Below are 142,937 nucleotides of genomic sequence, written 5' to 3' on the forward strand. Positions count from 1 at the left end.
TAAACCTCTCTAAGGTCTCCCCTCAGCCACTGACACTCCAGGGAAATAGCACCAGCCCGTTCAGCCATTCTCTTAAATCCTCCAACCCTGGTAACAAAACTAATAACTCATATGATAGTGTTTTTATAGCTGATAGAAAGAGGAACAACATGCTGCTACTCTACTTATAATCAGAAATTATAATCCTAAAGCCCTCTAACATACAATCTATAGCTTCAGCCAAAATTACTCTGCACATCTTGAAGACAAGACTTTCCACTCAATGTTTTTAATTGGCTCCCATCTCTCTTCTAACCCAATACACACTGGATAAAGGTCTGAATAAAGTTAAAAATTCTGAATAGCGAACTGCAGTCAATGTTGATCTGTACCTGAATTCCAACCACATCCGGTAGATCACACAAAGGTCACTAGGCTTGGCCTTTGAAGCCCTTCCTATGCAGCAGGGGCTTGAAACCCACAGTCACACACCACAATCTTAGTTTGGATTCATTAAAGTGTTTTTTTGAAGGTAAATACGAAAACAGTTAAAGGTGTCAAGAAGTCAGAACACAACATGATCAGTGCCACAGAAGTACCTCTAACCACAACTGACAACTCCACCAGCACATTTTGGGGTAAATAGATAACTTTTGGTCTTGTGTAAGCTATCTATCTGTTTAGCACTCAAAATATCTAAACTCTTATTTAAAGTTACCTTTTAAATGAATGCTTAACAACTATGCTTGAAACATGAGTCTGTATTTAAGCCTAACACTTTACTCAAAGCATGTCAGAATTTGAATTCTGAAGAGGAGTTATGTCTGACACGAAATGTTAACTCTGTTTCTCTGTCCAGAGGTGCTGCCAGATCTGCTGAGCATCTCCAGTATCTACAGTCTTTTGCTTTTACTCAAATGTATCTGATTCCTTGTAAATTGAATCAGGGTGCTGTCCATCTCAATCCATCTTTCAAGTGAAGAAGATGGTATCACTTTTTTAAAGTGCAAAATGCTGTAGAACATTCCAGACACATCAGCAGCGATACAATGGGTTTTGTATAACCCCACTTCACTAACATGGACTGATCCACTGGCATTCATCACTCTGCAAATGGAATGATATCATACACTCTGGTAAATTGGATGAAATTCCTACTGTGCTCATTAAATCCCCAAATATCAATGCTATTGTCTGTCTTTTCAATCCTATATCAATAAATTCTATGGATAAAGCTTATGTTTCTTTGGCTATGTCCAAGTAGAGTTGAGTTTTTTGGGCAATGAGTCAATGCCTTGACTAATGAGTTTTCTGAATAAGGGCCTAGGCCCGAAACGTCAGCTCTCCTGCTCCTATGATGCTGCTTGGCTTGCTGTGTCCATCCAGCTCTACACCTTGTTATTTCAGATTCTCCAGCATCTGCAGTTCCGACTAGCTCTTATTAATTACCTACCGCACCCCTAAGGTATCTCTCAAATCTGACTTCTGCCCCATCTTACCACCAATCATTTCCTCAAAATATCACCTTTCAGCAGATATCCATGGAAAGACCAACATCCCCGATACCAACGTCTTCAAAATCCCATGGTACACTTGAGTACTGTCAGTCCGCAAGTGTCCTGCATGCCATCTGATATTTGACCCACGCATGGCAACTTTATCCTCTGTTTCCTACCTTTTAGCCAAGTTCTAATACATGCTGCCAAGGATCCTTCAATCCCAAATATTTCAAAAATGCCACTTGACATGCAGCACTGTATCAAACACTTCCTGAAAGTCCAAATATACAACATCCAAAGCACTACCCTCATTCATTGCCTATGTTTCCGCATCAAAGGACGGAATTCAATTTGTCAGGCATGACCTACCCTTGACAAAGCCTTGTTGACTGTCCAGTATTAACCTTTTTTTTCTATTAACCTCCTCCCATATGCTGGCCCTCCAACAGTTTTCCCACTATTGATATCAATCTAACCGTTCTGCAGTGTTCCGGGTTTTCCTTTGCCCTTTTTAAACAATAGCATCACATTTGCAATCCTCCTGTCCCCCTAATCCTGTGTTCAGAGAGGTCTGGAAAATTTCCACAATTGTGTCCTTTAACTGTGTCAGCAATATTACCATCCCATCTGGTCCTGGTGACTTCTCTAACCTGGAATGTTGCCACTTTATTTTGCCCCTTTATCCATCATGTCATTTGTGCTTCCTTCCCAAATGAGCAAGTCAGCTATGATGCTTTGCAACTCCTTCCGGCCCGTGAGCGATGCACATCTAGAACATGTCTGGAGCTGCCGACACTGTGACAATTAGTCTCTTGGATCTGTAACTTCCAAATGATGTATTGCAGGTTAAAGAGCTTGGTGCTTTCATCATCTTGTTGAATTTGCTAACCTTCCTCTGTTTGCATCTAACATTGAGAAACCTTACCCCTGTTGCCCTGATCGTTTAAGCCTTTATTGAGCTAGGTGCTGGTGCTACAATGGCACTGTCACTGGACGAGTAATCCATAATCCCAGGATACTGTTTTGGGTACTTGGGCTCAAATCCCACCATAGCAGATGATGAAATTTGAATTCATATTAAAACTCTTAAAAGATAGCTTAACAGTGACTGGTTAACAGTTGACAATTTCATTAAAGAAAAATCTAGTCCACTAATTTCCTTTAAGGTAGGAAATCTACCATTCTTATTTAGTCTGGTCTACATATGATTCCAGACCCACAGCAATGTGGTTGACTCTTAACTGTCCTCTGGGCAATTATGGATGGGAAATCAATGCTGGACTAGCCAGCAAGGCCCACATGAAAAAAAAGTATCAACATCAACAAAACACAGTATATAGTCATTATTATGTTGTTCGTTGCGGGAGCTTTCTGTGTGCAAAGCGACTGTTGTGTTTCCTATATTACAAATGGTCCTGCACTCCTGTGAGGTAAATCATGAGTTGTAAAATGCTGCAGCACATCTGGCGGTCATGAAAGGCACTATATCAATGCAAATCTTCCGGTTGATATTGGTGTGTGCTCCCGGTGGGTGCTGGTTCCAGCTGTGCGTTGTAATGGTCAGTATATTGGGTCTAATTCAGTGTGTTCGTTGATGGAGTCTGTGGCTGAATGCCAAGCCTGCAAGAATTCCCTGGCTGTCCTCTGTTTGTCTTGTCCTATGATCATAGTGTTGTAAACTACATTCGTCCTGTTTATGGCATCTATTGGATCTTTAACCTTGGTCAGTTGCTGCCTTAGTGTTGCTGCGGGTTTGTGCGTTGTCATGATTCCTAGTGGTCAGAGTAATGTGGCTGTCAGTTCTGAGGAGTTTTTTTTATGTCTGGTATGAACACTAAAGAGCAACATAAGACTGAAGACTCTTCTTCACATTATTAGTGATAACTGATCGAAGTATCTTATCTCTTAGTTTCCCACAATCTGATTGAACATTTTCTGCCTTTGCTGGGCAAATGTTCAAAAAGTAAATATGTTCAGATCAACAGCCCCTCCCTGAAAAAATTTACTTTCGTTTTTCACTAAGTTCACTCTTTGGATTTTGCTCCCTCTTTAGGCCATACACGCAGATGAGAAAAACCATACTTTCAACTGGGACAACACTACTGTCATAGGACAAGCCAAACAGAGGACAGCCAGGGAATTCTTGGACGTTCCACAGATTCCATCAACAAACACATGGAATTAGACCCAATACACCAACCATTACAACGCACAGCTGGAACCAGCACCTACTGGAACCAGCAAAAACTAGACCATATAAGCTCAAACTGGCACAGGACAACAGCACTTCACAGGAGGCTCCACAGCACTGAGGATGTCACCTAGTAAGGGGGGGCAAAACATCTGCCTATCAAACATCCCAGTTCGGTGAACACGCCAACATCTACAGCCAGCACCCGAGCTACAAATCTTCACCCAAACCCTGAAATGCAAATATTCCCCTCAGCACTCAGAATTAGGGAGGTGAAATCTTAATGAGATAACAAGGGAAATATTGTTGAGTTATTAACTGCAATATAAACTTAAATAAAAATGAATAATAGAATGTGTGTGGTCTATACTGATGATTGTAAAATTATGACATATGCTGTAGCATATAAATCAGATTTAATGCAGAAAACTTTGAGGTAATGCAATTTGGCAGAAGTTGTATGGAGAGAATAAATATTACACATAAGTGTTGAGAAAGTTCATATTATGTTCACTTCTGTACACAGATTAGGTCACATCTGCTGCATTTCAACAGCACTTATAAACTACATACAGAACTCCAATATCCACATTTTTTAAATTGTACCCCATATGTATTTAATAACAATCAATCTTGTGTACAAATTGACCCCTTGACCTTCAGCCAAAGAATCATATAGTTTTTCATACACCTCCTTTATAGGGTGACCCATGACCTATAACCAGAAAGATCCAAACATGTTGCATTTACTACTTGTTTGTCCTTGAGGTCAAACCTGTCCAAATGGAAGTCTATGTGATAGAACCATGAAACAGGGTACATTAGGGTTAGTGCACTTCAATGAGTGACATCTAGCTGCTACAATTAGTGGTAGGGTCTTGAGAAGTGTTGTAGAACAGCAGGACTTAGGGGTTCAGGTACATAATTCTTTAAAGTTTGCATCACATACAGATAGGTTGAAAAGGTGTTTGCATACTTGCCTTCATTGCTCAGTCCTTTCATAATAGGAGTTAGGAAGTTATGTGAGAGTGTGCAGGACATTGGTGAGGCCTCAACTGGAGTACTGTGTCCAGTTCTGGTCACTCAGTTACAGAAAGGATATATTTAAGCTGGAGACGGTTCAGAAGAAATTTACCAGGATGTTGCCGCATATGAGAGATTTGAGTTATAAAGAAAGGCTAGCTAGACTGGAACCTCTTTTTCACTGGAGAATAGGAAGTTGACAGGTGAACTTACAAAAGTTTATAAAATAATAGATAACGTTCATGGAAATTGTCTTTTCCCTGGGGGAATTTCAGGACAAGGGGGCATATTTTTAAGGTGAGAGGAGAAATGTAAAAAATTTACAAGGGACAATTGTTTTACACAGAGGATGGTTCTCATGTGGAATGATTTTTCTGAAAAAGTGGAGGATGCGGGCATAGTTACAATGTTTAAAAGACATCTGGAAAAATACATGAAGAGGAAAGGTTTGGAGAGATATGGGCCAGGAGAAGGCAGGTGGGACTAGTTTAGTTTGAGATTATGTTCAGCATGGACAGGTTGGACTGAAGGGTCTGTCAGGAACTTGGCTTGAATGATTATTGAAGTGGGATTTGAAGCTAAGGTTTCAGAGATGGAGGTCTATCCATTGAGCCACAAAATCTAATTCATTCCAATGAAAAGAAGACAAAATGTTTCTATTTAAATGATTCCATATCATTTAGATGATTTATAAGGATTCCTTCTATTTCTGGAAGAAGTAAGTATGTTTGCGAATCTTCAGTTTGACGTAACTCTAATATAATATATAAATTGTGGTAATTCGGCCACAGGTGACACAGACCAAGGCTTCACAAGCTGCAAAGAGCAGCAAAGAAACCCTCACTGGGAAATAAATTGGAGAAACCATGCCAAGTTCATGACAGGATTGTTAATTTATCAGTTTATTACAGGAGTGCCTCCAAACAAACTTTAAGCAATGGTTTGATTACATTTTTACTTGCACTGAGGTTATCACTTCTTTGCTGTAAAATGGTTAATAACTTGAACCCTTGCACTGGCATGTTAATGATTTTATTTGATGCCTCAAAGGCCCTTTTCCACCATTATGTCCCCAGCTCAGTGGAGCCAACAGTGCAAATAAACTATAAGAATGTGTCTTACAAATGAAAGTGCAGCAAGCAAAGCACTTTCAGACATCCGATGGTTACGAACTGCTGTATGTAAATAAGTCTCTCTTAACTTTAGCAAGATAACCTTCTGTATCTTCCTCCCCCATGTGTTTATTTGCTCCTCCTTAACAACATCTGCACTATTGCCACATTGGAACCAAATTAATTACTGCTGTTTCAAAGGTTAGTACAGGTACAATCAACCAAAGAGCCTTCCTTGTGCTATCTGATTCTACAATTCTACAAAAACAGGTGAACTAGCCTATGTTTAAAATAAGCCACAATATTCAGGCATCAAAAAGCTGTGTTACTTCCAGACAAGCCAGTTTGTGAAATGTTACAGAGACACTGTATCCACTGTACCCGGTGTGGCTTCCTCTACATTGGGGAAACCAAGTGGAGGCTTGGGGACCACTTTGCAGAACACCTCCGCTCGGTTCGCAATAAACAACTGCACCTCCCAGTCGCAAACCATTTCCACTCCCCCTCCCATTCCTTAGACGACATGTCCATCATGGGCCTCCTGCAGTGCCACAATGATGCCACCCGAAGGTTGCAGGAACAGCAACTCATATTTTGCTTGGAAACCCTGCAGCCCAATGGTATCAATGTGGACTTCACAAGCTTCAAAATCTCCCCTTCCCCCACTGCATCCCTAAATCAGCCCAGCTCGTCCCCTCCCCCCACTGCACCACACAACCAGCCCAGCTCTTCCCCTCCACCCACTACATCACCAAACCAGCCCAGCTTGTGCCCGCCTCCCTGACCTGTTCTTCCTCTCACCTATTCCCTCCTCCCACCTCAAGCTGCACCTCCATTTCCCACCTACCAACCTCATCCCGCCTCCTTGACTTGTCCGTCCTCCCCTCCCCACCTATACTCTCCTCTCTACCTATCTTCTCCTCTATCCATCTTCGGTCCGCCTTCCCCCCCCACCCCCCCATTCATTTCAGAACCCTCTCCCCATCCCCCTCTCTGATGAAGGGTCTAGGCCCGAAACGTCAGCTTTTGTGCTCCTGAGATGCTGCTTGGCCTGCTGTGTTCATCCAGCACCACACGTTGTTATCTTGTGAAACGTTACAATTCACCATTTGTTGCAAAGTCAATACTTCAAGCTCGCCATAGCTCCGTTAAGCCATAAAGAAAACAAATGTGCACTTATATAGCACCTATCACGATCGGAGGATGTTCTAATGTGTGTTATAGTGAATTAAGTACTGACGTAGTCACTGCTGCAAAATATGATCATTTGCACTCAAAGGATCTCTAAACTGAAATGAGATAAATGGCCAGATAATCTGTTTTGGAATTGAGGAAACAAAGTAACCCACCTTCCACTTCTTCAAATAGTGTCAGAGATTACTTAAACCACCTGAAAGAGCTGATAGAAACCTGGTTTAAGAGCTTATCTGTAAGACAGAGTCTCCTCAGAGCTACCTGTTGTTATGACAGAGTATTTAGCTCTTCTGGAGTAAAACTTGAACCTGGCTTGATCTTTTGATTTGAAAGTAACTCACTGAGATTTCTTCAGTAGTGCCTTCCAAATCCACAACCTCTACCAACTAGAAGGACAACGGCTGTAGATACATGGGAACTCCTCCACTGATAAGTTGCCCTCCAAGCCACACGCCATCCCAACTTAGAACTGTATCACCACTGCCACAATGTCACTGGGTCAAAAATCTGGAACTCCCTCCATAACAGCATTTTGAGTGCACCTAAACCACATGGGCTGCAGTGGTTCAAGAAGATGGCTCATCAGCACGTTCTGATGGACAATTAGGGATGGGCTATACATTGCTTCCCCAGCCAATGATATCTACATCCTGTGAACAAATCATAAGATAAAACTGGAGAAGTGCAAAACCACAAGATACAAACAACGAACATATCTTTAGGGAGATCACCACAGCTAATTGAGGTCACTTGTCTGACTGCAATATGTCTGTACATCTTAAAGGAGTAACTTGCACTGTTGTTTCTTAGACAGACTCAAAATGACTACTAAGAACCTTTGAATGGCCAGTAAATGCTTCAAGATGCTTCTTAGCCCACGAGTTACTTTTTAAGCAAAGTAACTGTTGTCACGTAAACAATTAATACTTGAAGACAATATTCTATTAGAATTTAATTCTTTCCTACTGTAAAAGAGAAAACACAGAGTGCAGTATCAGACTTTAATGTAACTAACTGCATAATGAGTGATAATAAAATGTGAAGCTGGATGAACACAGCAGGCCCAGCAGCATCTCAGGAGCACAAAAGCTGACGTTTTGGGCCTAGACCCTTCATCAGAGAGGGGGATGGGGTGAGGGCATAATGAGTGATTTTGTTTCATCCTTGGAACTGCATCACATGTAATAAGTGATCAGGATTTGTTAGATAATGTAATTCCTATGTCCTTCTGGTGTCAATGTATAGACAGTGAAACACAACATGTTGAAGTAAGAGGGATGTCGATAGCTCTCACCTGGTGTGCCAAAAGGCGCTTTCACGTATTTAGAGTTGCCAGAAATGTTCACTTACCCTGTGCTGAGATTTCTGAGCTTTGCCATTGAATGGGAGTAGACTGGATGCTTAAGCCTCTGAGGGAACACTCATTACCATCTCGAGGTTTGTGGTCTGCCTGAAGTACTGTATATTGGATTTAAAAAACCTCATTTAAATTTAGGCGATAGCCACAAAGCCTAGTTGCGAAGTACCCACACTTCTGCTTGCCTTTAATTCTGCTATGTCAGGGTGGACACTAATTTGTTAAGGGTGTTAATGGAGCCTACGAAGTGTGCCTAGGAAGTATGAGGATAATCAGATAGCAACCTTAGCCTGTGTGTGACACTGGTTCAATGGGAACGCTGCCAGTAGCTGGACCATTCCATATCACCTGCCCTTCGTGGAGAAATTTGCAAAGAGAAACACCTTAGATCACAAGTCCATCAGGAATTGGTTGGCAAGTAGCATCCTTGAGCCCCTGTGGGAAAAGCAGAGTTTGGGTCCTGTTGAGTCATTCCCTGAGCAGACTGTTAAAACCATTTGGTAGGACACTTCCTCACCAGAACTTTCCAACAAGCCCAGGCGTCACTTGTTTAGTGGTGAGAAGGGCACTACCTGTGAGTTCCTTCATGTATGCTCAATGTGTCTGTGCCAACACATGTTGCCCTCAAAGCAGCTGTGGGGTGTGAGATTGAGACTGTCACAAATCCCCTGCTGGAATGTGCCTTTGCAAAGGAAGTCTGGAGAGAGATGCAGGGGTTTTTGTCGAGGTTTGCCCCGAGGAGCTGGGACGTATACTGATACAAACATTGACTTCGCCTGGTGGACTATCACTTTGGTGAAAGATGCTGTTGGAGCTGACCACGAGCAAGTGTTACAGACTGGCACATTCCAAAGTCCTGGACTACATGCTGAGGGATGCACTAAAGTTTGGGGCAGCTGCCACCAAAGGCGCAGTGGGGAAAGACCACTGTCTGAGATCTTACAGTTGAAGGTAAATGGAAGTTTGTTCAGTTGTCAGGCCCTCCCATAGCATCAAATTATGTCAGTATAATCCTGCACAAGTAAGAAATTCCTTAGGTTTGTTCTATTGCGTAGAGTCAAACTTCAATATCTCTTCGTTCCTTTAAACGGTATTATATAGAAGTGAATGGTGTTTGTGACTTTGTATAAATATTGTTTCAAATAAAATATATCTTTGTAAAAAAAAGGTTACAGCGCCATTTGTGTGTGTGTGTGTGTGTGTGTGTGTGTGTGTGTGTGTGCGCGCAATAACATCAGAAAGTATAGGAGCCAAATTATGTGTGTACATGTCATATTGTAGCCAAGTAAATAGTTAGTTTTGCTTCAAAGAGAACCTGACTATCTCTGGTGAATGTTATGCAAACTAACGTTAATCAAAAAAAACATGCAACAGCATCACGCTGCCATATGTTGGTGTTAGAATTTGGTGACAGCTGGATAGACCAAAAGCTCATCATGACAGCTAGTTAGTCGCAAAAAGCCAATGCTGAAGATTGAAAAAAAGTGACAGCTGAGAGGTCATTGTGAAACTCTTTAAAAAAAACACTATCAAGCCTTTTGAACCATTCAACGTGATCATGGCTGATCTGTTTATGTTTCAAATTCCACATTCCCATCTACCTCTGATAAGCCTTGATGCCTCCTGAACAAGAACGTACCTACCTTCATGTTATAAATATTCAATGAATCCACCATCTCTACTGCCTTCTGAGGCAGTATTTCAAAGTCACACAATCCTCCGAGAGCAGAAAGTTATTCTAATCTCTGACCCAAAGATACAATACTTACTTTTACTCTAGTTCTGGACTGACCCGTAGAAGAAATGTCCTTTCTACACCCACCTTGTCAAAATCATTTAGGATCTTCTACACCTCAATGAAGTCGCTCCCCACTGTGCTAAGCTGCAGTGGAGACAAGACTATTCTGTCCAACCTTTCAACATCAGCCAAGCCACTCATTCCAGGCACCAATCTAGTAAGCCTCCTCTGAATCACCTCCAAAGCATTTATATCCATCATAAAAAAATGGAGAACCAACATCACACAGTAATCAAGATGCGGTCTCATCAATGCCTTGAGTTAATGAAGCATAACAACCTTACATTCGTGTTCAATTTTTCTTGTAATGAAGAATTCTATTCTACAAACCTTCCTGATAACATGCTGTATGTGATTACAGCACTAACATTTTGTGATTCATGTTCGAGACCATTCAAGTCCTACTGTGTCTTGGAATTCTGCAGTCTCCCACTGTTCGGTAATGCTGTACTGTTCAGTTCCTCCTGCCAACATGAACAATTTCAAATTTTCCCACATTATACCCCATCTGCCAGATTTGCCTATTCACTCAAGCTATCTATATCCACCTGCAACATCCTAATGTATTTCTCGTAACATACTTTCTCACCTATTTTGTTGTCATCTGTGAATTTAGCTGCCTTGCTTTTGCTCCGTTCATCTAAGCCTTTGATGTAAATTGTAAAATTAACTCAGGCTCCAAGGCACACATGTTTGGGGCTCCACTCAACATTCTGCCGATCAAACAAGAATTCATTTGTATATTCTCTCTGTGTTCTATCAGGCATTCAATCTTCTATCCATGCTAATATGCTACCTGCTATGCCACAAGATTTTACATTTTGCAATAACCTTTGATATAGCACCTGATTAAATGCCTTCAGATAATCTACAGGCTCCACTTTACCCGCAGTGCTTGGAAATCCAAGGAACTCCAATAAATGATTATACATGATTTTCCTTTGACAAAACATACTGACTCTACTCAATTTACTAAATGCCCAGCTATAACCTCTTCAATGAGCAGTTCTAAAAACTTCTGTGTGACTGTTGCCAAACTGATTGGTCTATAGTTTCCTGTTTTCTGCCTCCATCCTTTCTTGCCAAGAAACGTTTTATTTGCTACTTTACAGTCTGGTGGGATCCTTCTGTGAATTGAAGCAATTTTGGAAAATTAACACCAACACATAGATTTGTTTATTAACCACCTCTTTTAAGACTAGAGGATAGTCCATTTGAACTGGGAAACTTGTCAGCCTGCAGCTTCAACACTTTGCTCAGTATCACTTCCATTGTGATCGTAATTTCACTAAGTTCCTCTTTCTCTTCCGCCTCCTGATTGCCAGACATTCCTGGAATATTGTTTGTACCTCCTAGAATGAAAACAGAAACAAAACATTCTTTTCTTCATTTTGTCAACCATTTCCCTATTATCTACTGTTAACTCTCAGCTCACACTCTAGAAGATCAACACTCACATTAGTCATTATTTTTCTTTCTAAGCCCCTGGAGAAACCCTTGTGGTCTGTTTTACATTATTAGCTAGCTTCTTGTCAGATTGTCATTTCTTCCTGATTAAACTTTCAATCATTCTTTGTATATTCTGACCAATTATCTGAGCTGCAAATTATCTTTGTGCAGATACAGACATTTTTGATGATTTGCCTAACTGTGCATCGTGGATTTTCCCTTTGGAGGTAATGGTTATTGTAAAGTTCTGAATTTTCTGAATTATCCTCTTAAAAGTCTGCCATTGTGTCTCTATTTAACCTTCCCCTAGTATACTTCAGCTAGCTTGGTCTCCATGCCAGCACTGTTTCCATTATTTAGGTTTATCAGAGTAGCTTTACACCCAATCTTTGCCCTATCAAACTGGATGTAAAATTCAATCATGTTGTGATCACTGCTGCCTACAGGTGCCTCAACTTTAATTAATCCAGCTACACCATAACAGCATCACAGTGGCTCAGCGGTTAGCATTAATGCCTCACAGCAGCAGGAATCCAGGCTTGATCCCATCCTTGGGCTACGTCTGTGTGGAGCTTGCACATTCTCCCTGTGCCCGTGTGGGTTTCCTCCCACAGGCCAAACATTTTAGAACATCACAATCTGGAACTGACCAGAGAGCAGATTATATTAGATGTGGCATTGTGTGATAGAATCATAGAATCCCTCCAGTGTGGAAACAGGCTATTTAGCCCAATGAGTCCACACCATCACCCCTACCCGTCCCTGTAACCCGACATTTCCCATTGCTAATCCACCTAGCCTGCACATCCCTGGACACTATGGGCAGTTTAGCCTGGCCTATCCACCTATCCTGCATATCTTCCTCAGCGAATAGTGGTTGGATCTTTTAAATTATTCAAGGTTAAAGGAGGCAGATGTTAGATTGTTAGGGAGAGTCAAAGGCTAGGTTGGGTGCGAGTGGTCAGGAAACTGGAATTGAGCCCACATTCGGATCTGCCATGAACTTATTGAATGGTAATGCAGGTTCAAGCAGCCAAACTGCCTACTCCTGCTCCAAAAGCTCATGATCTTATGCTTTGCCAACAGTCTAAGCAAATTTTGATAAGATCTCGCAACTATCAACTCTTCCTCTGCCAATTTGGCAGAAGGTGTGCGATTAGGCAGGAGGTGGCACAGGAAAAGCCCTGTTCTACTGCTACTTATTTTACTGCCTTTCTATAGTCCTATTGAAAATAATGGGAGATGCTTTCAATGCATTCGTTGAGATTGAGTTGGATTCAAATGACAGAAATTGGAACTTTGAAAGTCTGGGTTGCCTGTCGGATTCCAGCGCAGCTATCACAGCTGATGTAGGAGATTGAGGTTTTCTGGTAATTAGGGAATGCATATTATTAATTGATCACTGATTAGATATGGATGAAAATTCCAGCGCATTTCAACAAATCTTCTTACACGCACTCAGAGGTCACCAGCAATGCCACATCTCGGTCACTCTTGCCGCAGCAGCTCCTGTTCTCAACCCTGGCACATCCCCCAGAAGGCTGGGATAGTAACAACAATTCAGCGAACATGATGGCTAACATGAAAACAGTAGCTTTGTGCCAAGTGGCCATCAGAGAGGGAGCTCCTCAATTCTACAAAATCAGAATAGCTACGCTCTGGTCTTGATTTTATCATCAGCGCGAATCTGGAATGACTTGAACTGTGTCTTTAATCATTGTCAATAAAATTTCATGCAGAAATAAAGACAGAAATATGTACTTTTTTCTTCTGAAGGGATTGAGCTGGACTTGTGGTCGATGTGGGGAATGGTGTGCAGTCAGGGACAGCTCATTGCGGTATATAGGCCGCTGCTCATGATGAAGGCTGCTGTCAGCATTGTATTAAGGAGGTTGTTTAGCCACGATGGCTGGTTTGAGAACACGAACACACCAATGTGGATTCAGTTCCTATTCTGGCTGAGTTACAGTGAATGCTCCACCTTCTCAACCATGCCCCTCAGCTGTGGCTTGGTGACCACTACCAGTTGTCTCTCTTACATGAGAGAGTAGCCCTTTGGGGCTATGGTAGCTTTGCCTCTAGGCTACATTGATATGCCAGTTATTGTTACTATGTGTTTGGGGTGGATCAGGTGTCAACTCTCACTTCTTGTGAGCTATTCGGCCTACTTGACTACCATAGTGGATGGTTCTTATGGGTCTGCTCACTATAAACCCATTCAGATCCATATTCATATTCATGTACAGTGTAGAGCACAACAGTACACAGTAAGAACTATACCGTTCCACTCTCCTGTTTTTTAGTGAAAAGCAGTACTTTATACTCACATTTTTAGTGTTTCTTAACAAAAAGAAAATAACGCCTGAATACCATTCCATATACTATGACATGAAAGGTTAAAATAATGCTGAAAGAACAATCCAACTGGGAAATGTTACTGGAATTGATCTGATGTCACAGAGGTTATGTAATTTGTGTAGGTTTTATTTGAAGGTCTACTGTATGAGAAGTAATTAGTCAGTCAGTCAAAAAATTGGCAGGCTGCAGGAGTGGGAGAGGACGTATACAAAGTCTTTCAAGAATGTTTTATTATATACACACGATTATTTCCAGTAGCTCATTCCTGAGTATTCATCATGCATTGTCACACAGGCAGCAACAAGCCCATCAGTTTTCATTAATATCCTGGGATGATATGAGATACCTTGCTATAAGAAGAACATTATTAAATTGAAAAGGGTGCAAGAATGATTTACAAAGGGTTACTGAGTCTGGAGGGCTCAAAGTACAAGGAGAGACTGGATAAGCTAGGACTTCTTTCCTCAGAGCAGTGTGACCTTATAGACGTTTATAAAATCACAAGGGGCAGAGATAAGATAAATAGCCGAGGTCTTTTCCCCAGGGTAGGGGAGTCCAAAACTAGAGGGTGTAGGTTTAAAATGAGAAGGGAAAAATTTCAAAGGGACCTGAGAGGCAATTTTTTCACACAGAGGGTGGGACGTGTATGGGACAAGCTGCCACAGGAAGTGGTGGAGGCAGGTACAATAACAACATTTAAAAGACATTTGGACAGGTACATGAATAGGAAGGCTTTAGAGGGATATAGGCCAAATGCAGGTAAATGGGTTGAGTTCGGTTCAGGAAACCTGGTCAGCATGATAGGGTTGGGCTGACAGGTCTGTTTCCTTGCTGTATGACTCTGTGACTGCGTGACTCCATATGGAATCAACTATCTGGAGTTAATGTGAGAATTACCTGCAAAAAAGCCATAGTAGTAATTGCAGGTAATATGGATTTGGGAGTGGAGAATTCAGCATCTGGGTGAAAATGTCAAGTGAAACAGATGAAATAAACCCCTGCAACATAAAATATCTCAATATGAACAGTACTTGACAAAACTTTGCCTGACGAGTTGAAGATGTTTAAACATAAAAGATGAGGATAAAAGCTCAAACAGGGTACTTCAGATGAATAAGTCAACTCTGTGGAGACGTACCTGTACTCTGACCTTTCCTTATTGCTCAATGTATATTATGTGAAATGTTGCTCATTATTTCAAATATAATTGGTTTATTACATTGCATAAATTAACCTTATAGTTCCATACATGAAAAAGGACAATTTGCAATTTTGCGTCCGTCAAAGTCCATTTTTTTACACAGAACTTCCCTTGATTCTGGTACAAGACAGAAGTTACATTCTGAAATAAAAGGGAACTGTAGAAACAGATGGCCATGACAAGATGCCCTAACCCAAAGCAGGACACTATACTGACTATCATTGTTGGCTTTTTGACTGATGCCTTGGGAAGAGGTGAACTAAGGTCATCGACATTGATGGCATTCTCATACATAATCTCTCTCCTGGCATCCCACTTTCCTCACACAGTTTCACAGAGTTGTACAGTACCGAAACATACCCTTTGGTCCAAGGCATCCAAGCCAACTAAAAATCTTAAATTAATTTAATCCCATTTGCCAGCATTTGACCCATATCTCTAAACCCTTCCTGTTCATGTGCCCATCAAGATGCCTTTTAAATGTTATAATTGTATGAGCCTCCACCACTCCCTTTGGCAGCTCATTCCATACACACATCACACCCTGCGCAAAAAAGTTGCCCCTTAGGTCTCTCTTATTTCTTTCCCCTCTCACCTAAAACCTATGCCCTCTGGTTTTGAACTCCTCCATCCCAGGGAAAGTACCTTGGCTATTCAACCCATCCATGAACCTCAAGATTTTATAAACTTCTACACAGTCACCCCTCAGCCTTTGATGCTCCAGGGAAAATAGCCCGAGCCTATTCAGCCTCCCTCTGTAGCTCAAGCCCACTAACCCTGGAAACATACTTGTAGATCTTACCTGAACCCTTTCAAGTTTAACAACATCTTGCCTATAGTAGCGAGAACAGAATTGAACATAGAATATCAAAAGAAACCTAACCAATGTTCTGTACGTGAGGTTCCAACTCAGATTTGCGAATTTACAGTCAAAGACAAAGTTAGCATACTTTCACCAAACATGTCACAGTCAGCGGGCTCATGCTCCATATGGACACAAGGGCAGGGGCTCAGATGAGGACTTTGAAGAAAGACCTATAAGAAGAGCTAAATGGAAATACACATAGAAATGTTTTGTACATTAGCAGCCCTGTCAGAAAGCTTGCATTTAATGTCAAGAATCATTAAGGAGCCCAGCTTTAACCTTACCCACTGTTCTGCAGAGGGGTTTTGTTTTGCTTCCAGAGAAGAAGATTTAATTAATTACTGTGACATGTACCTAGTGAAAGATTTTGTTTTGTGTGCGGCACAGGTACAGCATACCATACAATGTGCGTTAAGGTAATAGAACAGAGAGAGGAATACTAAATAAAACCGAAAGAACCGTGGAAGCTGCAAATCAGAAACAAAAGCAGAAATTGCTGGCAAAGCTCAGCAGATCTGGTAGCGTCTGTGGGAAAGAAATCAGAGTTAATCTTTTGGATCGAGTGACCCTTCCTCAGAACCCTCCAAGTGAGGGGTACTATGTAGAGAAGGTGCACAAAGGACGAGGCCAATAGCAGATTTGAAATTAGAGGTGTCCCTTCAGAAGTCTAATAACAGTGGGGAAAAAGCTGTTCTTGAATCTGGTGGTCTGCGTATTTAAGCTTTTGTCTATTCTGTCCAATGCAAGATGGTGGAAGAAGGTCTCACCGGGGTGGGAGGTGTCTTTAATGATGTTGGCTGCCTATCCGAAGCAACTGGAAGTATAGGTGGAATCAGGAGATAGAAGGTTGGCTTACATGATGGGCAGGGCTGTGTTCACAACTCTATGTAGTTTCTTACAGTCCTGGGAAGAACAGTTGCCACACTAAGCCGTGGTAATGGTGGCTCACTCAATGAGAACATTTGCAGAATTAACCATGGTGTAGGGTCTGAGTGTTAATGTCTCAAATTTTCACTTCAACAGAAAGCAAAAGTCATGTTGAGTATGAGTGCTGCCCTCCTGTGTGCAGGTACCAGTACTCAATGGGTTTGCAGGGTTTCACAGTAGTCCAACAATCTGTCTTCCCACACATGGCTTGCATTATTCAGGCACAGCATCATGGGTATAGCAGTAATACCATGCTGCCAGTGCCCTTCCTGTTGCCCCTGAGTCAGCCAGCCCAGAATGCTGCTCTCCTTACCGTTTCTGAGAACCCAGTCTCCTAGACTCAGATGGATTCGTATCATCTTCCAACATCAACAGCAAGCTCAACAAAGTCAGCAGCCTTTCTCTGGTCATGCTGCATCCATTGGGTAGCACCCCAAGTAACTCTGCAAGGCCTCTTCAATAGCACCTTCCAAACCCTGTCCCACTGAGAAAGGACAAGGGCAGCAGATACATGGGAAGACCATCAGCTGCAAGTTCCTCTCCAAGCCACTCTCCATTCTGACTTCGAAATATATCACCATTCCTTCACCTTCACTGGGTCAAAATCCCAGAACTCCTTCCCTAACAACACTATAGATATATCTATACCTCCAGGACTGGCATGGTTTGAGAAAGCTGTTCACCAGCAACTTCTCAGGGGCAAATAAGGATGGGCAATAAATACTGGCCCAGGCAGTGAGGTCCATATGCCATGATCAAATGCAAATAAAATTCCTTATGGGTACCAGGGCAGGCAACGGCACATGGTGGGAGGTGGGGGGGAGACATTCAGGGAATGCAATAGGGTTGACTTTGGCTGTTACTGCAGTCAGATATGTCAATCACAGACAGTGTTTCTAGAACAGTCATGGTTTCCTAGTCTCCTTTCCCTTCCTCCAGGGACAGAGACAGAAATCTCAGAGGCCAGTACTGTTCCTGGATTGAGTGAATGGGTAGTGCTGACCAGTCACACACACACAGAGAGAGAGAGAGAGAGAGAGAGAGAGAGGTGGTGGGTGGGGGCGGGGGCTCTGCTAACCAATCACAGTGAAAAAAAGAGCTCGGCTAACAATCGCAGAGAGGGGGAACGGTGCTGAACAATCCCTAAGAAAGTAGGAAATGCTAACCGATCACAGAGCGAAAAGGGGCGCAGCGGCAGTGCAAATCAATCACAGAGAGAAAGGGCAGAGCTGACCAATCCCAGAGCAAGATGGAAATGCTGACCAATCACAGAGAGAAATGGCAATGCTGACACATCCTGGACAGAGAGGGCAGTTCTGACCAATACCAGAGAGTAGGCACACTGCTAACCAATCCCAGAGAGAGGGGTCAGCGCTGACCAATCTCAGAGGGAGGGGCCAGGGCTAGCCAAACCCAAACAGTGTGATTGAGGTAATCTGCTCAATAATCTGATGGTGGGGCATTTAGCAATCTTTCTGAAGTTCAAGAGGAACAATAAAGGATATGCATCGAAGAATGGACCATTGGAGCATGGCTGAAATGAAATGATTGCCATGGGTGAAAGAACTTTGAGTTAGAGGTGGACCAGTCAAACATATAATCCCTGTGATCATTCAGGAAAAGTGAAGAAAGTGCTAGAAGCAACTTTTCCTCTCAATAAGCCACTGTAGTGATTGGAACCAGGTAGATTCTGTTGACAATGAGATCCTTGATTGGGGTTGTTAACCTGGGCCAATCAGGAAAGCCCTGGCTGACCAATATAAACAGAAGATTTAGAATCCCTTCAGTTCAGGGTACTGACTCTGAGCTAACCATGGCCACATGTGTACATGGAGTGACTTGGTGATGGGATACCAGCCTCTATGTGCAGTTATTTAAGTCACTCAATCAATTTGTATGTGCACATTGTTCAAAATGAACAATTGATGAAGGGATATGTTTGCTGTGAAAGTGAAAAATTAAGCTTAAAGTCATTGTAGCACAGAGAGAGCCCATTTGATCCAACAAGGAAACAGAAAAAAAAATCTCATTACTTGTGCCAGGAATACATCTTCAGTATTAATGCCAAATTAGCATTCACTGTGTAATTCTGATACTACTGATTCCGTTTTTTTCCTGCAGGAATATATTTGGCATTGCATACAATTCCAGGAAACAGTAGCTGCTGAAAGCATCTCATTAGAAAGCTGGGTTTTGCAATGATGTGGGGAAATGGGAAACTGAAAGTGTTATGTCATCCTGAGCTCTTAGAGGAACACAGTAAAACCACGAGATCGAAGAAAAAAAATCTGGATGAGGTTTTTCAAAACCTTGCCAAAAAGTGTGAGTGTATATATTGAATAGTTCACCTTTAATACTGTGATAGTGTGGAAGAATAAATGACTTTGAAATATGCTCGCTTCAATAAGCTGGACATGCACTGTATCAAGTGATGCATCCATCTATTATGTCCTTCTCTGAGGCAGGTCCAATCATTAACCTCACAAGTCTTAAGCTCGTATGAGAGAATGACTGACGTTTCTCCTTGTGCTGTTTTTTATAAAAAATACCATGACCACACTTTTTCCTTTGTGGGTTAAACTCAAAGCTAAAGAGATGTCCTTTTGATTCCAGTTTGTGGATGTGTATGTGTTTACTAACTTGCCGAAGTGGTCCTGGAATGTGGCTGAAGCACAGTCGTACTGATTCAGGGCTACAATTACTGCCCATTTGTTGTCACTCCGTCAGAAGTGAATACTCTGCAGGGTTTAAACCCAGTTCTGAAAGGCCATAGGCCTAAAGTGTTGGTGTAAATACATGTATTTCAGGGGGAAAATATTCCAGAGCATTGCTTCGATCATTTCAACGTGTAATTAATGGACATAGTAAATAAAAAAAATGCCAAACAACTGGTTGACTAATTTAAATCTCTTTTCAACTCAGACACAGAGCAAGGGGAACAGAGTGGACACCAGACAGTGATCTTCAAGTAAGGGGATGAGGGCCAGAAACTGAGACAAGGAATCAGATTTAATGCTGTTTCCATCCTGTGTTTGATCATAAAATCCCTACAGTGTGAAAACAGGGTCTTCAGCCCAACAAGTCCACACTGACCCTCAGAGCATACCACCCAGGGCCCACCCTCTTGAACTCACGTAATCTCCACATCCCTGGGCACTGTGGGCAATTTAGCATGGCCAATCCACCTAGCCTGCACATTTTTGGACTGTGGGAGGAAACTGGAGCACCCAGAGGAAACTCACGCAGACGCATGGAGAATGTGCAAACTCCACACAGACAGACACCCAAGGGTGCAATCAAACCTGGGTCACTGGCGCTGTGAGCCAGCAGTGTTAACTGCTAACCCACCATGCCACTGATAGACTCCATTAATGAACTGTGTGTGCGTGCGCATGGGCGGTGTGCATTGGGGGTTTATGTGCGCATGCGCACTGGGGGTTTGTGTGTGTGTGCATGCGTGGCATGTGTGTTGGGGGTTTGTGTGTGTGTGTGTGTGCATGCGCGCACGTGCGTGTACTGGGGGTTTGTGTTCATGTACGTATGCGTATTTGTGTGCATCTAGAGAATTTGTCACTGATTGGATAACCTGCAATTGTATTTCCTGTTGGGGCTGCCTGGTGGCTCAGTTGTTAGTATTGCTGCCTCACAACACCAAGGACCTGAATTTGTTTCCACCCTAAGGTGGAACTTGCATATTCTCCCTGTGACTGTGTGGGTTTCCTCTCACAGTCCAAAGATGTGCAGGGTAGGTAGATTGGCCATGTTAAATTGTCCCTCAGTGTCCAGCAACGTGCAGATTAGGCAGATTCGCCATGGGAAATTAGTGTTAGGGTGGATGGGATGCTGTTCGGAGGCCTGGTGTGGACTCAACAGGCTGAATGGCCTGCTTCCACACTGGCAGGATTCTATGATTCAATCCTCAGTGAGCTGCATTGTACCTTGTTGGACAAGGCTGTTACAGACAGCACACACTGTCTATCTGTTACTGATGGGGTGCTGAGTAAACAGGTTACCTTGTTCCTTTCCAGGCAAGTGGGGAGTATTCCATCACGCTCTTGATTTGTGCCTTGGAGATGGTGGACAGGTTTTGGAGAGTCAGGAGGTGAGGTACTTGCTGCAAGATTCTTAGCCTCTGACCTGCTCTTGTAGCCACCTTTTATATACAGCTGGTCTAGTTCAATTTGTGAACAATGGAAACTTGTAAAATGTTGAAATTAGTGATTCAGTGTTGGTAATGTCATTAAATGGGGTGGCACAGTGTCTCAGTGGTTAGTACTGCTTTCTTTCAGCACCAGGGACTGAGGTTTGATTCCACCCTCGGGTTACTGTCTGTGTGGAGTTTGCACATCTCCCATGTTTCCTCCGGGTGTCCCTGTTTCTTCCCACAGTCCAAAAATGTGTGCAGGTTAAGTAGAATAGCCATGTTAAGTAGGTTTGTACAGTCCAGGAATATGCTGATTGGTCGAATTAGCCAAGGTAAATGCGAGATTACAGGGATAGGAGTGCGTGTGTGTTAGGATGCTCTTCAGGGGGCCGTTGCAGATTCAATGGGCTGAATGGCATCTTTCTGTGTGGAAGGGATTCTATGAACGTCAGAGCTATTGTTAAATTGTCGTTGATTTTGTTCAAAATGATATCAATCTCAGTATGTGTACAGAAGCTTTCAGAATAACAGTCATAAAATCAGAGAACTATATTGTTAGCCCACTTGCTTTCCCTTTCCTATCCCCCACAATCCAGCCACACTGAGACAGACCTGCCATTGTTCAGTTTTCTCAGAATGTTTCATAATATCTTTTCAACAAGATTAAGCATGCTGCTGCTGGGAAGTTCTCGTTTACACCTGGATGGAAAGCATGGGGCACTCCCTGATCTCAAATGATTGATTGACCCAATTCCTAATGTGCAAAATTTGAGAACTTAGTAACTGGTCACATTTTCCAAGTGTTCTACCCAGATGCCCTGTCCTTCAACGTGTGTGTCCAATAGTTGAGCATGCTTTCTGTGTTTGTCTTCCAGTTTGCTTATCACTTTTAGACCTCACAACAGAAAGACAGCCCAATGCATAAGCCTCTCTCCCTGTCAGTACAGCACACAGCCTCCCCATCAGGCAGTCCTCCTCACAATGACAGATAGAGACTGGATCTCTCCCTTTCCCGAGCTTCAGAGGAAGTTTGGCTCACAGAGCTTGGGCCCCACTGGCATACGTGCACAGCCCAGCACTCGCAAACCAAACTCTGAACATGGGGTGATTAACTCCTCTGCTTTGTGGTTATCTCTGAGGATTGAAGTCTATGGAAATGTCAAAACGTCCATAGCGAAATCCAACAGGTTACCTGTCGAGCGACCCCTGCTACCAGGCCAGTGACAAATGTCGTGACTTGTTTTATTTGCACCCATCAGGGGAGACCAGGAGGAGGACCTTAATGTTTGGCCAGCCCGGGGTCACCATATGTATTTCCCAGGATTGTATCCTGGACAGGACACTCTCTAGCTTTTCTGTAGAGCTACTTAAGAGACAGCACTTATCAGTGATGAGGCTAATTCTGAGAGTGTGATGATGCTGTGACTTTAAGTGGTTGAATGGAGGTGATGTGCTGTCTGTAAGAAAGCTTGAGGGTTTTTTAAAGTTGGAACAATAGAGGCAGCCTGGCTGGGTGTGACCAGTTCTCATAGGCCAGGCTTTCGAATTTTTAGAGATAGTAGGAGCTGCAGATGTTGGAGTCTGAGATAACAAGGTGAACAGCTGGATAAACACAGCAGTGTTTATATATTTATATAAAAATATATATTATTTTTGTTTATTATGTGTCTATATTATTTAGCTTGGACAATATAGAACAGTACAGCACAGTATGGGCCCTTTGGCCCACAATGTTGTGCCAAACGTTTACCTAATCTTAAGGTCTATCTAAACTCCACCCCTTCCTTATACTATCATCCATACGCCTATCTAATAGCTGCTTAAATGCCCCTAATGAGGCTGACTCCACCACCATCTCTGGCAATGCATTCCACGTCCCAACCACTCTCTGAGTAAGAAACTACCTCTAATGTCTCCCCTATATCTTCCTCCATTCACTTTAAAACTATGCCCCCTCATTATAGCTACCGCCAAGGTTTAGCAGTTGCTGTTGAAGGAATCTTTTTCCATCTCTTGGTTACAGCTAGAAGCTGAGTTTCTGTCTTCTGCTGGGTTACCTGTGTGGCAAATCTGTTTTGTTTCTGAATTGGCATTTTGTGACAATGAAGAGTTCATGGGATGTTACTATATTGGAACAGTTAATTAGCGTTAGTTAATGTATCTATTATTTTGTTTTCCAGTAGAATTAAGTTATTCTAAGATTTTTTTTCTTTCATTTGTATTTTAAGTAGTGGTAAAAAAAATTGTGTTTTTGCTTAACGTTGAGTACTTCGACCAGTTGCATCACCTCTGGAACAAGGCACTTTACATATGCCGTAAAAATAGGAAAAATATTCGGGTCTAGCCTACCTTCTTAATATATTTTGTGCGGGTCTCACCTGGTCCATAACAGAATGAAAGCTGATAAATCCCCAGGCCTTTTAACCTGACTCCCAGGGTATTAAAGGAATTAGCCATGGAAATAGTGTACATGTTGGTTGTCATCATCCCAAATTCTGTAGATTCTGCAGCAATCCTGGCAGACTGGAGGATGGTAAATGTAACTGCATTTTTAGAAAAGGAGGGAGGGAGAAAGCGAGGAACTACAGACCAGGTAGCCTAAGATGAGACTACCAGAAAGGATGTAATGACAAGGTATTTAGGAAGTACTGATGGAATGGCATAAAGTCAGCATGGAATTATAAAGGAGAAATCACATTAGACAAAGCTAGTGAATGTTTTGAAGATGTAACTAGTAGTATTGAAGAGGAGATCCAGTTGATAGGAATCCAGTATTTGGATTTTCAGAAGACTTTCGATAAACTCCTACATGAGGTCAGCAAAATCCATGAACATGGTGTTAGTGGTGAATAACAGACATGGATTGAGAGTTGGTTAGCAGACAGGAAACAGAGTATAGATAAATAGGTTATTTCCAGAGTGGATGGCAGCGGTAAATGTGACGGTCAGTGCTTGGGTCCCAGCTATTCACAATCTATATTGATTGTTTAGGTGTGGAATGAGTTCTAATGTTTCCAAGTTTGCCAATGACACAGAATTGGACTGTAAACACTTGAAAAATGTAAAGAGGTAACAGGGTGACTTACTTAAGTTGAGTGAGTGGGTAAATACACGGCAGGTGTGGCATGACATAGAACATAGAACAGTACAGCACAGTACTGGCGCTTCGGCCCATGATGTTGTGCCGAACTTTTACCATAATCCTAAGTTCTATCTAACCTCCACTGCTACTTTACACTATCATTCATATACCTATCTAATAGCTGCTTAAATGCCCTTAATGAGGCTGACTCCACTATCCTCTCCGGCAATGCATTCCATGCCCCTACCACTCTCTAAGTAAAGAACCTACCTCTGACGTCTCCTCTATATCTACCTCAACTCACTTTAAAACTGTGCCCCCTTGTAATAGCTACCTCCACCCTAGGAAAATGTCACTCTATCTATACCTCTGATCATTTTGTACACCTATCAAGTCACCTCTTATCCTTCGTCGTTCTAAAGAGAAAAGCCCTAGCCCTCTCAGCCTTTCCTCATAAGACTTTCCATCCAATCCAGGCAACATCCTGGTAATTGTCCTCTGCACCTTTTCCAATGCTTCCATATCTTTCCTGCAATGAGGCAACCAAAACTGGACACAATACTCCAGATGTGGCCGAGCCAGATTTTTGTACAGCTGGAGCATAATTTCACGACTCTTGAACTCAATCCCTCTATTAATGGAAGCTAACACACCATACGCCTTCTTAATAAATCTATCCACCTGGGTGGCAGATTTCAGGGAACTGTGAACATGAACGCCAAGAGCTCTCTGCTCTTCCACCCTGCCAAGAATCTTTCTGTTAACCCAGTATTCTGTTTTCAAGTTTGTCCTTCCAAAATGAATCACCTCACACTTTCCAGGGTTAAACTCCATCTGCCACTTCGCAGCCCAGCTCTGCATCCTATCAATGTCCCTTTGTAACCTAGAACAGCCCTCCGTACTATCCGTAACTCGACCCACCTTCGTATCGTCCGCGAACTTGCTAATCCACCCTTCCACTCTTTCATCCAAATCATTTACAAAAATCACAAGTAGAAGAGGATCCAGAACAGATCCTTTTGGTACACCACCCGTAACTGAGCACCATGCTGAATATTTTCTGTCCCCTACCACCCTTTGTCTTCTAAGGGTCAGCCAATTCTGAACCCAATCTGCCACAGTTCCCCCTATCCCAAGTCTCCTTGCCTGCTGCATGAGCCTACCATGGGGAACATTATCAAACACCTTACTTAAATCCATGTATACCACATTGACTGCTCTACCTTCATCCACATGTTTGGTCACCTCTTTGAAGAATTCAATAAGGCTTGTGAGGCATGATTTAACCCCCACAAATTCATGCTAGCTATGATAAAACAAACTGTGCCTTTTCAAGTATCATAAATCCTATCCCTCAGAGCCCTTTCCAATAATTTGCTCACTACTGACGTAAGACTAACTGGCCTGTAGTTTCCGTGGTTAACCCTATTCCCTTTTTGAACAAGGGAATGACTTTTGCCTTCTCCAATCTTCCAGCACTATACCCGTGGACAGTGAGGACAAAAAGGTCATCACCAAAGGCTCTGCAATCTAACAAAGAAACCTACAGCACAGGAACAGACCCTTCAGCCCTCCAAGCCTGCACCGATCAAGATCCTCTGTCTAACCTCTCATCTATTTTCTAACGGTCTGTGTCCATTTGCTCCCTGCCCATCCATGTACCTGTTCAAATATATCTTAAAAGACGCTAACGTGTCTGCGTCTACCACCTCCGCTGGCAACGCGCTCCAGGCACCCACCACCCTCTGTGTAAAGAACTTTCCACGCATATAGAACATAGAACATGGAACATTACAGCACAGTACAGGCCTTTCGGCCCTCGATGTTGTGCCGATCTGTCATACCGATCTGAAGCCCATCTAACCTACACTATTCCATGTACGTCCACATGCTTATCCAATGATGACTTAAATGTACCTAAAGTTGGCAAATCTACTACCATTGCAGGCAAAGCGTTCCATTCCCTTACTACTCTCTGAGTAAAGAAACTACCTCTGACATCTGTCCTTTATCTTTCACCCCTCAATTTAAAACTATGCTCCCTTGTGCTCACCGTCACCATCCTAGGAATAGGCTCTCCCTATCCACCCTATCTAACCCTCTGATTATTTTATGTTTCAATTAAGTCACCTCTCAACCTTCTTCTCTCGAATGAAAACAGCCTCAAGTCCCTCAGCCTTTCCTCGTAAGACCTTCCCACCATATCAGGCAACATCCTAGTAAATCTCCTCTGCACCCTTTCCAAAGCTTCCACATCCTTCTTATAATGCGGTGACCAGAACGGTACACAATACTCCAAGTGCGGCCGCACCAGAGTTTTGTACAGCTTCACCATAACCTCTTGGTTCCGGAACTCAATCCCTCTATTAATAAAAGCTAAAACACTGTATGCCGCCTTAACAGCCCTGTCAACCTGGGTGGCAACTTTCAATAATCTGTGTACATGGACACCGAGATCTCTCTGCTCATCTATACTGCTAAGAATCCTACCATTAGCCCTGTACTTTGCTTTCTGGTTACTCTTACCAAAGTGCATCACCTCACACTTGTCTGCATTAAACTCCATTTGCCACCTCTCAGCCCAGCTCTGCAGCTTATCTATGTCTCTCTGCAACCTACAGCATCCTTTGCCACTATCCACAACTCTACCGACCTTAGTGTTGTCTGCAAATTTACTAACCCATCCTTCTACGCCCTCATCCAAAAATCACAAACAACAGTGGACCCAACACCGACCCTTGCGGTACACCACTAAAATATCTCCCTTTAGAAAAGTCTCCCTTAAACTTTCCTCCTCTCACTTTGAACTCATGACCCCTAGTAGTTGAGACCCCACTCTGGGGGGGTGGGGGGGGGGGTGGAAAGCTTGTTGCAATCCACCCTGGCTATACCCCTCATGATTTTGTAGACCTCAATCTGGTCCCCCCTCAATCTCCGTCTTTCTAATGAAAATAATCCTAATCTACTCAACCTCTCTTCATAGCTAGCACCCTCCATACCAGGCAACATTCTGGTGAACCTCCTCTGCACTCTCTCCAAAGCATCCACATCCTTTTGGTAATCTGGTGACCAGAACTGCGCACAGTACTCGAAATGTGGCCAACCCAAAGTCCTATACAACTGCAACATGACCTGCCAACTCTTGTACTCAATACCCCGCCCAATGAAGGAAAGCATGCCATATGCCTTCTTGACCACCCTATTGACCTGCGCTGTCACCTTCAGGGAACAATGGACCTGAACACCCAGATCTCTCTGTTCATCAATTTTCCCTAGGACTTTTATATTTACTGTATAGTTCGCCCTTGAATTTGATCTTCCAAAATGCATCACCTCACATTTGCATCCCCCGCTTCCCATAGAATCCTTGGATAAATCCCTTCAGGCCGTGGAGGCCTTATCTATCTTCAACTTCCTCAAAATTCCTAGTACATCTTCCTTACTAACATCTACCTCCTCTAGCCAACCAGCCTGTTTCACACTGTCCTTCTGTACAACTAGTTCCCTCTCAGTTGTGAATACTGAAGAAAAGCTTCCATTGTGGACCTCTCCTATCTCTTTAGGCTCCATGCACAAATTCCCTTTATAATCCTTGATCAATCCTACCTTTTCTCTGATCATTCTCTTATTCCTCACATATGTGTAAAAAGCCTTGGAGTTTTCCTGATCTTACCAGCCAAGGTTTTTCATGCCACCTTATAGCTCTTCTAACCTCTCTTTCTTCAGCTCCTTCCTGGATAACTTGTTTCCCTCTGGAGCCTTTTCCGTTCCTTGTTTCCTAAACCTTATATAAACATGCTTCTTCCTCTTAACCAGTTGTTCGGCCTCTCTTGAGAATCAAGGTCCCTCATTCAACCACATTTTCCCTGCCTGCTTGGGACAAACATATCAAGCACATGCAGTATGCATTCCTTAAACAATCTCCGCATTTCAATAGTGCTCTTCCCTGGCAGCGTGTGTTCCCATTTTGTTACCCAGTTCCTGTCTAACAGAGTTATAATTACCCTTCCCCCAATTATAAACCTTACCCTGCTGTATGTACCTATCTTTTCCCATGACTATTGTAAAAGTAACAGAGTTATGATCGCTACTGCCAAAATGCTCTCCGACCAACAGGTCTAACATTTGGCCCGGTTCATTGCCAAGCAGCAAATCCAAAGTGGCCTCTCCTCGTGTTAGTCTAACTACGTACTGAATCTTTCCTGAATACACTGGGCAAAATCAATACCATCTAAACTGCTACAACTAAAAAGTTTTCAATCAATATCTGGAAAGTTGAAGTCACCCTGAGACTTCTGCAAATTTCCAGTATCTGCCTCCCAATCCTTTCCTCCATTTCTCTGCAACTATTAGGGGGTCTGTAAAAATACCCAACAAAGTGACTGCTCCTTTCTTGTTCTGGGCTTCCCCAAACTTACGCTGTAGACAAGATAATAAAATGTGAAGCTGGATGAACACAGCAGGCCAAGCAGCATATCAGGAGCACAAAAGCTGACGTTTCGGGCCTAGACCCTTCATCAGAGAGGGGGATTGGGAGAGGGAACTGGAATAAATAGGGAGAGAGGGGGAGGCGGACCGAAGATGGAGAGTAAAGAAGATAGGTGGAGAGGAGAGTAGAGGTGGGGAGGTAGGGAGGGGATAGGTCAGTCCAGGGAAGATGGGCAGGTCAAGGAGGTGGGATGAGGTTAGTAGGTAGATGGGGGTGCGGCTTGGGGTGGGAGGAAGGGAGGGGTGAGAGGAAGAGCCAGTTAGGGAGGCAGAGACAGGTTGGACTGGTTTTGGGATGCAGTGGGTGGGGGGGGGGGGGGGGGAAGAGCTGGGCTGGTTGTGTGGTGCAGTGGGGGGAGGGGACAAACTGGGCTGGGTTAGGGATGCAGTAGGGGAAGGGGAGATTTTGAAACTGGTGAAGTCCACATTGATACCATTAGGCTGCAGGGTTCCCAGGCGGAATATGAGTTGCTGTTCCTGCAACCTTCGGGTGGCATCATTGTGGCACTGCAGAAGGCCCATGATGGACATGTCATCTAGAGAATGGGAGGGGGAGTGGAAATGGTTTGTGACTGGGAGGTGCAGTTGTTTGTTGCGAACTGAGCGGAGGTGTTCTGCAAAGCGGTCTCCAAGCCTCCGCTTGGTTTCCCCAATGTAGAGGAAGCCACACCGGGTACAGTGGATGCAGTATACCACATTGGCAGATGTGCAGGTGAACCTCTGCTTAATGTGGAATGTCATCTTGGGGCCTGGGATAGGGGTGAGGGAGGAGGTGTGGGGGCAAGTGTAGCATTTCCTGCGGTTGCAGGGGAAGGTGCCGGGTGTGGTGGGGTTGGAGGGCAGTGTGGAGTGAACAAGGGAGTCACGGAGAGAGTGGTCTCTCTGGAAAGCAGACAGGGGTGGGGATGGAAAAATGTCTTGGGTGGTGGGGTCGGATTGTAAATGGCGGAAGTGTCGGAGGATGATGCGTTGTATCCGGAGGTTGGTGGAGTGGTGTGTGAGAACGAGGGGGATCCGTAGGGTGGTGTTGGTTACGTGGAACAGTCCCTCTTCCGCACCTACACAGGCCCCAAACCCCACCTCTTCCTCCGGTACATTGATGACTGTATCGGCGCTGCCTCTTAATCCCCAGAGGAGCTCGAACAGTTCATCCACTTCACCAACACCTTCCACCCCAACCTCAAGTTCACCTGGGCCATCTCTAGCACATCCCTCACCTTCCTGGACCCCTCAGTCTCCATCTCAGGTAACCAGCTTGTAACTGATGTCCATTTCAAGCCCACCGACTTCCACAGCTACCTAGAATACACCTCCTCCCACCCACCCTCCTGCAAAAATTCCATCCCCTATTCCCAATTCCTCCGCCTCCGCCGCATCTGCTCCCACGATAAGACATTCCACTCCCGCACATCCCAGATGTCCAAGTTCTTCAAGGACCGCAACTTTCCCCCCACAGTGATCGAGAACGCCCTTGACCGCATCTCCCGTATTTCCCGCAAGACATCCCTCACACCCCGCCCCCGCCACAACCGCCCAAAGAAAATACCCTCCTTACTCTGTAGACATATCATTCTCGAACTGCCTTTCAGTAGCTGCTATACTCGCCCTGACTAGCAATGCCACTCCCATGCCTCTTTTTTCCACCCTCTCGATTTCCTTTAAAGCATCTTACTCCCGGAGCTTCCAATGATTGTTTCTGTCCCTGAGTTACCCAAATTTCTGTAATGGCCACAACATCGTAGTCCCAGGTACTGACCCATGCTCTAAGTTCATCCACTTTATTTCTGATACTTCTAGAATGAAGGTATACACACCTCAAGTCATCTGTGTCCACAATTACGCTCCATCGACTGCATTTCTTTATAAACAACCTCACTCCCTGTTGTATCAGTGATAATGGGAACTGCAGATGCTGGAGAATCCAAGATAACAAAGTGTGGAGCTGGATGAACACAGCAGGCCAAGCAGCATCTCGGGAGCACGAAAGCTGACATTTTGGGCCTAGACCCTTCATCAGAGAGGGGTATGGGGAGAGGGAACTGGAATAAATAGGGAGAGAGGGGGAGGCGGACTGAAGATGGAGAGAAAAGAAGATAGGTGGGGAGGAGATAGGTCAGTCCAGGGAAGACGGACAGGTCAAGGAGGTGGGATGAGGTAGTAGGTAGGAAATGGAGGTGCGAGGAAGGGATGGGTGAGAGGAAGAACAGGTTAGGGAGGCAGGAACGAGCTGAGCTGGTTTTGTGATGCACTGGGGGGAGGGGAAGAACTGGGCTGGTTTTGGGATGCAGTAGGGGGAGGGGAGATTTTGAAGCTGGTGAAGTCCACATTGATACCATTGGGCTGCAGGGTTCCCAAGCGAAATATGAGTTGCTACAATGAACTGCTACAGTGCCACCCGAAGGTTGCAGGAACAGCAACTCATATTCCGCTTGGGAACCCTGCAGCCCAATGGTATCAATGTGGACTTCACAAGCTTCAAAATCTCCCCTCCCACCACTGCATCACAAAACCAGCCCAGTTCTCCCCCTCCCCCCACTACATCACAAAACCAGCCCAGCCTGTCTCCGCTTCCCTAACCTGTTCTTCCTCTCACCCATCCCTTCCTCCCACCTCAAGCCGCACCTCCATTTGCTACCTACTACCTCATCCTGCCTCCTTGACCTGTCCGTCTTCCCTGGACTGACTTATCCCCTCCCTACCTCCCCACCTATACTCTCCTCTCCACCTATCTTCTTTTCTCTCCATTTGCGGTCTGCCTCCCCCCCCACCACCCCCCCCCCCCCCGCCTATTTATTCCAGAACCCTCTCCCCATCCCCCTTTCTGAAGGGTCTAGGCCCAAAACGTCAGCTTTTGTGCCCCTGAGATGCTGCTTGGCCTGCTGTGTTCATCCAGCTTCACACTTTGTTATCTCACTCCCTGTTGTGTCTGTCGGAAGACTGAATACCTCATCCTGTGAGTTGTAAATCCAGTACCCCACCCCCTGCCAAGCTAGTTTAAAACATCCTGTATAGCTCGAGCAAACCTCCCTCCCAGGATATTTGTGCCCTTCTGGTTCAGTTGCAACCTGTCCTTACTGTACAGGTCTCACCTTCCCCAGAATGTGCTCCAATTATCTACATAATGGAAGCCTTCCCTCCTACACCAGCCCTGTAGCCACATGTTTAGCTGCGGTCTTTCCCTATTTCTTACCTCGTTATCACGTGGCACTGGTAGTAATTGAAAGGTAACTACTCTGATATCCTGGACTTCAGTTTCCAACCTAACTTCCTTCCTTCCTAAAATCCACAAACCCGCCTGGCCTGGTCGACCCATTGTCTCAGCCTGTTCCTGCCCCACCGAACTCATCTCCACCTATCTGGGCTCCATTTTCTCCCCTTTGGTCCAGGAACTCCCTACCTACGTCCGTGACACCACCCACGCCCTCCATCTCCTCCAGAACTTCCAATTCCCTGGCCCCCAACACCTCATTTTCACTATGGACGTCCAGTCCCTATACACCTGTATTCCGCATGCAGATGGCCTCAAGGCCCTCCGCTTCTTCCTGTCCCGCAGGCCTGACCAGTCCCCCTCCACCAACACCCTCATCCGCCTAGCCGAACTCGTCCTCACCCTCAACAACTTCTCTTTCGATTCCTGCCACTTCCTACAGACAAAGGGGGTGGCCATGGGCACCCACATGGGCCCCAGCTATGCCTGCCTCTTTGTAGGTTACGTGGAACAGTCCCTCTTCCGCACCTACACAGGCCCCAAACCCCACCTCTTCCTCCGTTACATTGATGACTGTATTGGTGCCACCTCTTGCTCCCCAGAGGAGCTCGAACAGTTCATCCACTTCACCAACACCTTCCACCCCAACCTTCAGTTCACCTGGGCCATCTCCAGCACATCCCTCACCTTCCTGGACCTCTCAGTCTCCATCTCAGGCAACCAGCTTGTAACTGATGTCCATTTCAAGCCCACCGACTCCCACAGCTACCTAGAATACACCTCCTCCCACCCACCCTCCTGCAAAAATTCCATCCCCTATTCCCAATTCCTCCGCCTCTGCCACATCTGCTCCCAGGATGAGGCATTCCACTCCCGCACATCCCAGATGTCCAAGTTCTTCAAGGACCGCAACTTTCCCCCACAGTGGTCGAGAACGCCCTTGACCGCGTCTCCCGCATTTCCAGCAACACATCCCTCACACCCCACCCCCGCCACAACCACCCAAAGAGGATCCCCCTCTGGATACAATGCATCATCCTCCGACACTTCCGCCATCTACAATCTGACCCCACCACCCAAGACATTTTTTCCATCCCCACCCCTGTCTGCTTTCCGGAGAGACCACTCTCTCCATGACTCTCTTGTTCGCTCCACATTGCCCTCCAACCCCACCACACCCAGCACCTTCCCCTGCAACCGCAGGAAGTGCTACACTTGCCCCCACACCACCTCCCTCACCCCTATCCCAGGCCCCAAGATGACTTTCCACATTAAGCAGATGTTCACCTGCACATCTGCCAATGTGGTATACTGTATCCATTGTACCCAGTGTGGCTTCCTCTACATTGGGGAAACCAAGCGGAGGCTTGGGGACCGCTTTGCAGAACACCTCTGCTCAGTTCGCAATAAACAACTGCACCTCCCAGTCGCAAACCATTTCCACTCCCCCTCCCATTCTCTAGATGACATGTCCATCATGGGCCTCCTGCAGTGCCACAATGATGCCACTCGAAGGTTGCAGGAACAGCAACTCATATTCCGCTTGGGAACCCTGCAGCCCAATGGTATCAATGTGGACTTCACCAGTTTCAAAATCTCCCCCTTCCCCCACTGCATCCCAAAACCAGCACAGTTCGTCCCCTCCCCCCACTGCACAACACAACCAGCCCAGCTCCTCCCCTCCACCCACTGCATCCCAAAACCAGCCCAGCCTGTCTCTGCCTCCCTGACCTGTTCTTCCTCTCACCCATCCCTTCCTCCCACCCCAAGCCGCACCCCCATCTACCTACTAACCTCATCCCACCTCCTTGACCTGTCCGTCTTCCCTGGACTGACCTATCCCCTCCCTACCTCCCCACCTATACTCTCCTGTCCACCTATCTTTTTTTCTCTCCATCTTCGGTCCGCCTCCCCCTCTCTCCCTATTTATTCCAGAACCCTCACTCCATCCCTGTCTCTGAAGGGTCTAGGCCCGAAACGTCAGCTTTTGTGCTCCTGAGATTCTGCTTGGCCTGCTGTGTTCATCCAGCTTCACACTTTATTATCTTGGATTCTCCAGCATCTGCAGTTCCCACTATCTCTAACTTCCTGTACTCGTTTTTCACATTCTCCATCCTTTTCCAACCTCTATCATTGGTATTGATGTGTACCATGCCTGCTGGTTGCTCACCCTCCCCCTTAAGGATCTTGAAGACACAATCAGTGACATCACGGACCCTGCCACCCGGGAGGCAACATACCATCTGTTCATCTCGTTCATGCCCACAGAACCACCTGTCTATGCCTCTTATTATTGAATCCCCCACAAAAATTGCTCTCCTATTCTCCCCGCTTCCCTTCTGTGCCACAGGGCCAAGCTCAGTGCCAGACCCCTGTCCACTATGGCTTTCCCCTGGTAGGTTGCCCCTTCAACAGTACCCAAAACGGTATACTTCTTATCGAGGGGAATGGCCTCAGGGGATCCCTGTATTGTCTGCCTATTCCCGTTCACTTTCCTGACAGTCACTCAGCTACACTTTTCCTGTGCCCTGGGTGTGCCCACCTTCCTGTAACTCCTCTCTAACACCCCCTCAGCCTCCCAAATGATCCAGAGTTCATCCGACTCCAGCTCCAGTTCCCTAACACAGTCTGAGAGGAGCTAGAATTAGGTGCACTTCTTGCAGGTGAAGCCAGAGGGAGACAACAGCAGTGACCCTTACCTCCCACATCCTACAAGAGGAGCATGCAACTGCTTCTAGCTTCCAAGATAATAAAATGTGAGGCTGGATGAACACAGCAGGCCAAGCAGCATCTCAGGAGCACAAAAGCTGACGTTTCGGGCCTAGACCCTTCATCAGATGGCCTCAGGGGATCCCTGTATTGTCTGCCTATTCCCGTTCACTTTCCTGACAGTCACTCAGCTACACTTTTCCTGTGCCCTGGGTGTGCCCACCTTCCTGTAACTCCTCTCTAACACCCCCTCAGCCTCCCAAATGATCCAGAGTTCATCCGACTCCAGCTCCAGTTCCCTAACACAGTCTGAGAGGAGCCTCTCTGATGAAGGGTCTAGGCCCGAAACGTCAGCTTTTGTGCTCCTGAGATGCTGCTTGGCCTGCTGTGTTCATCCAGCCTCACATTTTATTATCTTGGAATCTCCAGCATCTGCAGTTCCCATTATCTCTGCTTCTAGCTTCCATTCCCTCTACTCTAGATTTCCAAAAGAAGAATTTTAAAAAAAGCCTTACCTTACCAAACCTCCACACAGTCTTTTTTTTGGTTTAGAGGAGGAGGATTGGTGGGAGACACTACACGTTTAGTGTCTCTGGTTTAGTCAATGCCCAAATATATTAGTTCCTTCCTGTCTCACGTTCTCTCCACACACCCGCTGCTCCAAACAAGAGGGCCGCTCCTGCACGAGGTAAGTTTTTATACAGAAAAGATAAAAAAAGGAAAGAAAACGGGAAGGTTGAGTTTTATTTGGACATTGATAGACTTGGAAATGTTGATGTACGTTAGGACATGTACATCACGTATAGGCTGGCATAGTGACTGAATGGTTCACGCTACTCCCTGACAGCACCAAGGACCCAGGTTTGATTCCAGCCTCACGTGACTGTGCAAACTGCACATTCTCCCAGTAACGCACTGCCTCTGGTTTCCTCCCATAGGCTGACAATTGGCAGGTTAGGTGAGTTGGTCATACTAACGTGCCCCATTGTGTGCAGGAATATGCAGGCTAGGTGGATTAGCCATGGGAAACATGTGGTTATAGGGTGGGTGGGGGGTTTGGTTCTGGTGGGATACTCTGCAAAGGGTCGGTGCAGACTCAATTGGGTGAGTGGCCCCTTTCCACACTGTAGGGATTCTTATGACTTCAAATGTGCAGCCAGCCATTGAAAGCAAACACAACAAGGTGCAGTCAACAGGTAGGAATACAGATGGCAAGGTAGCCTTGGTGAGTCCCAAGCTAAAGCATTGTGTGCATTCAAGTCTCCAACTATTGCAAGAGGTGCTACTGTTATGTTCAAGCTAAGTAGGAAATGCAGCAACACATCCCAACTGAGAACCCCAAACTGGTCTACCGAGCCTGCATGCTCAATAAATTCCTCCACAGTGGTGATTTCAGCAGCAATAGCTCCTGCATTAGCTGACTACCATTTGTGATAGGCAAGCATCAGTAAACAATCATATTGGAGTATCTAAAGATGCCCATGTTATTGGCTTTGGGTGCAATGTGCAACTCAGGAATTTGTACTGATGTTGGGAAAGTCACATTTGCTTGTCTTTATCTGCAGCTTTTATGAATTGCCGCAGCTCAAAGCAAAATTAAGGCAAAACACAGCATATGCTGCGTCTGAAATAAACACAGAAAATGCGAGAGAAACTTGTATGTGTGGAGCGAGAAATTGCACTAACTTTTCTTTATAACTCTGATGAAGAGTCATAACTGACTAGAAACCTTAACTCTATTTCTCTCTCCACAGACACAGCCACACCTGTTGCGTTTCTCCAGAATTCTGTCTTTGTTATTGAAACATTAAGATCTTAATAAAATGGACAAGTATATTTTAGATTGTATTATTTTAAAGGGTTTTGCTTCCCTTCCAAATGCACCTAGCTATTAATTCACTGCACACATAAACAATCTTTATCCTTTCCTGGACGTTTTTTCCTTTCAAATAACCGAGGACAAATTAACACAATAGAGAAAAACATGTCAATCGACTCTTAAGCACCCAATGCTATAACCCATACCCTAAGATTGAATTCCTAACAAATTGGCAGCATACATTTTGACACTGTAAAATAAATCTAGGTTATATTTTAATTAGATTAGATAAGTGTGTTGGTCAGAGTAGTGTCAACAGCAGGTTAGATTCCATTCTGGTTGAGGTTGGACAAGTTCTCCTCCTTGACCCAGACAGTGGAAAGCAATGCCAAGCCACCACTATTTTTAAAAAAAAAAGGCAACTGATACAGCAGCGCGGACTCGAGCAGGCCCAGCAGCTTGGACACTTGGCTACTGCGTTGGAGGTGGATTTGGGTTGCCAGCGGCATCTGCAACCAGCACAGATTCATGGAGGCAGCAGCAGACTTTGGGCCCAGTATGAGACCCAGCAACATCAGCAGTGGCTGCATCAGCGAGGTGGGCCCAAAGCAGAATCATGGCGGTGTCAGTGGAGTTGAGTTTGGGCTAGTGCAAAATCCAGTGGCATTGATGGCATCTACTTTGGCAAGATCCATCAAGGACTCTTAGTAGTGAGGGCATTGGTGGAGGTGAGATGGCACTGAAGAGTGGACGACTTTTGTTTCAGCAGTGATGGCATTGCGAAAGGGTCTTGTGCCTGGCCGCAAGGCCCATGGTCATTGATGGAGCACGTAATGAAGGATTGTAAAGAGACAAAAAAACTGCGGGTACTGGAATCCAAACAGACAAACAGGACATTGGAAGAACACCACAAACCAGGCAGCATCTGGAGGAAAGGAGAAGTCAACGTTTTGAGTGTTACCTTTCTTCAGAACTGAATCTGGGAGCAGCAGATAAACGGAATGGTGACAATATGTGGGCACCAGTAGTGGGCATGACCTCGTTGGTCAATGGAGGGATGAATCTGGTTGGTAGCTGGAAGGGAGGGTCAGTAGGTGGAATGGAAGGAAGAAATTGGAGAGCTCAATATTAAGTCCTCCAGGCTGTAGGGTGTCCGGCCGGAAGATAAGGTTTTGCTCCTCAAATTTGTGGTATGGGTCACTGGAGGCAGAGGACGGATATGTCAGAGCGGGAGTTGAAATGGGCGGTGACTGGGAGGCTGGTCGTTACAAGCCAGGCAAAGATGGTCAGCGAAATGGTCAGCAAGTCTACCTTTGGTCTAATTTCAAATAACCTTCCCACCCAGGCCCGGCTTCATTTCCAGTTGAACCTTCTCCCTTCCATTCCACTTACTGACCATCCCATTACACTACCCCGACCACGCTGTCTTTATCTGCAGCTTCCCCTACTCCCACATTCAGTCCTGAAGAAGGTTAATACCCAAAACGTTGAATTACCCTTTGTAAAGTTGGACACTTTCTTTTCTTTATTTCTTTATCTTCTGACTATATATTCTATGTTTCGGTTTTTTTGTGTGTTTTAAGATGGCGGCAGAGATAGGCTATACAAAACTTTTCACTGTATCTTGTAACAAAATTCACGTGACAATAAATAAATCAAATCATCATGAACCTACCTTGACATTAATTTGGTTCAACATTCTCATTTGTCTAACATTGCTGTTAGTTACACATGAAATGTATCAGTGTTGTCACCGCAATTATTTATTCAGCCAATGTATCAATGTTTTAAAATATTCTTCTAACTTGTATCAGGATAGTAAGAGCCCAGAACTGAGACCCACTCCTGGAAGCAGGAGGCAGAATGGAGGCTCTAAATGAATATTTTGTGTCTGTCTTCACCAAGGAAAACAAATTTGACAAAGTCACAGTGGGAAAGGGCTAGCTGAGACATTGGCCAGGCTAAATAGCAACAAAGAGGAGGGACAATAAAGACTGGGTGCTTTTGAAGTGGTCAAACCACTAGACTGGTGAGGGACATGTCAAAATAGTTCAGTGGAGTGTATGAAAACAGTCATTGCTGCAGAAGGCAAGGAGGCCTGGCAGTACCTGTGGAGAGAAATGAGAGTTAACGTTTCGGGTTGAGTGACCCTTCCTCAGAATTGCGCCTTTCTAGCAATTTCTGTTTTTGTTCCTGATTCACAACATCCATAGTTCTTTCAGTTCTTGTTCGATTGAGAGTGTGTTAGGCTGAGAGATCTAAAGTTGCCTGGTTCAATCCTACCCCTGAACCAAGAGACCCGGGTTCAAATACCACCAGCTCCAGGCATGTAGTGTGTGGAACATAGAACATTACAGCGCAGTACAGGCCCTTCAGCCCTCGATGTTGCGCCGACCTGTGAAACCCATCTGAAGCCCATCTAACCTACACTATTCCATTATCATCCTCATGTTTATCCAATGACCATTTAAATGCCCCTAAAGTTGGCGAGTCTACTACTGTTGCAGGCAGGGCATTCCATGACCTTACTAGGCCTTGAGTAAAGAACCTACATCTGACATCTGCCTTATATCTATCACCCCTCAATTTAAAGCTATGTCCCCTCGTGCTAGCCATCACCATCTGAGGAAATAGGCTCTCACTGTCCACCCTATCTAATCCTCCGATCACATGTCGATTAGGGAAAAATAGGTTAAATAAAAAGTCCTTTTTTAAAGGATGCTGATGGAATTACAGGTGAAAATTACAGAGGTACAGGCCGCGATTTCCTGAATCTCCTTAGTTAATGGGGAGTTTCCAGAAGATTGGAGACCTGCAAGTATTCACACCTTTGTTCAATAATGCATGAGGTGGATAGTGACAGGCTTCAAGCAGATAAGCTGTTGGACTGGGAAGGAACACAGAAGATGCATTTTAATACACAAAAGTACAAAGTAATATGCTTTGGGAGGAAGAACGAGAGGTGACTACACAAGACAAAGGACACAATTCTAAAGGGCTACAGGGAAGCCTGGTGTTACATGTATACAAATCACTTAGGAGGGCAGGGAACGTCAGAAAGTGGCTCTGAAGGAAGATGTGGTCCCAAGGACAATAACGAGTAAACGAACATGGAAATTATGATGAATCTTTATAAAACCCTGTTCGGCCTTACCAGGAGCATTGTGTCTAATTCTGTCCATCACACATTAGGAAAGAGGTTAAGGCTTTAGGGAGGGTGCAGATTGTGAATGGTCCTAGGGATCAGCTGAATAGTAGAACAGTCAAAGCCAGAAGGGAAGAATATTTAACAGAGTGAATGCTAACAGGCTGGATGGCACTACCTGAATGCGGAATGGAAGCAGATTGAATCATAGCTTTCCAAAAGAAGTTCAAGACAGGGAGAGGGACCAGCTAAACTGCTCAAACAGGGAACACACATGACTTGACAGGTCTAATAGTGTCTTCCTTCTGTACTGCAACCACACAATAGATTCTACAATAAAATTACAGAATATATTTGCATGTAATCTACTTAATACAGATATTAGCCCCTTCTGAGGCTGAGGTTAACACGGGTAGCTGATGGTGAGGGTGATGTGAAGTCTGGAGCAGGCGAGGTCAACCCCTTGTGAGGAATGTGAGCCCAGTATGGACAGGCGCGTATGGACTGTGGTGTTGTATTGCTATCTCTGTTTCTTTCCCACTTTTTGGTAAAAAGGAGTGAAATGGCTAACTTTTTACCTTTGTTTTCCTCATTTTTCTGCTTCTTCTAATTTTATTCATAAAAATATCTTATAATCACAAACACAGTGCAGTTCTGTAGAGTAGCCTATCAAAGAAAGAAACAAACATTGGAACTTGACTTAATTTAAACAAACCAAAGTTGCTGGAAAAGCTCAGCAGGTCTGGCAGCATCTGTGGAGGAGAAAACAGAGTTAACGTTTCGGGTCCGATGAGCCTTCCACTGAGGTTCTGAGGAAGGGTCACCGGACCCGAAACGTTAACTCTGTTTTCTCCTCCACAGATGCTGCCAGACCTGCTGAGCTTTTCCAGCAACTTTGTTTTTGTTCCTGATTTACAGCACCCACAGTTCTTTTGACTTTTAAACAAACCAAAGGCATCACTTACTTGTGCTAGACTATATTTATGTGCATTTGAGGCACCAGGAGGGTCCGATAATGAACAGGCCCCAATTTTGCTACAGCAGAAAGACCTTAGACCATGGTCATTCCCCAGTGTGTCTTGGCAGCAGATGCCCCGGCTTTAGTGCATCCCTCAGCACATAGTTCTGGTCCTTGGAATGTGCCTATCTGCAACACTTAGTCAGCCTCTGCTTTGTACCTAAGAATCTGTACCTAGGTCCTTTGTAACTAACTGTTAGTGGCATCTTGTAAACTTTTCACTGTGCTCATGTGAGTACATACGGCAATAAAGCTAATTCAATTCAATTCGGAATATGATGCTTTGCAACGTGATTTTTGCTTTAACTAAGATCATTTTACACTGTATTTATATGTTCTACCTGAAGGACTTTATGCCTTGCATGTTTCTTTTCTAAAGTTTCAAAAATTAAATGCATACAAAGTAAGGGAAATTTAAACATAGACCAATAGAATCGATGGTAGCCAGAGGAGTTCAAGTCTAGTGCGCTAACGGTGATGTGATGCAAATATTTTTTTTGAGGAATTAAGCCGTTTGTTTTGAGGTAAAGGCTCTGTTTTGATCCGCATCACATATCCTGGCATTTGAGCTGTCTTAAGCTTCAAGCTAGAATGCAAACCATATCACACAGATAGATAAGCCGGAAATATTTTAAAGGACCAGAATCCATGTAGGGTGCACCAGAAATAAATGGCAAGGATTAACAATTTAATGACCTAGTTAAAGTAAAACAACAAGATTATAAATTTACAATTTTTAGAATACACTTTCCTTTACATTTGCTATTTGATTGCAACTATATCTGCAGGGTTATCTTGTTCATGTGTTTTTAAAATTTATTCCTGGAATATGGGCATTACTGGCTAGTCTGATTTTTATTGCCCATCCCTAGTTGGTCCAGAGAAACATAGAATTCCCAAAGCATGAAGTAGGGCATTCAGCCCATTGAGTCCACACTGATCCTATCCCTGTAACCCTGCATTTCCCACGGCTAATCCACCTAACCTGCATATCTTTGGACTTTGGGGGTAAACAGGAGCACCTGGAGGGAACCCACACAGACACAAATTCCACACAGACAGTTCCCTGAGGGTGAATTTGAAGCTAGGTTCCTGGCACTGTGGAGCACCACTGCTAACCACTAGCCGCCACGCCACCCAGAAGGTGACGGTGAGCTGCCTTCTTGAGCCACTGTGAACCCGTTCACCGTACAGACAGCTGTAGTACTCTTGGGGAGGGACATCCAGGATGTTGATCCAGTGATGATGAAGCAACAGCGATACAGTTCCATGTCACGATGTCTGTAGCTTGGAGGGAGACTTGCACATGGTAGTGCAACCGTGCATTTGCTGCCCTTGTCCTTCTAAATGCTACAGGCTGTTGAATGAGCCTTGGGGAGTTGTTGCAGTACATTACGTGGAAGGCATGGAGCTGCCACAGGGTACAGATGTTGGAGCAAGTGGATAAGGGTTGGTCAGTTGAGCTGCCTGTTCTGAATGGTGCTGATCTTCTTCAGCCTTGTTGGAGCTGCACTAATCCAGACAAGTGGGGAGTTTTCCTTCACGTTCCTGAGTTGTGCTTTGCAGATTGAGCCTATACAACACTTTTCATGGTATTTTGTAACAGGAGACACGTGGCAATAACTAAATCAAATCAATAAAATCAAAGATAATAAACTGTGAAGTTGGATGAACACAACAGGCCAAGCAGCATCTCAGGAGCACTCCTGAGATGCTGCTTGGCCTGCTGTGTTCATCCAGCTTCACACTTTATTATCTTGGATTCTCCAGCGTCTGCAGTTCCCATTATCTCCAATAAAATCAAATATCATTCTAAACTAATTCAAAAACTCACAGTTGTAACACTTGTAACCTGAAGATTTTTTTAAAATTCTGGCTCAACAGAAGCACAAAGGAAGTACTTTAATCTCATCATATACTTGACAAAAAGAAGCAAAATAAACTTGCTAGAGGAATGCCAGAAGTGTCGAGCAATTGCTTTACCTTAGATTTTACTTAGCTGCTACAAAATATATCCTTCATGAGAAACTGAGCTAAAGAATATTAAAACAACTCATCTGCCTCCCCCTCTCTCCCTATTTATTTCAGAATTCTCTCCCCCTCCCCCTTTTCTGATGAAGGGTCTTGGCCTGATACATCAGCTTTTGTGCTCCTAAGATGCTACTTGGCCTGCTGTGTTCATCCAGCTTCGTTATCAAGACAAAGCAAGCTACTTGATTGGAATTTCTTTCCACCAGTGACACACTGTGGCAGCAGTGTGTATTATATACAACATGCACTGCAGAAAATCACCAAATCACTTTACATAATGATGACTTCTACTGCTTAGAAGGACAAGGACATTAGAATGTTGGGCTCCCCACTGGATGGAGGAGATGAGAGTGACATCCCCTCTAAGCCACTCATCATCCTGTCTTGGAACTATATTCTTTCACTGGCACTGAGATCAAAATCCTTGAAGACCCTCTCTTTCTAACAGCATCTACAGTAGATGGACTACAGGGGTTCAAGGCAATGGCTCATTGTAACCTTTTCAAGAACAATTTTGGATGAAAAACAAACATTGACCCAGCCAACAACACCACATTTCATGAAAGAACGTTTAACAACAAGCAGGGAGTGACCTCAGGAAATTCAATCATTAGATATGGTCAACACTTCACAGTATAATGCTTTTTGACCAGCTTAGATTGTCAGAATGCTTAATTATTGTGGTCGAATTATAAATTCAAGTCCCTTCCCCCATGGCTAATGTTAAACTGTAGTTTACTTGGGAGTCTGGAGTTCCCTAGAATCCTCCCAAGCATGACAACAAGTCTTTGCAGTCCACCTTGGAATATGTGATTTTCTCTGTCGTATATAGCTCGCGCTGAGATATTTCCGAAGATAAGGTGGCGAGGCGTAGTTGATGCAGGGGAACCATGAGTCAGCAGCTTGTGTTTCACAATGGACTATTCAAGAAGAACACTCGTAGCTGGAGAGACAGATACACCTTGCACTTCATCACCTTCCATCAGTTCCTCGATGGTTGCAGTGTTTATGGTTGGTAAAGCTGCAGGACAAAAAGTTGGAACAAGTAATAATCTTTCTAGATCCCTTGAGGTAGCAACACATGAGATCTTCACCAGCAACTTTTCAATTATTAACCACATTGTCTACATTGAGCTAAAACTGAGAATATTTGCACCACTTAAACAAACTGCTTGATCATCCACAAGGAGAAAATTTGGTCAGAAGTTTGGCTAGAAGTGATTTTGCCAAAGCAAAGGCAACTTATTTCGGCCATGTTGCAGGACAAATCAAAGTAACAGATGGAGAAGTGAAATTAAAGGCAATTTTGAATTTCCCCATACCTGAAAAGACTCAAATTTCTGCAATATATTGGCATGAGTGGAATTCATTAGAAGGTATTTCTGATTTCCAGCACTGTAGTGGTTCCTTTTACAAATTTATTGAAAAATAGCAAGAAAACATTGAAAGGATGGAAGAATATCAGAGTTACTTCAAATCAGGGCAGGAATTATACAGTTAAGGTCCTGGCGACTGTTGCTGAGCAAAGAGACCTTGGAATTCAGGCTCATAGTTCCTTTGTGGAGTCCCAAGCAGACAAGCATTTGGTGTGGTTGCCCTTATTGGATAGTGTATTGAATATAGGAGTTGGGAGGTCATGTTGCGGCTGTGCAAGACATTGTTAGGCCACTTTTGGAATACTGCATTCAATTCTGGTCTCCCTGCTATAGGAAGGATGTTGTGAAACTTGAAATGGTTCAGAAAAGATTTACAAGGATGTTGCCAGGGTTGGAGGATTTGAGGCTGAGTAGGTTGGGACTATTTTCCCTGGAGAGTCGGAGACTGAGGGGTGATCTTATAGAGGTTTATAAATTCATGAGGAACATGGCTAGGCTAAGTAAACAAGGACTTCTCCCTGCAGTGTGGGACCAAAATTAAGGGGCATAGGCTTAAGGTGAGAGGCCAACTTTTTCTCACAGAAGGTGGTACATGTATGGAATAAGCTGCCAGAGGAAGTAGTGGAGGCTGGTACAATTACAACATTTAAAAGGCATCTGGATAGGTATATCAATAGGAAGGGTTTAGAGGGACATGGGCCAAATGCTGGCAAATGGGACAAAATTAATTTAGAATATCTTGTTGGATCAAAGCATCAATACAGCTCTCTGACTCTTAAAACTTGAAAGCTGTGCTGAGTCACATTAGGTGTAGCATCACCAAATTACGAGAGATCATTCAGACAAGCTGTTGATGACCGTGAAATTGGTGTCTGTAACATTTTACTACATGACAAAATGGAGATTGAACAGACTCTCAGTTATCTCATGAAGAAACTGAATGCTCTTTATCAGGAATTTTCAACAATGGGAACAGACAATGGAGTCTTGTGTTAAGTCACACTCACATTGCAAATTAAACCTCCAACAACTGTGAAGAACTAGTTATTCATACATAATTTTATCTTATTAGTGAAGTTACATTTGTTTTATTGGGGTATAATATACCAGACAGACCATTTAAAAACTGTTCATTTAGCAGGAAAAGATGATGGTATAACAGATATTTGTCATGAATACATGTGAAATATGGTGAATACCATGAAGCAAATAGACTTACACGAAGTAAGGAACAAAAAAAGACGTTGCTGTAAAAGCTCAGCAGGTCTGGTAGCATCTGTGAAGAAAAAAAATCAGGGTTAACATTTTGGGTCTGGTGACCCTTGCTCAGATCCGTTCTGGTTATGCCCTCTGGTTCTAGAGCTCTCCTACACAGAGGTACAATCTTTCCACATCTACCTGTCAACACACTAAGAATCTTGTGTTTCAATAAGGCTACCTCTCATTCTTCTAAACTCCAATGAGTACAGGCTGACTTACATAATCTTGAACTCAACCTACTCACTACAAGTGAAAACATGATGTATGTCAGGACCCTGGGAAGCATTGAGGATTAGAGGGACCTTGGTGTGCACAAACACCAATCCTTTAAGGTATCTGGATAAGTGGACAGGTGGTAAAGAAGGCATATGATACATAAGCCTTTATTAGCTGAGCCACACAATTTAAGAACTGGGAGGTTATGCTGGAACTGTGTAAAATGTTGGTTGGGCCTCAACTAGAGTATGCAATTCTGGAATCCACATTGTAGGAGGGATGTGACAACACTGGAAAGTGTGAAGTGGAAATTTACCAGGGTTGGCTGTTGCCTGGGCTCGATCATTTCAGTTATGAAGAGAGATTGGGCAGAGTGTGTTTTTCATAAAGCAGAGGAACCTGAGAGGGCATACGATGGGGATGTGTACAATTGTGAGGGGCATAGATAGGATAAACAGGAATAAACTTGTCCCCTTGGTGGAGGCATCAATGAACAAGGGGCATACATTGAAGCTAAGAAGCAGAAGGTTGAAAGGTGAAGTTCGGATAAACTCTCTCACCCAAGAGGATGTTAAGAATCTGCAACTCACTGCCTATAAATGTAGCATATGATGTTGGTGAGGCTGCACTTGGAGTATTGTGTTCAGTTTGGGTCACCTTGCTATAGGAAGGATGTTATTAAACTGAAAAGAGTGCAGAAGAAATTTACAAGGGTGTTGCCAGTACTCAAGGGCCTAAGATATAGGCAGAGGTTGGACATGCTAGGACTTTTTTCATCAGACCGGACGAGTCTGGTGGGGGGGCGGTGGCTCTTAAAGAAATGTATAAGATCATGAGAGGCATGGAGAGGGTGAATACACTCAGTCTTTTTCCCAGGGCTGGGGAATTAAGGACTAGGGGGCATCAGTCTACGGTAAAAGGGGAAAGAATACATGGGAACCTGAGGGCCAACTTTTTGACACTGAGTGTGGTACACATATGGAATGAGCTGCCAGAGGAAGTGATTGAGGAGGGTACATTAACAACATTTAAAAGGAATTTGGACAAATACATGGATAGGAAAGGTTTAGAAGGATATGGGCCGAATGCAGAGAAGTGTGGTTAGCGTGGATGGACATTTTGGTCTGTATGGGCCAGTTTGGGCCAAAGGGCCTGTCTTCATGTTGTGATGCCAAAGTATACAAGGCTATGGTCCAAGCGCTGAATAATGGGATCAGAATAGTTAGGTGGCTGTTTCTGACAGATGTGAATGTGATGGGCCTTTTTCTGTGCTGCAGATCGCTATGACTTATAACGTCTCCTCCTAAGACAGTCCTCCATACCTGTTATCAGCCTTGTTAACTTTCTCTGAATTGCCTCCACTTGCCTTAGATAAGCACCTACGGCCAACAAACAAAAGGTCTCATATGGAAATCCCTTATCTGGAGTCAACCTATTTAACTTTCTTTAGATTGCCTGCAATGCTAATGTATCTTTCCTTAGATATAAGAACCAAAACCATTCACTGTGTTCTAGATCTTGTTTAAATAGAGTCTTCTACATTTTTAGTAGGACTTCCCTGTTTTTATACCTTATTTTTAAATAAAGCCCAATATTCCATCTGCCTGCCCTATTGCCTGCCAAACTTGGATACTAGTTTTTGCTGATTCCTGCACACAGACTTCCAAATCCTTATGAGCTATGGTTTTCTGCAGTCTTTCTATAGTTAAATAATATTTCACTCCTCTATTCTCCCTGTCAATGTACTTAACTTCACATTTTCCTATATTATATTCCATCTGCCAAATTCTTGCCCACTCACTTAACCTATCCATATCCCTCCATTGACTCTTTGTGTTAGCTCATTGCTTGTATTCTCATGTCTTTTTGTATCATCTACAAACCTAGTGCAATAATTTCCCTTATCCAAGTCACTAATGCAAATAAAAAGCAAATAAACATGGCCCTAGCACTGATGCCTGTGGCAATCCATTAGTTGCAGTCTGCCATCCTGACAATATTCCCACTTATCCCACATCTTGTCTTGTACTTGATCCTCTAACCATATTAGTATACTAGCCCCAACATATGGGCTCTCAGTTTGAAGTGCAGTACCTTATCGAAGACCTTGTTAAAATCTAAATATATTGCACCCACTCGTTCCCTTTTATCTATCTTGTTTGTTACCCCCCTCAAAGAATTCCAATAAGTTTGTCAGATGCCATTTCCCCATCATGAATTTGTGATGACTCTGCTTGACTTTCGCATGCATTTTTAAATGCTCTGCTCTTAGATTCTTTATAATGTATGCTCACATTTCCCAGGATAGTTGACAATCGAACCGGTCCATCATTACTTGTTATTTCTGCCTCACTCTTTTTTCAAATCTTTGCATTAGCATTTTCTAATCCTCAGCAAATTTTCCAGAATTGAAGGGGGATGTTACTACCAGTGGATCCACTATTTTGGCAGCAATTTCCACTAATATCCTAGAGTGAAAGCCAACAGATCTGGGGGCCTATCAGGCTTTAGGCCCTACAGTTTCCATGGTACTTTTTTTCCAGTGGTATATATCTACGTTCATTGTAACTTCTGTTCTCACTGTGAGGACCTCTAAGGTCAACGTGCAGCAATAACTTTTGCAAATGTGTGCCAATCTCTTGACATGCACAGGACCTCTGAATAGTTGCATGGCTATCAGCTTAGCCAGATCAATTGATACTGCATTTATTTCCTTTTCCCCCATATTTAGTATTTTTGGAATGTTATTAACATCTTCTAGAGTGAAGATTAATAAAAAATATTTATTCAGCTCCTCTACAACCTTCAGATTCTGAGTTATTTCCTGCACCTCATTATACAAAGGGCCTCTGCTCACTTTGCCCTCTTTCTTCCTGGTAATATATCTAAAGAAGCTCTTGGTGTCCATTTTGACGTTATTTCCTTATTTGCCATGTAAGTTTTTTTTGCAACATCTTTTATTGGTTTTAAAACTTCCCCAATCCTCCAAGTTACAACTAATCTTTGTCATATTACATGCTTTTGCTTTCAATTGATACAATCTTTAATTTCCTTTGTTAACCATGTTTGGTTTCTCTCTTTCCTAGAATCATTCTTTCTCACTGAGTATATCGTGCTGTGAACAATGAACTATTTTCTTAAATGTCTGCCACTGTTCTTCAAACACCTTTTTTTGCTCAACACTTTGCAGTCCACTCGAGGCAAGCATGACCATCGAATAATTCAAAAAGAGTATTCCTGCAAACCTTAAATTTCATTTAGTTGAGCATTAAGTCCCTAAGATCTGGGAAGGTGTAGTTCTGACATAAACCTTTGATTTTCAACTCAGAGAGTAACAGATAGGGTGGTAATCATTTAGGAATCCACAGGGGGATTGGACAAATAGAAAATCTGCAGGTGGAACAGGTGCTAGTTTTTCGGAAACAAAAAGATGAACATTAAGTACTGAAGCAAAAAGCACCAATAGAAATCAATTAATATAACTTAAAAACTATTACAAAGAAGTGATTTAAAGGTAATCAATTCTGGAACTCAATATTCAAGGATAACATTCTGGAAGAATAGGCAAAAAAAAAGGTAAAGGAGATGGGGTAGTTTAGTTGATGAAGGATGAAATCAGTACAGTGGTGAGTAGCGAAATGCATGTAGGAGATTGTGATGTGAAATCAAAACAGGAAAAAGTACAGTTTTAGGATGTAGGTAAGGCAGGAAATTAGATTTGAGGATCACATTGAATGGAGAAAACTTGATGGGCTGATACATCTTATGGTCTTATATTTTGTGTGGGAATAGGGAAGAGCAAAGCAAAGAAGTCAACGAATAGTCATCTATAGGCCAAGAAGTTAACTCACAAAGGGACAAAGTACAAACTGATAAGTAATGGTGAATAATGGAGGTCAAGGGTAACATGGAAGGTGAACATTTAGAGTCCACTAAGGATTGTTTCTGAGAAGGGGAGGCAAATGGCCTAGTGGTATTATCACTAGACTGTTAACCCAGAGGCCCAGACAATTTTATGGGGATGCGGGTTTGAATCCTGCCACAGCAGATGTAGAAATTGAATTCAATAGATATCTGGAATTAAGAATCCAGTGATGACCATGAACTGTCAATTTTCTGTAAAACCTGTCTGGCTCATTAAATATCCTTTATGGAAAGAAACTGCCATCTTTACCTAGTTTGGCCTACATGTGACCCTGACCCACAGCAATGTGGTTGACTCTTAACTGCTCTCTGGGCAATAAATGCTGCCCTAGCCAGCGATGCCCCCATTCTGTATATGAATAAAGGAGAGAGAGAAAGGTGGGGGGTAAGCAGTTTGTTTCAGAATCTACCTGGGGACTAGGGATTTTAGATCTAGTGATGTATAATGATATAGGATTAATAAGAGATCTCATGGTTAAGGAACCTTTAGGGGTTGTGATCACAACATGGTAGAATTTCAAATCAGTCTGAGGTCTCAGCTTATAACTGTAATTGCCTTGATTTAAGAATAAAGAATCAAGAAAGAATCAGGTGGGTTGGGAAAATAGACTGGGTGAAAAGTCAGTGGATGAGTAGTGACAGGCATTTAAGTTGTTATTTTGTAGTACTCAGCAAAAATCAGTTCTGGTTAAAAAGGACTTGATGAGAAGATGTGATTCACAAAAGTAGTAGTTGAGAGCATCCAGCCAAGACAATACAAAGTGGTGAAAAGTAGTAGTGGGATCAGGAATGTTTTAGAAATCAGCAGTGGATGACTAAAACCTACGAGAAGAGGAGAAATTTGAATATGAAACTAAATTGGCAAGAAACAAAAACAAACAGCAAGAATTGCTACATGTATATAAAGAGAACAGCTAAATTCAGTGTAAGACCCTGGAGAATGTAACTGGGGAATTAATAACAGAGAAGAGGGAAATGACAGTTCTTAAACCAATATTTTGCAATGATTTGGACATTAAAGGACATGATAAACATTGCAAACATAACGAGATAAGCAAGGTGCTATTAGAAGGTAGTCTGTAATGGGCTTTATCATGAGGGTACAAAGTATTTGACAAATTAATGGGACAAAAGGCAGACAAGTTGCCAGTACCTAACAGATGGTATCTATGGGTTTTAAAGAAATTAGCTGCAGAGATAATGGAGTCATTGTTCAAAATATTCCTAATCTCAATGGATTCCAGGAATGATTCAGTGTTTTGGAAAACTGCTAAAGTGACATTCCTGTTCAGCAAAGGGATGAAGGCAAAGAGGCTAGCTAGTTAACACTGATTCAACCAGATTCTCACTCATACTTCTTATGTTTTAATGGCTGTTTAGAAAAGAAAACATTTATACCACTTCTCTGAACTGTTTGATTGGCTATTTAAAAAAGAAGTTACACAATCTGGTTAAATTTGAATTTGCCAATTTACAGGGCAAATAGCAAATTATCCCACTGCAAGACTAAGCAAATTTCTGTAATATCTTGGCATCAATATCTGGGAATGGGTTATACATATATATTTCAATATCACTTTTGAAATTTGTACTTCAAAATAGAAGTTAATGCTTGGGTGATTACTTTTTCAAAAAAAAAATGGCCAGATAGCCAATACCAGGACAATGATTGAAATCAAATATTTCATTTGAAAGCAGATAACTTCAGAAACAGTTGATAGGAAGATGTTTACATTTTGATTTATAATAACTAGAACAAGCACACGAGGCCATTCGATTTGTTTTCAGAATTTAGGGCTGAAAAGTATTTTTTTCTAAATTTAGCTCACAAGACACCAGTGTCAAGTTTAGAGATAGTAAGAACTGCAGATTCTGGAGTCAGAGATAACATAGTATGGAGCTAGAGGAACACAGCAGGCCAGGCCCTAACAAAAATAAAGACAGAATCTCCCTTGTCCTCACATATCACCCCACCAACCTCCGCATCCAACATATCATTCTCCGCCACTTCTGCCACCTACAATCCAACTCCACAGAGATATTTTCCTCCTCAGCCCTATCAGCCATTTGTATGGATTGCTCTGCCCGTGATTTGCTTGTCCGCTCCACACTCCCCACAAACCCCACCACCTATGGCACCTTTCCCTGCAACTGCAGGAAGTGCTGCACCTGCCCCTACACCTCCCACCTTCAAGGCCCAAAACCAACCTTCCATTTGAGACAGGGGTTCACCTGCACATCCATCAACATGGTTTGCTGTATCGGATGCTCCTGATGTGGCCTCCTCTACATCAGTGAGACCAAGCGTAGACTCGGAGACGACTTTGTACAGCATCTGTGCGCTGATACAACAAACGCTACATCACCAGCCATTTTAACTCCCCCTCCCTGGGTGAGATGTCCATCCTGGGCCTCCTCCAGTGTCACAATGACATCACCCACAAACTGGAGGAACAACACCTCATATTCCACCCAGTCCGATAGCCTAAACATGAAATTCACCAGTTTTGAAACCTCACCATCCCCAGCCTCATCCCACGTCCAATCCTCCCTCTCAACCCTCCTTGACCTGACACAACCTGTCAATCTTCTCTCCCAACTGTCCACCCCTCCCAACTCACTGACCAATCCCCACCACTCCCTACCTGCACTTGCCTAACACCAACCCACCTACCTTCCCCAGCCCCACCCCTTCTCTCTACTTATTTCCCAGCTCCCTTCCCCTACCCCATTCTGTCCACTTTCCTGCTCCTCTAATGCTGTGTTCCTCCAGCTCCATACAGTGTCAGGTTTAGAAGCAGCTCTAATTTCTCTCCTAGGAATAGGATTCAGGGCAACATATGGAACAAGCCATCTCAGCAGAATTCTTTGTTTCTGATACTTCCAATCCAGGAGAGTTTGGTTAGAAACAGAGAAACTTTAGACGTGTGAGAACGTATCAGCAAATTTAAAAGTCTCACCCACATTCTCAAGCAAATAAATTGTCAGTTAAACAGAACACAGCTGAAGCTCTGATTAAGAGTCACAGCAGACTCCAAAAACATTAACTTTGCTTCTCTCTCCACATGCACTGAAGCTCCCTAAGATTTCATGTTTATTTCAGCTTTCAAGCATCTGCACTGCTTTCCTTTTGTATACTCTATCAAGATTGATTTCATTCTGGGTTGGTTCAGTATTAGTGCCATCAGCTGGAATCATAAACAAATGACTAAGAGTTAACTCAAGCATTACTTAGAGAAACTAAAAACTAGCGTATCAGGATTATACAGCAGTACAAAATTCAGAAAATCTTCCTTTATTAATGGTAACAGATCTGTTAAGGGGTTAAGAGAGTAGACAACAGAAATGCAGTAGATGCAATTTATGTAGATTTTCACAAGACCTTTAAGACATCCTTTAACATCCTAACGACTAAGGTCAGAGAAAATTCAGGGATAAGTGTCAAGATTGACATCTGTCTTAATGTCAGCAAGCAATGCAGAAGTGGGAGTGCAGGATATTCAGTGTGAGATAATAGGGAGCAATGTCCCACAAGGATCAGCGCTCATACCACTGCTGTGCACAAACTATCACAACCATTTGGACTCTGGAAAGCAGCATTTCTAACATTCTAAATGGTACCAAACTAGGCAAAATTAGTGAGGGCTCACCTAGACAGTAAAGAATATTAATAAATTCATAGAATGGATGAACAAATGGTAAATTAAGTCCAATCACTAAAGGATGCACGTATTAACAAGGTTATTTATGGCAGATTGGATAGACTGGGGCTGTTTGCCTTGGAGGACAGTCTGAGGAGGGACATGAAAATTGGGGAAAAGGGGACCATAAATAGGGTAAACAGGAAAAGACTTTGCCCTTAGCAGAGGGAGCAACAGCCAAATGACATACATTTAAGGTAAGGGACTGGCGGTTTAGAGGGAAACAGGCTGCAACTCTCATAACATTAAGTAGTATTTAGATGTGCACTTGCAATGTCAAAGTATACAAGGCAACGGGTCAAGTGGTGGAGAATGGGATCGATCAGAAGGGATAGAAATTGTAGGAACTGCAGATGCTGGAGAATCTGAGGTAACAAGGTGTAGAGCTGGATGACCACAGCAGGGCCAAGCAGCATCACAGCAGTGCTCAGATGCTGCCTGGCCTGCTGTGGACATCCAGCTTTACAGCTTGTTACCTCAGAATGGGTAGACTCTTTTGATTTGGATTGACACAAACTTAAAGGGCCAATAGACCTCTACGTCTCTATTTAAAAAAAGTGCCAATTTTCAATTTCATAGGGGTAGAAGTGAAATATGTGACAATATGCTAAACCTGTACCAAACCTTAGTTAGATCACATTTAGCATATCATGTACATTACTAATGTAACTTGCATTCAATCCTATTTATATTTTGATGAACATTTTTCAGCAGCATATGTACATAATAAGTTTGTACAGTTTCCTGGAAAGGTATAGATCTGGCCAGCAGATCAAAAAAGGGTAGAGGGGCACTGGACAGTGTGCAGTTATTACAGGCATAGGTATACAGACCAGGAAAATAATGAACAGACTGGATGTCTTTCTTCTTTGAAAGTAAAAGGGGAGATGTAATAGTTCTGTCAAAATCCTGCAAGGTTTGATAAGTGGATAGAGAGAATGTTTCCTCTCGTGGTCACCAATGTAACTAGAGGTGAATATCAAATAGTCACCAAGAAACTGAATAAAATCCAAAAGGACTACTGTGAGTCAGGAACAAAAACAGAAGTTGCTGGAAAAGCTCACCAGCTCTGAGGTTGCATGTTCCATACTCTCAGCATTATTAGATTAGATTCCCTACAGTGTGGAAACAGGCCCCTCAGCCCAACAAGTCCACACCGCCCCTTGCAGCATCCCACCCAGACCCATCCCCATAACCCACACATCCCTGAACGCTATGGGCAATTTAGCATGGCTGATCCACCTAGCCTGCACATCTTTGGACTGTGGGAGGAAACTGGAGCACCTGGGAGGAGACCCACGCAGACACAGGGAGAATGTGCAAACTCTGCAGTTACCCGAGGCTGGAATCTAACCCGGGTCCCTGGTGCTGTGAGGCAGCACTGCTAACCACTGAGCTGCCCTAATTATGGATAAAGAAATTCAGTTTCTTGGTCCAAAAATAGAAGTTGCCGGAAAAGCTCAGCAGGTCTTGCAGCATCTGTGAAGAAAAAAAAAAATCAGAATTAACATTTCGGGTCCAGTGACCCTGCCTCAGAACTGGAAGCAGTTCACCAGACCCGAAATGTTAACTCTGATCCTTTTCTTCACAGATTCTGCAAGACCTGTTGAGCTTTTCCAGCAACTTCTGTTTTTGGTCCAAGAAACTGAATTTCTTTGCCCATAATGCTGAGAGAATGGAACATGCAACCTCAGAGTGCATGAATTGAATGGACACACTGAGGAGGCTTGACAAGTATGTGAACTCCAATTATGCACCAGGTGCTTGAAAGACCTACAACACTTTTGTAAAGTTTGAACTTTATTTATTCTAGTCTCTTGTCAAGGAATAGTATTTGAACTTGGCAACTTTGCTGTTCTTTATACCTCAACTTCCCACTGTTGTAACCCTTTAGAAACTACAAGGAAGCAAGTGCCTTAATGTAGAGGCATTGGTGAACAGGCTTCTACAGTAGAGAATGAAAATAGTTAGGTTAAGTTGAACAGCAGATCAATACCTTTCCAAAACTAGATACAGGTCACATTAGTGCATGGGAACAGCAGAGTAGTGTGAGCCTGAAGATTTACAACACCAACAGAATGGAATTAAATGAATTAGTTGAAGATTCCTTTCACAAACAAGTGGATAGACAAAGTTAAACTATTTTAAATTGAGAAAATGTATTTCAAGCTCGTGAAGAAAAAATATTTTGAACTGCTCTGTACTTCACACATAATGAGTATTCCACAATCAGATATAGTTATATTAAATAAACTCAAATTAAAGATTCCTCTATATTTCAGAGATGTGCATTGACATCAGCACATCATATGTGACACTGCAAAACTTCTGCTGGTAAATCTGAAATAGTGACAAATCATGCTGTAATTGTCATCCAACAAGTTTCTAAGGACGTGAATTCAAAAGAAAGACACAACCAATTCTGAAGCTTTATTTTGTCGGTTTCGTAACTGCTAAGTGATTTGGATCCATTAAACACTCCTCCTAAACCAAATGGAGGCTTGTATTTACAACTGGTGCTGAAACAAACTCCAGCAATTCTGAAAATGAGGGATGGTCAAGTTTTGCTCCTTGGGAATTCAGGTCTTCTGTCACAAGCCAGTCTCATTTTTAAAAAAAATGAACGAGAAAATGCAACTGAAGAGAACTGATGTATTTAAAAATAAATCTTAAAGACAGCAAAGTAAGGATTATGCTCCATGCTTTGTATCCTGAAGCAATTTAGAAAACAATGCCATTGTGCTCCATTGATAGTAAGGATTATCTACTTTGGGATAGGCTTCAGTCTATGATTAAGTCAGATACTATTTTCAAGATATTTGAATAATTTAATAATATTGAGGCAAGTGTGAATTTAACCATTTCCCTTTATTGATGACAGCACTTTCAAAGGTTCCTTACTTTTAAAAAAAACATGACTTTTTTTCATCATTCTTAGTATGTAAAATGAAATTGGAATGTTTTTATTGATGTGTACAAAGGAAAGCTTATTGGAAAAAAGGAAACTCATTTCACTCTAAACTTTGGAAAAAGTGTTTAAAAAAAAAACAAATTGCATGTAGGTTTTATTGATGATTAGTGCACTAAGAGCAAGTACATCTTTATTACTTTCACTAATCAAATCAATTCCATCCCGTAACTTGTTAAATGTAAAACTGAAAACAAAAATACTTGTATTTCTAGAGACTGGCAGGAGTCTGTAAATTCCTAAAACTGATATGCAGCATAAGATGCTGTTAAAATTATCAGGAAAATCACAAAATTTTTTTGAACTTGCTTCTACTGTAAACAGCACAGTAAAATGTGTTAGTAATTCTATGGTTGTTGCCCCTGATCCTGAGCATGCAACAAAAAAAATTACAACTAAAAGCCTTGCAAGCATGAGGAGATGTATAAGTTGGAACGTTGTATTTTTACAGTTCATAAAAAAAGTCATACTACATGGTGATATTTGAATGGATTACAATTAATGCTTGCTGCCATTTTATTACATTTAGCACTGCATTTAGTCTAGAAGGTTATGCATTGTTGGCAGATTCAAGGTATACTGCAAGTTACATTTTGTTGTGGGTTGCACTGAGCCAGGCTCAGCTGGTTAAATTTTAACACTCGAAGATTGGTGGTAGCAGAAGGCTTTTTTTGATAATGAATGAATTTCAAATAAATTTATGAAATATCAGTGAACTGAGGGCACTTCAAATCTGATTTGAAAAAGGCTGCAGTAAAAAGGTCACATTGCAAGAAATCCAAATGCTACAGTTTCCCCCCCACTCCAACTCCCTACTCACTTGCTTCGAGAACTTGATGTCATTCTTGTCATAATGCTCACCAGAAACAACGTTAAAGTGATGCAAAACGATGGTGCGAAAGCAGACTCTGGTGATAACTAGTCTTGATCTCAATTAAAATTATTTTAAATTGTTCAAATGATAATTGTTTTACTTGCAGAAATGTTTACCCCTCAAGAATTATACATTCCCCCCCACAAAATTGAAATGTTCCTAACAAATTGACCTCAAAGCAAGTTCGCTGTCTATTTTTTAAAAACCATCACCTTCAATGAACATTTGTTGCAAGATAATTTGTAGATGAAAATACTCAGAACCATGACATGCCAATTAGCTTTTCGATTAATGAAGTTAGTTTTACAAAATTATCAGGTTTTTTTTAAAAATGAAAAAGTCAACCAGGAAAAATACACACTATTTTTGATCACCCCTCGTCCGTTACAATTTTGGCATAAGAATTACAGAACGCCCGAAAGATAGCATAACATTTGTTGTTTCAAAATTCTCTCGCTGAAATTGCAACAATAAAAAGGTGGATTCTTAGTGAAATCAAACCCTTATGTAGCCAGGTACCCATATATCCCATTGGGGAAATGTAAATTTATTCAGTTTTATTACAGGGTGGTGACTAAACTACTGACAGGTACTTAGAAAGCCTAAAGTTGCTTTGTTCCATGCTAATTCAAAAGATAACTTTAAAAGAAAATATATGGACTCACTTATTTTAATATTCATAAATAAACTGAATCTGGACAAAGGTTGTAACACTACTGAAAAACAATACATATCGCCAGCTACAGAAATCTAATACTTTCTCTGCCAATGCGAATTTTTTTAAATGGCAGAAATCATATAAACATGGGAAAATTTAAAGAAGGCTGAAAGAATGTTGTCAGGTTTAGAGCTTTACATTAACTATTTTCAGTCAACAGTTCAAATTTCACCAGCTTCCCTTTCTTCTGGACTTGCTGCATTAAATTCTGACTTCCCATTTGTACTCTCATGTTTCCTTTCTGAAGAACTCTTCTCCTTTCGATCCTTATCTCTTGATTTTCCCCTAGGAGATCGATCCCTTGAAGACCTTGAAAAACAACACTATTATTTAATACAAACCACCAGCATGTCAGCATCCACAACGACCCATAACGTAAATTCTCCAACGGGTGAAGTAAGGAACTACATTAAACAATTCCAGATTCAATTCCAATGCAAACCAGCATCAGCTTCTGGGTCCAGAGATTAAAATTACACAGGAATCACTTTTTAATCGTTATCAAAGAAGTGCTGAAAAATGCTCGTGGACGTTGGTTAAACGATTGACTTGGCTTTCATGCCTTATCCACTCATCTTCAGATGGTTGAACAGTTACACCACAGGAAAGAAAGGCTCAGAAATGGTAGAATTGATTGGAATAATTGGGGCAAAGACCACATAATTAAAATTTGAAATAGAGAGAGAAGAAAAATAAATGGAGAGGGGAAAATAAAGTCGACAGAGGGACTGTTCAAGACATGTTTTAAAGTAAAAATTGTGTTTTTATTTGTTTTAACTCCATGCAGAATATTATTGTAATAAAGCTACTCTCAACATTGATATGGTTATCTATCACACTAAAAACAGCGAGTGGTCCTGGATTTAAAGGAACTGTACCAGTTAACAGTTTCTGAACAAGGAATGCCCACAGAGGAAGTATTTTTTTAACCTCTTCAGTGCACTTTGAAAAGATTCAGAAATCCCTCCCTATTAAAAAACCTTTGCGAGACATGGCAAAGCATCAAATAAGCGATTGCTCCCCAACTTAGAGTTACTTCTTGTTTGAACTACTTGATTTTGACAACGAAACATTGAGTCTGAGTAGTGCAATTATTGATGAAGACCGACAGAATAATGGATACCTGAGTCTGATTACAGAATGGTAGCTTCTTAAAATATTTAACTGCAAAAAGAGCAGCGAATGTAGCTTGAATTCACTCTCACACCCTTGCCTCTCACTCCTTCGCTCCACCTGCCCAGTCACCCTTTTTTCTTTTCCCCTCCAATCAGATTTTTCAACTCCTGTATACATTACCTATCCTCTGAGTTCTCTCCTTCAGCTACTGTGTCCTCTCCCCCCTTCCCCACAATCACCTACCCCATAACTACTCCACTCCCACGTTTCGTTCCCCTTGCCATCTCCTGATTTTTTTCCTCTTTCTCCCACTTCCTTACTACTCTTCCTCGATCTCCATCCATCCTCCCCGATTAACTCCAATATAGCCCATTCTTTGCTCGAACTGGGGGGGGGGAGGAACCCTCTTTAACCTGTGTGCAGGGTCAATGTTAAATCACAAAACTGGCAAAAAGTGACACCCAGGCATTACTGCGTCCTGAGCATTTAAGGAACACAGTGCAACACATGGTAAGAATTATAAATCTATGTCTCATAACAGAAAATTCTTCTCAATGGAATGTAAGCATTGAAGCACATCATTGACCAAAAACAACTTGCACTGAAGATCTTGACAAATGAAGTTGAGATCAGAGTTAGGTAATCTAATCAGTTTATAAAAAACATTTGCTTGCTTTAAGTATTGCTGGGCTTCACCCCTTTTGTTAAAAAAATAAACTACCAGTCACCAAACTGTATTCAAGCATTTTAGCACAAGCATCAAGTCTGTCATTTTGAAAGGGTAATTTTTTTTTGTTGTAAATAGTGTTTAGAGGCTTATAAGTACAGCTAATCACAAAACATTTCTTAAATCACAACAGCCTAATTAAAAATGACCTGTGCTTGTGATAAAACTTTACCCATATTTCTGTAATTACATTTCTTGTAGGCAAGATTAAAAAAGACAATCCAAAACGTATGACAATACAAACAAAACTATCGCGATAATCTTGTCGTTCTCAGGGGAAAGGAAATTGATTCAAAATAGTGCTTTACAATTCCAAGAGCATAGAAAGTGTAGTGGAACAGCTGAAGCACTGCAAGAATTACAAATCTCAAAGTGGAAAACACAATGCATCACACATTAAAGATGATCAAGCTGATCAGTCTTTCAATTACTTATATCAGAACAACAATTTTGCCAACATTTTACAGATATAACCAGTGTTCAGGTTCACTGTATACAGACTCCTAATTTCAACAATAGAAATGAATTCAAATGAAACCTGTACCTGTCTGTACAGGTCATAGTAATTAAAAAAAAGGGTGATAACCACTGCAGTCTCAACAAGAGAATTAGTAAATTACTATTGTAATTATTTATAATGATATTCCAGAAATTTAATTTGATTCAAAAATTTCACCAGTCTTACTTATGCTTCGAACTCCGCTCCCTGCTTTTGTCTCTTGAACTGCGACAGTGTCCTCTGCTGCGACTATGTGAACGGGACCTGTGTCTTCGGCGCCTGTCACGGTCTCGGGATCTGGATCTTGATTTACGCCGCTCATGGCTGGGGGAACCCGAACGTTTTCGCCTGTGATCACGTGATCTTGATCTGTGAGCATTTTTAAAGTATGAATTAACCGATAGCTAAGGTGTGTAACATAGAACAAAGAACAAAGAACAAGACAGCACAGAACAGGCCCCGCGGCCCTCGATGTTGCGCTGACCTGTGAACTAATTTAAGCCCATCCCCCTACACTATCCCATCATCATTCATATGCTTATCCAAGGACTGTTTAAATGGCCCTAATGTGGCTGAGTTAACTACATTGGCAGGCAGGGCATTCCATGCCCATACCACTCTCTGAGTAAAGAACCTGCCTCTGACATCTGTCTTAAATCTATCACCCCTCAATTTGAAGCTATGCCCCCTTGCACAAGCTGACGTCATCATCCTCGGAAAAAGACTCTCACTGTCCACCCTATCCAATCCTCTGATCATCTTGCATATCTCTATTAAATCCCCTCTTAGCCTTCTTCTCTCCAATGAGAACAGGCCCAAGTCCCTCAGCCTTTCTTCATAGGGCCTTCGCTCCAGACCAGGCAACATCCTGGTAAATCTCCTCTGCACCTTTTCCAATGCTTCCACATCCTTCCTGTAATGGGGCAACCAGAACTGCACGCAATAATCCAAGTGAGGCCGCACTAGCGTTTTGTACAGTTGCAACATGACATCACGGCTCCGGAACTCAATCCCCTACCAATAAAACCTAACACACCATAAGCCTTCTTAACAGCACTATCAACCTGGGTGGCAACATTCAGGGATCTCTGTTCATGGACACCAAGATTCATCTGCACATCCACACTACCCAGAATCTTTCCATTGACCCCGTATTCTGCTTTCCTATTATTCTTCCCAAAGTGAATCAGCTCACATTTATCCGCATTGAACTCCATTTGCTACCTTTCAGCCCAATTCTGCAGTTTATCTAAGTTTCCCTGCAACATTCTTCCACACCGTCCACCACTCCACCGACTTTAGTGTCATCTGCAAACTTACTAACCCATCCACCTATGCCTGCATCCAAGTCATTTATAAAAATGACAAACAGCAGTGGTCCCAAAACAGATCCATGAGGTACACCACTAGTAACCAGACCCCAGGCTGAATATTTTCCATAAACCACCACTCGTTGCCTTCTTACAGAAAGCCAGTTTCTAATCCAAACTGCTAAATCTCCCTCAATCCCGTGCCTCCATATTTTCTCCAATAGCCTACCATGTGGAACCTTGTCGAAGGCTTTACTGAAGTCCATGTACACCACATCAACTGCCCTACCCTCATCCACATGCTTGGTCACCTTCTCAAAAAACTCAATGAGGTTTGTGAGACACGACCTGCCTTTGACGAATCCATGCGATCTCCAATGAAATTGTTGCTTGCTAGATTATAAATCCTATCTCTCATAATCCTTTCCAAAACTTTTCCTACAACAGACGTAAGGCTCACAGGTCTATAAGTGGAGACATAGAAAAATATTTCCAGCATCACTGAAGAAATGTTGATTTATGTAGGGAGAGCAGAAAAATACAACATTAAACAGTGACAAATTATTACATGTTGGCAGGCAGCAGCATTTGTTTATCTTTGTAGCACAAGGACACAAAACAAAAAGATGCAGTTACAGCAATTAGAAAGGCAAATAGTATGTCATTCTTTTCTAAAATAAGATTGCCTTACAAAATTCTGCAATGCAGGATTTTGATCAGACCACATCTGGAGAATGGTGTACAACTTTGATCTCTGTACCTGAAAGGGATTAAGAGTTCATTAATTTATGGGACAAGAGATGTGTGTTTGTGCACACACGGGTACGCGCAAGGCAGGTTTGACAGGGGTGCTGGAAACATGACAGTCCAATGAAAAGCCAACTAAGATAGCCCTCCCTTGCTTCACTTGAATTGAGATGGACAATCCACAAGACACACAAGATTCTGAAAATAGACACTGAGCATCTCTGACACATGCAGAATTCGAGAACAGTTTCAACACAAGGGCTATTCCCAATTGAGACAAGGAGAAACTTTTTCACTTGGTTGAGTAGCTGGAATTATCATCCCCAAAAGCAGTGGTCGAGGAAATTATTCAAGATAGAGATCAATACATTTCGAGACTCAAAAGAAATAAAGGGGCTAAGGAATCAGGCGAGAAGGTGAAGATGAAATTGAGTCAAGATCTTACTGAGACGAGGAACAGATTCACAATATCACATGGTTTGTTCCTATTTCTTTAAGTCGGGCAGCTCAAATGGAAGAACTTGAACTTGCAATGAGCAGGGTGCAGATTTGAATATTAAAACATAATTCATATCCGTACACAGTGCTTTCACATGTAAAAATTTAAATGAAGTCTTAATCAAACATACATCAAGGCACACTAGTTTTTTGGTTTGAAAGCAGAGCTTTAATCATTGAACTCTCAGTGTGACAGTGCAATGCAGGAGGGAGTGGCATAGTGGTATTGTCACTGGACTGGGAATCCAAAAAATACAGGCTAACGTACTGTGGAATTCAGTTTGAATCCCTCTATGGCAGGTTGTAGAATTTCAATTCAATAAAATTCTGGAATTATAAACATCTAACGATGACCATGAAAAGACTGAAAACCCATCTGGTTCACGGATGTCCTTTAGGGATGGAAAAGTATCACCCACCCTTGGTTTGGCCAACTCCAGTATCACAGTAATGTAGTTGACTCCTAAATGCCCTGTGAAACTGCTTAGCAAGCTGTTCAGTTGAATCACTCACTAAAAAGTCTAACAAAAAGTGAATGAAACTGGATGTGCCACCTGGCAACGACAAAGGCAATGGAAACAACTTACGTTAAACTCAGAGACAACACAGTCTGGAGCTGGAGGAACACAGCAGGCCAGGCAGCTTTACAGGAGCAGGAACAATTGACGTTTCGGGTTCCGACCCGAAACATTAACTTTCCTGCTCCTCTGATGCTGCCTGGCCTGCTGTGTTTCTCCAGCTCCAGACTGTGTTGTCTCGAATCCAGCATCTGCAGTTCTAGCTATTGGTGTTAAACTCAGCCCCGACAAACCTGCAGAGTTCTCCTGATTGACATCTGGGATCAACTGACAAACTGGGAAAGCTACTCAACTGACGAGTCAAGCAACAACCCAACATAGTCATACTCTCAGACACTTTACACACTATATCACTGGCAAGGCCATTGCCTCCCCTGGGTATAACCTCTTCCACAGCAGGACAGACCTATCAGAGGTGGTGACGCAGTGGGTATGCAGGTGAAGAGTTGCCCAGGAAGTCCTCAGCAATGAGTCTGGACTCCATGAAATGTCACAGCATCAGGTCAATATGCGTAAGAAAATCTGTTAAATATCACCATGTTGCATCACCACAAACCTGATCAATGCTGCATCATACTAACTATCACAAGGAGGAAACACTGAGGTGACATGGGCATACAGCATATTTTGGGTGATCGATTTCAATGTTTGCCAAAGTGTGTTGCTCAGCAGGATATAGTTACCAGCTTGGGTCTGTGGCAGGTGGTGATGGAACCAAAAGAGAAAAACAAACTTGACCTCACCCTCACACCTCCCTGTTGCAGATGTAATCAGCTATGATAATATTGCTAAGAGTGACTACCACACAGTCCTCCTGCAGTCAAAATCCAGTCTTCACATTGAGAATAGCCTCCGTCGTGTTGTGTAGCACTACCACCATGCGAAATGAGATAGGCTGAAAAAAATTGAGCAACTCAAAACTCGGCATCCATGAGGCGCTGTGGGTCATCAACAGGAACAGAACTGTACTCAATAGAAATATACAGCCTCATTAACATAGCCCCACTCTACCACCACCAGCAAGCCAGGGGATCTACCATGGTTCAACAGAGAATGCAGAAGGCCACATGTGAATCCGCACTAGGCTTACCTAAAAAGGTGTCAACATGATGAAGCTACAAAAAAGGACTATTTACACGTCAAACGGCATGAACAAGGTGATAAGAACAAAACTCTTCCACAACCAAAAGATCAGATCCAAACTCTGCAGTCCTGCACATCCAGTCACGAGTGATGGTGGACAAGTAATAAATCACTGAGAGGAGGATGCGCCACAAATATCCCTGTCTTCAGTAATGGAAGAGCTCAGCAGATCAGCGTAAAAGACAGAAGCATTCGCAATCACCTTCAGCCAGAATTGCTGACTGGATGATCCATCTTGGCCTCTTCCAGAGATCCCCTTCATCACAAATGTCAGTCTTCAGGCTCACGAAGTCTGGAGCTGGATGAACACAGCAGGCCAAGCAGCATCTTAGGTGCACAACAGGTGATGTTTCGGGCCTAGACCCTTCATCAGAAAAAAGGGCAACTGGGTTTACATAATTTCATGATGCAGTTTACCGTTGGAGGTTTTGGAGCCTGACAAAGTTCCAGCAAAAGTACTGAAGACTGGTGCTACAGAATGTACCATGCCCCAAAGCCAAGCTGTTCCTACATAGCTACAAAACTAACATCTACCTGACAATGTGAAAAATTGCCCAGGTATGTCCTGCGTACAATAGACAAGATAAATCTAACTTGTTCAATCATGCAACACTTGATCATCAAAAACCTGCTCACTGACAGTCAGTTTGGCTTTCCTGATTTGGTCACCTGATTGTATAAATAGAACAGATGAACATGAGGAGAGGGGAGACTGATTGCCTATAACATCAAGGCTGTATTTGGCGGAGGAGGGCATCAAGTAACCCTAGCAAACTAGAGTCAGGGGAAATTGAGGGATACATTCTACTAGTTGGAGTCAGACCTAGCACAAAGGAAGACAATTGTTGTTTGAAGGCAGTCATCTCAGCTCCAGGTCATCGCTGCAGGAATTAATCTCGGCCCAATCATCTCAGCTGCTTCTTCAGTGACAAGAGCAGGGATGTTTACTGATGATTGCACAATGTTTAGAACCAATCACGACTCAGATGCTGAAGCAGTCCACATTCAAATGCAGCAGGACCAGAACAGTGTCCAGGTTTGGCTGATAAGTGGCAAGTAACATTCGTACCACACAAGTACCAGGCAATAACAATCTCCGAAAAGAAGAGAATCTAAGCACAATCCCTTGACATTCAACGGCACTACCAATAATAAATTTCTCACTAACATCACTGCATTTAGCATGGACCTGGAACAGGTTTCGACCCGTCATAGAAATACCTTGTCTACAAAGAAAAGTTTACAGCCTAGGAACCCTGAAGTGAGTAATTCACTTCATGACTTCCCCAGCCCTGGCCATCATCTACAAGGCTCAAGTCAGGAGTATCATTAAACACTCCCCAGTTGTCCAGATGAATGCAGCTCATAGCACGCTTTAGACTCCACAGTACCTGCTTTTTAAGAAGATCTATACAGTACCTATCACGAACATAACGTGTCTTAAATAGCTTTACAGTCAATTAAGTACTTTTGGAAAGTAGTTACTTCTGTAATACAAGGAACGCGACAGGCAAATTACATACTGCAAGTTCTGAGCAACGTGATAGTGACCACATAATCATATTTTTTGATGTGTTGATTGAGGGATACACATTAACTCGTGTCCCAGCTAAGTCACCTGCTCTTTTTTTCTAGAGCGGCAATGGGATTCTTTTTGTCTACTTGACACTGCAGCTGGGCTGAAAAATAGCATCCTGGCAATACAGCTCTTGCTCAGTAGACCACTGGAGTGTCAGCATTGATTGTTGAACTCAAGGCATGCAATGGACTTGAATACAACCTTTTCAAAAATTTCACATCAACTGCTTAAATGTTATTTTACCATAAAATAGACATACCTCTTGCGATCCCTGCTACGTGATTTGGACCTGTAAGGTAATGTTTAATATTTTAATCAGAGAACTATACTGGGCAGTATATATAGCCTAATATTTTGCATTGCATCTTACAAAGCCCATTAATAAAGATTAATCATACAAAAATATATTTTTTCCTTCCACAAAACATTTTAGCACTGGACCAAGTGAGGAGCATCCAAAAATGCTTCTCACTTTTAATTTCTGTACAAGTTAGATCAAATTGGATTTGTGATTCAAATTTCAATGCAACTTAACTTACTTCCTTTTCATCCTTTCCTCTTTTTCCCTTTCTTCTCGCCTCCTTAAGCGCTCCTGATTTCTTTTTTCTTGCTTCTCTGCAACAATTTTCTATAATTGAAAACAAAGGAGGAAATGAGAATCTTGAAACATTTACCTGGTATGAAATATTTTAATTACATTAATTTTAAAGATAAACACACCCATATAATGATGACTTGGAAATTTTCTCCAAGCAAAGTAAATAATTACATACTACATTAGTTATTGTCAACTAAAAAATATCAGGAATATTGAAAACTGCTTTGTAAATATACATCCCAAAAATACAATTGTGCATTTTTGCTCTTTCCAACACAGAAAGATCTCAAAATTACCTTCAAATGATCTAACTTCTCCCGGATTTGAATAAACCCCAAGTGCAGTTTGCCCCCAAAGTGATCAGCTAGCCGACGATCATTATCATGCAGACCCAAATATGCAGAACAAATTTCACAGACACGCAATTTCTGTTGCTGAAAGCTAGAAGCGGGCATTGAATTCCGATATTCATCCTACACAAAACAAGAAATAGAAGAACTTTATTAAATCTTCCTTGAATTTTAATCTAGCCAAATATCTGAAAACATCTTCCCTTCTGCATTTAAAATTTGTTGCCTGTAATGACAGAAATATCAGCCTGTAACTCATGGGGGATAAACCCAAAATGCAAGTATTTACAGGAACTTTGAAACAGTAAAACCAATCAAAAACCTTTTACACAGAATCACATTCTTTTAACTGTTGGAACATTCATAACACACTAGATTAATTCTGGAAAAATCAGTGTTATCATTTGCACAAAATTACTGATTTTTAAGGCCTTCTTCTAGTAAAAAGCGGGTGTAGCCTTGCACTGAATTATTTAAGAACAAGAAACAAAGAAGTGCATTTCCAAGGGCATTTGTGGTTTGCATGACAAAGCCTTGTGTAAATTCACATCCTTTCTTGCAAAGGTGTCTAAAAAGATGGAGCTTCGCTATAACTGATAATCTGGAAAATTACTTTGTAATTTTGTGCTTTCATTTACAATACTTACAAAGAAAACTTATACATTATCTGAATAGATGAAACCATGACAAATGAATTTTAATACAGGCAAATGAAAAGTCATCTACTTTGGAGTTAAAAACAATGGAGTTCAATACCTTCTGAATGGTGAGAAGCAAGAATCAGTGCAGGTCAAGAGATACTTGGAGGTTGGGTAGATAGGTTAAACTATGTTGAACAGGATCAGAAAATAATTTAAGGTGTAAATGGACACTACCTTTTCTAATCAGAGCACTAGAATACATGGGCGTACAAAGCTTTGATTAGTGTACACTTTGGAGAGAGCATTTCTGGTCAACACATCTTAATGCACTAGTTGGTATGGAAAGAAGTGAATCAAAGGTTTACCAGAATCACACCTCGACTGCAAAGGTACATCATGAGGGGACTTTGAGCAGACCAGCAATTTAGAAGGTTAAGGGGTGACTTGATCGAAGTTTTAACGTATGGGAACAGATTGAGCAAGCTATTAGAACTTCTCTCTGGTAATTGGGATGAACTGGGCTAAAAACATAATCAAAAAAAAATCAGAGTCAAACCTTTCTAGCGTAAACTTAGGAAACTCTTCATGCACAAAAAATGGCAAAAGCTTATAACTCTCTGACAATTGGGAATGTTAAATCTGATACTGATATATTGGTAAGTATTGAAAGATAGGACATTAGATTGTAGATCAAGCAATATTTTAATGAATGTCAGAACAGGCTTTGAGGGGCGGTACTTGGAATTTTAAGTTCTAAAGACAGATGCTTAATTTAAAAAGCACTATATTCAGCAAAAACTATAAACATACAACTGATTAATCAAACCATAAAGCAACAAGTCAAACTAATAGATTTGAAAAACTCAATTATTTTTCTCAATTTGCATATTTGTCATTTTCTTCAAAATTACATCTTTCATAATCCTCAAAATTCACAAGGTAAGATTTTGAAGGTGTAAATTTATTTTGCTCAAGTTTACAGGAGTTCTAACGATAAGTTGCCAGTATCAAACGTTGTCATGACAGTGACAAAAGTAAGACTTAAAATTTTCAAATTCCATTATCTGTTGCAGCCCAGTCATTGCCTGTGCTTACACTCCATTTGAGCATCTTCTGCTCTCTAAATCTTTTTTGAAACCATCTATTCTGTTCCCATTCAAGTCTATCTAATTTCCCCTCAAATACAACTGAAGTGATAGCGGGTTTTAGCTCAGGTTGAGGTTCTGGATGTGAGTTTGCTCGCTCAGCTGGAAGGTTAACCTTCCAACTTAGCAAGCAAACTCACATCCACAACTGAAGTGAATATTTATACCAATGTTAAGTATACTGGTAGGGTAGACCCCAAGCTCTAATCAACAGCCAATGCAAGTTTATCACAAGTTCCTTACTTTTCAAACCTCTCACGTTTGATTTACTTTTTTCCTCTAAGTAGCCCTGTTAAATTGTTCTGCAACTTTTAAGTGATTTATGCATTTATGCTGCGAAATCTCTTGCTCATTTGCTAAATTTAAGAAATAAGTGGCTGCCTTGCTCCTCCAGCCCAAGATGGTTTACTTCATTAATGTTTAACTCCATTTCCCAATTTTGTTCACCACTCAACTTCATTATTGATTGTCTCACTGCAAATTGAGAAATTGGGTTTTCACACAAATTAAGAGGTACATAAAGGCCAAAAAGAGTACAGACATCCAATAATGTGCAATTCCTACATGCATGAATCCAGATTATCAGGAAGAAGTGTAGAAGAGAGAACACAGATGCCCAATATCAGTTCTAATATAGATAAACTTTCTGCTATCCATTAACAGATCTTTTAAAAACATCGAAAAACAGCACTTACCTCTGCTTCCCTTTTTTTCGTACGTACTCTTTCTACTTCTTGCATGACCTTCTGAGATTCTTCCACATTTCCTTCAGCCCCAAGTTGTTCAGCTTTAGCCAAAAGCTTTCCTATTTCTTCATTCAATTCATGCACTCTTTCTGCCTATAAAATAAATGCAAAATCCTAGAATTTCAGGCCTTACTGCACAAATAAAAGTTGGAGATTGCTTGCAACAGCACTTCAAGGCCACATTTTGTGTACACTTTTATGAGCAAGTTTGAAATCCGTGGCTGAATACTTTAAAGAGATTCATGACAGGGTGTTGAAATTGGCTCTTAAGCTACAAGCTACCTCATCTCATTAAGTTGATGATGAATTACGAAATTCTGCTGCAAGTTCCTTTGGTTTTCAGAGGTGCTACAAAGTGAGCAGCACCAACTTTAAGCAAATTTGTTTCAATCTACACAAACTTTTACCAACGTTAAGTTTTATATATGGTACAGGTTCCACTAAATATAAACAAACATGCTCTTCATTAAACATTTTTCTAGCTATCACAGCAAGTATTTTTAATAATCAATCATTTTCAAGTTTACATTTCAATTTCTAATATATCTGCACAATAGTTAATTTTGCATTCTGTAAAATGTAATAAAAATTAAGGATAGTCTATGCACTTTACTTGCTTGGTTACAATCTGTGAGAATCCTTTAACACTAGTGCCCGTGTCCCTATTTGATATGCCAGTTTCTGGGCGTCTGGAAGTTTTCTTAACACAGCATCAGATTCAAATGCATGAGGCCAGATGAAGTTGTGCCTCAGAGACTGTTAGGTCTTTCTGCAACAACAGCAAGTACTATTGACTGCAAAATCTTGGTTTTTGTTTACTGACATAGCAACCTTAAGCCTTGGAAATAAGACTCTCAGTGGCTGATATTCATAGAAAGCTTACACAGTGGCTAGACCATGTACAGCCCACCTGATGGTTTCAAGGAGAAGCACTCTTAAGTTCTACAGAGCTGAGCAGAGGTTTTAGAAAAACATTTGAATGGTACCACAGGGGAGACAGTGAGTGTCAAGCAACAGCTGGATAGTTTTTCTGGGACAAGACAAACCTCAAAAAAATCTTTTGGGCACAGACAGCATTTGAGCAGGCAGCATGGTCACTGAGTGGTTACCCCTGCTGCCTCACAGTGCCATGACCCAGGTTCACATCTAGCACCGAATGACTGCGCAAAATCCTACAGACTTTCTCCCTGCGTCTGCATGGGTTTCCTCCGGGTACTCTGGTTTCCTCCCACAGTCCAAAAATGTGCAGTTCAGGTGGATTGACCATGTTAAATTGCCCATAGTGTCTAGGGACGTGTAGATTACTTGGATTGGTCATGGGAGGTGCAGGGTTGCAGGGATGGGGTGGGTTTGGGTGGGATGTTTTTCAGATGGCTGATGTGGACTTGTTGGACTGAATGGCCTGTTTCCACACTGTAAGGATTCAATAAACTAGAATTGGGCTCCAATTTAAAAATTTTCCTTGTTTGTTTTAGGTGAGTGTATGGATCATCCATATCAATGCAGCAAAACAGACAGGAGACCTTCAAAATGAAAATTCTGTTGGATGCTTTTTTTAAATTGCTGAAATTGGTCAAAATTCATCCAATGGCATTAAGAGGCCCCCATTTAAACAGATCAAGGAAATCCTGTTTGGATGCAAAATTATGCTGTGAACATGTGAAGTGTAACAATTGCATCAATATGCTGTCTTCAGCCAATGAATTAGAACAGTTACAGCAATTTTGCATTGTGAACCCGTGTTCATTGAATACTGAGTTAATACACACATTCTGTGTAAACTGCCAGTGCATTTTGCTTCACAGCGACCCAGAAGGTACGACAGGACACTCAATTTCTTCACTTAGGATACCATGTATGCGTAGACATGTTAAAGAAAATGTAAAGTTAACTTCAAAATGAACTGCCACAATGCAAAGAAAATTAAGAGATTTTAATCCCATTTGTAAAATGGATTAAAGTTCAGATACCAAAGATGAAACAGCTAGTACATAGCACTATCCAGTCGCCCATACTGATTTACTAATCAAATTATCATTCAGATGAGCATGGAAATGCTCATTCAAGTGAGAGCAGAATGGAATATACCTTAGCAGCTACTTCAGCACTTATTTCTTCTTGTGTTTCTGTCAATCGTTTCTTCGCAATGTCTGTTCTTCTGTCACAGTCAACGATAAAACTTTCAAGATGTTCCATGGCCTAGGGAAAGAAAAAAATCTCATTTATTTCTGTGCTGAAATCTGTACAACAGTATTTTTTTTCATGTTTGGCATACAATCCATTTATTCCTGAAAGAGTGCATCCCAATGAATACATATAGTAGCAAGGGCTGTTTAATGGTTTATCAATGACGACTCAAAAATCTCAACTGTGCACCTGGAACCAGGGTAACAGGGGCTATGAAAAGGAATGAACTGAACATGATTGCATGATAACAAAGTGTGGAGCTGGATGAACACAGCAGGCCAAGCAGCATCTCAGGAGCACAAAAGCTGACGTTTTGGGCCTAGACCCTCTCCAGCATCTGCAGCTCCCATTATCTCTGAACATGATTGCATTTTTAGTTTATCCTTTTGAATTTTGAGAGCTCAAATGTTTGAAAATATTTCTGATCAAACTTGTTTCCTCATTGAAATATCAAAATGAACTAATATCAGCAATAATCCCAAATTAATGAGAACATGGCATAGATAGAGTGGATAGTCAGAAACTTTTTTCCAGGGCAGAAGTGACTAATAGGGGGGACACAATTTTATGATGACTGAATGAAGGTATAGGGGAGATGTCAGAGGTCGGTTCTTCACACAGAGAGTGGTAAGCGTGTGGAATGCGCTGCCAGCAGTGGTAGTGGAGTCAGATACAATACAGACTTTTAAGCGACTCTTGGATAGACACATGGAGGGTAGTAAAATGTAAGGTATGCTGGGTAGATTGATTTTAGGAGGATAAAAAAGGTCAGCATAATATTGTGGGGTGAAAGGCCTCTGTTGTGCTGTATTGTTCTATAGCTTTTTAGTTTAATTGTGGGTTTAAATGTGTCCAAATAGCTGACTAAAACAAAGAAAATTAGATGTTCCTGATTTAAGCGCCAGGATAGCAAGCTACAAACACAAAAACAAAAACATTTTAAGTGCTACAATCAAAAGCTGAGAAATATGATCCACTTAATATTAGTATTCCTTGTTCAGCGTCTTGCATGGTAGAAATGCCTGGGGTTATGGCACTGGACAATAAACCCAGAGACCACAAACTGAACCACTGTAACTTGTGAAACTGAATCCAACAAATTTGATAACTTGTGGTCTGGAAGCATGGATACCCAACTGATTTGCAAATATCCAGAGAAGGAAATCTTTCAGTTGACTTGATCCATCTTACTTATTGTTCTCATAGCACCCGCTTGTTTAATTTAATTACTCTTTCCTTATCAGTCCTTTTTAAAAGAGTGGAGGCTGAAGCTTCGCAGATTTTGATATTCAAAGCAGAATGAGACAGATTAAAATACCTGTGCGTGTATAATGGCCACCTTTGTATGCGTAAGGAATTGCTGTCCTGTAGTCAGATTTGTTTATACAAGACAGTCTCAATTTCTTTCTCCCCCCACACAGTCCTATCTTTGCACGTATCGAGGTCATGCATTTTGCTGCATTGGTAAAATCTTTCTTGCAGATGGTGCTGCTCGCACACAAAATAACAATTCAATTAGTCCCAATTCCCAAGTCTTTCACCATAGCTCTGTAATATTTTTCTTTGAAGTATTTATCTGATTTTATTTTGAAATGTATTACTGATGGGACGGTGGAAATAATCAGACAACACATTCCAAATCCTAACTACTATTGCAAAGCAAAGATTTTCATCATGTTGTTCAGATTCTATTGTCAATCAACTTGGAGTTGCTATCCCTCTCCATCCGTGGAAACAGCTTATTCCTATTTACATTAGCAGAATGTGTAACAATTTTAATCATTTTAAACAAATATTATCCTCGGCCCTGCTTTCTCCATGCTATTTGCATAGCAATGATTCCATCACCCAGCTCCATTTCAGCAAATCTAATCTGAGCCCGCTCCAAAGCTTTATTCATTCTTTCTAGAGTACAGTGCCCAGAATTAGACACAATATCCCAGCAGGGGCCAAACTGGTGCTCTCACTGTTTAAGCATAACTTCCCAGTTGTGTAATCCATGCTGTTACTTATAAAGCCCAGAATTTCAGTTATTTGGTTGCTTGTGTTAAGCTGTTCAGATTCACATACATAACACAAACACCTCTAGATTTTCCTGTTCTTGCATTCCCTTTGAAAGTACACCATTCAACATGATTTGCTCCCCCTCATCTCTTCTACCAAAATGCATGCCCTCACTTGGGGTTGAATTTTATCTTTCCACCTGCCAGAAACATGTAATTTCATATTTATTGGGAGCAGTATTAAATTCAAATAAAGGATTTTAGAAGACTTCATTTGTCACTTTTCCGACACTAGTTCAGCACTAAGGACTGACTGTTTCAAAGGGCACTACATCACAGAAGTGTTGCAGCCTTCTGCTATGCCAAACAGCAATCACAGCACCAGCTTGCCAAGCGTGCAGAAATTTCTGAAGAAGGGTCTAGGCCCGAAACATCAGCCTTCCTGCTCGGCCTGCTGTGTTCATCCAGCTTTACACCTTGTTATCTCAGATTCTCCAACATCTGCAGTTTCTGCTATCTCAGAAGTATTATACTTCTGCCTTTACCCCACATCCTGAATGATTTTGCAGATCTGCAGTCACACAATGCAGCAAGGACAGCAGGCTCACTCTCAAATCATTTGCTTACCAGCTGCACGTTCAATATCATTAAGGTCATCATTAACGATACAATTTTTATATTCGATATTTAATTATTAAACTAAAATAAAATTTACAACACTGACGAGATTTGAACACATAGCTGCAAGTTATCAGTCCAGTAGATTTAGACACGTTAGGCCTTTATAATCTGTTAAATTATTAGTTCAATGAAATAAACTCTACACCACCTTGTTAGAATAAAAGGTGCATTCTTAAACACATAAATTTAAGTTGATGATATTGTTAACATTTGGTTTCAGCGATATTTGGTAATGATGGAAAGCCACAGTTTAAATTTTTTTAAAATGTCATTCTTGATAGAAAATGGGCCATTCAGCACAGTAGACATTTGGTTCAGCATAGCATGGGTTTGATTCCTATTCCAAGCTGAGGATTCTAGAATTAATGCCTCCTTAGTCTGCCCAAGTAAGGAAGACAACGCTAAATCAGTAGTGAGAAAGACAACTCAGGAAAAAGGCTGAAATCGCACCATCAATAGACAATGAGCCAAGGACCTGGCTTCTTGATATTAGATACAAAAAAAATTGTCAAAATAGAGGGCCAGTGAGGATAGAGTTACTCCCATATTACACAATTTTAATGTCTTCGTTAGAACACAGGTTCAATGTTTTCCATTATGTCAATCAGAAAAAGCTTAATTAATTCATACTCAAATTTTTTGTAACTCACATCCAGCTCAAAGAATAAATCTCTTTCCTTTGCAGCAATTTCATAGTCGGCTCTCAGTGCGAGGTCATGAATCTTCGTGCATTCTCCCAGGTCCATGCGCTAGGAAATAGAGAATTCTAAAATTAACTAGTGTTTAAAATTCAAGTCCAGTGTGCTTACTCACAAATGTACAAGGTACAGTACTATGCCAACACAAGGTAATGCTTGATATTACAGCTTTGTTATTTAGAGCAGCAAAACCATAGAACTGTTTAATCTAAAAAGATTACCTGGCCTATTATTAACGATTAATGAAGTGGACTGTAAAGGTCCAACAATCAGCATTTATACAATAACCAAAATACAAACTCCACAGACTCCACAGAATCCACTAAATTTCCATGTTGCTTTTTTGGAAGCTTCGTCATTTATAACAAAGCATTCAACAATACACAGGTTGCATAACTTAAAAAATTCTTTTAACAAATTAAGAGTAACAATCCAGCAGTTTATAAAAAGAATCAATAACCTTATTATAAAATTGTGATGTTATCTATTGAAAATCCATTGAAGAATACCTTATTGCCTGTCAACAATGAGGATGTATATAAATACTTGGAAAGTATAAATCAAACCAAAATTAAGGGATACATAATGAGGGGCAACCAAAACTTTGGTGAAAGATGCAAGCTTTAAGGAATATCATAAGGGATGAGAATGAGCGTAAGTGGAAGATGCAGAAATTCATTAGAGGAATTCCAGAGTTTAAGGCAGCTACAAGTGTAATTTCCAAAGTGACAAAACAAATGGTGATTCAGAATGTCAGAGTTGGTAGAATACCAAGCACAGTCACCTATCTGCCCTGGAACTGTATGTCTCTTTACCTTTCTCAAACAAAACTCAATGAATGATAACATTTCAATTTTCAGTTCAGCTAACCTGAATCGCTTTGCAGGGAAATGGCAATCAAGGTAAATGAATGACTGAGAATTTAAAAAAACAGCACATTTGTGTTACGAGACACCGGTATATCAACAAGACATGTAATAAATGGTCCCTATATGACCAAAGCCACAAACAATGTTTTGGATGTGCTCAAACCTGTAAAAAGGTGTAGCTCAGGTAGGACACCATTCAAATAACTGAGCCTGCCAGTAACTAAAGCAAGGCAGTGTCATATATCACAGAAGCGGAAGTATTTCTAGGAGATCAGGGCTTAAAAGTTCAACTCAGGTTCAAAGGACAAGCACAATTTTACTCTTAATTGAAAATATTCCAATTTTGATGCAAGAGACAAACTGCTTTTATCCTGAATAACAACACTACAATGACTACAATGCTGCATTATTAGATAGAGTGAAATGTGAAATTACAATGGGGTAAAAAAAAACCACCCGGCGTAAAATCAATACTTTATTTCCATCTTCAAGGTAAAGACAGGAAACACATTCCAGAATAGTGGGGCTAGAAATGCCTTATGACAATGTCTAATGGGGAACTAGTTTACGAGACTCTATGATCTGTATGCAGAATTTCTTTTAAAAAAGGTCAGTGCAGAAGCAGTGAGTCCAATGGCTTCAATCTTTCGGAAATGTTATCTTTTGGTACAGTTTCCAAGGATTGGAAGGGAACAGACATAAACTGTTGAAAGGGGTTAGGAAGTAGCATAGAAGAATGGATCAAAGATTGATAAATTGGGCTGAACATAGAAAATAAGTTTAAGTTTATATCCTGCAAGGGATTTCTCATTCATTCTTGGAACATCAGTGCTGCCCTTAAGGCCATCCCTGATTACTTAAGGTAGCAGTGATGAACTGCTGGAGTCCACGTAGTTGTAGGGACACGTGCACTGATGTTAGCATGTTTCAGGATTTAGGTCAATGATAATGGAGCAATGGCAACATAGTATCAAATAGTGATCTGTATGGGAATTTACAGATGTCATTGTCACATGCCTGTTATCTTTGTAAGTGGTAACGTTTGGGCACAGCCAAAAGAGTTGGCATTGGAAGATTAAATTGGCTGATGGAGTGTTGATTAATCAGGTAGTTTCATCCTGGATAATGTCAAGCTTGAAATGCAATCATCCAGACAAGTGTGCAGTACTTCATCATAGTCCTGACTTATGCTCTGTAGACAACGGACAGGGTTTGGGATATCAGAAAGAGAATTCCCAGCTGTGGTCTGTTTTTATCCTGCAAGGATCTATTATGTGACCTCAGCAACTTACAATCTATATTGAACGACTGAATTGAGAGAAGTGAGTTAGTATATGCTGATGACAAAAAAAAAATAAATGGGAAGGTAAGTGGTGAAAAGGATTCTGAATGGCCACAGAAGAATAGAAGAAAGTTAGGAACATGAGCACACAACTAGCAGATGACATCCACTTCCTCAGGAAAATATAAAAAACATTTTTAGAACTGTAATCGATCAAGTTCAGGTCTCCCCATCTAATAAGGTGTACTTGTCCCAGAGGGAAGGCAATAAAAATGTTCTTGAAATGTAAGGATTGTTATAGAGGATATGGAATAGACTTGGCCTAAATTCCTAGAAATTTACAAGAATGAGAAACTATCCAACTTACAAGTACATCTTTAAAATTAATTAAAAGAGTAAATGAATATCCTGGCTCGGGAATTCAGAGCATGGGTAACAGTCTCAGCATGGAGGGTTTGGCCTTCAGGACAAAGTTAACGAGAAATTTCTCCAGTGACTGTAAAGCTTTGGAATCTGCCCCAAAGAGCTGTAAAGTCTCAGTCACTGAGCGTATTCAATTCAGGGGTCAGTAAATTTTGTGTTCCTAAGGGTAATGAAAGGATACAGGAAACTGAGGGAAGGTGGAACTGAATGGGAGAGCAAGCTCAAAGAACCAAATAGCCAATTCCAGTTTCTATTTCTTATGACTTTATTATGGTTAAAATTTACTGGAGTAGTGGCACACAGCTAGGCATAAATTTGATGTTTAAAACTATTAAACAGGAACTAGATTTTCACTAAGTGCTTTAGCTCGATGAAACGTGACAAATTCTTCCTCCAAAGATAATACTACAATGTTCAACCAGTAGTTGCCATGTTCAACCCCATTTAATGACTGGGATGTCACACTTATTTGGTTTAAGACATCTGGAGAGAAGATTGTGTCATTGAAAAGTGGTTAATTGAATGTCAGGGGCAGCAGTGATCTAACAGCGCTCCCCACTGACCTTAAAGAAAACTATTCAAAGACTCAGTGATCTCAGTGCGGCGAATTCCATTTTCCTAAAGATAGAAAGTTAACATTATAAGAGTTGGGAGCAGAAGGAAACCGTACATCAGAAGTGTTAGATTAACCAGAAACAGTGTATCAAAATATTGCAGTATAGATTCTTTTCCGCATTCATCTAAAAGAGTAAGAATAAGAACAAAACTACATACCGTTCCAGAAAGAATATCATGTGGACAGCAACCAAGAAGATGACTCTTGCAAACTCTATCATCTGAGAATTTCACACGCTGTCGTGTTGCATCTCCTGAAACAAGGCAGTTTAAAGTTGATGAGCTCAAGATTGAACAGAGTGCTTTTGAATAAATGGACTTATCACCAGGCTGCTTTACAGCCAACTTACTATGCTAATGCCTTCTTGTGTGTAATCATGTGACTACCTCTCCATCTTTACTGCAGAACAGGAACATTCTTCACAGAACGCATACAGAACTCATTAAGCATTACCTTGCGAATGCACTCTTCTTAAATCTTGGACCTCTGGAATGTTGTACTCTGATCAGACCACAGAAAATGCCATAACAGGCATGCATGTTTCTTTTAAAAATTGTAAAAATATGCCTAAACAGGTTTAAGCACTCAAAGAGAACAACGGGCAGCTTGCTTTACTGACAGCATATTGCAAGCCCAACACTTTCAGAAAAAGAACTCAGGTTAGGATTTTTATACACACTGTGAGCATCCATAAGGTACCACCCAGCATCTTCAATCTTTGCGCCTCATCTGCAGAGATTCTGACTTGCTGGAAAAAATTTAAAAGGGGAAGGTTTTCTGGGCCACACCTGTAGTAAGGTAGTTACAGGAATGATACAAAGAATAAAGGTAAAGTTTAACTGTTATGTGACAATTTAATGCCATTGTGTATATAAATGTGTAATATTCAAATATCATTCCTTTATCCTTGCAAGTATTGCAATACCATTGTAGTGTTTCCCACTGTATGCAGTTTATATTTAGTCTCAACTATGTTGTTTATATTAATTACTTCTGAAAGCAAACACTTTTTTGATATTCATAACAGCTTTAAAAATTATTCATGACTCACGGCTCGATGAACATGAGGCTTTTCTGCAACTCCCTTGCAGATTGATGTAGGCAGGCAAAGATACATTGAACCTTTATAAATAAAACAAGGGGCCACAATTGTTCAGTTTGTATGAATAGAGATATGGGAAGCAAATTTCAAATGCAACTAAATCAAACATAACTGAGTTTCCTGCAAGAAAACTGAAGTTAGGTGCAAACGATAAATTTGCACTCAATTGTCAAAATCAAAAAAAAACCTAAGAAGGAACATACAGGTAACAGCTAGTGACTTTTCAATTCAGAGCAGGAAACAAAGGACAAAAAGCAAGCATTTTGATATTACTGCTTTCTTTTCTCCTACCAAGTATCATAACACCAGTGTATCTTAAAAAACTATTTAAAGCAGACTGTTTTGGAAGGAGCTGCCATCTCATTTACCACAGAGGTTCAAAACCTAAGGACCCTCCATCCCACCCACGTAGAAATTTCCTGAATCAATCTTGCTCTTCTGAGAAGTTCAATTTTTAAAATTAATCACATAAGTTAACTATTCTAAACATTGTTTTTAAAAATTTTCCATCAGACAAAAAAATTGATCTGTGATACAATGCATGGATGTGGTGAAAATAAATCAACAGTACCCAAGTGTAACCATCACTGATATAAAATGAGCACTAAGATAGGTCCCCCGCCGTTTTTTGGGATGGTGGTGGACGGGTTTCATGGTTAGAAACAAAAAGTCAATGTGAATATGTTTGGAAAGCAGTTTCTCCTAAAACGTAAAACAGCTTGCTTGCATTGCTCATTTCTAACGTTAAAAGGACATTCATCAATGGAAGTCTCTAGAAACTGGAACTATTGGTGAATCAGTCACACACTGGCTTCACCAAAGATGCAACAAACATGCAAACTTCAACAAGGTGACTTTTTCTTTATACACAGAAAGATTGCACTATTGTTAAGGACCAGTGGAGTAACTGTTTCCTTCCCATGGGAAAATGTGGTATAGAATCAGACAGCAAAGATCTGCTATACTGCTTCAAACTCCAAAGGCTTTTACGGGATCTGTTTCTGTCTATGTAATACGTGAAAGTGTAGGAGTAAGATAGGAAGTTACAGAAATAAACTTCCCACACTTCACAAGGTACACATTTTGTGAATGTTGAAATCTTAGAACTTAGATTAATGGTAGTATACATACATGTACAATTCAAAATTAAAACAGCCTTTTGGAAGCCTAAAAAGAACAAAGATTTCAATGCAATCATGTGAATAACTGTGCAATTGATACACACACTGTAATGAGCCAATAACATCCATCTCAAACAGCTTTCATAGAACCTCTTTTCCACCTCATTTTATGCTTTCTAGACCTTATTTCTAGACATTATTCCATCATCTCTTTGCTTAATATATTTTAATAATTAGAAAGCCGGAAGGGAAACATATTGCAGTTTTGCTGGAAACAAAATCTACCAAACACATGGACATCACGTACATTCCCCTTCTCGTTGATTCAAATTCACAAAAATGTTAATGTTAGAGTCTACTTAAAATGTTTGGTAGGGAGAAATCAAATTATAAATGAGTTTTCTTCTCAGAGATATAAACGTGAAGCACGAGTCCCGATATTCGAGCAGATTGCAAAAGGTGGGATATTGTTCACTCATTTTCTTCAAACGTACCTTTTTTATTGTAATTTTTCACAACAATAACTCCACTCGTCAGTGGGAAAAAAAGGTCTTGTAAAAATAACTAACACAGCTGCTGCAACCTCACTTAACTTTTCCTCAGTAGCAACGCTTCACGTTTGAAGCAACTTACTTTGGACCTTATTTGACCAGCTCTGTATGTGAGTGTAATGTTTGATTTTAGTCTTTAGGTCAGCTTTGATGGTGACACTCCAGCTGAATGCCCCAGTACCGGGCAGTGTTTGAGGCCTACAATGCTCCATGTGGCCTAGCCTGGCCTGGACCAGTTCCCCCTTCACAGTGAACCACATCTTGGGTACTATTGCATTTTCTTTCCTTTCGGGTTAGCGGCGAATGGGTGGCTTTGTCAACGAAAACTGATTTCAACATGAGAACTCGCTCTGAAAAAAAAGAGGCGACAGCACCGAAAACATGAAAGACGCACTTACCATCCCTGGAGGTGCCCATTAACTGGTCCAACATCGCTCTCATTTGAGCCTGAGCAGACATTGTGGCTTGCTTTAAGATCTCAGGTTGCGTTTGGTGATAATTTTAAAACAAACTAGATCATAAAGATAAGTGACGGAAAATACTCCAGCAGAACCCCGAGGCCTAACTCGGCGCTCTCCCTCAGCAACGCACCGACCTTCCGGTCCCCAGAACCCGCCAGCGCAATACACGCCGGGAGCTGTAGTCCATTCTTCCTGCTTATCTGTCTATGGAAGCCGGCAAGAGGACTACAATGCCCAGAGAGGATCGCGCCTAGCGGCATGGCATACTGGGAGATGTAGTCCATTCCTCATGCCCATTTCACCATGGAAGGCGTGAACAGACTACAGTACCCAGAGACCACAGTGGGGCTGCATTTATGCGTTGTGGCACTCAGCGAGGCGGCCATGACGAAGTGGTCGGACACTGTGTGTGAGGCTGAGAGAAAGTTGTGTCTGTTTTTCTGTGGTTTGGCTTTTAATAACTGCTGACTGTAAGAATTACATTTTCTGTTGTTTATTTTCTGTATACGTTTGTGACTGGTGTCTAAAGTAGTTGTTTCTATTCGACTGCCTTATTTACAGTCTGTTTCTGTGGGGTATAAGCTCGTGTTTGTGCTCTTTGGGGCTTACTCTCTCTAATTGTATTTATTCCTCAGATTGTCAGGCAGTCAATTCTTTCAGCCGCGTAAATTAAGTAGATCTCAGCAAAAATATGTCCTCATTTTGTTCATCTTTCGTTGTTCTTACAGGTGAAGTAAGATCATATTGGTGCAGGATTAAGAAATATACCTTGTTTTTACTCAATTGGAGAGAAGTTGCCGGATAAAACTGGGGTTGTACATCAAAAGTTTATTTTTGTTCAAATTTATTTCAGTCGCAGACAAATATAATTCTCAGGAATGCAGCACTGGTGATCACCTTGATGTATTTATTAGCTATCAAATGTGCTGGAGCGCTACAAGTTTCTTCACTAGCTTCCTGTAGGCAGCAACACTGTTTAGTATTCAGAAATATTGCAATAAGAACTTCCTGGCGTCTAAACCTTTTATGTCCAACTCAGAGATACCTTTCTGATACATTTTCTGGTACTAGCTTGCAGAGAATTTTGGGAAAAAAATTCTTAGGAGAGGTCAAACACATTCAATTAAATGCTGTTTCAAAAGTTATTGTGTGAGCGTGAGGGAAAAGAAGCTTGAGGTGCTGTGTTTACAAGGTGAGATTGGGGTAAATGGGGGTTATCCTACTAAATAGGATGATGGATAAGAGACATTGGTGGAAGAAAAAAGTTACTTTGGTGGAACTGATAAGAAAGGAACGCTCACCTTATTAGGATCTGCAGTTCCTATTACCTCTGATACAATTTTAACCTCACTGCGAAGCCTCTTCTAGGGATGCCTAACCTGAAGAAGTTACACTCCTCCCTTTGGACAAACCTCAGGGGGTCTCTCTCCCACTGCAACTCTCTTGCCATCCCCACCTCTTTTAAGTTGTCTGTCTCCTCTTCACCTATCTTCTCCTCTATCCATCCTCAGTCCGCCTCCCCGTCTCTCCCTATTTATTCCAGAACCCTTTTCTCCTCCCCCATTTCTAATGAAGGGTCTAGGCCTGAAACGTTGGCTTTTCTGCTCCTAAGATGCTGCTTGGCCTGCTGTGTACATCCAGCTCTACACCTCGTTATCTCAGATTCTCCAGCATCTGCAGTTCCTATTATCTCTGCTGAAAGCAGAGCAGTGGATTTTGTCTATTTGGACTCCAAGTTAGTTGTTCAACAAGGCTCTGCTTGGTAGATTAATTGACAAGGTTAGCTCATATGGAATACAGAAAGAACTAGCCATTTGGATACCAAATCGGCATGAAGGTAGGAGACAGAGAGAGCTGGTGGTACGTTGTTTTTCAGACTGGAGGCCTGTGACCAGCGGTGTGCTATAAGGATCAGTCCTGGGTCTACTGCTTTTTGTCATTTATATAAATGATTTGATGTGGATACAGGAGGTATGGATAGTACATTTGCAGTTGACACCAAAATTGGTGGTGAAGTGGACAACAACGAAGGTTACCTCAGTACAATGGGATCTTGATCAGATGGGCTGAGGAGAGGTAGATGGTGTTTAATTTAGATAAATGTCAGGAGCTGCATTTTGGTAAGGAAAATCAGGGCAGGACTTATACATTTAATGTTAAGGTCCTGGGGAGTGTTGCCGAACAAAGAGACTTTGGAGTGCAAGGCCATAGTTCCTTGAAAGCGGAGTGATAGGTTAACAGGGTAGTGAAGATACACTTGCCATTATTGTCAGTGCATTGAGTACAGGAGTTGGGAAGTCATGTTGCAGCTGTACAGGACATTGGTTAGGCATTCAGTTTTGGTTTCTCTGCTATAGGAAGGATGTTGTGAAACTTGAAAGGGCCCAGAAAAGATTTGCAAGGATGTCGCCAGCGTTTTCAGGTTTGACCTATAGGGAGAGGCTGAATAGTCTGGGGCTGTTTTCTCTTTGGGGTCAAAGGCTGAAGGGTGACCTTATAGAAGTTAATAAAATCGTAGGGGCATGGATAAGGTGAATAGTCAAGGTCTTTTCCCCAGGCTAGGGGAGTCCAAAAATGAAGGAAGTAGGTTTAAGGTGGGAGAGGAAAGATTTAAAAGGAATCTATTGGGCAACTTATTCATGCAAAGTATGGAGCACGTATGAAATGAATTGTCAGGGGAATGGTGGAGGCTGACAGAATCACTGCATTTAAAAGGCATGTGGATGGGTACAAGAATAAGGGTTTAGAGGTATCTGGGCCAAATGCTGGCAAATATGACTAGGTTAATTTAGGATCAGAGATAGTGTGTTGCAATAAGTTTCAAAATCTCCCCTTCCCCCACTGCATCCCTAAACCAGCCCAGTTCATCCCCTCCCCCCACTGCACCACACAACCAGCCCAGCTCTTCCCCCCCACCCACTGCATCCCAAAACCAGTCCAACCTGTCTCTGCCTCCCTAACCGGTTCTTCCTCTCACCCATCCCTTCCTCCCACCCCCAGCCGCACCCCCAGCTACCTACTAACCTCATCCCACCTCCTTGACCTGTCCGTCTTCCCTGGACTGACCTATCCCCTCCCTACCTCCCCACCTACACCCTCTCCACCTATCTTCTTTGCTCTCCATCTTCGGTCCGCCTCCCCCTCTCTCCCTATTTATTCCAGTTCCCTCCCCCCATCCCCCTCTCTGATGAAGGGTCTAGGCCCGAAACGTCAGCTTTTGTGCTCCTGAGATGCTGCTTGGCCTGCTGTGTTCATCCAGCCTCACATTTTATTATCCAGGTTAATTTAGGATATCTGGTTGGCATGGATGTGTTGGACCAGAAGGTCTGTTGCCATGTTGTACAACTCTGTGACTAACATAGTGTGAGAGATTGTGTCAAAAGTTGAAATGACGGAGAAGTGCAAGGAGAGACTGTGGATCAAAGTTACAGAGGATGTCAAATTAGATTAGTGATATTCTGATTTTGTATATGAGAGAGAATCTCAAATGGTGAGACGTGAACAAGGCCTTGTGAAGAAAATAGACAATGAGCTTGTCAAAAGAAGTTTATCCCATATCATTTCGAGCCTTGACAGTAACAGAAGGAACAGCAATAAAAGAGGGATTTGAATTAACATTGTGGGAAATAGTTAGAATATTCAAGAGGGACTAAAGGAAAGGTGATAATGGGAACTGCAGATGCTGGAGAATCCAAGATAACAAAGTGTGGAGCTGGATGAACACAGCAAGCCAAGCAGCATCTCAGGAGCACAAAAGCTGATGTTTCGGGCTCAGAGAGCTGATGAAGGGTCTAGGCCCAAAATGTCAGCTTTTGTGCTCCTGAGATGCTGCTTGGCCTGCTGTGTTCATCCAGCTCCACACTTTGTTATCTAAAGGAAAGGTGATGTGACTGGACGATGGAGAAGAGGCAGGAGAACAGCTCCAAAAAGTCAACAGACGAAAACAAAATCCCTCTGTTGAACAGGTGTGAGCTGAGCAGCAGGAGAATGGGCAAACTACTCGTTGAAACTAAGCATTCAGTCAGTAATCAGTGTTGCCAAAGGCATGCTGAGTCTTGCCAATATATCATGTTACTTTATGGTCACGCTAGATTATTGCTGTGACAATTATGTTTTGTGAGAAAATATTCTTGTAATGTCACGAGACAAACTTTAATCCATTTTGATGTTGACATCAAGTGTGCTGATCACCACTTCCAATAGAATAATTTCCCTGTTTCTCTTCTGCTGCCTGTCCTATGAACTGTAGTTACTTTGGGTTTAGTAATTCTATCGCACAGAAGCTCTTTGTTAAGGTGAACACAAGGATGTGAAAATAGTAGAGTCTAGTTGAAGCAATTTAGAAATGTTTTTAACCAAACATTCAGAATAGCAAAAAGCTTTGTATATTGTGATTTTAAACTATGTCTTTAACCTTGCAGGAAGAATAAAGGTTTGCTCGAAAGAGAGAGAGAGAGAGCGAGAAGACAGTTTGAATAAGAATTTGTATCCCATTGTGATGTAGACTCGGGAATATGACAGAGAACAAAGATTCAGAGGGAGAGATACTTCCTCTGAAAAATGATGAGACCAGAAGCCAAGACACCAATGAAGTTTCTAACAGGCACAAAGAAACCAAAATCAAGAAATTTACAAAATTTGGACAACTTTCCCGTTGGAGAACTGCTGCCTTCTTCATAGTTTTATTTTTATGTCTGATTGTGGTGTTTGCATTTTCCTTCATAATTCCTTGTCCAGTGAGGCCTGTGTCACAAAGGGCCTGGAACAGAACATTTGAAAATGCAGGTAATGTCTAACTGAGTTAAGTATGTTCCCTGTAATGCGTGTGACATATATAGTATAGTATAATAATGCGAGCATCTTAAATTTGGTGGCTTTCATTTTAATTCAGGCTCTTTAATCTGCATTTATTTCAGCATAAATTTTAATTGTTAGCTTTATAAACAAAACTAATGCTTCCCTTAGTATTTAAAGCTGTACTGGAAACACTTGAAATATGATTTGTTGGGGTACTTCATGTATTTGATAATTAAATAGGTACAAAGAATTCACATGAAATTAATGAAACAGAGGTAACTATATTTGAAGTATGTTGTTAACACACTGATATTGTGTTATTTGTTTGTTACAGTGAGTTATCCTTTTTTCACGCTGTGGGATATGAACAGAGACAAAGTTAGTGATGTGATATTCGCATGGAAATCCTCCAATAACACTATAATTAATGGATCGTGCGCAGCTGAGGGTGAGGGGCTATTATAATCACATAGAGCATTTTTTCCTCATTTCTATTCTAATGTTTCTCAGACTCCTGTGTTTCATCACCTCACTGTTGGCTTCATAATTAGTTTTTTCAGATGGTGGCTGAACAAAGCTCTTTAGAATTATAATCAACTGAATGGCAGTATCTTAATTATGTATCTCTGAATGGACAATCCCTTCAATTTTATTAGTAGCAACTTCAACCCTATTCTCTTTCTGTGACAATGTTGCCACTAAAAAACCTCCCAATCTTAGTTTAGCACTATTCACAGTTTGCAAATTTACTGATGATGCATCATTGTTTCAATGAATACAGCTTACAATGTTGATGAGGAGAGGGGGAAAAAAATGAAAGATCATCGAGGTAGTTTAGCTGTGTTTTTGGTAAAAATGCTGTGTATTCTTATGAGCTACCACTTATTGCTGTGTACTTTACAATTTATGAAAATAAGTTTTCATATTTTTATTGCAAACTTTGCACGAACAATTTCTGCTTACCTTAGTAAAGAATGGATCAAACTCGTGTCAGTGCATGTTAAATTACAGACTAAAACAATATGACCTGCTGTATACAGGGAAAGAAAAATATGAGCATGAAAACTTATATGTTTAAAGGCAGAAACAAAGAAGCTACACATGAGGTGCAAGTGTGATCTGAGAGAAATTTCTAAGCAGGAAACTATTGCTGATCACTTCGTCAGATTTGTTTCACAAGGCATTGCATGTGGCTTCTGTTAATCTTTATGCCAATCTCAGTGCTGAATTCAAGCTGCAAAAAGTGGTGTCATCTTTCATACGTACCAAGCCATTTAACTTGTCCAACATTATCATGTCTTTGTTCATTAATTTATTTTGCATCTTCCTTTTTAAGGCCTCCCATTTCCCTGTGCCTACGTTACTGCGCTGTCAGGAACAAATGGCAGTCTGCTGTGGCAGCGAGCTTTAGCAGAGGATGTTCAGCATGTGCAATGTGGAATTGAAAATCTCAGTGATGCAAAGTCTTCAGGATGCCTTATCATTGGAACCCCTTACCTCCTTAGTGCAATCAGTTCTTCAGGTATACATTTTGGAGTAAATTTGTCTTTTGGTTTTTGTTCTCCTGAGCATTTTATTTTCTTAAAGGTTTTAGTTACTTGGAAAGGCAGCATCATAGAACAGGAGTTTAAGTTGGCACATTAAATTAACGAGAAAGCAAATTGAGAGACAAGGAGAAGAGGATAGGTCCCACAACAATGTGGTCGATTTTCAGCCAAAAATAATCTAGCAAGCCACTCTGTATTCAAGAATGTGTGTCTCAGGTTTTCGAGTAGATTTGTAGCTCTGGTTGTGAGTGTTGTGGTTGGTTGGTTGGCTCGCTGAGCTGGTTTGTTGTTCTGCAGACGTTTCATTACCCTGCTGGGTAACATCATCAGTGTAGCCTCCAGTGAAGCGCCGTTGTGTTTTCCCTCCTGGTATTTAAACTCTGGTGTCCGTTGAGTTGGATTACCTCTCTTCTGGTTTTCCTTCACAATGGAGTGTACATGGGATCGAGTTTTAGGTGTTTGTTGATGGCTTTCATCATGGAGTACCAGGCTCCTAGAAATTCCCGTGCTTGTCTCGCTTTGCTTGTACCAGGATCTTGGTGTTGTCCCAATCGAATTGGTGGTTCTCCTTATCCATGTGGATAGAGATGAGTGAATATGTGAGAATGTGTTGTCACCTGCACTTACTCAAGGAGCAATTCAGAATGGATAATGGATGTTGGCCAAAGTGATGCCAAAATTCCATGAATTATTAAAAGGCGATTATAATTTATATAAAGAAGATTTTTTTTTGACCAGATTTTCTAGACTAATTTCCACTAGCAATCTTTGCAATTATTAAATCAGATGATTTGGTGTTCATGTGAACTTAAATGGCTAAAAATATGGTCTGAGGACAAGGAAGACTTAGTTTGATCACAGGCTGACTACCAAACTCCATAAAAGGCAAAGAACTGTGAGCCTTGGTCTTCTACTTGTTTTACACAGAATATAAGAGAAAGCAGGTATTTAGACCATCGATAAATTGTTACTGTATTGTGCATTGTTCTAGGCAGAGCAAAGTTAGTGGACAATGTTTCAGAGCCTCTGGAACTTATTAAAAATATGTTTCCACTGTACCTGAATTGTCTGTTGTAGCGGCTCCATACTGTCAAATTTGCAGCTGGAGTGTTATTAACAGTCAGACCATCCCAACTGATGGGCTTTAGGGTTTTGTTTTTGTGCCAATTTGTCTGTCTGGGTGTCAAGCTAGTGGTTACAATGAAGGAGGTCATGAGATGCAGTTAGGAGCAATTTAAGTACAAAGTAATGCCAGAAACAAGTCAGTCCATGCAAGAGACAGTGTTTCTGGTTTACTAATTTCTCATTTATAAATAAGTGAGAGTACATCCCTAAAATATCATTTACTTTGGCTGTCGTTTGTCGGTGACCCAGTATAATGGTTTGTATTTTATCTTGACACTGAAATCTTTCACAACTGTCTTCCGAAACACATACTTCAGCTGACAGGTGCTATATTGGATTAAGAAAATAAGTGGGTCCTATTTTTGAACCTCCACGTTATGCTATAAAATAATTGACAGCTTGGGCACACTGCTAAAAATCAAATGTCCATACTGCTTGTGGGAGTGTAATTTTGTGGAAGCAATTAATGTGTTTTCTGTGCTAAAGATATGATACGCCTACGGGGTTGGGAGTGGTAACTGTACTGAAGAAGAGAAAGGATAAAATATTTGCATTTTGCCATACCTTTGTCAGTAACCACTGTTCTCTGTGTGCTTTCCAACCAATGAAGTACTTTGTAAATGTAGCCAATTTGTACAAAGCAAGTTCTCACAAATAGCATTGAGATGATGTCCAGAAAATATGTTTTTTGAGATCTTGATCAAGGATTAAATATTGCCTAGGACACTGAGGGAAACTTCCTTGTTCAGTATAATACCATGGAATCCTTTACATCCATCCAAACAGATAAGTAAGGGTCTCCATTTAAACTCTCATTTGAAAGTCTTCACCTCCAACAGTGCGACCTCCCTTTTGTATCACATTTGATTGTGAGTTTGGATTTTTGTGTTTGGAGATGTGCTATACTGGATGGGGTGTGGGGATGAAGGTCAGAGACCCCAATAGCTTCACTCTGCTTGAAGGAAAAGTAGGAGTGGGAAGTGAATGAAGAAATTGGGATCAGGGGTCAGTGGGTGTGTTCAGCTTCTGGTGGGAGAGAGGAGTGAGGTTGGACGTACATTGGTGGTAGCAGGGCTTGAGGAAGTCACATGCTTGGCAGAGGAATTGGCAAGATGACTGTAATCATGAACAAGATAGAGAAGAGATATAAGGCTGCAGATGGCAAGAACTCCTCAGTCAGGCATGCCATACCAGGACACAAGCGTACAGATACTCCTGAATCTGTCAAGCCCTTGGCTGACTGTATCTTTGGGAAAGTTAAATTTGAAAAACTGAATGACAGTGAGGCTTGCAGCAAGAAACCCGCTGCTTACTGCTCAACTTCCCACCCCAGTCAAAGCCATAAGTACATTAAATAAGAGATTGTTGTAATAGCCTATTTTCCTGATCATCCTTCTGCAAGGAAATGGATATTTCTTTGCCTGGGAAAGCAAGCTTGGTGTGATATGTGGAACCAAAAATACAAATTAATTTTAGGCAGTAAATTAATTTGTGGGAAAGGTCAATGATTCCCTATAAATAGCTGAGGAAATGATTGCAATATATCTTAACAACTTTAGATCAAAAAACAGTGATTGATGTAAGTTTGCTAATAATACAAAGTTCAGTGGAAAGGTAAGCTGTGGGGAGGATATAGAGAAACTGCATAGAGGTGAGAACAATATGGAAAACAAGATGGCAGATGGAGAATAATGTAGTGAGGTATAAAGTTATTCACTTCAATTGAAAGAATAGAAAAGCAGGACGTTTTTAAAGGATGTGAAACTTGTACATTTTGATTTTCACTGAGAATTGGTTGCATTCACACAAGGAATGCAAGGTCCATTAAGCAGTTAGAAAGGCAAGTACATGTTAGCCTTTCTTGCAAGGGGATTTAAGAATGACAATATAGAAGTCTTACTATAGTTGCACAGGGCTTTGATGAGGCCCACATCTGCAATACTGTATGCAGTTTTTGTCTCCATGTTTAAGGAAGGCAGGGGGTCGGTTAGCTCAATTGGCTGAGCAGCTGGTGTGAAATACAGAATTACAGTGGTAGCGTGGTTTCAATTCTAGTACTGGCTGAGGTCATAATTCAAAATCTCTCCCCTCGCCTTGGGGATCCTCAGTTTAAAGCATCAACAGCTGTCGCTCTGTAATGAGAGAGAGCAGCCTATGACCCTCTGAAACTCTGGCAATTCTACCTGTCCCTTTATTTGGGCAAGGCGGTGTTTGCATTGGAGGCCATACAACAAAAGTTCACGCAATTCTTCCCTAGGATGTGGGAGTTGTTGGGTCCATAGTGTTTATTTTCTTCGGCCCTTAAAAGAATGAGAGGTGATTTCGTTGAAATATGCAAGATTCTTAAGAGCTTGATTAATTTTTAGACTCAGTTTGATATAAAACACAGACCAGGTTCCTATATTTATCAGTAATCATTATTTATTACAGGTAATCAGATTAAGCTAAATTAAGTGAAGATTACAAATTAAATCTTCAAACCCCTTATAAACTCTTCCTTACACACAGATAACATAAACAAGGAAAAAAAAATGGGTGGGAGGAAAATAGGGAAACCATCCTGTAATCTTTGCTCCCAAGATTTTTTTTGGAGTTGTTTTTGCTGGTCAGAATTTTCTCTTTGACCTTTTTCAAAATGCTTCCACTGGTTTGGATGAAGCACAGGGTGGCTGTTTCACTTATGAGAAGCCTGTGACTTATCCAGTACAAGTGATAACTAGCAGCATCTGTTGAAGAAAAAATAAAGTTGTTTTTCTTCTGGTTTAAAATGAACTGTGTAGCAAATGGAGAGAGAGAAAGAGAAGGAGAGAGTGTTTTTGCCTGCTAGTACTATGCTGATTTCTCTCCTGGTGTGACTTCCGCACTCTACTTTGGTCACAACCAATCATCTTGTTGGCGGCAGAGGTCCTTTTGTCATTTATTATCGGTCCCCAGTTCACAAACCAAAAAATTTCACTCGTAAACAACACATTGGCACAAGTTTGTCAGCACGTTGCCAGCAGCCACAGTAAACAGAAATAGGTATCAAATGGATTTTTAAAAAAAAATCAAATCGCTTACTGCCAAAACATGCAGTCATCTTTGTAAATAACCGTGTTTCAAAACAGTCCCTTTTCAATTCAGTCCATGTTTCTTAAAATAAAAGCACAAAAATTAAAGCACACAGTTTTCACAACACTTATATGTAATTGTAGGAACAGTAATGCTGGCTATGAGTGGGCTGTTTAACTCCGACATGGAAGTAGTGGCGATATCAGGTAACAAAAACAGCTGTGGTTTAATCTGTAAAATAAAACAAAGAACTACAGATGCTGGAGATCTTAAATAAACCGGTTGATTAAGTCTACGATAAAATGAAGTTGGGGGTTTATAAAATGGCTCATTAGCCTTTCTACTTGGATGCATGGTCCATATGATTCATGTTGCAATGGAATTGACCTTTGAGAGGAGAAAAGCCAATAGGAAGTTTTCTAGTAACAGTGTTGATTTCCTAAATTACCACTGAACTTCACAGGTTGAAGTCTGCTGCCATTTTTTGAGATTGAAAGCAGACAGCCATTTCTATCTCAACAACACTTGCAGGAGGACTTTGTCCTCGGATTGAGGAAACTGAGCACATGGTGATTCAAAGGAGGCTGAATGATTTGCCTGTCTTGAGCTAGAGTGAAAGAATTCCCTGGATAATTTTCAGAGTAAAAATCAGTTCTGGGATTAGAAGGTGCTTGGCTGGGAAATAGAAAAGAAAGTATCCTTTGGGGAGTTAATGATAGTTCCAGGAGAATAAAGTGGCCATTTAAGGGGCACTGTAAAGGATGACAATGGTGATTTTTTTTCATTTCCATACTTAAAGGGAAAATCCTTTCCGTAATTTTGAGTGTGTTACCTGTAAGAATAGCATTTAGTCAATAGTGCTTCAGTAATGCAGTAGTGTTTTCGAATTTTAGTAGATGTCTTAAAAGCTTGATATCTTGCTCACTGGAATTCAGCTATCTTTTTAAAGATTACTGGTCTCTCTGGGGGTTGTAACATTACTTCTATTATACTTTTTTAAAAATTGCTTCATTGCAGAATGGCATGTTTTGACTGGTAATCTGGTAAAAAATGAATGACCCAGAAATCTGCAGCCTTCAAATGTACCAATTGCTGTCAGTATTCTTTGGATAATACCATAAGGCTTTATATGCAGTTTGAATTTTGTGGACACTAAAAATATCTCCTGTTGTTTTTCAGGAGATACATTGTGGATGCTCAATGCTAGTTTTGTTGTTAATCTTTCTGTGATTGGACCTGCACTGATACTTCCGGATCTAGATGGTGATGGTGTTGGAGACTTTTTGATCTTTTTTATACCAAATCAGGTATGGAAAAGAGAATTTTTCTCCTGTTTATCATGTGATTAGCTGTGGTTGTGATTTGAGGTATGAGTGTTTTTCCTTTTCTGTAATCTACCACTTGTTATTATAATCCATATTTGTCAGAGAGCTCTGTCAGGACTTTACAGAAAGGACCACAGAGTAAGCCTAATTAAGTAGCTCTTCTAAAGAGTTGGCACAGAAACAGTGGATAAAATGGCCGCCTCCTTTACTCCTGTAATTCTATATTGTTACTATTGTTGTTCAGAAATTCTAAGTGCATAGAACTGGAAAGATATTGAGGCCTAAATTTTCTGATCAGTTACTTGCCTTTTACAACACAATTGCTTGTCTCAGTATAAAAGATATTGGAATTTTAAGCACAAAACTAATCATACTTCCCAGGATGAAGAAATTACAGTTGGCAACTTATGTTTATTTCCGAGCCTTCAGAAAGGTTCCTGAAAGATTAAGCTGGAAGTTTTCGTTGAAACAAAATTATTGGCAACAGTAATTAATTGCTTAGTCTCTACACGTGTAACATCTGTGATTTTTCTGGTGTGCCAGTAGCATTTCAACAATTTCCTATTTTGTGGCCCTCATCACCGCTTCATGATGGGCATCCAATCCCTTTACACCTCCATCCTCCATCAAATGGTCAGAGGACTCCTCTTCTTTTGGATGATGGCCTGACCATTGTCCTCCAATACCCCCCCGGCTGAACTTTGTTCCCTCATTGAACAATCTCTCCTTTAACTTGTTTCACCGAACAAAATGGTGTGGCCACAGGAACCTGAATAGATCCTAGTTTTTCCTGTCTTTTTGGGGGGTTTGTGCAATGTTCCTCATTCCAGTTCTGTTCAAGTGTCCCTCCCACAACTTTTTTTTTTCTGTCAAATTCACTGCATAAGTGATATTCTCATCTGGAATGGAAACAAATAATTAAATTTTCTCCCAATTTCCCTTTCACTTGGTACGTCTCTGATTCTTCCCTTCCTTTCCTTGACTTCTCTGTTTTCATTTCTGATAGCCTCTCTACTAACATTCATTATCAACCTGTTGACGCCCACAACCGTGATTACATCTTCTCATGCCCTGCTTGCTAATTCCTTCTCCCAGTTTGTCATAGAATCCTTGCAGTGAGGAGAGAGGCCATTTAGCCCATTGAGTCTGCACCAGTGCTCCAGAGGGTTTCCCACCCAGACCCAGCCACCCTGACCCTATCCCCATAACCATGGCTAATCCACCTAGCCTGCACATCTTTGGACTGAGAGAGGAAACTGAAGCGCACAGATAACATGCAAAGCTCACACAGTCACTCAAGTGCTGCAGTGATTCCCTCATCCAGTCTGTATTATCCCCAATACCTACCTCATCCACTCACCATCCTCTGCAACTACAGAAAATGTGACACTTAGCTTTTTGCCTCCTCCCTTCTCAATGTGTAAGGTCCCAATACTCTTTCCAGGTGAAATGACAATTGACTTGTCCTTTTTAGAATCTAACCCAATGTGTTCACGGTTCACAATGTAGTCTTTGCGTGAGGGAAGACCAAACACAGATTAGGTGACTGAGTGGATGGTTCCACAAAGCAGTCAGCAAGCATGACCCCTGCCTTCTGGCCACTCATGATTTTACTACACCATCTTGCTGTGACCCTCACATTTTTACCCTGATCTGCTGCAGTGTTCCACTGAAGCCCAAGTCAAGCTGGTGGAACAGCGCACCTTCTGTTTAGGCACTTTACAACCTTTTGGAGTCAATCTGGATTTGAATTACTTAACACAACAGGCTCTGAACTCTCTTCCATTTTGTTTGTTTTATAAGCAAGAATTTCCTTTTTGAAATCCTAGTCGGTTATTCGTAATTATTTTTCACATTTTATATATTCTACTTTCTCCTTTAGTTCAGATTTCATTATTCTTACGACTACCAATATTAAGCTGATGATCTACAATTGCTTGGACCTGTTTACAATCTGTTATGAACTATAGGAATTATATTATCTCCCAGTTTTCTGACACAACCCATTTCTCTAATAAATTACTAAGTATGAATGGAATGCCTTTGCTCTCAGTTCTCTCTTCTAAAATGCCTAGATGTAATACATGTAGATTTAGGCTCTATCTGTCTTCCAGTTCTGTCTAGTTTATTCAACCTTTGTATTTTAAATGCACTAATGTAGCTATTCATCATTCAATGTCATGTCTGCCTGTTCCCATATCATGTCCTGTATGCCAAAGCAACATAATTTTTAAATATATTTACAATTTTTCTTTTGTTCCCTGTCATATTGTCTGTCCCCAAGTAGTCCTATTTCTATCACAGCCTTTTGTTTATTGATACACTGAAATATTTTAATTTCATTTTCCTTGATAATTTTGTGGTTCTGCTTAGACTTTCTGATTTTTAGATAAATCTCATAATCTCTTTGTTTTCTCCCTTAATATGCCTCATTATGTATTATATGAACAACTTAATTGATTCCTTTATTTCTTCATCAATGAAGTGTTTAGTTTGATCTTTCTGTTTATATACTTTGTTTTCCACTATCATTGCTCGTTTTATTTATGGTGTACTATTTTCTGTCCCCTCAAAATCAGCTTTTCTCTAATCTGTTAACATGGTTACCAATGAACGGTCTATCTCTTTCTTAAAGTGTAATACATTATGTTTACTTCTCTTATTTACACTGAGTAATTTCCCATTTTCCCTTTTTTGGGCTTCACACACATTGAATTTGAAAAGAGTCTGATTCACATCATTCCCTTTCCTCTTTACCAACCTTATTTGTCCAAGCAATATCAGTATAGTTGAAGTTCGTCATTAATATTATGTTTTTACTCCATTCCCTCACCTTACTAAAATCTTTTCTTCCACTTTCATTCCAATGTAAGGTAATATATGGAATACACCCATTAAATGATGGCTCCTCTGATTTATCTCTGGATTCTATTTTTGTGACCTTTTTTATCTTATTTTCTATTCCCCCAGTCAAACCCTTTGCTTCCTTTCAGAAATGTCCTAATTAGTTATGTTGCCATGGGTGATCAGTGTCATGATGTAAACCTGTATTTGGCCAGCCAAACTTACCAATCTGAGGCTTGAATATAAATAATAAAGCCACCATCTCTGTTCAGCCTGTCTCTTCATTGCAAGCATGTGCTGTCCCTCTCTCCATCTCTTTTCTTTTCTTTTTTTTCTTTATCTTTCTTCCTCGATCACTCTCTCTCTCTCTCTCTCTCTCTCTCTCTCTCTCTCTCTCTCTCTCTCTCTCTCTCTCTCTCTCTCTCACCCCAATCCTGATCTGTGCGAGCTACACCCTCACCACCAGATCCCTGCGAGCTCTATCTCTTCCTCCCCCTCCCCGATCGGTATGAGTTCACTCCCTGCTCCCCCCCCCGACAATCTATATGAGTTCTTTCTCTGCGTCCCCCCCTTACATTCTGTACGAGTTCTCTCTCTGCCCCCACCGATCTATGTGAGCTCTCTCTCTTTCCCCCCTACCTGAACTGTGCAAGTGCTCTTTCCGTTTCTTCCACCCCCCCCCACCCCCCCAAATCGGCACGAACGCTGTTTCCGCTTCTCCCCCCCCCCCCCCCCCCCCCGCAACCCAGATTGGCATGAGCACTCTCCCCACCCCTGCGTGCGCTCTGTGTGTTTTCTGCCTCTGTCTCTCCCTGCGAGCACTGCCTCATTCTCTCGATCTCTTTCTCTTCCCCCAGTCAGCACTCTCTCACCCGCTCCCTGCGGGCTCCTGCTGTCCAGATGAATGCATTTTCTGCGCTCACTCTCAACTTTCTTTTTCTCTCAGCCCCTGTTCTTTTCACTACTCTTTCAGATCACAGCACAACTTTGGAAAGATTCTATTATATTTATGTACATAATTTCTGCTTCTAAAGGCTAGTTTTCTGTGAACACAGGATAAAAGGCTACTTTAGCAGCACATGGAATGGGAAATGGTACTTTAGCACTTTATAAAAAGAGTAAATGTTGGCCCATGATTGATAAAAATTGATGATCATAAAACAGTTGTTCAAGTCCACGTGACCTAGAACACACCAGCACACAGGAGCCAGGCGCTTTGTGGTCTGATTGAAAGGTTTTATTTCTGGAGATTACTAGCTTATGGCCATAACACTGTTGATGTGTTGTTTAAGACAAAGGCCCATTCCTTGTTCATATGTTCAACCATACCTGGAAAGGAAAAGGAAGGTTTATATTTGTATTTTACTGGGTGCCCTAAGATGCTTTACAGCTAATCTGGTGCTCTGATGAAGTGTCACTGTAATTATACTGGAAGCATCGTGGCAGCCAATTTGCTTGAGGTTTAATATTAGTCCAGACGCCAGAGATACCCTACCTGCTCTTTCCTTCAAAAAGGTGCTATGGGAACTTTTACGCCTGTGTGAGCGGGCAGGTTGGAGCATGGTTTAGCAGTTCATTCCAAAATTGTTACCACTGACAATGCAGTATGGAGAGAATGCTGCACTGGAATGTCAGCCTCATGTCCTGGAGTGGAACTCAGACAAGGAACCTTCCAGGCGCTGGTATTATCAACTGAGTCATGGTGAATACTTGCAGTCTTGGTCAGCAGCTAGATACGAGGATGGGGAAACATGGCATTTCTTTCTGTGTCCCTGATCCAGTCCTTAAGGAATATGAGCTGAAGTACAGACCTCCCATAACTCTTGCTGAGATTGACCAATTAACACATAACCAGGTCTCAAGCAAAATAATTGTGGTCATTTTATCCCTTGAACTAACAGACTGTTCCCAAAATTGTAAGGCAGTTGTTATGTCTGTAATACAGCAGTTCCAAGCAACTAAATATTTTTGTCTTATCAAAGGTACTGTAAATTGAAACAGTGTATGTTTTAATGTGTAGCTGTGCATTTTCTTTCAGGTTAGCTCTGTCAGCAAGTTAATTTTGCGACTGTTGTCTGGAAAGAGTGGAGATCCCATTGGTCAAGAGGTGTACCACAATGTTACTGAAAACTTTGGATCTTTAAGTCCGCTGGTTCACATCACCAACACCGGTGCCTATTACATTCTCTTTATTGAAGGTAATGGAACAGCACGAGGCCGTAGTTGTGAAGTGCAGGCAGCCTAGTCATTTTAGTGGATGCAACAATTTAACAACAGACTATTGGGGAAAGCGAGCTTGCAAAAAACATGCAAACTGTATCTTGTATTTTGTAACAATGTTAAAACAGCAGAAACTAAAGCGTTGTCTTTGGTTCTTTTCCACATTCCCATTGAAATATTACATTTATTTTGCGTGTTTATGTTCCATATAGGGGCTGAAAATCTTGTATTGGGAATTCACCTCATGATATTACATAGATTTAAAGTAAGAAAACTTACTTCAATTAAATAGAGGTTTCCTGGAAAACATTTAGTCCCTAAAATGGAGTAAATCATGTATAAAATGGCTGGTCGATAATTTAAAAAAAGAAATAGAGAATGGTTTCACAAGAAATGTTACTAGTTAAATAAGAAATTATAGAATATACATCTGCTCAAGGAAGGGGATGGAGTAAGGTTGTCTGATTTATAAAGGATGATCGAAAGAAGATGTATCAACTATTGTGTCAGTTTTGAAAGTGCAAGTGAGAATGTGGACTTACCAGAGAAGAATGTGGGGAAAATTCTCAAGTAATTGAGGTGAAGGAATTGGTTCTGACGAAAATTGGAGTTTTAAAGTTGATGCTGATTTGCATTGTGGGGTTTTGATGTGAGAGGTGAGTGCTTTAGCCGTTCATAAATATGTAAATTTTACTGGGGTGAATGGTTAATAATGTCACATCTCTGTTTGGACAGAGAGAAGAATGCTGAGTAGCTCATAAATAAACTTGGTTAGTATCAGTGTTGAGGAATTTCCTGAAATCCATTACTCAATAAAATTACTGAGCATGTGAAGATGTGTGGGATAATCGATAACAGGCAACATGCATCCAGTTTCTATGGCACAATGAAATGCAGGTTTGGTTCGTGAAATTTGTGAAACTTTTAAAAATAAATTGTATTAGGAAGTGTACAACATTATCTCTTCTTTTTATAATTCTCACTGGGTCAACCCCACAAAGTCTTTGCAACTCAAAGGTGAAAAGACCAAGGTCTTTGAGCCTATTTTTACAACTGATTATTTGAGCTTGAAATTACTCTTGGAGCTTTCTAGGTCTCGAGATCCTTTTCCAAGATCATTGTATCGCCATTATGTGAAGTGCCCAAAACCAGGCACACTGTTGTAATCTGTTCAGCAACCTGTACAATGTTCCTTTGCCAGCGACAGGCCAATTGACCCAACCATTCTATCAAGTATTTTTATTCCATTACTCCACTCATCACTTCTCTTCTAAATCTATCATCATATCCTTCCCTTTTCTTCCTCCAAATAAGCTTGTCTTGCTTCCCCTTAAATACATCTACTCACTTCAGCCACTCATTATGATAGTGAGTTTCACATTCTGGCCACTCTTTGGTAAAGTTTCTTATGAATTCTTTCCTGATGTTATTGAAAACATCATGATTGATAGATTGAACTAACAGATTGAATGCTGAAAGAATGCTTCCCCTGGTAGGAGAGAATACACCTAAGGAACACGCTTTAAAAATATAGGAATCTCTCATTCGCCTAGACTCTAATGTTTATAGGTCCATGCTGTCCAACCTTTTCACATAAGATAACTCTCTCCTTCCCAGGAACTGATGGTGAACCTTTTGTGAACTGTTTCTAACATATTTACATCATCTTCTTACAGAAGGAAACCAAACTGTGCACAAAACTCCAAATGTGTCTTCAGCAATGTTCTCTATAACTGTGGCAAAACATCTTACTTCTATAAGCTATTCCATCTTAAATAAACAACACTGTTCCAGTTGCTTCTATCCATGTTAATGTTGACCCCAACATCACATATTTGTATTTTTTGCAATAATCTTTGATGTGATGCCTTATCAAATACCTTTTGGAACTCTTAAGTACAGTATAACAACCAGTTCCCTTTTTTCTATGTTACTTCAAAAAAACTTGAATAAAATAGTCAAATATTTTCATGTCACAAAATCATGCTGACTCTGGCTGATTGCATTAAGGTTTCCAAAGTGCCCTGTTATAACCTTAATAATTTCAGCATTTTCCTATCACGGTTGTTTGGCCAAAACAGCTTGCAGTTTCCTGCTTTCTATCTGCCTCCTTGAATAAATGAGTTATTTTTATTACTTCCCAAAGCAGTTGGTTCTTTCCAGAATCGAGGGAATTTTGTCAGATTTAAAGCCAGTGCATTTACTGTTTTACATCCAGTTCTTTTATTACTTGCAACTCAACAAAATCAACTAATTCTCAATCATGATTTTTAATAATAAGTTGTGGGTTCAAACCCATTCCAGAGTACATAATCTCAGATATCATGTCTGCTTCATAGCTCAGAATTTAAAGAAAGGTGTTGACCGAAAGGCCTGGTGAATATGTTCCTTCGACTGCCATCACTAACACTAATGATGTGGCCATTTATGTCACTGTTCTTTGCAGGACGTCACTACTACACAAATGTTAGGCAATAACCATCTCCAAGAAGACAGAATGTAACCATCTCCTCTTGACAATCAGTTCATGATCATTGGTGAATCGACCACTATCAACTTCCTACAATATAGGGTTATGGTTGTTATCACTGAGTAACTGCTTAGAAACTGAAATGAACCAGCTATGTCAGCACAATGCTGTTGCATATAGGTCCAGGTTGGGAAGTCTGAGTTGATCAATCCATCTCCTAACTGCCCAAATCCCCTCCATCATCAAAGTCAGGAGTGTAATGGAATAATCGCCACATGCTTGGATGAGTGGGACTTGAACAACAGTCAACAAGTTCAACACCATCCCAAGCAAAGCAGTCTACATGATCGGAACCCCATTAACCAAATTAAATATTCACTTCCTCCACTATTATTGTGAAGTGGCGGCAGTGTGTACTATTTGCAAGATACACTGCAGCTCTTCAAGGTTCTTTGATAGCACTTTCCAAATCCCCAACTTCTGCCATATATCCTTCTGACTTGGAATAGAATCTTGGTTTCTTCGCAGTCACAGAATCAGCATTCTGGAACGCCTTTCTTAGCAGCTCATTGTTTATGCAAGATTTTAGAGTTTAAAGTGCTTGGCATGAGAAGATAAAAATGTGAAGCAATATTTGGATGGTGATAGGTTTGGCTGAATGGCTTTTTTCTGAGAAATTTATTTGTAATAATATTGATTTTTTTAATTACAGCTCATGTTCTGACTAATTGAAAGAGATGGACGACTTCTCCTTACTCTTCGTCTACTTTTGGTTTCTAAGCAGGTAAAGGTTCAATATGGAAAAAATAGTAAATGGAATTATTTTCCTAAACTACAGGAACCGTGCAAGGAGTGGCACTGAAAGATATTTATTTACAAGCAACTGGAATGTCACTTACAGCAGACAAACTAAACACAGACGTTCTCAGATCAGATTCTGAGTGGGAGAAAAAGACTGATCCAACATCGAAAATGATTCAAGTCCATAAGTACGTTTACCTGTATATTTCTGCAAATAAATGACTACATTATCTTTAAAAATGAAACTTTCAATTTATATCAGCAGTTTGGTTACCTTGGAATTTCTTGGAGAAATTAACATTTATTTGACAAATATCAAAAATCTTGCTTAATGTATTTTCACATTGTACAATTTGGTGGTATTGATAAAACCCATGGGTAGTGTAAAGAACACAAAATGGCCTGATTTGTTAATCTTTTATAATATTTTTCTCTTGTTATTTCTCTCATGCAGTTCCAGAACAGCGAAATATCTTCAGGCAGTCCATGTACAAGGAAAGAATGCTGGAAGACTGTTAATCAGTACAGAGGACAGGGTTGAGCTTTTGGATGGACAAAACCTGCAGACACAGTGGCTCCATAATATATCTCAAATGCAAGGGTTCGTGGTTGTTAAATCTATGGCTGAGGCAGTGCTGCTTCTTTCTCTAGATTTACTAGATACTTAGGGTCAGTAATCTGTTTAAAAATGTACATAGGGCCTACCCACCTTCAAATCATTGGTCTCATTTAAGTGGGCACCATGCACTTCCTGCATACGGTAATTTCATTTCACAATGGAAATAGGAGGAATATGCGATTCAGCCCGTTGAGTCTGCACCACCATTCATCTGGCTAGTTCATGTCTGATCTTATTCCGCAGTCCCATTTTACTGCTCTACTGTTGTGGAATCTATCAATCTCTCTGTTGAATGGGTTCACTGATTGAGAATCCACAGCCTCTGGGATAGAGAATTCCAAAGATTTAGAACATACTTGGTGAAGATATTCTCCAAGTCTCAGCCCTAAATGGCCTGGAACTGTGTCCCAAGGTTCTAGGTCCCACAACTAGGGGTACCATCCTTTCTGACTCTACCCTGTTGATCCCTGTGAGAGTTTTGTACATTTCATTGTATTGTTCAAACATGTGCCTGTAGAATGATGTAATGTGGGCACATATCTGATCCAGATGGGATTGTTTGACAAGACAAAGGGGATGTCCTATATAATTTACCTTCTACCATGTTTCTGGTCACAGGTTTAATTCTTCCATGGGATATGAACATTGCTGGTAAGGCTAGCGTTTGTGGCCCAACACTACTAGCCCTTGCAAATGAAGGTTTAATAGGCTAATTCAGAGGGCTCACCTTTCAAAGATAGTACCCATCTTCCTTCGCACTCTTTTAAAAAAAACTTTTTCTTGAAAAAAACACAACCCGCCTATTCTCACCCACACCAACAGTGTTATGGCAAAGGCAAGGTAACAAGCTCACGTAACCCTTAATTACCTATTTCCATGGACAGCTGATTTTGGCAATCGCCCTCCCTCTAATTTTGGGTGAACTCAAGGGAAGGTGGTGAGCAGAGTACCTAACCTATTGTAATGTTCAGCCTAAAGTTAATTCCAGATTTGATTCATCATATTTACATACCACCAGCTGCCATGGTGCAATCTGAACCCCTGGCCATAGAGCATTGGTTTCAGCTCTGGGTTACTAGTCTGGTGACATATCATCATGCCACCACTTTTGGACCATCCCCCACTTGCCCCTGCAATTTCTTCAAAAAAGGAACAAATAAGCACATCCAAATTGCTAAGTTGCTTTAGTTCACAATGGACGAATGTGCAGAGCAATAATTACAATGAGACATACTCAATATAAGTAAGATTTCTTTTTAAATATGCAAATCTGTTATCCATTACTCTGATGGAGGCTACTATGTTTGATTTGAACAAACTGGTAACATGCTTCTCATGCTGGTGAAAGTTTGACCCTTCAGCGTTCTATTTACAGACTTGCCCGACTGTCCTTTTATTCCTATATTCGTACTTCAATTTATGCCAGTCACCCACTTTTCAGAGGTGAATGGGAGCCTAGCACAGCGGATGGAAGATGTTCACTAATTGCTGAAACTGATAAATAACGCATTCTTGCTTACTGTCTTTGAGAAAGCATCTACTATTAGTTTATTTGAATTTTGGCTATCTTTTGAATGAGCACCTGTTTTTCAAAAATGTGTTAAAATTACGTCTGAAGGTCATGCACTGAAACAAAACCTTTTTCCAAATGTTTTTTGTGGGAAAATAATACAGTTGCTGTTACATATTATTTTTTAATTGAGCTTCCTTGGGTTTACTGAATGAAAATGGATTGGTTTTACTAGAAACAACTTTAATGTGCAGCATTTATTACAAATTATTTTTTAAAAATATACAATGTAACTTTAATTTCAGAGCACCAGTGTCTGGTTACTTCAACGCTGATGATGTTTTTGATTTCCTAATTGAAGATTTCATTGAAAAGAACAGAAAGAAGGTTTGATACCATAAGTACCTCCATAAGGGCTACTTTATTTAGAATTGTCTAAGAAAGTGTCTAAAAATAAACTTTATCCTGTATCGGGAACTCCAAATCGTTTGATATTAATTGACCATACAACGGGTTGGCTGGACAGGTCCTAAGTTTTTCCTTATATTGAAATACATGAATGACGATCAACTGAGCCATAGAGACACAACTCAACATGATTGAGTCATGTTGCCATGGGTTGGAGTAGATGGGGGCTTACTGTCTCTCCTGTCAGAAGAACAAAAATGGATGCTAATAGAATTTTTCCCGTCTAAACTTCATATTTTTCTTCTGAAATGTAAAGGAACCTTTAGCACCCCATTAGAAAACAGCACCTAAGTAAAATGTATAAGTAAGTAATTCAATGTTAATCTTGTTTTAGTCCCCATCTGGTGGTAGTACTGGACAGGTCAAATCCTGTAGTGAAATCTAGTTTGATAGATTATACATTTAATTTTTCCAATGGGTTACTGTGGTGGCTAAATAAAGAACAATACAGCACAGGAACAGGCCTTTCGGTCCTCCAAGCCTGGGTGGCCACATTTTGCCCTTTCATACTAAAACTGTCTTCATTTACAGGATCCGTAATCCTCTATTCCCTTCCTATTTATGTATTCATGTAAATGCTTCTTGAAAGCTGCTGCCACCATCTCTGGCAATACCAGAATGTATTCATAAAGGCTGCCAATGTTCTTTAACAAAAGACCACAAGTTCATTACACAAAAGGGAGAAAAGGCAGTTTAGAAAGAGCTTAGCATAAACAGCAAAATACAATTTCAAACTTTTTCCAAGCAATATCCTTTATATGCACTCAATCCCAATGAAGTGCTCTCCTATCTTAACACTTTAGTTTCTTACTGACACTATCCAATTTTGATGGCCCAGAATGATGACTCCAGTTCCAGTGAAATGGATTCATTTCAGCTTTGGTAGCTTGGAAACCTTTGCATGATCTCTCACAGTTCGGAGACTTCACAATCTAACCTGCCTTTCTGCTGGGTGAATTGAAATCTGATTCTGAACTGAACTATAAAGAAAATAGTCTGTACTTTTAATGTTATAAAAGTTCAACTTTGTAAAAACTTTGTCAATGAATAGGTAGCCTGCTAAGCACAAGTCAAATGCCTTATAGAATCATACAGCACTGAAACAGACCCTTTGGCCTTGCTGGAAATTAGGTATTTAGTTCACTATTCCAAATGACTTTCTGACCACCTAAAATAAAACATTTTCCTCCTAGAACTGAAGCCACAAATGTATTTTGCCTCTTCTTTACAAACCAAATTTCAAATGATGTACAGCTTTATCACAACATAAGACCACTTTCACTCAGATTTGCTGGGAATCATACAAACATGATACTGATTTGTTCTCTAGGTTACTATTGTTGATGGTAAAAATGGAAAGATTCTATGGGAAGAGGATTTAATATGCAGCAAAAACTGCCCCAAACCATCCTCTATCAACACCGTATCGCAAACAGCTTTCCTTTTCTGGGGTGAACTTCCAATACAAGTCAATGGCTCTGTAAGTCAGTTACTTGATAGTAGTAAAAGGAATATTTTTGTGCTGTTTGGATTTTTTACTGAAGGGTGTGTTTTATTAAAGTAAGAAAATAAATTCAAAGACTGATTAAATGAATGCTAATGTGAATGGTATAAATTGACACAACATTTAGTTACCCATAATATTTTCATTCAACCTCTAGATACAAATCTGCTGGTGAAAGATTAAAACTGATGTTTTATAGTTGGCAAATGTAGTATGTTTTTATTCTTGGAATTATTCATAGAGCAATACTGCATCAAGTACTGTCTGACCCTTTAGCAAAAAGTGTTCCTCGTTTAGAGCAGTCCTGAAAAATCGAGACCGAAATAACAAGTCAGCTTTATATTTCTCATTGTAGCACAGCTATTAAGATCAGGATTTATTTCCTTGTGCTATATGTGTTTACCATTGGTAGTACTTTATTTTATTGGATGCATTACTTGTAGAGTTAGTAATACTACCAGGTGCTGATGTGGTGAATAGTATACTATGTGCAATGAACAATTTATAAGTAATGGAACAGAAGAAAAAGAAGGTTCTGCCTATTTATTTGTACATAGGATGTGGGTTTCACCAATCGGGCCATTTATTACCCATCTATAATTACCCTGAAGAAGATGAGGCAACGTCTTGAACCACTGAGGAGCTGGTCCACTCTCAATGCAGTTAGGAATTCTCACCCTCTGACTTGTTCTTGTTGCCATTGTGTTCATATGGCAGGTCAAGTTCAGTTTCTTGTCAATGGTATTGCTGCAGAGTGTTGACAATCAGGTGGAGCTGAGTCAGTGAAGGTGGTGCGAATGAATGGAAAAGATGAGATACTTAGATCCTCTATTGGTATGAATAGTCATTACCTGGTACTTGCCCAGTGTCAATGCCACTTGTCATTTAGCAGCTTAAGCCTGAATGTTGTCCAGGTCTTGCTGCATATGGGGACCTCCTGCTTCTATGCTAAACCTGCCTCTGACCGTCTAATGGCGGGAAGGTCATTGATAAAGCAGCTAATGATGTTTAAACTGGAATACCCACAATCAGATAAGCTCCTAATTTCTTCATAAGCTCAGTCTTCACATTGACAGGGTAAGTAGCTTACATTGCCCTTGTTTAATGATCTTTTGTACTTTTCAGATGCATTTTTTTGTCTACTGATGCTTTATCTCTAGTACTGACACAGAAACCCTACTTGTGTAGATAAGTGCAGCTCCAACACTCTATAAGAAGCTTGACACCATCCAGCACAAAACAGCTCACTTCATTGGCATCATATCCACAAACTTTCACCCCCTCCATCACCGATTCTGAGCAACTGCAGCGTGTACCACTGCACTTCCAAAGTTCTCCAAGCGTACGTGTTTAGGTAGTAGGTACGTGGGAAAACCCCCCTCTCCAAGTTCCCATTTAAGATACTGACCACCCAAATTTGAAAATATGTCATCATTGCTCCAACGTTGCTAGGTCAAAATTCTGAAACTCCATCCTTAATGGAATTGTGGGTCTACCTTGACCAGGTAGACTGCTGTGGTCCATGAAGGCTGCTCACCACGGCCCTCTGAATTTCGGAAGTATAGGCAAAAAGTTAAGCAAATTAATAATATCATATGGCATGGGGAATGAACAAGCCTGCTGTATAATATGAGTGACGTCAAGGCTGTATGACTGTCATCGTGGAGGGGAGCTCCTAAATAAGGCAGTGTACTGCAAGTGCAATGGCACTAGTGTTATTGGAAGAGGGGAGATTTAAGGGTGACCTCGGCATACCAGCTTCTGCTAAGAGTCTGCCTCCAGTCTGCAGCCTGGCTTAAGCCTCAATAGGAAACCTGTCCACCTCCTTTTTCACCCCTACTGCAGGGGGGAATCTGCCAGATCTGTGCTGATGTTTTCCTTCAAATGGGCCAATTGGTCTGACCTCCTGTTTTGAATATTATTATTTTCTCTCAAAATATTTTATGGATACAGTATGTTTTAATCAATTTTTTTATTACTCAGGTGCCAGAAGATTTAACTGAGAATAGACATTATCTCTATATGGTTCATCCATCACATCCATACATAATTCTGGAGCTAAAAAACACTACTGAAAATGTGCTCTCCTTTACCAGTAAGTTGTTTTTCACCATATTGAATAAAATTACTCACTATCGTTCCTTAACAGATACTCAGTACAGTATACTTTGTTTCATTTGACTACTTGAAAAGACCAAGAATAAATTGGATATAAAACTAGTAATCTTTGCTTCATGAAAATGTTAGTGTATGTCTTCAAATGTATAGTGATTTGACAGTTCCCACAAGAACTGCATTGGTTATGGCATAGCTGACATATAACAGACTGAAAGGTTCTGTCCAGTTATCAAAACAATTGAACAGATTCAGCCATAATAGCAGCAGGAGTCCTATCATTGCCTGCAGTGCTTCAAATTAGAGAAGGATAAATCTAGTTCCTGTTCCTGATCTCATTCCATTAATATTTACAGTGAAGATCCACATTACTATCAAATCACAGGGCCTTTATTATTGTCTGAGCAAAGTTGTTTTTAAGAAAAAAAGGATAGTTGAGAACAATAAGTGGTACTGATACAAGTCAGCATATGAAACCTAGTTCATATAAATGTTACCCTTTACCTTACAGAACCACTTCACTCAAATGAGAGAAGTTATAACTCCAGCTAAGACATCTCCGTTCCTCAAAATATTTTGTTTCCCCATACTACCTGTTTAAAATTTGTCCTTAAGTGACCATCTCTGTTCTGGCACAAACAGGCATTGTCCCATATGAAACAATGAGTCTAAATCTATCCATTTGCCTTAAACAAAAATGGAAATTGCTGGAGGATCTCAGCAGGTTTGACAGCACTTGGGGAGAGATAGCAGAACTAACATTTTCAGAACTGGAGTTCTGAAGAAGGATCACTAGATTTGAAATACTGATGCTGCTAGATCTGCTGAGTTCTTGCAGCAATTTCTGTTTTTGTTTCAAATTTACTGCATCTGTATTTATTTGTTTCAATATTCTTTTACCTTCCTGCTTATGAGCTTCATTTCTGTCTTATTGTTTCTTGGCAACTGTGAACAGGTTCACAACCAGTTCCCAGACAAGGTTTCTCAATTTGTTATGATTCCAGACTGCACACAGCAAATTGTGAAGCTCCTGAGCAAGGAGACCGGAATTCACTCCCCTTCTTTCTTTATTTGCTCCCCCTCCTTTATTCATTCACCCCCTTGATTGCTTTTAACAAGGTTAATTTGAAAAGGGACCCATCCCTCAGGATACCTTTCTCCCAAATCAACAAAGTTATGTTTTAAAAGAAATCATTTTAACCAGACTTGCTTAAGGTAACAAAAGAGTGAGTTTATTAGTTACTGAACAGAGGAAAAAATAAAAAGATAACACACATACAGACAGACTATGAATAAAAAGTGAGTCCACAGAAAAGAAAAGTGAGAAAAAATATACAGAAAAAAGTGGGTCTCTGAGTTGGTGAAGAGTAGATAGTAGTGTTGGGGTGAAATGATGAAGTGAGTCACTCAACACGCAGGTCTAGCATCAGTTTATTGTTTTATATGATAAGGAAAGAGCCTCTGACCAGTCCAAAGTTTTCTGCACTGAACAAAAGGAAACATACATTTTTTTATACACTTGCTTTTCTCCTGCCTTTGGCTGTTACAAACCAATTGTATTTTTAATTGATTACTTACACATCCAACCAAGTTAATCATGTGACTTTGAGATAAGTGCATCGATAACTTTCAGCTGATCATGATGTTTTTCAGACTCCTTTATCAATTGTCATTGGGCCTGCACAATACATTTTATTCAACCACATTCCAGGCTTTAGCTCCCTCATTGATAAAAGGGAGTCTCTTCAGTCTACCTTAGACTGAACTTTCACAGGAATGCAATTATCTCCCAAAATAGCTTTATGTTTAAAACTCCGTTTTCATGTTTGATAGGTAGCTATACTTTTGAGATGACTCCTGTTACCAAATCACCCATTATTTACACAAGCATAGTACATGATGCTGACCTGGCTGGGTCAGACCTGGCTCCCAGAGTGAACAGAATCCCTGATTCGTGCCATTAACCTAGTCCAATCAGGGAACTCATTCTATTATGTCTATTTGGCTGACCTCATTCCAATAGCTATAACTTCGTTATATTACTTTGCCATAGGATTTAATACATGGCTATGCTTTGGTACTTCACACTTCACAGGTTACTTGATTGTAGGTCTCTATGCAAGCATCTCAATTTGTATTTGTATAACATGTGCTGTTATGTGTTATCTTTGTCTCAGTACCTTGGATTTACTGTCTTTATGAAAGCATGTAATTACTCCAACTTATAGTTGTGTGTGTATATAGACTGTGCAACTTCCTGTTTCACCTAAATTCTTCCTCAGTTATTTAATGTCAGTTGAGAACCATTTAGTTGTCCGTCTGGTGACTTGCTCGCTGAGCTCATAAGTTTGCTCACAGACATTTCAACACCATATTGGGTAAAATCATCAATGTGCCTCTGGTGAAGCATCGGTGTTCTGTCCCGTTTACTATTTGTGTATCTCGGTTTACTGGGGTGGGTGGCATCACTTTTGGATTTCCTTCTTCGTGGTTGGTTTATGGGGTCCAGTTCTACATGTTTGTTAATGGAGTTCTTGGTTTGAGTGCCAGGCCACCAGAAATTCTCATGCGTGTCTTTGCTTGGCTTGTCCTAGGATGGCTACATTGTCTCAGTCAAGTTGGTGACCGTCCTTGTCAGTGTGTATTGAAATGAGTGCTAGTTGGCCATGTTGCTTGGTTGCTAGTTGGTACTTGTAAATCCTGATGGCTGGTTTCCTTCTTGTTTGCCGTATGTAATGTTTTTGGCAGTCTTTGCACGTGTCTTGTAAATAATGTTGGTTCTGTTAGTTGTGGTTGTCGGATCCTTGATGCTCGTCAGTAGCTAGCCTAGTGTAGTTGTCAGTTTGTGGGCTACTGTGATTCCTAGGGGGCAGAGTAAACTGGTAGTCGTTTCACATATGTCCTTAATCTATGGTAGGGTGACTTGTGTCTCTGGACGTGTTGTGCCTACCTGTTGTGTAGGTACCGGTGAACTATGCTTTTCAGGACACTAGTCATCCTACCATACATTAAGGGCATATCTGAAATGACCACCAGATTATTACACCCCCTAGGAATCATAGTAGCCTACAAACCGACAGCTATGCTATGATAGCTACTGACGAGAGTAAAGGATCTGATAGCCACAACTAACAGAACCAACATTATTTACAAGATATCATGCAAAGACTGCCAAAACCATTACATAGGGCAAACCAGAAGGAAACTAGCCATCGGGATTCAAGAGCACCGATGAGCTACCAAGAGACGTGACTAACTATCACTCATTTCAATACACTTGGACAAAGAAGGACACAATTTGACTGGGACAATGTAGCCATCCTAGGACAAGCCAAGCAAAGACATGCACGAGAATTCTTTGAGGCCTGGCACTCAAACTGAAACTCCATTAACAAGCATGTAGAGCTAGACCCCATATACTAACTGCTAAGAAACAAATCTGAAAGTGATGCCACCCACCCCAGCAAACTGAAACACATAAAAAGCAAACCGGCAGAACACCAACACTTTACTGGAGGCAGACTGATGATGTTACCTAGTATGGTGTCAAAATGTCTGTGAACAAAATTCCCAGCTCAGCGAGCAAGTCAACAACTGCAACAACTTCTCGAGCCACAAATCTTCTCAAAAACCTTGCATGACTTAGTCATTTTATGCGACTTCAATCCTGGGCAGACCTGACAGTAGAATATTGTGGCCATTCGGATGGTTATGGTTGTGTGGACGTTGGTACTGCAGGTTGATTGAAAGTTATTTGCCTTGGTTTTGTTTTGACAGTGGCTGGCTGATGTTATTTTCTTTCCAGCAGTGCACTGGTGTTTAATGGCTGTCCTCTAAACTGTGACCTTGATAGAACAGTAGCCAGGCTACTGTTCCACACAAAGTTCCACACAACGCAACATTGACTTCCACTTCCGGAAGTTACTGCTGCACACGGACCTTGGAGGCCGGTTCAGAAGAAAAAGAAATTACTGGCTCCACTGGGCATGTCATTCTATGGGTCTACACAGAACTCTGTCAGTTGGGCAGTGAATTTTATATCCAAAGTCATCATTTTGGCTTTATAACTTTAAAAAAAAGACTCCTAATTACACGTAGAATATGTCCAGAAATGTTTCAACATTCTGAAACCGTGTCATGACAACAGTTTGTCTTGTTCACCTTGTCAATGCACTTAAACAAAAAACTTTTATACATCAATGCGTTTGACTGTCAGAATCCTCTTTCCAACTATGAATAACTTGCTTCTACCTATCTCTGTAGGCCAGATGTGTGGCGGCGAATATCAGATTGCCAATTACTGCATCTTTTCTAATGCCCTTCTTAATATTGTATCCATGAAGGCAAAGGATTGTACAAATAATTGTTATTCTGTTCGGGTTCAATATCACATTTTGTGTCTTGTACTTTATTTCATGATCAATGCAACTTAAGAACCTGTTTGCCTGTTAATCATAGATGTTTCAACAAATCACTTCTCGCTTTTTGATAATTAGATTTTTTGACATCCTCTGTGAACCTCCTGTATCTTCACCAGCTATCATAGAGCTCAGCAATCTTACTACTTCCATTTCAGTTACTCTAACATCAGATTTCTGTTAGCTCAATTGAAACCCGTTTGGTGCATTTTCTTTTCGCTGTGGGACTTGATATTTGATTATTGAATTGCACCTGCCAATTGTAAAACTCTCCTTATTGATGAAATTGTGAACTAGCAGGAACAGTATTGAAAACTTCTCATTTAAAAGAAGGCCCCGATTGAATTTTCTGACTAACAATGATTATGTTGCATTCACCTGATGTTCATGAAATTTGCCAGTGCGAGGACTGGACCAACATAAATTCTAATTATCATACATGAATATTATTCAATCCTTGTTAGTGGATGTGACATGTATTTCCATTCAGGCTGTGAATTGTCCATCATCAGCATAGCCCAACGTCCTTGAAAGTGAATTTATGGGAATTCTTGAACAGAAAGTGGAACAGATTTCAGTATACACAGTTTTAGTCTACATGCCCCCCCTTGCCACCACCCTCTCCCAAAAACATGCTTCTTTATCTTATCATTTTTTCCCAACTTCATTTCTCTCACCACTCTTCTCTCAGTTGCAATGTATCGTCATTACACAGCCCAAATCCTTAAAGATTGTTGAAATAACCATTACAAAGAGCGAGAGTTACTTTGTTTTGCCATAACCCTGGTCTGCAGAAATGTCGAGGGTAGTTCCAACCTTGAGACATCTAGAGGGCAATATTGTAAAATGATATCTGCACTTTTCCTGAAGACTGGTGATGTTAAAATGACCTTCATACCTTCTGTCAGCCACATTCTGCCGGTAATACACCATAGAAATAGTCCTTAACAATCTATTTTTAAGTTGAGTGAATCTCAACGCCTAAAATAGGACAAAAAGGTGGAGAAATGTATGAATTTAAAGCGAATGTAATTATCACCTGTCTGCTATTGACAGCCTTTACTGGATTGTCATTTTGATGGCGTGGAATTATTATTAATGTTCCTGACAGAAAAATAAAACGGTATCATATGTTTTGTTTCAGCAGCCTTATTTGAACGTAGCAGACATGCTTGCAATGTACTGCTGTTAGGGCAGCCTGTAGGAAGCAGACAAGGACCATTGACAGTTATCAAACAAAAGCTCAAAGAAGCCATCTCTTTAAGCACAGTCAGACGTCTGAACAAGGGGCACGATGTCTTCAGTGATGCTGAAATTAAGGAATACTTCTACAGAATACGATACAGCAACTAATGGTAAATAGAAAACAAATCAATGAAGGAACGCCCTGCTGTCTTTATTGCTAGATATATTTATGTACATGAACTTTTTGTTCTATTTCTTGCTGGCAAAAAAAAAATTGCCTGCAAAATAGTTTGTACTTTTAAGATCATTCGTGATGAAGCCTTTTGGTTTCAGAGTTTCATCTGATATTTAGCTTTCAAATGGCGAAAGTCAAAATTAAATCCTAGAACACGGTAGTAATTTGTAAACAGTTAGGATAACTGTAACAACAGTGCTCGCTGCCATGTTTCATTAGCCTATTTTTTAAAAATTATTTTGATGGGATGTGCACATTATGACAAGGCCATCCTTGAGTATCCTTGACTTGAATGGCTTGCTCAGGCATTTAAAAAAGCAGTGAAGTACATGACTATTGCCCTGATGTCACCAAAAGAAAGGCCATTAGGTGGATGCAGTGGTGTGGTGGTAATGACACTTGACCAGTAATCCCAGTTTAGTGTTCTGAGGACTTAGGTCCAAATCCCTGTAGATGGTGAAATTTGGATGCAGTGAAAATCTGACAAAACAGCTATCCTAGTAGTGGCCATGTAACCAATGTCGATCGCTGTAAAAACCCATGTGGCCCTTTAGGAGTGGAAATCTGCAGCTATTACGTACGTGTGACTCCAGATCCATTACAATATGGTTCATTCTTAATTTCCCTAGGGTCCATTAGGCATGGGCAATAAATGCTGGGCCTAGCCAGTGATGCCCATGTCCCATGGATGAATAAAGATTGTTTTTCTGGAAATCAATTATTGCTAAAAATGTTCATGTAATAATTAGCATAAATTTAAGGAATAATGACCATCTCTGACAATAGTGCAACTTTCAGCTGACTAGTTTCTTTCTCATACTCTTACATCTGTTTAGAAATATAGGCACCACTTACGATACTGGAAACTGAGTGCAGTCTTTTTATTAGTACATCAGCAAGACTGTGGACATTTTTTGTCTGCACTAGGATCAGTGAATGATATTCCTCTAATGAAGAAGGAAGCTTAAGTCAATCTGAAATGTATCTGTGATTGGAACAACATTAAAGAAAGCCTGAGTACTGCCCTCCTAAGAATTAATATGTTACTCATTAAGGGACTGCCAAATTACATGTATCCATTCCAATGCATTCCCCATCACTGTGTTGGACAGGCCCCTCGTCTGTGTCCAGCCTATTTCCTGACTTTCTGCTCTCACCTCTTCCTCTCCTTCCTACACCAATGTCAGGTTTCCCCTTGTCTTCAATTCCAATCACATCAGCTGTTGAATCAAAAAAAATCAGCCTCTGTTATTTTTGCTACCTCCAGGGGCACAATGGTCCACAATCAAGGCACTTGCCTTGCAGTCACAGGAAGTACAAAGCCTTTTTTTTACATCTTCTCTCTATCTAATGCCCCAAACCCTCCTTCTGGGGGAAGTAGCAACTTACTTGTTTCTTTCAGTTCAGACAACTGTGTTTGCTCCTGCCACTGTAAACTGCATTGTGAGAAGCAATCTCAGACTGCACTGACCACTTTGCAGAGCACTCGATCCATAAACATGATCCTGAGCTTCCATAAATGAATGCTTACCATTTAATTCACCACTTGTTCCATCTGAATTTGTCCTTGGCCTGCTGCAGTGGTCCAGTGGAACTTGGTAGAACCTCAAGGAACAGCGTCTCATTTTTTGTTTAGGAATTTCTGCACTCAGCATTGAGTTCTGCAATTTCAGACCATGAACTTTATTCTTCTGCCATGTGTCAACGTGAATTTTGTTTTATGTTATTGATTTCAAACAGGGCATTATTCCGGCAATTAAACTCACTTTGGACAATTTCTTTTGTTAGATTCACTATCATTCCCTGTGCCTTTTGCTGCACCGCATCTTTGTCATTTAATCTCTGTCACCCTCTTCGTCAGTCCTTCCCTTTTGATCTTCTGTCTCCTTCCCTCCTTTCAATGGCCCAAAACCCATCACGATTCTACCTGCTGTCAGTTCTGAAGAATGCTGCTATTCAACTTAAAGCATTAACTCTATTTCTCTATCTTGTGTTTGCTTCTCACAACGCAGTTGTGAGATGCTGCTGGACCTGCCAAATATTTCCAGCATTTACTGATCTTATTTATAATTTCTAGTGTTTCTTTGTTTCTTGTTTGATCTCTATATTTGAATTATACCAAGCATAATGGATTAAACAAATAAATATGTTGGCATTATTTTTTGGTAGCTAATACAAAGATGGATTAGGTTAGCTATACTTTGTTCACTGCTTCCATATATTCCCACTGCTAGACTGCTCAAAAAATGAATTAATTGAGTGTAAATTAGCAGGCTAGAGGGGGAAGCAAAAATGCAGGCAAGTGGAGGTCCCATTGAGTTGAGCTTAATTCTGTTTCTTGCATGACAAGTGGCAGAATTCAGCTGTGGACCATAGGAGACACTACCTGATGTTAAGAAAATATTGGGAGTTGGGAAAGGGAGGTGAGAATTAGACCAACAGTCTGCAGGAGAAAGGAAGAGATTGTGGGTCAAACAATGAGGGAGAAGAGTCCTTAAATTGAGACTTGTGGGTTACAGGTCAGTGGAGGCCAGCACATGACAGCAGCAAGGGAAAATCGTAATTGAAAGGTTCTTTTGAGGCACTCTCTTGACTGCTTTGTAGTGTTCAATAAAGGACTGAACTGTTGAGTCAGATATTTTGATCTACAGTTAGCTGTATTCTTTTTAACTCAAGCAACCTTGATCAGCAAAAACTTTACTAAATTAACCCAATTTTGCAGTGGAACTCTGATTTAAGTAATAGAGTTCTCGACTCTCCAAGACCGCTCAGAACTGACAGCTGTAGAAGCAACATAGGATACATAGGCAGCAGGTTGAAATCACAACTTGCAATTTCCCAATTTTGATACTGCCCTCTCTGAAGCTGGTAGCTGGTATATAAAGGAATGCTTTTTATTAAATCTAACTTTTTCCTTTTGGCTGTTGTAACTGAAGCATAACAAAGCCCTTGTGCTAACTAGAGAATATTTAAATGTTCATTACCACATTACAATTTGGTCTTGCAATATAGAAGTATGAATGTAAAATGGATGAAGCTTCAAAGTCTAGTTGTTTTTTGCATTGGGAAGAGTAGACTCTGTATGAATACTTCAAATAAAGGCCATGTTTCATGGAGCCATACCATAATATTTGCCACATGCTAACTTTGACCCATTAACCAGAATCTTGCTCGAAATAATTTAGTAAAACATGCTGTTAAACTAAAATGTTACAATTTTTCTTGTATGGTAAATATTTATGGTCAGTTTGAATTAACTAAAACTGTACAATGTGACTGATTTTTAAAAAAAATAATAAATTTAACCAACCTAAATTTGAAAAATACTTAAAAATGCAAGTTGATGTAAATGCTCCATACTTCCAATTTTCTTTTGCATTTTTTCCAATGTGAGTATTTTCTCACAATAAACAAACATTAATTATTTTCAGAGTTAATCTTCTCAAGTACTCATTAATTTTGTTCAAAAGAATATAATTGCTGTTTTTAGCTGGTTGATGAGCACTGTGCGCCTTATTCTGAATCTAATAATGTACATAGGGCACTGATTAAAATTAAACTTTCTACAACACAAAATACATTAGTTGAGTACTGTGTTAGTGGTAAAATTCTTACAAAAAATAGCTGAAGAATTAAGTACATTACCATATCTGACAAGTGTTCGAGCGATGGAGAGGTAAATTAGCTAATAAGCTCCTTGGCTGATTCCTGAGGTTTTTGTACCTTTTGGTTATGGTAGTCTCAGCTTTGCATTTGAGGTGTTATTATAGAAAATATTCTTAACAGCCTTCAGAGATTTGGTCAGTGGTATCAAACACAGTTCTAAGACAATGGAATGGTAATCTGTAATACATAAGTGCAATGTATATTGGACAAACTGGATTAAATAAGAAACTACTGAAGTAATTTAAGTAACAAATTGCTAATTAGATTAAATAAATTAATTATAGTGAATAGAACTCACTGAAGTCTCAGAAGCAGTGGGCTGTAGGTTGTTGGCCTTGATACAGTAGTTGTGCTTTTGGCTCTTAGCCTGAAAGTGGTAGGTTCAAGTACTGTTGCAGAGGTGAGAGCATATTCACTCATGCTGTGATACTTCAGTGTGGTGTCACAGGAATCTGCACTGACATTTCAGCTTTTTGGATGACTGGTAAATGCAAAACCCTGTCTGTTCTCTCAAGCTATGGTTCAATATTCTATAGCAGTCCTCAAAGAAGAGCTGGGGATCTCTTTCCAGTATGTTAATTAATATATATCTTTCAACCAACAGAAATCGAAAATGCTGTGAATACTCAGTAGGCCAGACAGCATCTATACAGAGGGAAGCTAAGTTAATGTTTCAGGTTGATAACCCTTCTTTGGATTCTGATTCAGGTGAAAGTTTGACATAAAATATTAACTTAGTTTCTGTCTCCACAGATGCCAAAACTGGTGACCATATTAGCATTTGCTGCTTTTTATTTCTGACCTCTGGCTTTTGCAGTGTTTTCGTTTGTACAGCTTAAGATAGTCTGATGATATGTTTATGGGCTGTTTGGTATTTGAGGGAAGTTGCTGCATGAAAATTTTACTTTATATGCCCTTCGTAATGACGGTAAATCACGTTTCTAAAATACACCATTGGCTATAAAGCACTTTAGGCTGTCCTGAGATTGTAAAAGGTGCTAAAGAAATGCAATTTTTTTTCTTTGGAGTGAGGAACAGAATTGAAATATATGTTGGAAGAAAGGGGAGGTTATTTTTGAGATCTCTGAAGAGTGAAGTGTTTCTGAACTTTATGGTAATGATTTTATGTCAATAAATTTGTTACTTTAAGTTTAGAATGTTAGTTGTTTTCAAACAGAAACCAAGGACAAGAGTGTGAAATGCTTAATGTAGTTGAATACTGAGCTTTACACAATCTATTATGTATGAAAATTACATTTTGATAGAACAGTATTTATCTTTACAAGATTGATAGAAATTGCTAAAGTTAGGAATTCTAAATATTTCATTTGGACATTTACCTCACTAAATGAAGCTTGCAAACGCAACATGAAGTACTATCAATTAAACCTGATAGTAAAGCAGAAAAATATCAATACGTAAGAAAATAAAGATAACAAACCAATTGTTTGAAATTGTAAATGACGTGCCAAAAATAATTTCCTATTCTATTCTTCATAGGGGAATTTATGTGTTTAAACGGTATCAATTGCTTTTGCAGTTTAACTGTATAAACTTCTTGGTTTCTTGTTTGCTTTTCAATGTATGTAAAAATACGACTCTGATTTTAACGTGAAGTAATTTGTTTGTTATCTGTACATTAAACCATTAAGTCAATTGTGAAATGATGTGCTGACTTTTCAGGTGCCTTGCATTTATAAGATCATGCATTTACATATATAAGTCGTTTGTCCTTTTCTTGTTCTGTACACTGTTTTCCAACATTTCCAATGAAGCTTTTGTTCAAAACTTGATTGCAGTAGGAAGTGCTTTAAGTGGTTGTCATGTGACTTATAAAGACTTCTGTTTCATCCTTCAGAATAGTCTGTTGTTTGCTGATGTGACCATGAAAAGATTAAAAATATGCTTTGTGTTGTGATCTAGTGGATTTGTCTGAATTTGACCTGAGTGCGTAAATAGCTAGATTTAAATGGTTCTTTTACACACAAACCAGTCAACAGTTTGTGACTGTGTATGTATACTATGTAAGCAAACTCAGATTAATAAAAACATCCATATTTATGTATTATCCAAAATTTAGTTAGAGTAATACCAAAAACAAGAAACTATGGAAACATAAAGTAGAATAGCTTTGTTACTTTGACAGTATCTTCCAAATCCATGACCTCTACTACCTATAAAGACAAGGGCAGTTAGCTGATGCCTGGAATACCATGACCTACAGGTTTCCCATGAGGCCATATAGCATCTCGACTTCGAAATAATATATCACCATTCCTTCACTTACAATGGTCAAAATCTCGGAATTCCCTAAGCATTCTGGGTTTGGCAACACCCCAATGACTGTAGTAGTTCAAGAAGGCAGCTTACCACCATCTTCTTAAAGGCAGTTAGGAATGAGCAATAAATGCTGGCCTAGCCAGTGATGCTATGACCCTTGACTGATTTATAAAACACATTATCCATAGAGATACAAGGGAAGAACAAGAGATTGAGAACATATGAATAATTCTTTTAAAGAACTTGGACAGGTAAAGTTGCCTTCTGTACTGTATGACATTTTTTCACAGTTCTTAACACAGAGTTCTATCTTTTATGTAATTTCCACAAAGATGCTATACAAATTGCTGTCTTGTGGGCTAAAAGGCCCCTAAGGTTTTGGAGTAGATCTGTAGCTCGGGTTGTGGGTGTTGAGGTTGGTTGGCTCACCGAGCTGATTTGTTGTTCTGTAGACGTTTCGTTACCGTGCTTGGTATCGTCCACAGTGCAGCCTCTGATGAAGCGGTGATGTGTTTTCCCGCCTGGTTTTTAAACTCTGGGGTCCGTTGCAATGTGAGACAAGCATGAGAATTCCTGGAAGCATGGCATTCCACAAAGCAGGCCATTAATAAACACATTGAACTCGACCGCATATACATTCCACTACGGAGGAAACCCAGAAGTGAGGCAATCCATTGCAGTGGACCCCAGAGTTTAAAAGCTAAGTGAAAAAACATACTGATGCTTCATCAGAGGCTTCACTGAGGATGTTACCAAGCACAGTAACGAAACGTCTGCAGAGCAACAAACCAGCTCGGCGAGCCAACCAACCTCAGCTAAAAGGCTTATAATACACATCATGGAAAAGAGATTCTTTTGTAATCTTTCAGTGAGGAATTAAATATACACAGCCAGACCTACATGTTCCACAACTAATTAAGAAACTCAAGAAGGACATTTGAATGAGGATCTCTGCCCGAAACATCAGCCTTCGTGCTCCTCTGATGCTGCTTGGCCTGCTGTGTTCATCCAGCTCCACACTTGTTACCAAGGATGTTTGAGATGGTTTTCAGAATGTGACACATGCTGTATAATACCCAAGGATTGGAGGACAGTTGTACTGTTCCAGATGGAGAAAAATGGACTGGAGAACTGGTTATTTAACCAAAAGTACTGACAATAATATTTACGTATGCCCTGTAGATAACATTAATAAAACCTATTGGGCCAAGTTATTTCTCAGAAGAAGGTTTTAGCACCATTAGTTCAAGGGATGGTGATAACTGGCCCCATAGTTATAACCATAACAGACCAAAGTTGTTGTTTCCTCTGTTAGGAGAGGCAATTAATTATGTAGCATTCTGCACCAATTGTGGGGCAGGCAGGTCTCCCACATCTACCACAGCAAGTGTGACAATTGAACCCTCATCATTGGTGTCATTCCACATCATATTTTGATCATTTAAACAACTGAGCTAACCAACCTCACGGATAATAGGGACTACTTTAAACATTAGCAGAAAACAGTGCTCAAATTTGCATTGGTTAGGTTTCAGTTCTGCTAAAATTCAAGTGCATAATGAATTATTATCATCAGAATGAATAATTGTAACCATTAGGTAGAAGTTCACCTTCAGTACTGATGTAAAATAAGCCTGAGACCCAGACGCTGCTCCACATATTTAATTCCAGTGGTGGCAATTGATCAGATCCTTAGTAAATTTAATATTTATACATTTGATATGGAGGGGCTGGAGTTAACAAGGTCAGATATCACATAATACCAGGTTATAGTCCAGCAGGCCTATTTGAAAACAAGCTTTTGTAGCCTCGATCCTCCTCCAGGTGTTAATGAGAGAGTAGTATCAAACGCAGAATTTATAAGTAAAAGACCAAAGGATCACAACATTGATGAGGATGTACTGAACAAACTTGAGAAGCTGCTGAATCTTTAATCAGTTAGAAGGTTTTCATTGATTAATATGTGTATGTAAATCCACGAATTCCTTTCAAGTCACAGTCCTGCAAGAACTAAAGGTTTTATCGGTGTAAAGAAGAGGTGACATTTTAGGTCAGACAATGCATGTTAGGTGTGAGGCCTTGTTTGGAATCTGTTTGTGTTTTAGTTTGGAGTCGGGTTAGTTTTTTTTTAAAGTAGGAATTTATAAAACGCTATATTGACTGACTGTTTATAAATTGTGTGCTTTTGAACAAAATAAAATGTATCAGCAAATACAAATTTAGTCCTCTGTGTGTGTGTGTTGGCGAGGGGAGGAATGGGGTGATGGCAACACCATCTGTGCTCTCAAGACCAATCACAGTATTGTCATCGAATCAGCAGACAAAGTCATGCAGAATAGAACGTACACCAATAGCTGAACAGCCAAGAACATGACAGATGACTATCTGCCAATCTGATCAGAGAACACACCCACCAACTGACTAGTCAAGACTTTTGCTCTATTCCTTCAGAGTACCCCATGCAGCCTCATCCCACTTACTTGTGGCGTAGGGGACTTCTACTGCCTTCCGAAGATAGTCAAAGCCAACTCACTTGGACGTCCTGTCATATCAGGCAATGGGACCCTGTGTGGGAACCTCACTGGCTATGTCAAGGGCATCTTAAAACCCACTGTACAGGGAACTGCCACCTTCCGTCGCAACACTACAGATTTTTTTACAGAAACTCAATGCCCGCAGACCAGTCAAACCAGGAACATTCCTTGTCACAATGGACATTTTGGCAATCTACACCAGCATTCTCCATGATGATGGCATCACTGCAACAGCCTCAGTACTGAATACCACCAGCTGCCAATTTTCCGACTCCATCCTATAACTCATCTGCTTCATCCTCGACCGCAATGACTCCAACAACCAGCTCTCCATCCGGACACATGGAACAGCCATGGGAGCCAGATTTGCTCCCCAATATGCCAACATTTTCATGCAGAAGTTCAAATACTTCTTTTCTGCACAGAATTTCTGACCAATGCCAAATACCAGATATATTGACACCATTTTCTTCCTTTGGACTCATGGTGAGGAATCACTAAAACGACTACATAGTGATATCAAGTTTCATCCCACTGTCAAGAGTTACCATGGACAACTCTTTACAATCAGTCTCATTCATATACACATGCATCTCCATCAGGGACAGACACCTCAGTATCTCACTCTAACCTCACAATGCTGCATTTCTCTGGCTTCTACCCTAAACATTAAAACAGCCATCCCCTACAGACAATCCCTAGACAAACACAGGATCAGTTTGGATGAGGAGGAACGTGACAGACGCCTTAAGGTTTTGCAGGATGCCCTCATAGGAACAGGATATGATGCTCAACTCCTCGATCACCAGTTTCCACATGCCACAGCAGAAACACGTAATGACCTCCTCAGGAGACAGACCGGGATACATCTATTAGAGTACCCTTCATCGGTCAGTACTTTGTGGGAACAGCAAAACTACACCATGTTCTTTACAGCTTTCAACACATTACCAATGACGATGAGCACCTTGCCAAGGTCTTCCCCGTGCCTCCACTTCTCACCTTCAAACAATCGCCAAATCTTAAACAGACCATTGTTCTCAGCAAACTACCCAGCCTTCAGGACAATATCGACCACAGCACCACACAACCCTGCCATGGCAACCTCTGTAAGACATGTCAGATCATCGACATGGACACTATCCTCACACATGGGAACATCACCCACTACATACGCAGCAGATACTCACATGACTCGGCCAATGCTGTCTATCTCATACGCTGCAGGCAGGGCTGGCCCGAGGCATGGTACATTGGTGAAACTATGCAGACACTATGACAATAGATAAATGGACACCGCACAACAATCGCCAGACAGGGATGTTCCGTCCCAGTGAGGGACACTTCAGGGTCAGAGACATTCTGCCTCTGATCTTCGGATAAACGCCCTCCAAGGCGGACTTCAGGATACACAACAACACAGAGCCACTGAGCAGAGGCTGACAACCAAGTTCGATACCCATGAGGACAGCCTCAACCAGGATCTTGGGTTCATGTCACACTACAGGTGTCCCCACCCACGCTGTACACACACACACACACACACACACACAAACTCTCACACACACACTCACACGCGCGCGCGCGCACACACACACACTCTTCCATGCGTGCATGCATGGACGGACACACACAAACTCTCTGACACACGCACAAACTCTCACACACATATTCTCTCACACACTCACGCACACACACACACACACACACACACAAACATACATTCTCTCCCACACACAGTCGCTCTCCCATGTGCATGTACACACACAAACACTCTCTCCCACCTCACACTCTTTCTTGCACACATACGTACGCACACATACTCTCTCTCTCCCCATTCCCCCCCCCCCCACACACACTCTCACACACTCCCTGTCCCATGCGCATGTACACACACAGCCTCTTCCTACTCACACTCTCTCTTGCAAATGCATGTGCACATACACACTCTCTCTTCCCCTCACACACATTCTCTCTCTCCCCACCTCTTTCTCCCACACACACACACTCTCACTCTCCGACTCTTTCTCCCACACACAGTCTCTCTCCCTCTCTCTATTTCACACTCTCTCTGTCTCACATACACACTTTCTCTCTCGATTTCACTCTCTCTGTCTCTCACACACACACACGCACAAGTGAATCTATGGGATGAATTTGTATATGCATTCTATTTTGTCCAAAAAACACACAATTTATAGACAGTCAGTAAATATAGCGTTTTATAAATTCCTACTTTAAAAATAAAACTAACCCGACTCCAAACTAAAACACAAACAGATTCCAAACAAGGCCTCACACCTAACACGCATTGTCTGACCTAAAATGTCACTTCTTTACACCGATAAAACCTTTAGTTCTTGCAGGACTGTGACTTGAAAGGAATTCGGGATTTAAATATACATTTTAAGCAATTTAAACCTTTTAATTGATTAAAGATTCAGCAGCTTAAGTTTTTTTAGGCCATCTTCATCAATGGTGTGAACTTTTGATCTTTTATAAATTCTGTGTCTGACACTACCTCTCTCATTAGCATCTGAAGGAGGACTGAGGCACTGAAAGCTTTTGTTTTCAAATAAACCTGTTGGTCTATAACCTGGACTCTTGTGATTTCTGAGATAATGGGAACTGCAGATGCTGGAGAATTCCAAGATAATAAAATGTGAGGCTTGATGAACACAGCAGGCCAAGCAGCATCTCAGGAGCACAAAAGCTGACGTTTCGGGCCTAGACCCTTCATCAGAGAGGGGGATGGGGAGAGGGAACTGGAATAAATAGGGAGAGAGGGGGAGGCGGACTGAAGATGGAGAGTAAAGAAGATAGGTGGAGAGAGTGTAGGTGGGGAGGTAGGGAGGGGATAGGTCAGTCCAGGGAAGACGGACAGGTCAAGGAGGTGGGATGAGGTTAGTAGGTGGCTGGGGGTGCGGCTTGGGGTGGGAGGAAGGGATGGGTGAGAGGAAGAACCGGTTAGGGAGGCAGAGACAGGTTGGACTGGTTTTGGGATGCAGTGGGTGGGGGGGAAGAGCTGGGCTGGTTGTGTGGTGCAGTGGGGGGAGGGGACGAACTGGGCTGGTTTAGGGATGCAGTAGGGGAAGGGGAGATTTTGAAACTGGTGAAGTCCACATTGATACCATATGGCTGCAGGGTTCCCAGGCGGAAATATGAGTTGCTGTTCCTGCAACCTTCGGGTGGCATCATTGTGGCACTGCAGGAGGCCCATGATGGACATGTCATCTAGAGAATGGGAGGGGGAGTGGAAATGGTTTGCGACTGGGAGGTGCAGTTGTTTGTTGCGAACTGAGCGGAGGTGTTCTGCAAAGCGGTCCCCAAGCCTCCGCTTGGTTTCCCCAATGTAGAGGAAGCTGCACCGGGTACAGTGGATGCAGTATACCACGTTGGCAGATGTGCAGGTGAACCTCTGCTTAATGTGGAATGTCATCTTGGGGCCTGGGATGGGGGTGAGGGAGGAGGTGTGGGGACAGGTGTAGCATTTCCTGCGGTTGCAGGGGAAGGTGTGATTTCTGACCTTTTTACATTTGAACATCCTGTTAGAACCTGCCTATGAGTTCTGTGCATCTAAAAAGTGATAAAAACCATATTGCAAAGCGGCACAGCGGGCAGAATATTACAATTTCCATCTGGGGATGCCACCAAATCAATATGTGAGAAATAATTCAAGCAATTTGAATCTTGAAAGATTGGGAGAGAGAGAAAAACAAGTAATTCTTTCGTGCTTAGAATTTCACACTGGAGCTGCAAATTCCTCTCGGCAGTGAGCACTGCTGCCTCACTGCACCAGGGACTGGGGTTCAATTCCACCCTTGGGTGACTGCCTGTGTGGAGTTTGCACATTCTCTCTGTGTCTGCGTGGGTTTCCTCCGGGTGCCCTGATTACATTGTACAGTCCAAACACGTACAGGTTGGGGGGTTGGCCGTGCAAAATTGCCCATCGTGACCAGAGATGTGCAGGTGGGACAAATTAGCTGTGGGAAATGCAGGGTTACAGAGATAGGGTAGGGGGGTGGTGGGTCTGGATGGGATGCTGATCAGAGGGTGGTGTGGACTCGATGGGCCAAATGGCCTGCTTCCACACTGTAGGGATTCCATGATTCTACTGGTGGAAGGGATGGAAACTCTAACACCCCCCCAAGCATATCTTATAATCCCAGAGGCTGCTGTGGCAGTGTCCTTGCCTTTGAGGCAGGTGACCTAGGTTCAAATCCCACCTGCTCTAGAGGTGTGTAATAACATTTCTCAACAGGTTATTTAAGGAAAAAAGAACATGCAGTTTGTAGACAGCCTGTAATTCTCTGAGAAGGTAATTAAGTTGCATTTCATATGGACTTACAAAGTGATAAAGATTCTGAAGTGAGATTAGTAAAGATGAGTGATCAGATAGAACAAGAGGTGTACACAAATGTTATTAGGCTTTTGATGGCAGAGAACTCTAGGATTGGAAAGAAAAGAAAGATTGAAATAATTCACGGATGCATTTTGATGAAATTGCTCAAGTACAAAGTGAAACATCTCAAGAAAGGTGACAATAAACAGGGAAGTGTTTTATTAAATTAGCAAATCGTGAATACGTTCAGAGATATTAAGAAGTGCTGATGCTGGAGTCAGAGACAACATGCGTCGGGGCCCTTCTTCAGAAATAAGATCTGCACTGGAGAACTGTTGCTCCAAACATCTGTCACCCAGGAAACAACAGACAGGCAGAGCTAATTAATGAAAATAATTTAGCAATTATTATTAATATACCCTGGTAGATGTGCACCCAGTCATACTGAGTTCTGCATACACTGGAATTACAATGAGAACACTTTACTGAGGAGGCAGCAATCAAAGTTTACGCACATTTGGAATATAGCATGGTTGCCCTCAAACAAAAGATGCAGATGATGAGAAAGGATCATGACAATTTTATGTCTTGGAGACTAAAATCAGAAGAAAGGCTCAAGGAGCTTAACATGAAGTTGTTAACAAAGACTCAGCAGAGACTATTTTTTGTATTACACCCACAGACAGAGAGAAAATCAAACTCTCTGCCATTCCCATTATCTCTGTAATTGTTTTCTCCTTTTACAGTAATATGTAACCCTTGGTATTGAACTGAAGTCTCACCTGCCTTCTCAAGTTGATATAAATAAACTCCATGTCCTTTCTTTTGTCTAGTCTCTTAGTCCCTGTTTATCCCACAATAAACAGCATTAAAACTGATAACCTAATCTTACTTCCAAGCTTTCATTATTTTTAAACAGAATCATTTAAAGTAAAACTTGCTGTGCCATGTTTAAAGATAATAAGTCACCAGGACCAGGCGAAATGCAGCATGGAGACTGAGTGAAGTCATGATGCAAATTACAAAGGCACTGGCCACAATCTTCCTATCCCCTGAGACACAGAGGTAATGTAGATGTAATGTAAAAATTATACCCCTGTTTGAAAAAATGTTTAAAAATACACCCAGCAACAACACAATAGACAGTTTAGCTTTGATAGTGAAAAAGCTGTCAGAAATAATAATCCTGGAGAAAATTAGCAGCCACTTGGACATCTACAAATTCAGGGAAGCTAGTATAGTCTTGTTAAGGGCAAATCATGTTTAATTAGTTTGGATTTTTCAATGAAACAACAGATGGTTGATGAGTTTCAGTTATGAAGGAAGACCAGACAGACTGGGCTGGTTTACCTTGGAACTGAGGAGACTGAGAGGGTACATGATTGAGATGTATATAATTTTGAGATGTGTAGACAGGGTTGGCAGGAAGAAACTTTCCCCCTTGACGGAGGGATGAATAACCCGGGAAATAGATTTAAGGCAAGGAGTGGAAAGCTTAGAGGAGACATGAGGGAAAATGTTTTCACCCATAGGGTAGTGGGAATGTGGTACTCACTGGCAATGGGGTGGTAGAGACAGAAACTCCCATGACATTTGAGAAGTATTTAGATGTGCACTTGGGATGCCAGAGCATATGGGCCAAGTACTAGAAAATGGGATTAGAATAGTTAGGTGATAACAAAATGTGAGGCTGGATGAACACAGCAGGCCAAGCAGCATCTCAGGAGCACAAAAGCTGACGTTTCGGGCCTAGACCCTTCATCAGAGAGGGGGATGGGGAGAGGGATCTGGAATAAATAGGGAGAGAGGGGGAGGCAGACCGAAGATGGAGAGTAAAGAAGATAGGTGGAGAGAGTATAGGTGGGGAGGTAGGGAGGGGATAGGCCAGTCCAGGGAAGACGGACAGGTCAAGGAGGTGGGATGAGGTTAGTAGATAGATGGGGGTGCATCTATCTACTAACCTCATCCCACCTCCTTGACCTGTCCGTCTTCCCTGGACTGACCTATCCCCTCCCTACCTCCCCACCTATACTCTCTCCACCTATCTTCTTTACTCTCCATCTTCGGTCCGCCTCCCCCTCTCTCCCTATTTATTCCAGTTCCCTCTCCCCATCCCCCTCTCTGATGAAGGGTCTAGGCCCGAAACGTCAGCTTTTGTGCTCCTGAGATGCTGCTTGGCCTGCTGTGTTCATCCAGCCTCACATTTTGTTATCTTGGAGTTCTCCAGCATCTGCAGTTCCCATTATCTCTAGAATAGTTAGGTGGTTGTTTTTGATGGGTGTGGACTCAATGGGTTGAGGGGCTTTTATTCTGTGCTACAGATCTCTATAACATTATCATGCGATGCATATGGTGTACATAGCATTCCAAAGGCATTCACTAAAATGCTACCTAACAGGCTTCTCATAAATGTAAAAGCTTGTGAAATAAAGAAGACATCGGCTGTGTGGTCATCTCAGGGAATAGCAGTGAATGCTTGGTCGTCAGAATGAGGCAGGATGATTAGTGAGTTTCCCAGTAGTCTGTGTTAGGTCTGCTGCTCTTCCTGACATACATTACTGCCTGGACTTGCGTGTGCAGGGGATAATTTCTACAACCACAGATGAAACAAAACTTGGAAGAATTGTGAAGTATGAAAAGAATAGCAATAACCTTCCAATAAGACATCAGCTGATGTAATGGTTATGTGGCCATGAAATTTAATGCAGAGATGTGTCAACTGGTCATTAAGGTAAGAAGAACAAGGAAACAATAGGATATAATACGAAAGAGGATGGTGGGGAGTGGGAGCGGGGGCAGGTGGTGGAGGTCGGTGGGGGGAGGCAATGGTGGCAGGGGAACCTAGAGTATATGGGCACAAACATTTAAAGGGGACAGAGTATCTTGAGTAACTGATTAATGAAGACATACAGGATCCTGCATTTCATCACTGGGGGTGTAGAACATAAAAGGATGGAAATTGTGATGAACCTTAAGAAAATACAGTTTCAGCCTCAGACAAGGTACATTAGGAAGGATGTGAAGACATTGCTGGACAGTTGCCGTAAAAGGGTTAATCAGAATAGTTTTGGGGAAGAAAGCTTCTGACCCAAAGGGTGACAAAGATATTAAGAATTGCTGATGCTGGAGTCAGAGACAACATGTGTCAGGACCCTTCTTCAGAAATAAGGTCTGAACTGTCTGAACAGTTTGTTCTTGAGAAGAGAATGTCAAGGGTGAGATTTGATGGTGATATTCAAAATCATGAGGGGTCTAGAAATGATAGACACAGGATTGTTTATATTTGCAGATGTGCAGGTTTGGTGGATTGGCCATAGGAAATTACCCTGTTGTGTTCAGGAATCTACAAATTAGGTGGATTAGCCATGGGAAGTGTAGGATTATGGGGATAGGGTAGGGGTGTGACCGGGTCAGGGTGGGATGCTCTGAGGGCTGGTGCAGTCTTGATGGGCCAAATGGCCTCTTTCCACACTAATAGGATTGTATGACTCCAGAAGAGAAGCAGAAGCCACCAATGTAAGATGATTGGCAAAAGACCCAGAGGTTACACAAGGAAAAGCTTTATTATTGTCAACAAAATAGAAGTAGGTTGAAACTTTTCCTCTTTGTCAGGACAAAACACAAGAATACAACATTTCAAACAATCACAATAATTTAGACTGCAGCAGGAAAACAAAGGGGAGATGAAAGAACTATGGATGCTGGAAATTGGAAACAGGAACACAAATTACTGGAGAAACTCAGCTGTCTGGCAGCATCTGTGGAGAGGAAACAGTTAACATTTCCAGTCCGCAGAGTCAACCCTCATTGGCTGAGGGGTTGCCAATGTGGAAACCAAGGTGAAAGTACAGGTTGCTCAAATTCCTGGGGAATTCTAACGAAGGTGCAAAGTTTCAACCTAAGGTAGTTTGGACCCAAAATAGAAATTGCTGGAAAAGCTCAGCTGGCCTGGCAGCACCTGTGGAGAGAAATCAGAGTTAACGTTTCGGGTCCCTGTTCTGAGGAATGGGTCACTGGACCCGAAACGTTAACTCTGATTTCCCTTCAAAGATGTTATCAGACCTGCTGAGCTTTTCCAGCAGAGATAATGGGAACTGCAGATGCTGGAGAATCCAAGATAATAAAATGTGAGGCTGGATGAACACAGCAGGCCAAGCAGCATCTCAGGAGCACAAAAGCTGACGTTTCGGGCCTAGACCCTTCATCTCTGTGCTCCTGAGATGCTGCTTGGCCTGCTGTGTTCATCCAGCCTCACATTTTATTATCTTGGATTCTCCAGCAATTTGTTTTTGTTTCGTATTTGCAGCATCTGCAGTTCTTTAGGTTTTCCTTTACTTTGAACAGAGGGTCTCTAAATTGATACAATGATTTCTCATTTTGAGGCTTATTAATTTTGTATTAATAGGGTGTTAAACTGCATGCACTCTCTGACCAGGCCTGTAGCGGTGCTAAATACTCCAAATAATGAAATGTGGTTAATGATTAATCGCATTTTTTTTGGAACTAGCCCTCACATACATCCTTTATTTAATAGTTGAAATTCTGTCTATACAAACACTGCATTCACACCTTTGTTTTACATTCCGCTGCATGTTGCAATCACGACTGGAATGTTGTTACATTAATTTACTTGCTTCTCACCGCCCCCCCCCCCGCCACAGTTCCTGTTCCGGGTAAACGATTTCCTCCATTTTCAAATAAAACGTTTAGAACAGTAGTTGTAGATTTGTTTCAGGCTGATACAATGTAAGTAAGCATCTCGATCAGAAACGAGTTCTTAAATTGGTGAGTTATTTTGGAGTGAGTGAGTATTTAGGTTTGGCAATGGGTGGGGTGTATTGAACTTCTGCTGTAGGACGCCATGCAGCGTTAGTGAGCAGACACAGTGTAACTAACACGGAAGTGAAGTGTAGCCGTTTTTCGAGCACATTTCTCTGTCGCTTTGGATTACAGGTAGGACGTGGTCTTTTCCAGACACGGAGCAGCCAAACGCACAGAAATGATGTTAGACGTTTGCAGCCTGGTTTGAAAGCCTCCGCATCTTTCAAGATTGAATCCTTTTTGAGTAGGCTAGGGAAGCAGGAACCTGCTTTCGCTTTGAGATTTTAATTAGCGCCTAAGCGAGGCGGCGCTCTGCATTGTTGCACCAAACCGAGCGGGGTTTACATTATTTCAGGCTGTGAAAGGTCGCTTAGAGAACTCTGCATTCACAGTGAAATTTCGTACACAGTTGCTATTTCAGCTCAGTGGGGACCCGTTCCTGCTGTATGCAGGTAAATTACAGAGGGAGACTTTCCATCCTTTTTTTTGTGAACCCTGGTTTGTCCTTCTCAATGTCACTGCAGGCCTGGATTGGATTGACCTTGTGAGGGTAGAGGACAGTGTCGGAGGTGAACTGGTGGTGTTGGGAGCTGTAGGCCCCAGAGGGGGTGGGGAGGTGTGTGTGGAGGGAGGGTGGCGGGGTGACTGAAGCGGACACTGATTACAGCCTGGCGTAGATGGAATTTGAATTTGAATGTGAGCAATAGAAATTGATCTGGCTTCATTTCTGCTCTTTCTTCACAGCACAATTCCTGTTCAGAGCTTTTGTTTCAGATTTTTGACCAAAACAGCTTTGACTTGCTGTATGCAGAAGGACCCTGCCATTAGCTGGGTCAGAGTGGATTGACACGTCAGAAAAGTACCCTTAAGATAATAGGAACTGCAGATGCTGGAGAATCTGAGATAACAAAATGTGGAGCTGGATGAACACAGCAGGCCAAGCAGCATCTCAGGAGCACAAAAGCTGATGTTTTGGGCCTAATCCTTCATCAGACAAAGGGGAGGGGGAGAGGGTTCTGAAATAAATGGGGAAGGGGGGGAAGCAGAGGTGGATCGAAGGTGGAGAGGAGGCAGACAAGTTAAAGAGGTGGGGATGGAGCCAGAAGAGGTGAGTGTTGGTGGGGAGGGGATAGGTCAGTCTGGGGAGGATGGACAGGTCAAGGAGGTGGGATGAGGTCAGTAGGTAGGAAACGGAGGTGCACCTTGAGGTGGGAGGAGGGGATAGGTAGGCAGGCAGGGACAAGCTGGGTTTCCCAAAACCTCAAGCCGCACCTCCACTTCCTACCTACTAACCTCAACATGCCCCCCCCCCCCCCCCCCCCCCCCGACCTGTCCATCCTTACAGCAGAAAAGTACCCTACGCGGTTTGGTTAAGCTATGGCCCCTAGGCTTATTTCTGGTCAGCTTGTGCAGAGATATTATGGCCCATGTCTGGAGCAGGCGGGATGAAAACTGACTCGGGGCTAAAGGTAAACAGACTTTACCTTTAAAGTTACCATAGCCTCGCCAGAGCATCGTTAGAGAGAAATGACTGAGGGTTGTTTAACCTGAGGGGTAACCACGCCTCGTGAGAAAGGGAGAGATTGAGGAGAGTCCTTCATAATAACCTGTTGCTGTCACTGCATTGCAAACCAGTTGTCCAGCCAACTGATCTCTCCAACTCTGAGTTCGGGATGCTCCCAGTACGCTATAAGAGCCCTTTGGCAGGGGGGTTTTTGTTGGAGGTGTCTTTATGTTTTGTGCTGGCTACAGTACAGCTGAAGAAAGGATAAGGTTCTGAGGTTGGGACAATTGGTAAGAATGAAAGGAGAAGAGTGAATGATGAACTGAAGACTAGTCATAGAGCTGTACAGCTCAGAAACGGACCCTTTGGTCCAACTTGTTCATGCCAACAAGATATACCATGATTAATTTAGTCCCATTAATTAGCATTTGGCCCATATCCCTCTTAAACCTTACTGTTCATGTACACATTACTCAGAGGGAATACTGCCAACTGAATGAGTGATCTGGAGGCAGATGGAGATGTGGACTTCCATTTAACATTTATGCCTGAGTCGTTTGGGTTCCTTAGCATCCAGAGTTGGCTCACATAGAACCAACACTTAAGTACTTCCTTTTATTGTAAAATATTAATAGTATCCACATTTTAAATGGGTTTGAACTTTCCCAAGTGCTGATGTTACTGTAACAGTGACACCAGATGCACACTGGGTTGGTGAGCACAGCACTAACATTGTGGTTTCTGCCCATTTTGTCACAGCACTTCACTGCCATGCTCGTGTTTCTGTCCAAGGTCTGCTGCGGTTTCAGTGAACCCAGAAACAAGCTGGAGGAACAGCACCTCCTTTTCCATTTGGGTTCTTCATAGTCTCTGGAATCAATATTGAGTTCAACAATTTACAGACCACAAAAATTATTTCCCTCCGTTCAATTCCTCCCACCTCTCAAGCAACTAGTTTTCTGTATTTGGTAGAACTGAGCTACATTCTACTATTAACATTCACCTAGCCCACCTCTCTCTCCTCCACATTCATTGCCTTTTGTTTTATAATGCTGGTGGTGTCTAACCTTGCTCATTCTGTAACCATGTCCCCTCCTCCCCCTTCTGGTCCACTTGCTATTCTGAATTTCTTTCTATCATATAAAACCTATCCCCTTTCCCTGCCCCTCTCAAGCTCAAAAGAATTTTGAAACTTTAACTGCTTATCTCTCCAATGCTGTCAGACCTGCTGAATTTCTCCAGCACTTTGTTTTTATTTCAGATTTCCAGCATATGTAGTAACATCCTTTAGTGTTATGACATTGCACTAGGCTCAAAGCAGGAGTTTAAGTGGAATTAGGTTAAGATACCCTCTTTAACTGCATGCTTCAGATATTTTATACCAGTAACCCTTCAGTGCCATATTAGTACTTAAAAATGGAATCCATCTGTTATTTTTAATTATTCTTGGGAATGGGCACTGCTGGCTAGGCTACTGTTTATTTCATATCCCTTATTGCTCTGGAGAAGGTGGTAATGAGTGATCTTCTTGAACCACTGCAGTCCTTGGGCTATGGGTACACGCTCAAAATTGTGAGGGAGAGTGTTCCAGGAATTTGATATTGTTCCAAGAGAATGCTATGTGACTTGGAAGAGAAATTATTCCCATTTAACTTCTACGCTTGTTGTTCTAGTAGGAGAAGATGCTGTTGAAGGACGTTCTTGTAGATGATACGCTGCTGCCGCTGTGGGTCAGCAGTGAAGAGAGTGGATGCAGTGCCAATCAAGCAGGCTACATTGGCCTGGATAGTGTCCAGATTCTGACTTGGAGTTGGAACTGCATTCATCCAGACAAGTATTCCATCACCCTCCTGACTTTTGCCCTGGAGCATCAGGGAGTCAGGAAGAGAGTTACTTGCTGCAGAATTCCTTTCTCTTGTAGCCACAGTATTTATGTGATGAGTCCATGTCAGTTTCTGGTCTGTGGCAATGCACAGGATGTTGTAGTGGGATTCACCGGTCATTTGAAGGCCATGGAGAGATGGTCTTTGTCTGGCACCTATGTGGCATGCATATTACTTGCATCCCAAACCTGGAAATTGTCCAGCACCAGCTGAATCTGCTCATGGACTGCTGCAATTATTCAGTCATTTGCAATGTCCCCACTGCAGACCTTGTGGAGGTGGGGGGAGGTCATTGTTGGCTTAGATGAGGATGTTTGGGCCTTGGATATGGTCTTGAGGAAGTCCTGTAGTGTTGTCCTCAGACTGAGATCACTGACCTCCAGTGATCCTAACCATTTTCCTTTGTGCCAGGTCTGACTTCAGTTAATGGCGAAGTTTTCCTCCAATTCTCAGGAACTCCCGTTTTGCTAGGGTTCCTTGATGCTAACATGCAGTCAAATGCTGCCTCAATCTCTGTCACTTTCATCTCACCTCACCTCTGGAATTCAGTTATTTTGTCCCATGTTTGGACCATGGCTGTAATAGGTCAGGAGCTGAGGGAACCTGGACTGAGTTGTTTATTGCTTGGTGTTGTGTAATTGCATGCTCTTGATTTTAATTCCATCGCTTTGCTGATAATTGAACAGTTGACTGAGCACTACTAACGGGTTGGATTTATTCTGATTTTTTTTTTTGGACTAGAGTAACCTGGGTAACTCCTCATTGTCAGACGACAGTGTTGGAGCTTGGGGTAACAACTTGGACTCGTTCTGGAGCACAAGTCTTTAGCACTATTGGTGGAATGTTGTCAGAATCTTGGTATGACATGGAGTGAATCAAAGTGGTTCAGATTTTGACATTTGGGTTGATGATGGGAATCTCTGGAGGAGGCTGAGGAGGTCATCCATCTGTAACTCCTGGCTGGAGATGAAGGCAAATTCTTCAGATTTGTCTTCTGCACTTGTGCTGGTCTTTTTTCATTCTTCAGGAGGAGAAGATTCGTAGAACTTCTTCATTGGCTTATTGCAGTTCACGAGGCGGCTGGGCACAGATTGGATCTGTTTGAATGAAATGACTTCCTATCATTTTGTTGCTGATGCTGTTTGGCGCACGTGTCCTCCTGTGCTCAAGCATCACCAGATTGTTCAGTCTTGTGGAGCTGTGCCTGGTGCACCTCCTGAGGTCATGAATCACAGCTTGATGGTGGTAAAGTAGGGGATATGCAGGGCCATAGTGGACTCGTGGCACAGTGGTAATGTCCCAACCTTTGAGCCAGGAGGCCTAGGTTCAAGTCACACCTGCTCAGGAGGAGTCTAATAACTCCTAGGAATAAGTTGTTTAGAAAAGGCGTGTGCCAGACCACGATTGCTTACAGTTCTGCAACTGATGCTTGTTCAGTGCCTCGTGGGTTGCTAGATCTGTTCAGAGTCCATCCCATTTAGGCACACAACACGATGGAGGCTATTCTCGGTGTGAAGTCAGGAATTCAGGTCCATAAGAACTGTGATAGTTAGTGCTGATACTGTCATTTACAGATACACCCACAAGAGGCACATTAGTGAGGAAAAATTTATTCAATTTCTGAAGAAGGGTCCCGACCCGAAACATCAAGCTTTCCTGCTCCTCTGCTGCTTGGCCTGCTGTGTTCATCCAACTTCACACCGTGTTATCACAAATTTATTCAAGCTGTTTTTTTTTGACTCTTTACTGGTTCTTACCACCTGCTGCAGCTATGTCTTCTAGCGCTGTGGCAATTTGGTCCTTTTATTGATGTTATGGAGACAGTCGAGGTGATAGATCTTGAAGTGTGCCTGTGTTACCTTCAGTATTTCTTCGTTTTGGTGCTAATCCTAAAGGAGTGCAGATTTTTGTCAGCTGAGAGGGTGTGGTATATGGTAATCCTTGCCCATGTTTGACCTGATTTTCATAGGGTACTTCATATCCGGGACTTCTAGGGCAACTGTCTTCTGGTTATACCACTGTGCTGTCAGCTCTGGGACAGGACATATCCAGGCATGGTGGTGATGGTGGCTGGGAGATATCTGCAAGTTAGAATTCCTGAGATTGAGTGACTATATCATGTTTTTAATGGTCCAGGCATCAGGCTTTCAGTTTTGGCACAGGATCCTAGATGTTTATTAAGGTAGACTTTTCAAAATCATTGGGCTGAGTATGGTGCTGTTTCCAGTCCGGGCCATCCAGGTCCACTCCTTTCAGACTTCGTAGCAGTTATGATACAACAGGGTGCCTTCTGATTTGGCCTAGCAAGCCAGTTAAAAGTCATTGCTTTGGATCTGGAGTCATGTGTAGGCAGACCTGGTAAGGATGGCAGATTTTGTTCCCTGAAGAACATTAGTGAATCTGAATTTTCTTTCTTTTTAAAACAAATTGATAATCATGGTCACTAGCTTTTACTAATTGAATGCAAATTTTACCATGTCTCCTGAGCTTTACCTAGACCTTGGATTATATTCCTGTGATATTTTCACCCGTCTTTTCCCCCTACACTTCTATTGATCAATTGGAAGCAAAAGCAGCTTGCTTTTGGATTGTTATAATCTATTGTTTCATAAGATTTTAGTATAATCTTGTTTTGGATGATGGATTTTAAACTTAAGGACAAAACAGATCAATTGATTAGCACCACATCCACACATGTTCACTAGCTAAAGTGTGTGTACTATCTACAAGATGCACTGCAGAAATTCACCAAAGATCCTTGGATGGCACCTTCCAAACCCATGACCACTTTCACCTAGAAGAACAAGAGTAGCAATTACGTAGGTACCACCTGCAAGTTCGCCTCCAAGCCATTCACCATCCTGACTTGGAAGTATAGCTGTTCTTTCACTGTCAAAATTCTGGGATGCCTCTTTAAACGTATTATATAGGTCTACCTGCAGCTCATAGCCCGTGGTGATTCAAGAACGCACCTTCTCCAGAGCAACTAGAGATGGGCAAAAAAAAAAGTCAGCTCAGCCAGTGTCATCCACATCCCATGGATCACCAACCATAAGTAGTATGGATTTGCCACTTGCAGTTGAGTATTGTCAGACATTGCATTTCATCATGTCCCTCCAAATATACTGGAACAGCTATGGAGGACTATAGTTCCAGGTAACAAGATTTTGAGCCCACTGCGTACATTTTAAATAATTTATTGTGCAAATCAAGTCCTGGGGATAAAATAAACTTTCTGAAGCCTTTCACGTTGCGCTTGTCAGGATCGTTTTGCAATTGTATTTCTCCAAAGGGGGGCGTGGGGAAAGAGGTTGTGTGCTATCAGATGTGGAAATTGACATAGTTTTCACGTAGTATCAATTGATTGTGTGTTTTCATTCTAAGGCTTAGTTTGAATGTGAAACTAACAGTAAAGATCAAGGCAAACTCTGCTGCTTTAGAGCTGGTTTGATTTAAATTATCGAAATTTGAGTTTTGTGAATTCAGACTCCAATGGTGATTTGGTTTGCTTTAATTTGCCTTGTGTATCTGTGCTTTCACTATATAAAACATTCTCCAAACAAAGAACTTGTCTGAGGAAGTGGTTAAAGAGCAGGATGTTAGAGGTTTCATCGTCCATACATTATTGCATACACTCAGGAAAAAGCCTGGGAGCTCAATTTGTGTTGCATTCTCCAAAAGACTTTTTTTTGTGCTTGGTTTTTCAGACATGATGGCAGAGGATATTCAGACCAAGCTGAAGAATTACAAGACGGCACCTTTTGATGCCAGGTTTCCTAACCAGAATCAAACCAGGAACTGCTTTCAAAACTACTTGGGTGAGGAATTAGTAAGAGAATTGCAGAAGCAGAAAACATGAACATGGGTCTTAATTAGCTCAGGTCTGGGCTTTGTTTGTCTTGAGTGATTAAACCCCACACTCCTTTTTTATTCTTTGAAAATTGTTATTTTTCTTCCAAGCAACCATGGTTTCTGTAATGTACAGAATTTAATTAAAATACAACTGTAAAACTCATCATACATCCACCACTCGTTTTTTGTTTTCAGGGAGAATCAAAGTAATTTCTATCATGCATCGCAACAGAATATCCAGCTATTTTTGTTCAATTCTGGTAGTTTTTGTTATCACTTGACTGTTGGAGAATGGAACTGTCTTTTTATCTTGCATCAGAAATGACCACCCTTGTGGTGCATTTGTAATGGCCTGGATGCAAATTAATTTTTTACAGTCAGCACTGACTTGGAATAAAATGCAATTTCACAAATCGTAGAATTCCTACAGTGTGGAAGCAGGTTGTTTGGCCCATTGAGTCCACACGGACCCTCTGAAGGGCATCTCATGCCCTCTATCCCAGTAACCCTGCATCCCTTGACTAATTCACCTACCCTGGACACTATATGAGCAATTTAGCATGACCAATTCACCAAACCTGCACATTTTGGGACTGTGGGACAAAACCGTAGCACCAGAAGAAACCCATGCAGACGCAGGGAAAGCATACAAACTCCACATTCCAGTCACCCAAGAGTGGAATCGCATTTGGGTCCCTGACAGAGAGGCAGCAATGTTAACTACTGAGCCACCATGCTGTCCAGTTAGTGCCTAACAGTAAATTTTCTTACTGTATTTTTAAGTGTTTCAGTTTGCCATATCCAGGAATGTAAATCTATTATCATTTCAAACCTTGGGTGTAAAAGTGCTTCCCAAAATGCTTTAGCTGTTTGGTCAACATTATTTCTTTAGACTGAGATACACTATTTTCATTTGTGAATAATCCATAACAATTAACTGCATTAATCTAGTACCATTGATGCAATACAGAATCCCAAGGTGATTCATGGGAGTATTAGAAAACAATTTGTTGTCCCATAAATGGATTTTTCGGTCGGTGATCAGAGAGGTGGTGTTAGAGGGAAATGAAGTGGGACCTGCATTCAGATCCCACCATGGCAGATGGTGGAATTTGAATTTAGTAAACGTCTAGAATCAAGTCAAATGATGACCGTGAATCCATTATTAATTGTTGGAAAAACCCATGTGGTTTGCAGATGCCCTTTAGGGAAGAAAACAACCATCCTCGTGCAGTTTGGCCTACATGTGACTCCATACCTTATGTGATGTGGTTGACACTTAACAGCCCTCCAGGTAATAAATGCCGGCCCAGTCCGAGATGCCCACATCCATGAATGAATATATAAAAACAATTACCAGTGAACTGGTCTAAGCCTGGTTTTAGAGGAGCCAGTGGGACAATGCCTGCTGCCCAGCACAGGTGCCAGTAATCCATTGATACGATGGTGTGGCTTCAATTCTGTGTGAGCACTCACCTCTACACTTAACCATATAATTGTCCCTTGCTGTTGTAGTTGTGTGCATGCTATAGATGGGGCTGAAATCGATTTAATGGGCTGGTAGTGAATTATTTTTATACTGCAGTGATTTTCTCTTTCATTCGAGTGCAGTATTTATGAATAGTATTTAATAATGAAACGGTGTCCTGCTTGTGCTCATCTTACAGACTTTCATCGTTGTACTAAAGCACTAACTGCAAAAGGAGTTGATACTTCTCCATGTGAGTGGTATCACAAGGTATTTAAATCAATCTGCCCAATCTCCTGGGTAAGTAATGGCACATTTTATTGTGCTAAAATCAAGCATTGGTTGTGCTTTTTAAAGTCAAATTTTGAAAGTCTGAAATAACAACTGGTTTCGTATTTGTTTTCCTTTTGTAACATTTTAGTTAATATTGTTCTATGAACAAATTAATTGCAATAATCATTCAAGTAGCTCAACCTGAGATTCTGCTCCTTATTTTTAAATCAAATTGTTTGCTATGAAATAACTATTTATTTTCTTTCTTAGGTAAACAAATGGAATGATCAGCTGGCAGAAGGCACATTCCCTGGAAAAATCTAACTTGTGATTGCAGCTTGATTGAAACCCTTACAATGTTTCCAAAGCTTTCACCAAAATAAATACTAAATATTAAACAGGTTATTTTCTCATCTTTTGCCCTTTCTTTATTTTATGTAAAACCACTTGTCATTGTGTGATTTGATAACATAGTTTGTAAACCTGTGCAAAAAAGAGGAATTTGATGTCATTAGTGGCTGCATTCACTAGCCAGAAATCTCAGGGCAGCGCCCTTTTGTCACCATTTCTGGGAGCTCTGACAAGATTCAGTTTCAATCAGGAGCTGCTGGCCAAGCAAACGGTCAACAGCTCAACATTCCCAAATGCCAAAGGAGAAGCTGGAATATAAGAGGGCTGTGAGATCAGATGCATTGTGTAGAATGTCTCAAATTTTTTTTGGGGGGTGGGGGAGGAGAAGGAAGGAAATAGAGAGAGGTTCACCAGAGGGTCCCCTCCTGATCCCATTCCTAGGCACTCAGCTTCTAGTGAACAGATGGGCTTGGACATGGGTACCTTGGCACTTGTTATCTCACCTTCTCTGATATCCTACATCTTAAAGAACCATTGAACAATTATCTTTTAAGGACCGCCAATGAATTCCAGGCAGCAAGCCTGTCCTTGACCATTCCTAACAATTCTACAACAGCTGTGTACACACCTGCTCCTTCTGGGGAGTTAAACTCCATAAACTAGCTTTGCCTATGTTCCTACTGAGATGTGTAGCCCATCTGCAGTTTCCATCTTGTGATTTGCTCAATGGATATACTGTAGGCAAGGAATGTAAGTGGTGGGGTGGCAGTTGTGAGAACCTCAGAGTGGAAAGAATGTAATTTCTTCATCCTCTGGAATATAGTTTTGCTCAGGCTCCTTGATCAAATACTGCAGTCTATTACCTATTACAGGAGTTTCTCAGGGTAGTAACTTAAGCCTAACCTCTTCAGCTGCTTCAATGATCTTCCCTCAGAAGTGGAGATTTTGCTGGTGATTTGCACAATGTTGAGCACCATTTGTGACACTGAAGCAATCCAGGCTCAAATACAAAAAGTTCTGCACAATATCTAAGGGGTAAATCATGTTTGCACCATGCAAGGGTCAGGCAATGACCAAATCAATCAGAGAAAGTAAGCATTTTCCCAATGCATTACTGTCATTAAATTTCTCTATCAATATCCTGGTGGTCATTATTTATGAGAAGAGAACTGGACCAGCCATATAAAATACTGTGGTTCCAATAACAGGTAAGATGCTAGAATTTTGCAGTGAATAACTCATCTCCTGACTTCCAAAGTCTGTCCATCCAAGAGGGACAGGTCAAGACATAAAGGTATTTCTATGCTTGACTGGCACTCCAATCACCACTTTCAACATTCACTCCCTTTGTCACTACCTTTCAGTGGCAAGACAGAGTGCAATCGACAAGCTATACGACAACAACTAACCAAGAATAGTACCTTTCAAACCCATGACTTGTATTACCTGAAATGCAAAGAGTAGCAAATACATGGGAACACCATCACCTAAAAGATCCTCTCTGAGTTTCTCACCACCCTGACTTGGAAACATATCTCTGTTCTTTCAGGGTTCCTGGATCAAAATTCTGGCATTCTTTCCCTGAGAGCATTGTGGATGCTCCCATACCCCCATAGACTGCAGCAGTTCAAGGCAGCTCACCACCACCTATTTCAAGGGACATTAGGGATGAATGCTCAACACCAGCTCAACAGGGAATACCCACCTCCTGTCGAACAATGTATTAAGTAAACAAACCTTAATACAAGTACTATCAATTTCACAAGCATAGAGGTTAGCTTAGCCTTAAACTTGGGCTTATATGGAATAAGGACGAGCAGATTATAGAATACCTCATGCATATCCACCACTTAATTATGATCATGGCTGTTCACTTGCTTCAGCTCAATTTTTCTGCTAAACACCAATATATTTTGACTCTGCGACACAAAAAAACCTCTTTAAACAGATTCAGCAATGGGACATCCACAGCTTTCTGCGGTAGGGAATTCCAAAGATTCACAACCCTTTGAAGAAATCTCAGACTGTGCCTCATTTTCTAGATTCCCCAGCCAGATGAAATAAGCTGGGTCTGCCCTGTCAATCCCCTTTACCATCGAGAATTGTGGCCTTTTGTCTGTGATACAGAAGGGCATGAATGAAAGGAAGGTCATGGAAGAATCACACTGGCAGTTTTGTTGAAATTCCAAAAATCATAAAATATTCTCAAGTCTACAAGCAAAAAGCAAAAACTGCATTTATGCAGCATCTTTCATAACCTCAGAGCACCTGAAGAGATTTTATGACAAACTAATATTGTTGACCTTTTATAACATAGGAAATGCTTATATAGTTATCAGCGACTGAAATCCACACACATCATAGATAATAAAATGTGAGGCTGGATGAACACAGCAGGCCAAACAGCATCTCAGGAGCACAAAA

General features: G+C 41.3%; 3 protein-coding genes across 11 annotated transcripts; 2 read left to right on the top strand and 1 right to left on the bottom strand.

Moving 5' to 3' along the window:
• Positions 1-42,328: 42,328 nt before the first annotated feature.
• Positions 42,329-81,450, bottom strand: luc7l (LUC7-like (S. cerevisiae)). 4 transcript variants are annotated; one of them, XM_059653897.1, is made up of 11 exons: positions 81,243-81,450; positions 78,229-78,323; positions 74,833-74,931; positions 71,400-71,510; positions 69,261-69,404; positions 66,726-66,902; positions 66,371-66,459; positions 66,091-66,120; positions 60,163-60,345; positions 45,193-45,249; positions 42,329-43,618 (listed from the first exon to the last, which is right to left on the bottom strand). In XM_059653897.1, the coding sequence occupies exons 1-10, from the start codon at positions 81,301-81,303 to the stop codon at positions 45,231-45,233; spliced, it is 1,008 nt and encodes a 335-aa protein (XP_059509880.1). In that variant the 5' UTR covers positions 81,304-81,450; the 3' UTR covers positions 42,329-43,618; positions 45,193-45,230. The 4 variants fall into 4 exon arrangements, with proteins under 4 accessions (XP_059509880.1, XP_048408223.1, XP_048408221.1 ...); XM_048552266.2 differs by lacking the exons at positions 42,329-43,618; positions 45,193-45,249 and adding exons at positions 55,924-57,943; positions 79,122-79,192 and having other exon boundaries at positions 81,243-81,281; XM_048552264.2 differs by lacking the exons at positions 42,329-43,618; positions 45,193-45,249 and adding an exon at positions 55,924-57,943.
• A 218-nt stretch (positions 81,451-81,668) lies between these two features.
• Positions 81,669-121,680, top strand: fam234a (family with sequence similarity 234 member A). Of its 3 annotated transcripts, XM_048552005.2 has the most exons (13): positions 81,669-81,775; positions 85,727-86,090; positions 86,437-86,550; positions 87,439-87,624; positions 93,005-93,132; positions 98,033-98,192; positions 101,523-101,673; positions 101,940-102,086; positions 103,920-104,001; positions 105,413-105,562; positions 107,570-107,681; positions 113,264-113,474; positions 120,355-121,680. In XM_048552005.2, exons 2-12 carry the CDS (start codon positions 85,820-85,822, stop codon positions 113,470-113,472), a joined length of 1,710 nt encoding a protein of 569 aa, XP_048407962.1. In that variant the 5' UTR covers positions 81,669-81,775; positions 85,727-85,819; the 3' UTR covers positions 113,473-113,474; positions 120,355-121,680. The 3 variants fall into 3 exon arrangements, with proteins under 3 accessions (XP_048407962.1, XP_048407961.1, XP_048407963.1); XM_048552004.2 differs by lacking the exon at positions 120,355-121,680 and having other exon boundaries at positions 113,264-119,123; XM_048552006.2 differs by lacking the exon at positions 120,355-121,680 and having other exon boundaries at positions 113,267-119,123.
• A 9,334-nt stretch (positions 121,681-131,014) lies between these two features.
• On the top strand, positions 131,015-140,575 carry LOC125462596 (cytochrome c oxidase subunit 6B1-like). 4 transcript variants are annotated; one of them, XM_048552795.1, is made up of 4 exons: positions 131,015-131,107; positions 138,277-138,387; positions 140,089-140,189; positions 140,433-140,575. In XM_048552795.1, the coding sequence occupies exons 2-4, from the start codon at positions 138,279-138,281 to the stop codon at positions 140,484-140,486; spliced, it is 264 nt and encodes an 87-aa protein (XP_048408752.1). In that variant the 5' UTR covers positions 131,015-131,107; positions 138,277-138,278; the 3' UTR covers positions 140,487-140,575. The 4 variants fall into 4 exon arrangements, with proteins under 4 accessions (XP_048408752.1, XP_048408751.1, XP_048408750.1 ...); XM_048552794.2 differs by having other exon boundaries at positions 131,030-131,146; XM_048552793.2 differs by lacking the exon at positions 131,015-131,107 and adding an exon at positions 131,179-131,314.
• Positions 140,576-142,937: the final 2,362 nt, after the last annotated feature.

Source organism: Stegostoma tigrinum, chromosome 23, assembly GCF_030684315.1.
Source record: "Stegostoma tigrinum isolate sSteTig4 chromosome 23, sSteTig4.hap1, whole genome shotgun sequence".
In the NCBI taxonomy this organism is placed as follows: domain Eukaryota; kingdom Metazoa; phylum Chordata; class Chondrichthyes; order Orectolobiformes; family Stegostomatidae; genus Stegostoma; species Stegostoma tigrinum.

What these genes read in the sequence shown, in the direction of transcription:
- luc7l (XM_048552264.2), bottom strand. Translation starts at nt 81,303, where the DNA reads ATGTCTGCTCAGGCTCAAATGAGAGCGATGTTGGACCAGTTAATGGGC. An exon ending in GTGCTGAAGTAGCTGCTAAG is followed by an intron (nt 69,405 to 71,399) that starts GTATATTCCATT and finishes TTTATTTTATAG; the next exon opens with GCAGAAAGAGTGCATGAATT. An exon ending in CGTAGCAGGGATCGCAAGAG is followed by an intron (nt 60,346 to 66,090) that starts GTATGTCTATTT and finishes AAATGCTCACAG; the next exon opens with ATCAAGATCACGTGATCACA.
- fam234a (XM_048552005.2), top strand. Translation starts at nt 85,820, where the DNA reads ATGACAGAGAACAAAGATTCAGAGGGAGAGATACTTCCTCTGAAAAAT. An exon ending in TAGTGCAATCAGTTCTTCAG is followed by an intron (nt 87,625 to 93,004) that starts GTATACATTTTG and finishes GTTGTTTTTCAG; the next exon opens with GAGATACATTGTGGATGCTC. An exon ending in TCTTTTTTATACCAAATCAG is followed by an intron (nt 93,133 to 98,032) that starts GTATGGAAAAGA and finishes ATTTTCTTTCAG; the next exon opens with GTTAGCTCTGTCAGCAAGTT.
- LOC125462596 (XM_048552795.1), top strand. Translation starts at nt 138,279, where the DNA reads ATGATGGCAGAGGATATTCAGACCAAGCTGAAGAATTACAAGACGGCA. An exon ending in CTGCTTTCAAAACTACTTGG is followed by an intron (nt 138,388 to 140,088) that starts GTGAGGAATTAG and finishes CTCATCTTACAG; the next exon opens with ACTTTCATCGTTGTACTAAA. An exon ending in CAATCTGCCCAATCTCCTGG is followed by an intron (nt 140,190 to 140,432) that starts GTAAGTAATGGC and finishes TTTCTTTCTTAG; the next exon opens with GTAAACAAATGGAATGATCA.